This window comes from Mauremys reevesii, linkage group 10 (assembly GCF_016161935.1).
Source record: "Mauremys reevesii isolate NIE-2019 linkage group 10, ASM1616193v1, whole genome shotgun sequence".
NCBI classification, from domain to species: domain Eukaryota; kingdom Metazoa; phylum Chordata; order Testudines; family Geoemydidae; genus Mauremys; species Mauremys reevesii.
Genome location: NC_052632.1, coordinates 33,364,071 through 33,482,136, shown reverse-complemented (window position 1 = coordinate 33,482,136; position 118,066 = coordinate 33,364,071). Strand labels below are relative to the sequence as shown.

Here is a 118,066-nt window from a genome sequence, read left to right as displayed (position 1 = left end):
AGCACATAATGGTTTGGTTTTGTATTTACTAATTCAGCAAAGCACTTAAGCATGTGCTATGCTTTAAACATCTGTTTAAAATACTTTGTTGAATCAAGGCCTAGCCAGTGGCCTGCACTTTCTAGGGGTAAATTCATGCACACTCCATGCCCTCCCCCCAAAAAATAATCTTGTAATGGGTGAGATTCTTAACATGAAACTTCAAACATTCAGTGTGATGTGATTATCATTCACATGCACCTGTACGCATAATAGGTACTACCTCATTCAAAGGCATGTTTGTATTGTAGGTTGAATATGTATTTTCATGCCTGAGCATGCAAGTACTGGTACAATACGTTCAATGTTTAAGAGAGCATGAGTGTCTTCTGTCCTTGACCAACTTTCAAGGCTTTTAGCTTCCTCCCCAAATTGTGTTTTGGAGCTAATTTACAGTTACACTGATGGAAGGCTTTAAAGCTGCATAAGCATCTTAAACCAATCTACAGCCTTAAATTAGTTTTATAAACTTAAATATATAAGACCTGTAAGGAAGGTACGGAATTGGGCTTATGCCCAAAGAGCTATTTTTTTCTGTTGACCTGTCTGCAGTAAGCATAGTTAGACTCCCATCCCCCGTCTCTCTTTTCATTTTCCCTCAAGTTTAAAATGGCTCAAGCTTCCCAGAAAAATTCATCTTCAGGCAGAATCTGAGCTTGAAAACATCTACTTGAAGTTGGAACTGTTTTGCAACCAAAAGCTATAATGGATGTGATTGATCCAGGGGGGCAGAAGGGAAAGAAGAGAACTTTATTCTACAGTAATCTAATTTTCCTTGAGTAATGCAGCCAGTCTGTGTTTCTTACACTGATTGTAAGGTAAGCTGTTTTGGAACTGAAAAATTCAGTATTTAAAGTCTTGTTTTTGTGCATGATGCAATGGGGTGTGGAAAAGTTTCTATAGAAGAACAAACATGCAAATTTGGATTTGAACTTGGAAGATCCAAACTGCAAATGTTAGACCAGATTTTTCAAAGATCATAGAATATCAGGATTGGAAGGGACCTCAGGAGGTCATCTAGTCCAACCCCCTGCTTAAAGCAGGACCAATCCCCAGACAGATTTTTGCCCCAGATCTCTAAGTGGCCCCCTCAAGGATTGAACTCTCAACCCTGGGTTTAGCAGGCCAGTGCTCAAACCACTGAGCTATCCAGTGATGAGCTGCCAAAATATTAACAGGTTCCCTCCTGCTCACCCCATGAGGGGGTTGTGCCCCCCCCGGCCTCCTACCCAATCCAACCCCCCGCATTCTTTGATGCCCCCCTGGGACCTCTGCCCCGTCCACCCCCCTTCCCTGACCCCTGACTACCCCATGCTGCCCCATCCAACCTCTCCTCTCATTCCTGATTGCACCCCGAGACCCCTGCCCCATCCAACCACCCCTTCTCCCTGTCCCTGACTGCCCCCTGCCACCCCATCCAACCCCTGCTCCTTCCTGACTGCCTCCCCAGGACCCTTGCCCCCATTCAATCCCCCTGTTCCCTGCCCTCTGACCGCCCCACTCCTATCCACCCCCCCACAACCCCCCAAACTCCCCGGCCCACTTCCAACACCCCCTCCCTGCTCTCTTACAGCGCTGCCTGGAGCCGCTCCACCGGGACCAGCACCGGCGCCGTGGGGCCCAAGCCGGGCTGGAGCCGCAACCGTGGGGGCCGGAACCAGCACCGGCTCCGCGGGGGCCGGGCTGGAGCTGTGGAGCCGAAGCTGGGGGTGCTCGGCGGGGGCCGGGACTGGGCTGGGGCTGGGGGCGCTCAGCCGGGGAGTGCCAGGCTAGAGGGAGCCACGCTTCGGGACCAGGAGCTGTGCTTGAGGGAGCTGCTGAGCCAGCCGCACCTCCCCCCTGCCCCTGTGCCCCAGCTTACCTACCTGTCTGCCTGCTGCTTGTTCAGGCTTCCCGCAAACATCTGATTCGTGGGAAGTAGGGGAGGGGGAGGAGAAGGGGGGCGGAGCAGGAGAGGAGGGGGAAGTGAGCTTGGGCCCAATCTTTTGTTAAATAAAGCCCAAGCTTTTGTTAAATAAAGCAGTGGTGAGCTTGAGCCGGTTTGCAGGGGTTCCCACGAACCAGTTGTTAAATTTGGCAGCTGGAAAAACCGGTTCTAAAAGGGCTGCTAAATTTAACAACCGGTTCGTGTGAACCCCTGCGAACCGGCTCAAGCTCACCACTGCAGCTATCCCTCCCCCCGTATTTAGGTGTTTATGGGATTTTCAACACCCCTAAGCAGGTCAGGCACCTAACTACTACCATAATCTCAATGGGAGTTAAGAACCATGTAGGGGGCTTTGAAAATCCCATAGATACCTTTAGAAGCAGCGTGAATACCCACTTCTTCGGATGCAAGCAGAAGAAGTGGGTATTCAGACTAACACCCTCTGATACATAGATACCTTTGAAAATCTGACCCTAACTCTCATTGAAATGTGTGCTAGTTAGGTGCCTAATCTACTTAAGTGCTTTTGAAAATACTACTAGTTTCCTAAATAAGTTTGGAAAATCTGTCCCTAAGCCCCTTTTAAAAAAAATAATTAGTAGTCTGAGTCTCATTGACTTTTAATGAGATTTAAATTCTGAAACGCCTATGTCACTTTTGAAAATTGGACTTAGGAGCCTAAAGTCACTCGGGCAGTTTTGAAAATATTACCCTTTGCTAGTGCTGTTCCCTTCAACAGTGTTATGCAACCAGTTAGCTGTATGCCTAGCATGATCACTTTATTTCATAGTGACTTAATAGCACATATCACTGGCAGTTGATAGGACGTTAGCTTTGTCAGAGCACAGCAGGCTCTTAAGGTGTGGGATCTCATTCCACTGGGAAATCTATGCTAATCACAAAACAGGGTAAAGCAGTGGTCTCCATGCGGTGCCCGTGGGCACCATGGCACCCGCCAGGGCATTTATGTGCACCAGCCTAGTGCCCAGCAGGGGCAAGAAGCCGTGGCCCTGCGCTTGCTGTGGACAGAGAACTCCGGGGCTGCAGGCTGCGGGCACTGGTGTTCTCTGTCCCTGGCAGGCGTGGGGCTGCAGGCTGCAGGTGCCGGTGCTTTCTGACCCCGGCAGGTGCGGGGCTGCAGCTTCTCTCTGGCTTGGAGAGAAGCTGCGGTCCCACGCCTGCCAAGCACAGAGAACTCCAGGGCTGCAGGCGCCAGTGTTCTCTGTCCCTGGCAGGCGTGGGGCCGCGGCTTCTCTCTGGCTTGAAGCCGGGGCCCCGTGCCTGCCGGGCACAGAGAAATCCGGGGCTGCAGGTGCCAGTGTTCTCTGTCTCTGGCAGGCGCGGGGCCGCAGCTTCTCTCCAGCTTCTTGAAGCCAGAGAGAAGCCGCGGCCCCGCGTCTACTGGGGACAGAGAACTCCAGGGCTACAGGCTGCGGGCACCAGTGTTCTCGGTTCTCGCGGCTTCTCTCTGCACTGCCCAGAACTGCCGCCAAAAAAAAAAGAACGCTCCGCCTCTGCAGAATGGACCGAATGTTTGATATTTATTTTGTAAAAATTCCTTAATTTTTCTTACAGGTAGATAAAAAAGAGCAAATTCACATGGTAACGTGAAAGAGTAATTGCCGAATAATTTAATTAATACCTTTTACTGTAAAATTACCTTTTTTATCTTATATTGTGTAATATTAAATATGATTTTCATATTATTTAATGTACAAATACAAAATAAGCCTTGAAAAATTGTTGGCACCCGCCACACTCTTCTGAAAACATGAATGTGCTACTGGCCACAAAAAGGTTGGGGACCACTGGGGTAAAGGATAAAGAAGAGCATCTGAGACAGAACATGGCTGCAGGTGGCCTAAGGACTTTCTATCTTGTGTGCCGAAGATGTTAATCTGAAGAGATAAGGAGTAATCAGCTCTGGCATTCAGATGCATCAGTAAAGTGTACAGAGGCGATGTCCTGACTCAGGACAAACCTTTTTCTGAATTTCTGTTTGTTTGTTTAGTTAAAAAGCCATTTTTAAAAATTGAGAAAAAATGAATATTTGTATTGCAGCAGCACAGCAGCACCTACGAGCCCCTGTGTTGGGCTAGGATCGCATTGTGCTAGGCATTGTACAGATAAAATTTTGACTGGCTTTACAGCTTGGTTTAAAAGAGTTGGAAAGAAGAGGAAGTAAAACAGCCGGGAAAAACTCTCTGCCAAAAGAACTTACAAGAAGAGTGGACACAGATGAGCATTAGTGTCATGAGAGCTAATGAATGCAGCATCCAAATTCTGGGGATGTTATATTAGGAAAGTCTGGAGGATACGACGTGTGTTCTGAAAACATCCTGGGTTAGTGTGTGACCGAATTTTCATGTTGAAAAGTTGAGTCTTTTTAGATTTAATAGGCAGCCAGAGTTGTCATCATTGTTTAAGAACTGCAGTGCTTTGAGGAGCCAAGTCGGCCAGTTCAGTTAAAAAACAAAACTGCAGTTTGATGCTCATGTTTACTTATGCAAATACTTTGCCTTGAAGCTCTTATCATGAACATAGCTAATAAATGGGCAAAGCAAATATAATTTTCATTAGTATTTGAGCATATGTGACAAATAATTGTACCCTTAATAGGAATTATTTTTATATGATCTTATCCATATGCCCACTGTTGTTATGCACTTTTGTCTAAAAATTGTAGGTAACCCAGACCTCTGGAGTGGCACAAACCAGCCATAGTTAGCCTGAGATCTGCCCCAATGTCTTGGGTGAAGGAGAAGAGTCACTTTTAACTGGAGAAGAGCAGAAGACACTGTGAAGTCCACTGGGGACCTCGTTATACTAATCTCATTAACCACAATTTCATCCCTAGGGTGGGATTTTCTAATCTAAAGCATTTTGCATTGTTCTAACTCTGCTCCCACTTGACTTCAGTGCTTTAGAAAATCCCACCCCTTAAGGTTGGGTGGGCTATCAAACTAGGCTTTCAATCAAAAAATAAAAGACTAAAACAATTGTGTGATCATATTAGTTATAGTGAAGTCTCCAGTACCGGAAGTCTTTATTTCACTCAGATAGTACAAACAAAGGGCATAATGGACCTTGAATACTTTTCCCAGGGAAGCAGAAAGACTAAAGGTTAAAGAAAATCGAAAGGCAAGCTACCAAATTGGCATTTCATCATCATGGGAAGGAGCTATTCTTCTGAAAAATTATACCCATTGATAGCAGCGTGGCTGCTAGTATCTCCTGCTTTAAATGTTGCCCATTCCTATTTTAAGACACTGGTTTTAGTTGCTTATAACTTTGTCAGTCTCTAAACTGTTTGGGCTGAAATTTTCCATGCTGGGTGTCTGCCTCAGGCTGATGTGTTAATCATTTCAGCCAAAAGGGTTCAGGTTCAGCCATTTCTGAGACTAGGGGAAAATTCATTGTTTTGCCCATATTAAAAATGTCTGGTGACCTATTTTTTTTAAACTCTAGCACACCCCACCCCTGCTTTGGTGCAGCAGGGACTTGAAATTTGGCTGTGGAGAAAGAGGGCCTCTGTGTCCAAGATGTGCCTTTTGCTGTCTTAGCAAAAATCTGCCAACATTTGGCCTAGTTATAAGCCTCAATAGAGATGTGTTAGAGCTTTGCATCTTAATTCCCTAAGATTCTATCCACATAAGTATGCTCCAGACAAAGATGGGCTGAGCAGGACTTTCCCTGGAGGAACCTATGGAAGAGATAGTATGCGGTCATGTAATTAAAGGCTGTATCATCATGCATATGTACAAGGGGACTAAAATAAGATTGCACAGGCAACCTTTGTTTGGCATTTTGTAACTTTTGAATGCTTGACTTTGCAACCTTAATAATGTTTTAACACAGCTCTTGTGCGTGTGTGTAATGTGTAACATCTGCAACATAATCTTTTATAACAGCTTCAAATATGAGACAGGGAAATTACACTTGAAGCAATAAAGGTACTGTCAATATTCTGTAAGTGACACACTTTGTATAAGTACAGATGATGCTTTCTTGGTCAGTCCGTATCAAGTTTGAACTCTCCTTTAGGAATGTAGGGTATGTGCTTCCTTTTTTGTCGCTTCCTAAATGAGATGAGATAAGGGATGTGTGTGACAGAGTATGGCCAGTGAAGAGAGCAATCCTGACCTCCAAAGCTCAATGATTTATGGTGCTGCTCAGTACCAGAAAAGTGCCTCCTTTTTTGAGATCCATTCAAATTGCACAGTTCTCTTTCCTGTTTTATTGTCTTGCATGCACATGACTTCTCTCAGTCTCAGCAATTGGAACACAATCTTTGCAATTGGAGCACGATCTCTACAATTAAGTCTTTTTCACAGGATCCATAACTGCCATGAAACATTAGAGATTTGTTAGAATAATGTGTCATACAGAGGCATCTCTGGATCTTAAAGCAGTTTGCTAATATCTATCTAAGGCAGTGGTCCCCAAACTTTTTACTTCATGCCCCGTCTTACCCCTTTCTGCGTCCCCCTCCCCCAGACAGGAGTGAGACCATGGCTCTGGGAGGGGGGTGGGACGCAGACAGTAGTAGGGAGGCTGATGCTGGGGCCACAATTGGGGGTGGGAGTGGACCCTCGGCCTGCAACGGTGGCTGGGCAGCCAGGACCCTGTGTGCAGTTCCCCGGGCAGCCCAGGCATGGGGCTGGAGCCAGGAGCAGAGCTGGGCAGCAGTCCCTTCCCCTGCCCCATGTGGGGGGCTGGTCTGGGCCCCAGCTGGGCTCCCCTGAACATTACACCACGCCCCCCTGTGGGGGGTGCCCCACAGAATGAAAACTTCTGATCTAAGGGCTTTGAGAACCTCTGATGGGTTTATATAAATGATAGAAGGGCAATTTTTTCTATTGATGTAAGATCTAGATTGTTTTTTACAAACCCACTAGACCATAGGGGCTGCATACGATTCATTTCCAGCAGGCTATCAAAGATAAAGTTAATTGAGATCTAAGGCTATGGTTGCACAGTGTTCTTTTAAATTAAGATTAACACCATGGGCTTCACAGAAATGCACCTTTTGCAGTGGTCAGAATGGACTGAATTAGGAACAGAAGCTCTTACTGCAGCAGCCAGGGAAGGGGGGTGTATACAAGCCCCAGAGAGGAGGGGAGCTCCTTATTCTAACCCCTAATCTTTTATAATTATTGCTTTGGATTAAAGTGTAGATGTTAGAGGTGGAAAAGATCTGTTTAGACCCAGTCCACCCCTGCTTGCAATGTAAGCTATAGGTGCCTTGGAGTTACCCTCCTCAGTGTAATAGAGTGGGTAGGGAAAGCTCACCCAGGTTTGAAAAGCCATTGCAGTTTTAGGTGTCAGAACAAGGTATGTTATTTTGTCACCTTCCCTTCCAGACATGTCCAAACAAAGGCAAAAGTTTTCCATGAGTATCTTTATTCGTCTGGTAACTAACATGGCTTTTGTCCTAGGGGTGTTTCATGCTATCAGATGACAACCTCGGCACCGAGGTTTGAGAGAGAGCCTGTAGACTTTCCTTGTTAAAGAAATCTGGATTCCTCCAGAGGCATTTTGGAGGCTTTAGAATCCCTCCCATTTCCTCCCGCTCCATCTTTCCCCATTCCAACCTCATATGATGCAGCCACTTTCCTTTTGGATTGGGAGAACTGAGTGCAGGGCCGGCTCCAGACCCCAGCACGCCAAGCGCGCGCTTGGGGCAGCATGCCGCGGGGGGCGCTCTGCCTGTCGCCGGGAGGGCGGCAGGCGGCTCCGGTGGACCTCCCGCAGGCATGCCTGCGGATGCTCCACCGGAGCCGCGGGACCAGCGGACCCTCCGCAGGCACGTCTGCAGGAGGTCCACCGGAGCCGCGGGACCGGCGACCGCCAGAGCGCCCCCGAGGCGTGCCGCCCTGCTTGGGGCGGCGAAATTGCTAGAGCCGCCCCTGACTGGGTGGAACTCACTCAAAGGCCATGAACACCACTCCTTAATCAACTAGAAGGAGTCACAGTTGAATTCTGCTGACTTGGAGGAAGGAGAGAGGCTGGGACTAGGAATGAAGCCAAGTCTTTGGAACTGCAATGCAGAGCACTGCCTCGAGGCTGGCTCCAGTTCAATAACGTGACAGAGTGAAATGATTTTCAAATGCATTACATTTGATCCTAGAAATTCTTGAAGGGGAATAAGCCCAATGCTTGGAGAGAGAGAAGCCAGCATGCCCCATGCAAGTTTCTCTCTAAAACTGATATGTATGCAATTGGAAATGAACGAAAATTGGCATTGATGTTCAGTTCCCAGCTTGTTAATTACAAATGATGCATATGTATTATTAATGTTTTCTGGGATTGGATGTTAACCTACAATGCTTCTGGCTCTCGTGGTTGCAGAGAAAAAAGCTTGAAAACATTAACCCTAAATGCTCAAAAATCAAAAAGCAAATAAAAAGAACCTAAAATGTATTATTTTTAAAATCTTGTGATTTTTAAACCAATCATGATTTTGTGGCACTTCCTAGCTCGTGATTTTTTAACACATGGAATCAGCAATACTGGAACTGGACACTTGTAAAATAGTCACACAAAAGGACTCTTTTTAAAAAAGGTGTGTGATGTCACTATTGCAGCTTGAGATTCACAAGTGATATGGGCATATTCCTCAAGGGAGACTATATTAGCGTTCTGAGTGAGTTTATCACAAAACACTGCATTTTTAGCAAAAGTACTGTTCTGATGGGGTCAATGGTCATTTGTCTCTGTTCTTCCCTAGAAGCATGGTTCCTACACTGAGCATTCGTTCAGGTGGGTTGTTTGTTCCTAGCAAACAGAGCAAATGCTATCTGTATACCAATATATCCTGAACAAATATTTTGTAGTTCTAAAGCAACCCATATGTTTTGATGGGTGAAATGAGACATTGCAGATATGCTGAAAGGTGTTCCTGTGACAGCAGATGATAATCTGGGGCGCCTGGGCACATTTGCCTGGGTTGGTGAATTTTCACAGCAGTTCTGCTTAATGTTGTAAGTGGGCATGTGCAGAAGTTGTATTAGCCTTATTCTCATTCGGTATTTGTTGAGCACCAACAAAGTGCTCTCTGCTGCACAAGGCACAAATTGAGAGGAAATCCTTGCCTGGGAGAGTGAGCTCTGTGTGGCTCCTCCAAAGCTTGTCTCTCTCACCAACAGAAGTTGGTTCAATAAAAGATATTACCTTGTGTCTCTAATCTACAACACAGACATTCACCAATGTGGGTAGAGGGGGAATAGTTTAATTTCTGCCTCTAATCAGGAACTTACAAAATAGGTTCTTTTAACACTGATCTAGTTGTTTAAAAACCCCTTGAATGACCAGCGCTTAGTGCCACCTTTTAACGCCCCCCCCCAGCCTGGATTGACCAGTGTGCACTTGGGTCACTTGCACAGGGCCCCCAGTTCAGGTGGCCCCTGACCCTGACCACCAGAAAAAAAAACCCAAAAACCCAAGACAAAGCCCGGAGCGGAGCTGTGACCCCATCCGCCACATTCCAACACCACTGAAGCCGAGGTGGCCTGGCTGCCCCCGGCAGGATGGAGGGGTGGCCTCAGGCCTGGCTAACCTGGCACTTGGCCCCAGCACTGCTACTGCAACCAGGCACCAAAGAGAAGCCCCCAGGCCCCGGCAGAAAGGTGGGGGCCTCATTTCCATAGTGCACAGGGCCCCAAACCTCTTGGCCCTGCCCTTCCCCCAGCCGGGCTTTCTGGGGCAGCTCAGCGAGGGGCCTGAGCGCTCCCGGGAGGGGGCTGGTGGGACAAGGGCCGCTCGCCGCACCTGCAGCCCGGCAGGGGGCGCCCTCAGCTCCCCATCGCGCCGGGCTCGCCCGCAGCCTGCTCCCGCGACCTGACACTGGCCCGAGCGGCTCCTCCCCGCTGCCGCCTGCGGCAGTCCGCTGGCGCGGCGCGCGGGGAGAGCAGCCGGCAGCATCAGCGCCTGGACACTGCGGCTCCCCACGGTGAGTAGCGCCCGCCCCGGACCCCGCCGCTCCCTGCCCCGCGCCCTCCGGCCGCTGCCTGCTGGAGGCGGCTGGGAGGCGCGGCTGCCTGGCCCCCGCCGGAGCAGCGAGGGCTCATCCCCGGGTCTCCTCGGATCAGCTCCCCGGGCGGGGGCTGTCCAGCCTGCGTCCCCAGGGCGCCCTGCTCCCCGGCCTGGTTCGGCACCTGCTGCGGGGCTTTCTCGGCGGGCGGCTCCGCAGGTGCGGCAGGCTCCGCCCGGCAGTGCCCCGCCAGCTCCCTGACAGCCCGCGCCGGGCTCGCCTCCTGCCCGTCTGCCCCGGGGGAGTGGGCGCGCGGTGCCTTCCCCGGGCCTGGGGGTGAGGCTGGACCTGGGGCGGGGGTGATGGTGGTTTATCCATACGGTGCCTTCTCCTGCTTGTGGCTTTTCGAGAGGACAGGAAATAGGTGGCCGGTGGGTTGTGCAGAGATGCAAAGGGACAAGGTGCTGGCTGGGCATCTGGTGCTCCCAGGAATGGCCAGTCACTGACAAAGCCAAGAAAGGAAAAGCATGGGACGCTAACAGGCTGGATTTCATAAAGCCCTTCCTAGAAGGTGGAAGATCATCATCACACCTGTCTCCTGTCATCCGGCTAGCTTCCCAAATTACAAGGTTTCAGCTATACAGGATTGGGCTAAAGCATCCTCCTAATAATCTCTGCACAGGTGTCACACTTAGCATGCACCTATTATGCCAATGCGCTGTAACTTTAGGATATGGCAATGGGTGAAAAAATGGATCTGCAGTGTGGTAATCCAAAGGGCTACCCCCCCCCCAAGATGTTTTGCTATTCCATGCATTCTCAGGATGAGCGTTATGTATATAGGTCCTACTAAAATCCTTGTTCTGGCCTTTGCCCCACTTCACTTATGCCCCTTATAGTTTTCCTCTGTCTGTCTTCTTTAGCTTCTTCTCAAATTAGAGGTTTTTCGCTACTTAATTTTCCTTTAATCAGCCATTGTGGAAAAGCACTGCTGTACAGGTTCATGACATTCTTGCTACTAGGTCCCTTCTACACTGGACTTCAGAGTTAAGGACCCATACGTAAATGTTGTTCCAGCTAGATTTGCTTTTAGCATAGGTTGATAGGCGAGCCACTGTGGGGGGTTGAACTGTGTTTAAAAAGTCTGTTGTAGACTAGGCTGGGTTAATACACTGGCTTTGTTTCTAACCCATTGGGTGGTGGTGACCTTATGCACACATCTTTGAGACCTCTTCACAAATTCTACTTGTGTCCTCAGCCTTGTTTGTTTATGACTTGAAGGAATGTGGTGTGGATCCCTTCATTCTTTATTTCCATACAAACAGTGGCAGCAAATGTAGGATTGTTGGTATCTGGGACAGTGAGTCAGAAACAGAGTATCAGGATGCAGCACAGTGCAGGCTTGACTGAACACTCTTGGCTGTCTGGCTTTAAGGCAGGGGCGGGCAAACTTTTTGGCCTGAGGGTTGCATCGGGTTTTGAAAATTGTATGAAGGGCTGGTTAGGGAAGGGGGTTGTGGCCCAGTTCCCCCATGCACCCTCCCGGGACTCCTGCCCCATCCAACCACCTCTGTTCCCTGACGGGCCCCCCCAGAACCCCTGCCCCAGCCATGCCCCCCCGGTCCCTGTCCCCTGACTGCCCCTGGAGTCCTCGCCCCCTGACTGCCCCCTGCCGCCCCATCCAGCCCCTCCTCTCATTCCTCACTGCCCCCCCCCAGGAACCCTGCCCCATCCCACCACCCCTTCTCCCTGACCCCTGACTGCCCCCGAAACCTCTGCCCCTGCCTGCCCCCTGCTGACCCATCCAACCCCCCCCCTCATTCCTGACTGCCCCATTAAATCCCCCGGTTTGCGGCCCACTGACTGCCCCGACCCCTATCCACACCCCTGCCCCCTGACCACACCCCTGAAATCCGCTTCCCTCTATCCAACCCCCCTCTCCCTGCCCCTTTACTGCGCTGCCTGGAGCACCGGTGGCTGGCCTGTCTGGAGCCAGCCACACCGTTGCCACCGCACAGCACAGAGCACCGGGTCAGGCCGGGCTCTGCAACTGCACTGCCCCAGGAGCTCGCAGCCCGCTGTCCAGAGCATTGCACCGGCAGCGCAGTGAGCTGAGGCTGCGGGAAAAGGGGAACAGTGGGGCAGGGGCTAGCCTCCTGAGCCAGGAGCTCCAGGGCCAGGCAGGAGGGTCCCGCGGGCCGTAGTTTGCCCACCTCTGCTTTAGTGGAAGATCAAGCTCATGAACATAGATTACTCGTTAGCCATTCATTGCTGAAGTGGAAGGGTTTGGAACTGCAGTCTGTAGTCAGCCACCACAGAGCTAAATATCCCAGAGTAACTTGGGAGAATGGAAATGGGGGTCTTTTGAGAACTAGTGGCAACAACAGTGGTGATTCTAAAACAAGACTTGGTGGTTAAATTGAGTTACTGGCATGTCTGGAATGTACCATTCAGAGATGTCTGGATAATAAGTAGTAGAGGTGGCTGAAAATTTCCTGACAACATTTTTTTTTTTATAGAAGAATAGGGAGCTGTTGAAAACTAGATTATTCATGGGAAAACATCTTTGACTTGGAAAAGTTAGAAAACTGGCAGAGAGGAGAAAAACTACTTTTTCACATGGTTTACTGTTGTAATTAAATAGGTTTTCCCCATTTTCTCTCACTTTGTTACTGTCTTCCAACTTTTTCCAGTGGGAAAAAAGAGGAAAAGTAAGTGGAGGTGGGAGAAGCACGTGAACACCAAAAACTCAAATGTTACAATCCTATTTTTGGAGTTTAAAAAAAACAGAAGTATGAAATTTAAATGAAATTTTATGTTTATTTCAATATATCAGTTTGAAACAATATGTGTTCAGGCCCAAAATTTTGATGGAGATATATTTCCTGTGAAAAATTCCATGTGGGAAAAATCTAGTTCTAATTGTTGTTGTTGTTGTTTGCCATATATAATGTAAAATGAGGCCACAGAAGTAGCTTCTCTGAGTTCAGCACTAGGTTCAGAGAGAGACTTCATGTCATGTGTATTTGGGAAAGTGAAATTTGTTACCTGAGTCACTCCAGACTGGCAAATAACTGGAGAACATATCCAGGGGAAGAATCCTGCACCAGCTGGGGTCAGGCCAAATGATCTATTAGAGTTTAGACATTTTCCAGATCTAATTTCTATAATCCCACTAGGATTGAATGGGTGGCATTTATTATGGATTTATCATGTGCAGGCCAGTCATTACTTGTCACATCCCTAGAATAATTAAGTGACTACAGAAAGAAACCTTGTCTACATAAGAAAGTTTCCCCAGTTACACAGGCATAGTCCTGTGATATAACCCCCTCGTGTCATTTATTCTGGTATGAGTGCATTATTCGGTTTAGTTTAAACCCCTTTCCAAGCAACATTAGATAAACTGGAAAATGAGTCGCATACTGGAATAATAGTGTCTGCCCACCGGGATAATACTCAGATAACGATATCTGTTCAAATTCACACCTTATGTTATACAGAAAAAACTTTCCTATGTGGACAAGGCCTGATTTATGATATAATAAAACTCCTGAATGTAAAATAAAAAAGGCAGGGGATCCCTTTTAGTGGTTAGAGCAGGCAACTGGGAGTCAGGATGTCTGTGTTCAGTTCGGTCTTAGCCACTGACTTGCTGGTCATATGCCAATCACTTAAATTCTTTATCTTGGTTTTCTCATCTATAAAATGAGAATAATAACACTGTCCTGACTCACTGGGATATAGAGGCTTATTTGTTTGTAAAGTGTTTTGAATTCCTGAGCTGAAAAGTACTATAATACTCTGAATTAGTATTAAAGCTCTGTTACCAATATTTATGCTGCTGAATAGAGATTATTCTGCAGATTAAAATCTATTTTTAAAGTGTTCTTGGTATTTATTTTAGTTAACGCCTTTTACCTAAATATCAGGACATACGGTGCTACTTGTTACACAGGAAAAAAAAATCTGAAAGAGAATGCATTTATTCACGCACAGTGTCCAACCAAACCAGCGGAGAAGAAGGAAGAAAGCTACATCCTCTGCTGAGGTCACTGCTGCACATTAGATGCTGCAGAGGTATCTGGATAACCTTTTTCTCACAATAAAATCCTTTCAAACATCAGTAATTGAATCTTAGTTTAAAAGTAGCCCTGATCCAAAGCCTACTGGGAGTCAATAGACTCCCATCAACTTTTAAATGTGCTTTGGATTAGACCCAAAATGAATAAAATGATCATATGCATCGTTAATGTCTTTTGTGTAGAAGTGCCTAAGAAATATTGAAATAAAAATAGATTGGCAGAAAATACAATAGATTATTTCTGCTTTTCCAGGATACTGTGTATGCCTTGGTGTTTAAATCAACCAAATCTGAGTGCCCAACTCTGATTCAGCTGACTTGGTTTCACTAATTGACCTAAGGAAAAATTGACCACCTGATTTAAAAAATATTAAGGTTCTCACCCCTTCTTTGGATTGATTGTGCTCCAAATCTCTAAATGTATCATAACAAAAATGGCATAATCTAGTTCTCCAAGTATGGGAGAAATCTTCATAATTTTCTAGAATTACCACAGAACGTCTGGAAATAGTTCTGTTTATAAACAGTAACTACTACTCGAGAATGGAATATTTAATTCCAAAGGAATTTTAACACCATGAAGTCATTTTATGCTAGCTCACCCCGCACACCTCCATACTTGCTAATGACAGGCAATTTGGTTCCTCAAGGGTATGATTTATTTTGGGCTTTTACTACGTTTACAGCTGGGTGAGAGCCGGTGAGGCTCTCAGTAGGGGAGTGGAGGGTTTTATAGAATAGGCTGTAGTGATAGAATGGGAAATGCCAACATATCAAAGATTGTAAGGTTTGTAGGCTGGAGGTTGTACACTCTTTGGGGCAGATTATAAAATGGGGCTCCAATCCTGACTGAGACATTTGGATGCTACTATGGTATATGATGCCTGTGGGAAGGCTTACTGGTTTGACCTTCTGGAAGAAAGATGTGCTTCAAAGATCAACAGAGAAGCTGGTTTCTTAGTCACTTCAGAAATAGTTGAGCAAATTATAGAGCTATAGAAACAAGGAAGCTCTAAACAGCGAGTGTGGGTTTTCTTTTTGTATGTGGCTACCACTGTGATGTGTTCAAATTGGGCAAAACTTCCCCTTGATAACCTCAGGGGAGATGAGTAAATGGCCAGTTGAACGGGACCTGGCTGTTTCCCCAGAGGTGTCTCGGGCAGGTTCTTCATTCTTAGAGCAGTATTTTCAACTTGTCCCTCAATGTCACAGTCCAGTGTCTCTTTCAGGGCAATGGTAGTCTTTTAGGGGTATTTGCAGTTGTTTTTAGGCATACATCTTGGATTGTGATAAAGGAAGCAGTCAACCTAAGGGAATTACATTCTTTTGACAAGTCTCAGCAGAGTCTAGTACTGTAGCAGATAAGCCTCTTCCCAGAAATGCCTTGCTATTAGTTGCATACTGCTGCACACACCTAGAACTTTCTCCTGCAAAGTGATATGAACACCATATAAGGGTTGGATTTTCAAAAGTCCTCAAGTTGCCTTTACTCTGCTCCTATTCAAGTCAGGAGGGGCTGAGTTAGGTCAGCACTGAGCACTTCTGAAAATCCCACCTTAACGTCTATGAATAAAATATTTTCTCTGATTGGACATATGTACCGTTCTGCACTGCATGCCTTACCAGCGTTTTTTTAAAGATACCCAACACAAGGTAGTAAACTTGTTTCCTCAGGCCCTAAGCAGAGCTGATCTTAGAACTTTTTTGAGGAGATGAAAGAATTGCCTGAGGGATGCAGTAGTTTGGGGGAAGCTGCTAGTGAGCTGTTTATTTTCAGCTAGAGGAGAGAGGTTTTTATGCCAGTAATGGGATTAGATTTGGGGAGGAGAAAACAAAATAGTAAACAATGAACAAAATAACAGATTCAGCCAGATTACTGCACCTTTCAGAATGTTCAACATGTAGCAACAGTAATCAATTAGGGAGCTTGAGAAGATCTCTGAAGGTGAATGGCGATAGAAAGGGGAATCAGAGATAGAAGCCCTTTTTGCTCATCTAGTCCACCCTTGTCAGAAGCACAGAATTGTTCCCTGCTGTCTGTTTCTCTAGTGCTTTATCCATTGTAGTTTTAAATGTCTTCAGTGTTGAGGTTTCCATTGTTTCCCTTGGGTCACTATTTTGCAGTGTAGTAGAACCTATCATTATTTGGGAAAGGGTCGAAAGGGAACAAATGAGCTACATTCAGCATCTCAAACTTGGGAATTGCAGAAAGGCAATTCTGTAGAGCATTTACTAAATCATGAATGGATAATGGACATTTGGCATGAGCATATAACAGGGCAGATCATGCTCAGTTAGACAGCTGGAGTGCTTATCATATGTTATTGAAACAGTAAGCAAAGGAAAATGAGCGATCACAAAATTAATCTGGATCTCAAAATACTAAGAAAATGGTATTGCATAAAAGCACGCACAACAAAGATGTTAAATGTAGCATCTAGTGAGTGCTATTGGAATGTGTTAAATAGTTATGGAAAGGCTGGAATAGCAGAGGAGGGCACCAGATACTGGTTGTCTTCCTCCCTTTGCAAGGATCAACTGAGCTGGACTTTTTAAAAAGAGATTTGTAATCTTATTTACATCCCTTCATTTACTGATAAGGTTTTATGAGTGTAAGTGTTAGTCATAGTTCACTATTCAGGTTAAGGGTTGATGCCACATTACAGGAATCTTTCCTCTTGAGACTAGGGGTCACTGAGAAGTAATTGTAGGCTCAACATATAAACTTTGTTAAAAGAGGCTTTCAGAAAGCAGTACATGGCGGTGGGGGGAATGTTTCCATTATTTTCTTTCTTAGTTTAAATGGAAACACTATCCTTGAAAAGGAATCCCAATAATCTGCAGTGTTTGTTTCCTAAGTGTAAAAACCTGACAATTCCCCTCCCCCCAAAAAAGAGTGAGAATAAATTGGCTAGTCTATGCAGTGGCAAAAGCAAACTAACAGCATGAACTGTGACAAGGCAGTTAGATTTGTACAACTCTTTCCGTGCTATGATTTAAGATAGTGTTGGGAACACAGGGAAATCTTTTAAAAGAACATGAGTTTCAATTTGGCAGAGTCCCTTTCAGTAGTTTTTCAGTAGTTTAAAGCTATTATCTAAAGACATTACAAGTCTACTAATTTATCTAAATAGCCATGTCTTATTGCAGCATTTAGATGGAACATAATTTTAAAGGATCAAAATAGGTTTTGATGTGCTTTTGCTCCTAGTTCTCCAGTGTGCAAAAGTATTGTAGAGTGAAGGACATTCTTTAAAAAGCTCATCAGAGTTGTACAGAGATACAGAAACTGGGAGTTCCTAATGTATTGCTTGCAAGCATTGGGTCTAATCCACATAGGCAAATGAGAGTTGAATTCAGAGGTGTGGTGATGATAGCTGTGCCTGAAATACCTTTGTCTCAGGGGTGCACTAGAATTTCTGATAGATAAGTTTGGGGTAGTTACATTTTTACTGTAACATTATAAGTATTTGTAAGGGATGTGAAAACATACTTAAAAATAATGAACTGCATAGTGGCTATAGCATGGTCCATGACATGAGTATAACTGGGGGGTCCTGTTTACACAGGAAAGATCAAACCATATTGTAAGCTGCTCAGCATGCTCCCGTATTAAAACTTAGCAATCTGTTCTGTAGGAATGTGCACTAAGGCAGTGATTCTCAACCTTTCCAGACTACTGTACCCCTTTCAGGAGGCTGATTTGTCTCGCATACCCCCAAGTTCCACCTCACTTAAAAACTACTTGCTTCCAAAATCAGACATAAAAATACAAAAGTGTCACAGCACACTAGTATTGAAAAATTGCTTACTGTCTCGTTTTACCGTATAAATTATAAAATAAATCGCAACCCCCCAGGTTGAGAAATGCTAATATAGTATATAGCGCAGTATAAACAAGTCATTGTCTGTATGAAATTTTAGTTTGTGCTGACTTTACTAGTGCTTTTTATGTAGCCTGTTGTAAAACTAGGCAAATATCTAGATGAGTTGATGTATCCCCTGGAAGGCCTCTGCGTACCCCTGGGGTAAGTGAACTCTTGGTTGAGAATCACTGCCCTAAGGAAGAGGATCCGTGATCTTGTACTTCCACTTGGGAGGTAGCAGTCTCTGAACTAAGTGGACAGGTAAGAAAAGCAACATTGTGCATAAAAGAGATTCAGTCGAGGGGTCAGCTTTTGGGGGGATATTTAAAAAAAAATAGAATCCATAGGGCATTCTGACTAGTTTCTAACAACTCCAGTGTCACACTTTGGATTTTGGACCAGATAGCAAGTGTGAAAAATTTGAACAGGATGTGTGTGTGGTGGTGGGGGGGAGATAATAGGTACCTATATAAGACAAAGCTCCTAATATTGGGACTGTTTCTATAAAATCAGGACATCTGGTCACCCTGCTTGGGCCTAAATTTCTTCCCTAATGAGAGTCACTCATATTAGCATCATCCTTTTAATTTTATTATGAAAACTCTTTGGGATGAAACACCTGCGTACGCAGGAATTTGAATGATATGAACACTTTAAAAAATGTTTTTCAGATAGGCTTTTCACACAGCAGCTGCCTCAAAAATGTTGTAATGTAAAATGAAAACTTAGGAGCTCTGTGCTGGAGAATTCTGTTCTGTATAGGTTCTTACACTGCCCTCATTCCTGTAGATCTGATCACCTTCCAATAGTGTCTTAAATGATGTCAAGTATCAGAGCGGTAGCTGTGTTAGTCTGGATCTGTAAAAGCAGCAGAGAGTCCTGTGGCACCTTATAGACTAACAGACATATTGGAGCATGAGCTTTTGTGGGCGAATACCCACTTCATGCATACGTCCGACAAAGTCGGTATTCACCCACGAAAGCTCATGCTCCAATACGTCTGTTAGTCTATAAGATGCCACAGGACTCTTTGCTGTCTTAAATGATGTAACTAACATCTGTCACTTGTGGTTTGTTCTTTGTGTTGTCCTCCACCCAAAAGAATTGGGAGCCTAAAATGTAATTCCTATCTACCAGAGCATCCCTGGAATTTGAACCCAATACCTCTAGCACAGAAATTAAGGACTATTCCTCCTAGGCCACCCAGCCACTTACTTTTCTTGTTTACCACCCTGTCAAAGCCCTGTGATTTATTTACCATAACTTTCCTCTGGGCAAGACCAAAGCAGATTGTGAAGAACTTCAAAAAGATCTCACAAAACTAAGTGATTGGGCAACAAAATGGCAAATGAAATTTAATGTGGATAAATGTAAAGTAATGCACATTGGAAAAAATAACCCCAACTATACATACAATATTATGGGGACTAATTTAGCTACAAGTCAGGAAAAAGATCTTGGAGTCATCGAGGATAGTTCTCTGAAGATGTCCACGCAGTGTGCAGAGGCAGTCAAAAAAGCAAACAGGATGTTAGGAATCATTAAAAAGGGGATAGAGAATAAGACTGAGAATATATTATTGCCCTTATATAAATCCATGGTACGCCCACATCTCAAATACTGTGTACAGATGTGGTCTCCTCACCTCAAAAAAGATATTCTAGCACTAGAAAAGGTTCAGAAAAGGGCAATTAAAATGATTAGGGGTTTGGAGAGGAAAGATTAAAGAGGCTAGGACTCTTCAGCTTGGAAAAGAGGAGACTAAGGGGGGATATGATAGGGGTATATAAAATCATGAGTGATGTTGAGAAAGTGGATAAGGAAAAGTTATTTACCGTATTTGTCCCGTATAGCACTTTTTTTCCCCCTTTTTTAAACTATATCAGGAACTTGAAAAAAAAAAAAAAAAAAAAAAAATATCATCCAGCAAATCCCCGGCGCGCTGGGCTGCCGCGCTGAGCGCCCAGAGCCCGCCAAATCCCAGCCAGCAGCCCAGGCCGCAGCCCAGCGCGCCCCAGCGGCGGCGGGCTCTCAGCGGCTGGGCTGCCGTGGCGGGCCCAGCCGTGAGCGGAAGCCATCGCGCTGGGTGAAAAGCCTGGCCGCCCGCCAGGGCCACCGGCCTGGAAGCCCAGCGAGCCTTAAATCCCCCAGGCGCAGGAGGGAGGGGCGCGGCAGGCTCAGGAGCCAGGCCCCCGGCCCCAGCCAGAGCCCTCCTCTGCCCAGCCGCGAGCGAGAGCGCCAGCTCCTCCCCGCGCGGCGCGCCCCAAGCGCCGGGCCGCAGCCGCCCGCGGCAGCCGAAGCCCGCGCAGGCCAGCGCGCGCGGGAGCGGGAGGCGCTGCCATCATCCCAGCCCCAGAGCCGCCCAGAGTGGGCTGCCCGCCACGAAGCCATCCCCGGCCCGCCAGGCGTGCAGCGCCCAGCAAGCGCGAGCGCTCAGAGCTCCCGCCCAGGCCGGGCGCCAGCGGCAATCACGGGGCCAAGGGAGTTTCTGGGCTTGAGGGGCCAGGGAAAGAGGGAAAAAAAAAGCGAGCAGCTAGAGCAGGGAAAAAAAAAAGAAAAGCAAAAAGCAGGGGGGGGGGGGCAAAAAAAACAAACAAAAAAAAAAAACAAAGGGACAACAAAAAAAAAAAAACAAAGTGCAAAAAGCAGAAGCAGGCGGCAAAACAAAAAAAAAAGCAAAGCGGGGGGAAAAAAGAAAAAAAAAAAAAAAAAAAAAAAAAAAAAAAAAAAAAAAGCGGAAAAAAAAAAGGAAAAAAGAAAAAAAAAGCAAGGGGGCGGGAAAAAAAAAAGGGGGAAAAAAGGCAAAAAAAAAAAAAAAAAAACAAAAAAAAACAAAAGGGAAAAGGCGGCCAGACCCAGGTGCAGGGGGAGGAGGACCAGGGTAGGGGGAGGAGGGGAGGGGGCCAGGGGAGGAGGGGGAGAGGGGGAGGGGGGGGGGGGGCAGAAGGGGGCCGCGAGCCACGGCCCCAGCTCTGCCCTGTCGGGCTGCTGTGGAGGCCCGCTGCTGAGGGAGGGCTCGGGCTGGAGGCAGGCGGCTGGGCTGCCCCTGCCTGCAGCCTGCAGGTGCAGCAGGCACCCCTCAAGCAAGAAAAACAAAGCCAAAAAAAAAAATAAAAGCAAAAAAAAAAAAAAAAATTAAAAAAAAAAAAAAAAATAAAATAAAAATTTAAAAATAAAATTTATTTATAATTTATAATATTATACTCAAATGGTACTTATTCCCATAATACAAGAACTAGGGAGTCACCAAATGAAATTAATAGGCAGCAGGTTTAAAACAAATAAAAGGAAGTTCTTCTTCACGCAGCGCACAGTCAACTTGTGGAACTCCTTACCTGAGGATGTTGTGAAGGCTAGGCCTATAACAATGTTTAAAAGGGAACTGGATAAATTCATGGTGGCTAAGTCCATAAATGGCTATTAGCCAGGATGGGTAAAGAATGGTGTCCCTAGCCTTTGTTTGTCAGAAGATGGAGATGGATGGCAGGAGAGAGATCACTTGATCATTGCCTGTTAGGTTCACTCCCTCTGGGGCACCTGGCATTGGCCACTGTCGGTAGACAGATACTGGGCTAGATGGACCTTTGGTCTGACTCGGTATGGCCATTCTTATGTTCTTAAGACACCCCCTTCAAAATCCATCACTGCTCTTAAAATAGTCAGAGGCAGTCACTACAGAGCAATGTGAGGTGCTCCTGATCCTGAAACCCACCAGCGTTGAGCCCTATTTCTGCAGATCTCTCAGACACTGCTACCCAGGAAGGAAGTGGGCCTGGGAAATGAACCTGATTGTATCTCATGGCTGTGCAGAGCAATAGGTATGCAAGTTCTGAGCTGCCCCTTGCTGCTTTTTCCCCCTGTTTGAAATGACTCATGTCTGAGAGGTGCCTGGAGACCAAATCCCTCTGTTGATCTGCACAGCAGTAGTGCAAGTTTGCCCATGCTGCCCCACCAATGCGCTTCAACACTGACCATCTCAAGCAGGAAGAAGGAATTTCAGTTTCCTGGCCCACTCTATCCTCAGCCTCTCTGCTGAGACTGCCCATGTGGAGGCCAATTTTGCTGATTCTGATGGTGGTTTTTCCCGTGATATGGTCACTCAGGGCCCCTGATCTAGCAAAGCAGTTAAGCGTGTGCTTAACTTTACACATGTGACTAGTCCCATTTAAGTCAATAGGTCTTATATCCATGCTTTAAGTTAGGCATGTGCTTAAGCACTTTGTTGGGTGAGGACCCAGGAGCTTGATTCTGCATGGTGCTGTACGCTACTGGAAGCCAATAGGAGTGGAGGGTACTCAGTACTTCCCAGGATCAGGTCCTGGCAGCTGGACTCAGACCAACACATTTATTTCACACAGTCCACAGAACAGCCATCAGCTGATGGTAACTTTGAACATAATGAGCTGGAATAGATTCAAAATGAAGTGTATTTTTAATGATTCTTTGTTTACTGTGGTTGAGCTTGTGCTACTCTTAAACTGCACAATGAATTTACCATCTTTGTATTTTATATTCCAGTCACATTATCTAGGTGCATCAATGAGGAGTCCAGGGATGGCTGTGTTCAAACAACAGAAGGTGGAAGACGTTTATGAAATTGGGGAAGAGCTAGGAAGGTAAGTGCATACACATGGCACCAACACACTTCAGAGGGTGACAGATGCAGTGATATTTGCAGTATCTTGTAAGAATGAATGAATTATTTTACTGGTGTTCTGCTTGAACATAAGAATGGCCATACTGGCTCAGATCAATGGTCCATCTAGCCCAGTATCCTGTCTCTGACCAGCCTGTGCCAGATGCGTCAGAAGGAATGAACAGAACTGGACAATTTTGAGTGATCCATCCCTTGTTGTCCAGTCCCTTTCTCTGGCAGTTGGAGGTTTAGGGACACTCAGAGCATGGGGTTGCATCCCTTATCATCTTGGCTAATAGCCATTGATGGCCTTATCCTCCATGAACTTACTATTTCTTTTTTGAACCCAGTTATACTTTTGGCCTTCACAACATCCCATGGCAATGAGTTACACAGGTTGACTGTGTGTTGTGTGAAGAAGTTCTTCCTTATGTTTGTTTTAAACCTGCTGCCTATTAATTTAATCAGTCGACCCCTAGTTCTAGTGTTATGTGAAGGGATAAATAATGCTTCCTTATTCACTTTCTCCACACCAGTCAAGATTTTATAGACCTCTATCATATCTTCCTGAGTGGTCTTTTTCCAAACTGAAAGTTGCCAGGTTTTTTAATCTCTCTTCATATGGAAGCTGTTCCATATCCCTAATAATTTTTGTTGCCCTTCTCTGCATCTTTTCCAATTCTAATAAATTGTGGAAGAAAACAAAGTCCTTACTCTTAGTTTAAAGCAACAAGCCAGAGGTAATGACTGGAGCTTAAATCTTTTTTGAGATGGGGTGACCAGAACTGCATGCAGTATTCCAGGTGTGTGCATACCATGGATTTATATAGTGGCATTATGATATTTTCTGTTTTATTATCTATCCTTTTCCTAATGGTTCCTAACATAGTTAGCTGTACATTGAGTGGATGTTTTCAGAGAACTAACCACAGTGACTCTAAAATCTCTTTCTTGAGTGATTACAGCTAATTTAGACCTCATCATATTGTATGTATAGTTGGGATTATTTTTTACAATTTGTGGTACTTTTCACTTATCAACATTGAATTTCTTCTGCCATTTCCTTGCCCAGTCACCCAATTTAGTAAGATTCCTTTGTAACTCTTTGCATTCAACTTGGGCCTTAACTGTCTTGAGTAATTTTGTATTGTCTGCAAATGTTGCCACCCTCTTTGTTCACCCACTTTTCTGGATCATTTATGAATAAGTTGAACCAGGGTGGATTTGGTTTAAATCAAATTGATTTAAATCATGATTTAAATCACTAGTCAGGAAGACTTGGCTTAATCATGGATTTCTACATTAAAGTGCATTCTTGTTGGTTGTTATAACCTTAATACATATTCTTCACAACTCAGAGATAGATGTAGGTTTCATTTTCAGAAGGTACACACTGTACATTTTAAAAATGATTTATTTTAAAAACTTTTCAGATTAGTTTTACAGCTATATCCGAAAATGAATGATTGTTTGGTTATTTCATTTACCAAAGGTAATTGAAGCAGATATTTATGGAATCATTGGGAGGTGAACTATCTCCAATTCAACAGGTTAATCATTAGTATTTGGAGGATTTTCTTGCCATTCTGTATTAGGAGGAGAACATCACCAGACAGACATTTAAATGTTTTATTTAACTAAAACAATAACATTATTTTATTCTGGATTTTTTCTTCAACAGCAAACATATAATATTTTAACAAAACAAGCATATGATTTTTGAATTTAGTTGAACATTCAAGTTTTTAAAAATCAGGTTTGTTTTTGTTAAAATTGTTTTTAACTAAAATAGTTAAATGAAATATTAAAAAAACAAAAACAAAAATTAAATCGACTATGTCAGCCAGGTCAACATGAGAAACTTAAAATATTGGCTTCTGCAGCTCATTTAGTTGTCTTCACCTTCATTTTCCTGTTTATTCATAATCTGGAAAAGAAAAACAAGTTTTCCTGCATTTTTAGTTCCCAAACAATTTCTCAATTTGGAATGAATTAATCTAAAGGAAGAAAATATTCTTTCTACACCGGCAGAAGAAGCTACTGCTGTTAAAAGTGAGATTATCACTTCAACAGTCTCTAAATCCAAGTGCTTAAGTGACTTCCACCAGTTCAGTGGCGTGACTTTCTTTAAAACATCATCAGCAAACATATATTTGTTGAATGGCTCTTATTCCCAAACTGGGTCTCTCTTACAGCCTGCTGCCATTATAGGTTTTCCCTTCTAGTGAGAGAATCGTATGGTAGATCTCAAATCAATGAAGGCTATGCTCAGAAAGACCTCAAGACTTCTGGAATATGCTGCTCAAACAGTTTCACTTTTGTTTCTACAGCCTGTTCCTCCCTTCTCGCATTTATCTCCAGACTTCTTCTCCTTGTCCAGATCTATTCCACCCCCAACAATCTTCTAGTCATTGAACTTTTTGAAACTTTGCACTTTTAGAGAGAGGTAAGGGATTGACTCTTTATATACAAATTTGCAGAGGGACAATAGGGTTGAGGTCTGTTATTTCTCACCTCTATATATTATTTATTTAATTATTTATTTTAAAACATTTTTGCTGTTAACAAGCATGTTATCTCTGGAGACACAAATCCACAGTTTGAGAACTGTAAAACTAAGCATCTCTGATGGTATCTTCTAGACTGAGCACTGAGTCCCATTAGGTAGATAAAAAGATTAAGCTAAATAATCTATACAGAAGCCCCTGGAGCCCCATAAAATTGGGTCCCTAATCCATGAACTATTAGAACTCATTTACAAAACTTTTCTTAAACATTACATGAATATATTGTCTCATACTATAGAATTAGAATTTATAATCCCTATTCCATAATGAGCTATCTTTGAGCTATAATGTATCTTAATTAAAACTATCTTTAGATAGGCTTTTTCCTCAAAAAGCATTTTATTAAAAAAATGCAATTTAAATTAAAAAAATCAATTTTTTTTTAAATACCATTGATTTTTATCCACTCTGAGTTGAACAGCACAGGTCCCAGATAACTGGTGTTATTCCCAATATATTACATCAGAAATATATTCTTTAGCATAAAATTTATTTTCAGTCTTTAGAAAGTTTCTCTGTTCCAATCCCCCTATTTGCTTTCTAACATTTAACACAATATAGTGTTGCAAAAATCAAATTTTAAGCGATAGTAGTTAGCACCGCCATATCACTTGCAGTCTTCAAAGGGTTTTATTGGTATTAACTACCACTGAAGTATTACTATAATTGAAATCAATGGGACTACTTCAATGCTGATAGTTAAGCATACGCTTAAGTGCTCTGCTGGATTTAGGGGCCTGAATGAGGTAAGTCTCTTCCACTAAATTTGCACTTTACAATGCACTGAATGCAGAAAGCCCATACCCATAAAAAGATCACACATGCAGCTAAGTTATCGCACAGCCTGAATTCCTGCTGGACATCAGGCAGTTGTCTCTGATAAATGGCTGTGCATGTGCATACTGTGTTCTTCAGAGGCCCATAAGTTAGTCACATTAAAACTCCTCACTAAGGGCTGTTTCCCTGCTGTCACAGATCCACAGGATCAGTGCTATGGCCCCTGGTTTGGAATGGTCTCTAGGAGGAAGCCCTTCAGTGTGCCACGGAACTCACTCTTCCTCCAGGGTAGTCCACACAGCTTCACCGCCTCCTTAGACTGGACCTCTGGACCTGAAGCACTTCTGCTTCACATTGTGAACTCCAGTCAGTGAGTCCAACTGAGACAGACCTCTGATGGAGACTTGTAGAGTTTTTAGGGATCAGTGCACCCTCCAAGCATGTGCAGTGACATTCACACAGCATTATCAAAAGAGTAGGGTTTATTAGTCATCTGGAACACAGCACAGGAAGTCCTTAGGCTAGCATAGAAAAATGAAGGTTAAAGCATAGTCCTTTCTGGTTAACGCAGAGCCAAGCCGAGCTGAAGTGAACCCCGTTGTTCAAGATCCATCTCTCTCTGTCCATCTGAGTTCCTTTGTCAGATGCCCAGGTATGCCCGACTGCTTCCCACAGCCCACATTAAACCCCCACCTAACATCTCTCCAGTCCTTTGTTCTCCAGGTGGGGAAATGCTGCTCAGTCTCCATGCTGAGAGGCAGGGAAGTCCATATCCCTTTGGGTCATTGCTTGCTAAGTGTCCGGGCAGTTGGATCTGCCATTGTATTCTCAAGAGGTCCACTAATATGGGGATTAAGGTCCAAACAGCTAGGCAACATCCACACCTCCATCTCCTAGCTTGTCCCGAGAGCAAACATTCCTTTTCTCCCCACAGGGTAACAATGCAGCATACAGAAGAAACTGAGACACACATAGGGTTCATAAAAATATTTTAAAAAATTCTCACTTAGTCACACCTTCCAAATCTTTATTTTCACCCCCAGCTATTCCAGTGCTCCCATTCTCCTCTCTCTCAGAAATGCTCAAACATTCTGTAACACATTAACTTTGGGCAGAGACTGGATCTGGGATATTTCAGCTTGGAAGGTGAAAATTTGTGACTGAAATTACATTTGTGTGAGTGTGTTTATAATGAAAATGCATAGGTAACCTGAACGATAGCCATTAGTATCATCCTTGTTTTAATATTGTTTAGTTCTCTACTCAGTACAGAATTTTTTACTGTATCTTTTATATAGTGTCACTTTATATCCTAGTATTATGTACTGTAATTGTCACAACGTTGTGGGTAAAAATCGGCATCCCTTTTTGGTGTGTAGCAATCTCTTGACCTTTCATATAGTGGCACCATGATTAACTGACAACACTATGCAGTACTTAGACTTTGTATCCAAAACCATGGCCTTTTCCTAGTGACCTACAGGAACTGCTCCATTAGATCAGCCAGAAGAAGGAACTCCTGTATGTGAGCAAGTACTCTCAGCATATCGTAAGGAGATTTCATCCTCTGGAGCCAGGAAACGCACACTGCAAAACTATTCTAGCTAACATTTTAGTACATTTTTTACATCTGACTTCCAAGTGTTCTGAATTCTCATGATTAGTTACCGGGGAGGAAATCTTCTCTCTGTACAGATGAGAAATTTGGGTCTGCTTAGCTAGAATTGCAACAGGGAAAACTTACTCAGTGAAAGACTTTAAGGGATAAGCCTAGACTCTGAGTCCTTGCTTTTCTGTTACCAATTCAGACTTTGTAAGTAAACAATTTTAACCTGTAAACAGTCATAGCAGGGGAGCTCCACATTGGAGTTGCTTTTTTATTCTTAACAATTTCAGGATGTATCCTTGGAATTATAATGCATATAATGTCACACTGACTTCCTATGCTAGGTTTATTTTCACTCTTTCGGATCTTGTGAGGGCTTCACAGACTTCTTGTTCCAGCTGTGCATTGAATCTGTAGTTTGAGCTGGTTATCATGCCTCTATCTCTGAGCAGTAATTACAGGGTCTGTGACAAGTGATTACTTGCTTTATTGTAAGTAAAGTAACATTCTAGACATGTTCCAGCAACTTTAAGAGAAGATTTTCTTCCAGTGCTGGCTGACGGAGCTGTTTGCCAGTAGCTGCTTTTAATTATTTTGTATTTGCAGCAGCTTTCAATGCTGGCAGATACAGGAGGATAAAAAGATTCATTTACGGGGTAGTGACAAGGTAAGTCATTGGCAAGACAAAGAGGTTTGTATGAAATGTAATCTCCATGCTTTGGCAGTTGTTAAACTTCTAACTATCTCCTTGACTCTATTATTTATTACTTCAGAACAAAAATCTTCATTAACCTGGGGTTAAGATTGTTCCAGTTCAAATTCAACCAGCACATTCAATAAAAATCGAGGATGTTGCCAGTAAAGCAAACACACATTTATTTATTTATATACACATCCATTTTAAAAAGGGAGCACTTGTCCTTTGCTCTAGGCGCTTCTCTACAAGCCTTAAATATGCACCAGTGATATGGACCCCTCCCCACAGTCATCAATCAGTGCATGCACAGCAACTGGCCATAACCCCGCAGCTGAGGACGTTCACAGCCACAGCAACCTCACCTAGCATAACTTTCTGCCTGAATACGCTCGCTAATTCCACAGCAAAATCCCTTTCAGCTCTAATGTGGAACCACAATGTACAAATCACAACAGCCTGCCTCATTTACTGGAGCAGCAGATACAGTAATATCAGTGGAGCCCTTCATGTGCTGGTGCTTCATGTGCTGGTGCTGGTGCTGTAGCAGTAAAGGCTCTGAGCTTCCCGCACTCCCAGTTCCATAGCATGTCCCAGTCTCCCCAGCTCCTGTGCACAGAACCTCTCCTTCCCTTTTCCTTGGCCTCTTGCGCATCCCTGTGAAAGCTGCCACACCCGCTTCACCCGTGCTGCCCAACTTGTCCTCCTAGGGCAACGTGCAGAATACAGCTGATCCATCAGGCAACCCGGGAAAAATGAGGGAGCAGATGGTACTTGATAGTTCCATCAGCTACACCTGGTGAAGCTAGAACAGATTATGCCAAATAAGAGGAATAATTAATTTTGATAAATTTACTTTCAAAGAGGCTGCCTTCAATATGGATGAAGTTTAACAAAGACAAATGCAAAGTGCTCCACTTAGGATGGAAAAATCAGTTTCACACATACAAAATGGGAAGAGACTGTCTAGGAAGGAGTATGGCAGAAAGGGATCTAGGGGATATAGTGGACCACAAGCTAAATATGAGTCAACAGTGTGATGCTGTTGCAAAAAAAGCAAATGTGATTCTGGGATGCATTAACAGGTGTGTTGTGAGCAAGACATGAGAAGTCATTCTTCTGCTCTACTCTGTGCTGGTTAGGCCTCAACTGGAGTATTGCGTCCAGTTCTGGGCACTGCATTTCAAGAAGGATGTGGAGAAATTGGAGAGGGTCCGGAGAAGAGCAACAAGAATGATTAGAGGTCTAGAGAACATGACCTGTGAAGGAAGGCTGAAAGAATTGGGTTTGTTTAGTTTGGAAAAGAGAAGACTGAGAGGGCACATGATAGCAGTTTTCAGGTATCTAAAAGGGTGTCATCAGGAGGAGGGAGAAAACTTGTTCACCTTAGCCTCTAAGGACAGAACAAGAAGCAATGAGCTTAAACTGCAGCAAGGGAGGTTTAGGTTGGACATTAGGAAAAAGTTCCAAACTGTCAGGGTGGTTAAACACTGGAATAAATTGCCTAGGGAGGTTGTGGAATCTCTATCTCTGGAGATATTTAAGAGTAGGTTAGATAAATGTCTATCAGGGATGGTCTAGACCAGGGGTGGGCAAACTTTTTGGCCCAAGGGCCACATTGGGGTTGCAAAACAGTATGGAGGGCCAGGTAGGGAAGACTGTGCCCCCTCCCAAACAGCCTGCCCCCCACCCCTTATCCACCCCCTCCCACTTCCTGCCCCCTGACTGCACCCCTAAGAACCTCCAAACCCATCCAACCCCTCTGCTCCAACCGACCCCCCTCCATCCACCCCCCCACCCCCTGACCACCCCCTTCCAGGACCCCCTGCCCCTGACCGCCCCCTTCCAGGACCCTACCCCTTATCCATCTTCCCCCCTCCCCCAGCCCCGTTCGGAATGTGGCCCCGCAAACATGGGAGGACTCAACAGGAGCAGGGGCAGCCGCACAGCCAGAGAGAAGCGGCGGTTTCCCCTTCAAAGGGCCGCTTCTCTCTGGCCGGCTGCGTGGCCTCCCAGTGCTCCCCCTGAGTCCTCCGCCTGCGTTCCCTGCGCTCCCGCCATCTGCACCGCCCGCCTGCATATGATTTCAGTGCAGCCAGTGTTGAGTTGCCCGAGTGCCCGGCCCTGGGTCCCCCTGTTGTTGGGGGGCCTTTGCCAGGGCACCCTGTGTTCACTTGTAAATCTACCCCTGCACCGCGCCGCCCAGCCCCGGAGCCAGCCAGGATGCTGCGCTGCCAGCACAGCAAGCTGAGGCTGTGGGGGAGGAAGGACAGCCGGGGAGGGGCCGGGGCCAGCTGGGAGCTCAGGGGCTGGGCAGGATGGCCCCGCAGGCCAGATGTGGCTCGCGGTCCGTAATTTGCCCACCTCTGCCCTATCCACACCCCCGCCCTCTGACCACCACCCCGAACTCCTCTGCCCTCTATCCAACCCCCCCTGTCCCCTGCCCCCTTACCACACTGCCTGGAGCACCGCTGGCTGGCGGTGCTACAGCCACGCAGCCGCCGCCACCCTGCAGCACAGAGACTGGGTCAGGCCGGGCTCCGCAGCTCGCTGCCCCAGGAGCTCGCAGCCCCGCCGCCCAGAGCATTGCGCCAGCGGCGGAGCGAGCGAGCTGAGGCTGCGGGGGATGGGGGATAGCAAGGGAGGGGCCAAGGGTGAGCCTCCTGGGTCAGGAGCTCGGGGGCCGGGCAGGACAGTCCCGCGGGCCGGATGTGGCCCGCGGGCCGTAGTTTGCCCACCCCTGGTCTAGACAGTATTTGGTCCTGTCATGAGGGCAGGGGACTGGACTTGATGACCTCTTGAGGTCCCTTCCAGTCCTAGAATCTATGAATCTATGAATATGTTATCAGAGTGTGCGTGTGGAGATTGGAGTTTGTGGTGATTGTAGCTAAAAGGGACCTTAGAAAACAGAGTCTCAGGACCAAATTTTAGGAAGGGCTGGTCTTTAAATGTTTCCTCTTTCAAAATGAATATATGGGGTTTTGTCAGGGGCAGAGAGGAAGAATGTGTAGAAAATTCAGTTGTTCTAGGAAGAGTTAGCGTGTATAAAATTGAAACTAAATTGAGTCATGCTCTTAGCATAAATCTTAATACTTCTTCAGCTCTAGGGTCACGATCACTACCAATGCCTCTGTAACTTGGAAAAAGCAAATTGATAGGTGCTGCTTAATGAGGATGCATTGCACTTTAATTCTAGAACTCTGGATCAAGTGAGATGTTTTGGGACTTCAGCTCTAAGCTTTGAAGCTTTCAGTATATTATTATCTGAACTTGTCTGTTTGCCAGCAAAAGCAACTGTTGAGGAAAAGTCTGCAAAGTCATATTTTTAAATATATATATATATATAAATTTCTATGTGTATCTCTATATACAGACACACACAGATTTAGCCTTGTGCCACCCACAAGGTATAAATGTAGTACATTTGCTTATGCTAGAGATTAGAGAATGTGACTTTTAGTGCTTAATCAGATATCTATTTTACCCGTGCAGAACATACTGCAGAGTTGACAGTCAGCATTTTGAGTCCTCAGTTCCAAGATTCAGTTGGTTATTGCAGTCAGATGCAAAGCAAAGCCTGCATTTCTATTTTGAGCTCTGAAGATGAAGCTAGAAATAGCAGTTAATTGAGATGCTCTGTGTCCTTTCAATCCTGGAGGAGGGATCCCTTCCTCAGCACCCAGGAATCAGAGTTTCATCACCGGGATTCATTTCAGGGGTATCTAAAAGGTTCTTTGACTTCTTAATGTCACTGTTATTCAGCTAATGGCAAATTGTGTAGCCCTTTTGGTTGTTCAGTTTGTTACAGTCCACTACAGGCTGTTTGTGAGCATTTCCTGTCCATTTCTTTGTTTCCTACTATAAGTGTTGAACAGATGTGCTTGCAGTGCAATGGCAGATCATTCTAACCACACAGAGCTCACATAAATGAGACAGGGCTTGACAGATTCTTCTGTCTGAAGCAGTGTGGGCTCAGTTGTCCTTTTTAAATTATATTGTTAATGCTGTGCAGTATCAAAGGTGCACAAAGACTAGTATTAATAGCATCGACAGTGCAGCCTTCTAGAGTGGTTTTCAGTATTTATTCATTGATTTTAAGGTCAGAAGGGACCAGTAAGATCACCTAGTCTGATCTCCTGCATAGCACAGGCCAGAGAATTTCATCCAGTAGTCCCTGCATTAAGCTCATATCTTGTGGTTGAGCTAGAGCATATTTTTAAAGAAGAAGAGGTCCCATTTTGATTTAAAGGCTTCTAGTGATGGAGAATCCACCACATCTCTTGGTAAAATCATTCCAGCAATTACCCTAGAGTCAATACACACACACACACATATATATCTAGATAGACAGATACACACAGACATACACGTGTATTGTTTTATATTCAGGTAATCCACAAATCTTAATAATAATTCATTGCTAGTAACTTAACAACAGTCTGTATTACATACATAGTTAACTTATAGACAGAGCATCTTAACTCAGTCAATCTATCAGACTAAACTAAAACCAACAGCCTCTTCCTATGGCCGGCTCCCACGCTCTAAAGAGTCTATTCACCCCCCTAAAGCCACAGTAACACCTCAACACATGCGTTCTCTCTCTTTCTCATGCACCCCCACACACCTTAGTAATAGACATGAAACACTGCGGTATTAAATGCTCCAGGCCTGCAATCTCGTTATCTCCAAAGCAAAAACAGCTGAAAGAAATTTGTGTGCAGGCAGAAGGAGTAACTATGTTAAGTGTTTTGTATTTTAATTTTAAAGACCACTGCTCCTCTGATTAATGGTTTTATGGTGACAAAGGCTTTCCAGTACGTGTGGCTTTTTACTGTTTAAATAACAACAACAAAATCAATGGAAGGGTGCATCTTACAGTCATTAGACTGTCACCTAAATAGGTCATAGTCTCATCCACAGGCTGATGTTGTTATTTGTGCCCTCCTGACGGTATTGTTCCACCTTGTATATGGAGCTGTCTGTGTTGCAGAGGGTAGGAAGTGTGACGGGGCTCATGGGGAAGCTTTGTGTGAAGTCTTTCCCCTAAGAAAGCATGTCAAACACAGAGCACTGCAGGAACGGCAAAGCAGGGCCACCCAGAGGATTCAGGGGGCCTGGGGCAAAGCAATTTTGGGGGCCCCTTCCATAAAAAGAAAGTTGCAATACTATAGAATACTATATTCTCGTGGGGGCCCCTGCGGGGTCTGGGGCAAATTGCCCCACTTGCCCCCCCGGGCAGCCCTGAGGCAAAGGTAGGAACTTCAGGTGTTGTTCTGTGGTGCCTGGCATGAGTCAGGTCTCTGGGACAGTTTCCATGCAGAGGCCCAGGATATCCTTACCATGGGAGGCAATTCTGGGAGAAGAAATCTCTGCAGATCCCGTCTCATTTTTCCACCTCCTTGTCCGGTCATGGTGGTGGGGCAACAACTTCCTCCTCCAAATCTAATAGCTCTCTGAAAGACCCTGTGCTTCCAGCGGCCTGTCATTCTTGGCTTGGACCCTCCCAGTTCCCTGGCAATTTAAAGGGCCCGGAGCTCCCTGCCGCCGCCAGTACCCCAGGGCTCTGGCAGTGGGGCTTTGGCAGCAATTTAAAGGGCCAGGGGCCCTTTTAAATTGCTGGCCTGGGGAAGCTGCCCCCTGCCGGTACACTGTACTGGACCGTACCGGCTTGCTTTCACCTCTGGGAGGGTCCCCTCTTTGCACAGATCTAGGGGGCAGGAGCTAAGCTGGTGTCAGAAGGGGACCAAAACCAGAAGTTGCTCAGTATGTGTGAGAAGCAAGGAATGCTTCTGCCAACTTAGGGCTAGTAAAGACTTGGTCGTGTCTGAAATCCTCTTGGCCATAGGAATGAGCAGGAAACCGCTGGCTGTTTAATGTGGCTGCTGATACTGCATCCTGGCCTATAAAGGGGCAGACAGATGTGCTTTCATGGTACAGGTTACCTTTTTCTGACTGGAGAAGCACATAAAGCCTGCTGAAGGTATGCAAATCGGAGTGGTGATACAGCCATCTTGTTCCTCAGTACCACATGCTGCCCAGAGAGGCCAAGAATGGGTTAGTCAGAGCAATACTCCCTTGACACAAAAAGCTGTGCTGAATTCAGTTGGGTCTTTCCTGCATTATCACCAGTCAGTGATGTGCTTAGACTGCAGACCTTAAAGGGATCACGTTTGGCTGCACATGCATCCATTTCTCTGCATTTCTTGGAGGGTTTCAAACTGGGTTGGAGAAGAGAGACATTGACTGAGATCTTCACTTCCTGCATATTTGCTAGGATCCTCTTTTTATTCATTTTTCTTGTGTTTTAATTTTTGGAGCTAAGTTATTTCAAATGTCACTAACTGCATGTTGCATCTGGTTCATTTCTTACTCAATCATCTATCTGTCCTGGTATTTCTGTTCAGAGCTTGGGGAATGGACCATTATGTATCTTCAAGACCAATTATTTTCAGTGGGGCTCTGTTTAGGGGTGTAGTGGAAGAGGCAGTGTGTGCTACCTTGTCCTTTACAGATTAAAGTGTATGCCCACTTCTGGGCAGTCCTGAATGAGGGGGGGAAATGAGACAAAAGATAGATTGCAACATCAGTTCTCCAAATGTCTGAACAACAAAGGAGTTTAATACAATACAGGGCAACAAAACATCAGTCATGATTTGCTAACGAGTTGGGCTTTTCACTCCCCATAATAAAGCTCCCAATATACTGTACTCAGTGTACAGTATCTCTGCTTTAAAAATTACAACCACTGTATGTTGCCTTATTATCTTGCATTTTATTCTCTGCAGATTTAAGGCAGGATTGCTTAGCATCTCAGTTCCCCATCTGTAAAATGAAGATACCAATACTTCCTCTCCCCACCCTTTGCATGTCTTTGTCTATTGAGATTATAAGCTCTTCAAGGCCAGGACTGTCTCTTACTCTGCTGATATACACACCTAGCTCCATGGGACCCTCATCCTTGGGCACTATCATAATAAAATGATTAATAATAAGGAAAAGAATAAGACTCAGGTGAATGTCCATATCTTTAGTGCTGTGGAAATCTGCTTTCCTGTCAGTAGGAAGAAAAAGGAAACCCTCTATCAGCCTCCTGCTACTCTGATGAGCTAAGTAAAAGGTCATTCAGGGTGAACTAACAGTGGCTATTTCTCCTGCTTCACAAGAGAAACATGCTTGGCTTTATTTGAAAAGCCCTGAGACTTGATCTTGTTCGTGGTTTATGCAGTCGCTTCTTGTTAGATATCCTGAAAAACTGACTACGTCACCATGCTCAGTAGCTGACTTTACAAGGTCCAATCAGTGCATGAGCTAGATTTTGTTCTTGTGGTGTCCAGCTGGGAACTGTCCTTTCATTACTGTATCAGCAACCTTCTTTCAGGCTGCTTCTGAATCTCTCTGTCTTCTTTTTTTTTTACTTGTCTCTGAACGGTGAGGTTTTTGATGGGAGATTAAATGTTCTTGTGGTTTTTAAATGTGTGAGAACTAGATGACTCTCTCCACATGTCTCAGGTGGTAATGGAATTATTGCATTTCATTGTACTTAATTTCTACACACTGTCACAGTTTCTGTGGAGAACAGGCAAGTTTCTCTGCTGTTGAGCAAAGCAGTAGTGTACATACCTGATCTTCCACGGAAGAATAAAACAGGAAATTTGCTCTGAAAATATACCCATAATTACTATAGGTATTTATTTTGGCCAGCATTGTTTCCTTCCATACTCTAGGCCAGGGGTCGGCAACCTTTCAGAAGTGGTGTGCCGAGTCTTCATGTATACACTCTAATTTAAGGCTTCGCGTGCCGGTAATACATTTTAACGTTTTTTAGAAGGTCTCTCTATAAGTCTATAATATATAACCAAACTACTGTTATATGTAAAGTAAACAAGGTTTTCAAAATGTTTCAGAAGCTTTATTTAAAATTAAATTAAAATGCAGATCTTATCAGTTTAGTGTGATCCTTGCCCTGGCTTTTCCTTGCTAAGTTTTCCAATGTCTGGTGGCACGTATTTGGATACTTTAAGCTGCACACAGGCTTCTGAGTGATCAGTTGTTAACAGGGGCGGCTCTAGCCATTTCGCCGCCCCAAGCACGGCGTCATGCCGCAGGGGGCGCTCTGCCGGTCGCCAGTCCCGCGGCTCCGGTGGACCTCCCGCAGCCGTGCCTGCGGAGGGTCTGCTGGTCCCGCGGCTTCGGTGGAGCCGTGGGACCAGCGGACCCTCTGCAGGCACGCCTGTGGGAGGTCCACCGGAGCCGCCTGCCGCCCTCCCAGTGACCGGCAGAGCGCCCCCCGCGGCTTGCTGCCACAAGCACGCGCTTGGCGTGCTGGGGCCTGGAGCCGCCCCTGGTTGTTAAACATCTGGAACCCCAGATAGGCAGCTGAGGTGAGTGGAGCTGGCAGCTGGTAGGGCTGAGCAGGGCCGGAGGCCTGAACCCTGTCTGGCAGGGGGCCTGCGCTGAAGCAAGGTGAGTGGGGCTGCAGCGGGGACCCCAGCTGGCAAGGGGCCAGCCCATCGCCGCTCTGGGGTTTCAGCTGTTAGCTCCTGTCAGCTGGGGTCTCAGCCCACTGCCAGCCTGGGGGAAAGAACCCCAGGCCAGCCTGAGGTGCTGAGTGGGACTGGTGGCAGGACCCCAGCTGGCAAGGGGCCAGCAGCGGGAACCCCAGAGTGGCGGCAGGCTGAGCAGCTCACTGCTCCTGCCAGCCGGGGTCTCAGCCCGCTGCCAGCCTGGGGTTCTTTCCCCCATGCCAGCAGCGGGTGCTGAGTGGGACCGGCGGCGGGACCCCAGCTGGCAAGGGGCCAGCAGTGGGAACCCCAGAGCGGCGGTGGTCTGAGTAACTTAGCCCGCCCCGCGTGCCATCAAAAATCGGCTCGCGTGCCACCTTTGGCACGCGTGCAGTAGGTTGCCGACCCCTGACCTAGGTGACTAGGGTAGGATCAACAGGATTGACTTGTATGATGACAACTGAAATGTTAATTGCTCTGAAAGGCCCAATCCCTCAGGCTGCTGAGTGCCTCCTGCAAAGTGCTAATCACCCTCAATTCCCATTGACTTCAATGGGCTTTATTTTTCAACTCCCTCTGACTTAGAGCCCTTTCCAGAGGAATTCACTACTCATTGGGACATCAAACTCAGTGTTTTACTACCAGCAATAAGACCTTGAAGCCTGGCATATAATCAGTGTTTTAGTAACATGGCTAGCAAATATTTACTTACAGTAATGAAACCGAAAAGCAGAGATAACTGGTGCATTCTACACATGGGAGGAGCCTGCCAACCCATGATAAGAAAAGGTGTCATAGTTTAAACATGTGTTATGCACAGATACTCCCCAGCGAACAGAGGGATGTGATTACTACTGGGAGAAATTTCCAGTAATGTACATTCTGGTCATAGCTTCAGGTCAGGGCTTTGATTTTTTTCTAGCTGTGAAAATCGTTCAAAGCAATGTTTAATTCTTTGAACATTGGTCTTTTCTGGACGGCCAGCCAAATGAATACTAGGAAAGTGTGTGTGTGTGTGTGTGTGTGTGTGCGCGTGTATACACATACATATATGTATGAAAAATATATCTTGTGTGTGTTTGTGTATTAGGGAGTGGCTAAGATTGCACCCAGCTTCCATTGTAACATCTTATTTTAGCCCACCTATAACTTTGGCCTGGAAAATTGGTTTAGCCTGAAAATAGTCAGATTTATCCTGAAGGCAAAGGAGAATGTTTCTGCAAAGTCTGAAGAGTATTCAGCAAGCTGGTTTTGAGTTACAGGTCAATAATATTTTTAGGGCTGTCAAACAATTTAAAAAAATAATTGCAATTAATTGATTTCCTTTACAACACAGAATACAAAGCGTACAGTGCTCACTTTATATTATTATTTTATTAGAAATATTTGCACTGCAAAAAGATAAAAGCAATAGTATTTTTAAATTCATCTCATACAAATACTGTAGTGCAATCTCTTAATCATGAAAGTGCATTTTACAAAGGTAGAATTATTTTTTTAACATAACTGCACTAAAAACCAAAACAATATAAAACTTTAGAGCCTATTCATCCACACAGTCCTATCTCCTGTTCAGCCAATCGCTAAGACAAATAAGTTTGTTTACATCTATGGGAGATAATGCTGCCCACTTCTTATTTACGATGTCACCTGAAAGTGAGAACAGGTGTTTGCATGGCACTGTTATAGCCAGCGTTGCAAGGTATTTACGTGCCAGATATGCTAAACATTTCTATGCCCCTTCAGTGTAAATGTTACTTACAATTCCTTGAAATCTCATGCAGTGGTAATATCTGAAGAAAAGTAAGTGTGTGTGTGTGTGTGTGTGTGTATACACAGCCTTGGTCCCAATTGAACTCCCATTGATATCAATGGATTATGTTTTTTTCATTACTAATGGCTTTATGGGGAACAAGGTAGGGTGCTATGTATGAAAGAGTATGTTTCTCTCCATTGGTGGGTTGCAGTGCTGTAGTTGAGAGGAAACTGAAATGTTCCTTTAACTCACATGGTAGAGGCCAGTGTGTTTGGAGCAGTAGGACCAGATTCTAGTTCAACTCTGTAGGTGTATGTGTTTTAATATGGGAAAAGTAATAGCCTACCTGTGGTTAATGTTAAAACCAGTGTCCCATTATAAGACTGATCTGATCAGGGGTCAAATGGGTGTGCCTGCCCTGTAGCTCCCCCTGATGATCAAGCATGGCTCTGCTGAAGTCTTTCTCAGTTTCCCCTGCACTCAGGTCCCTTTAATGTCAACACAGTTTAGACATTCAAAACATTTCCCCTTTGGGGTCCAATTTATTAAGTCCTGCACAAAGTTTTTCAAAATAGAACACAGGCCTACAAAGTCTTCATCCCAGGTTTAGCTGGGCCCAGCTTAAGCCCCCCCCCTTCCCCCTGGTGTCTATCGTCCCTTTAAGTTAATTTTCCCCACCCCAGTTCCAAGCTGGGCACAACCCCACCACTCTGACGTTCTGTCTTTGCTTCTCTCCCAACATCTCTTGCCTGGAGTTTGGCCTTCTCCACTGGCCTTCCCAGCTGTTAAGAACATAAGAACATAAGAACGGCCGTACCGGGTCAGACCAAAGGTCCATCTAGCCCAGTATCTGTTTACCGACAGTTGCCAATGCCAGGTGCCCCAGAGGGAGTGATCTCTCCTGCCATCCATCTCCATCCTCTGACAAACAGAGGCTAGGGACACCATTCCTTACCCATCCTAGCTAATAGCCATTTATGGACTTAACCACCATGAATTTATCCAGTTCTCTTTTAAACGCTGTTATAGTCCTAGCCTTCACAACCTCCTCAGGTAAGGAGTTCCACAAGTTGAATGTGCACTGTGTGAAGAAGAACTTCCTTTTATTTGTTTTAAACCTGCTGCCTATTAATTTCATTTGGTGACCCCTAGTTCTTATATTATGGGAATAAATAAATAACTTTTCCTTATCCACTTTCTTAACATCACTCATGATTTTATATACCTCTATCATATTCCCCCTTAGTCTCCTCTTTTCCAAGCTGAAGTGTCCTAGCCTCTTTAATCTTTCCTCATATGGGACCCTCTCCAAACCCCTAATCATTTTAGTTGCCCTTTTCTGAACCTTTTCTAGTGCTAGAATATCTTTTTTGAGGTGAGGGTGTACACAGTATTCGAGATGTGGGCGTACCATGGATTTATATAAGGGCAATAATATATTCTCAGGCCTTGTCTACACTACAGGACTATTTCGAATCTACTTAAGTCGAATTTGTGTATCCATACTAAATACACAAATTCGAACTTCTGAGTCCACATTCACGGGGCCAGCGTCGACTTTGGAAGCGGTGCACTGTGGGAAGCTATCCCACAGTTCCCGCACTCCCCGCTGCCCATTGGAATTCTGGGATTTCCCCCCAATGCATGCTGGGGGGAAAAATGTGTCGAGGGTGGTTTTGGGTTAGTGTCGTCATTGAACCGTCAATCACGCCCTCCCTCTCTTCCTTGAAACCGCCGGCGGGAAATCTGTTCGCGCCCTTGTCTGGTCGGTTACAGCGCGGACGCCACAGCACTGCAAGCATGGAGCCCGCTGCGATCATCGCTGCATTTATGGCCGTTGTCAACTCCTCGCACCTTATCGTCCACCTCTTCCACAGTCAGCTGCTGAGAAACCGGGCGAGGAGGCTCCGGCAATTAGAACATTTTCTTAAAATTTTGATTAAATTAAGTTCTTTTTGAGATTAAAAGACTTTAAAATGGCTCCTTTTCAGCATTTTGTTAGGGGTCTTGTTTTGTTATGCCAGAAAATTTGTGATATAGACAGATTTTGACACTTGTTCATGAAAGAGGCAGGAATGGTAATTTTTTAAAGGAAAAAATATGGTTCAGAAGAATATTTTTATCTCTCTGAGGATTTTTTCTAGAATATGTCCTTTTTATTTTAAAAGATAACTGCACACTAGACGTATTTTTGTATCAGATACAAAGTAAGTGGAAAATGAGATATCTGCTGATCTTTAGTATACTATAGAACTGAAAAAAGAGTGCTAATTATTTTGGTTTAATTTCTTCTAAATTAAGCTATGGTGAGAAATGTTAAGAGTGAACTCTTGACAATTTTAAAAAAATCATGTTTTTAAAAAGTCCAATACAATAAGTACTGCTTAAAGTTGTACCACCCGCAGAAGAAAATTTATTCAGCAAAGACCTTAATGCTTCTATAGTTTTTTTTTCTAGGAATATTTTAGGATGGTGTTATGAGAGTACATTTTGTGAACTTAAGGGTAAAAAGCATTTTCAGGATGTTGCAATTATCCCAAAACCAAGCAATACAAACCCAGGAAGTTTAGAGTTGAGGTTACACTTAAAAGAAATTCAGACATATTAAGGTCAGAAATTCACAATTAAGGCACCCAAACACCTTTAACTCTGCCCTTAAATCCATTCAGTATTCAGAGTCAGTGCTTAAATTTGGGGAGGTTATGCTCTATTTTTCATGCAAAGTACAGAGGTTGACTCCCTGCTTTAAATGCATAATGGAACTCTACCTTAACTATTGAGTTGCAGTGTTGGTGGCCTGTGATATACAGAAGGTCAGACTATATGGTGGTCTCTTCTGGCCTTAAACTCTATAGCAGTAGTCCCCAACGTTTTTGTCTGGCGGGCGCCAGACGAAGGACCGGGGCGGCGGTGGAGCATCTGCCGAAATGCCACCGAATTTCTGCGGCATTTCGTCGGTGACGCCTCTCGATGATGTCACTTGTCAGCGGCAAGCGGCGTCATCGAGAGGCGTCGCCACCGAAATGCCGCAGAAATTCGGGGGTGACGCCTCTCGATGACGCCGCTTGTCAGCGGCAAGCAGCGTCATCAAGAGGCATCGCCGCCGAAATGCCGCAGAAATTCGGCAGCATTTCGGCAGATGCTCCACTGCCGGCCAGGACGCATGCGCATTTAGATGCCATGGCGCCCGCGGGCACTGCGTTGAGGACCCCTGCTCTATAGGTATATCTACATTTCACACTAAACCTGGGTCTGTGGGACTGAGGCCTTGTAGACTCAGTGTTTCCAAGACTGTGATTGAGTGTCCACACTGTGTTGTAAACCTGAGTTTACAATTGCTGGACCTGGGTCTCACAGCTGTGTTGCATCCATATGGCACTATGCCGACCTTCTGACTTGGGTCTGCAGCTTCACCTGTGTCTACACAGCAGAATGACAGGGCTTGGAGTCAGTCACAGTGGGACTCTGATTCTGACCCACCCCGCTTGCAGGGTCCTATGACCTGGGAGCTAAGTGCTTGCTGACCTGAGTCTGATTTGAGCATAGACAGAAATGGGGCTTGGGCTCAAAGCTGAGTCAGATCCTGGGCTTAATGTGCAGTGTTGACATACTCTAGTTGTTACCAGCACCTCTCTAATATTTTGCTACTAAATCCAGAAGAAATTACGTGTTTGTGAAGGGAACAATGCAGGTGTGGCTTGAATTTAGTGCTGGAGCATTTCTAACACTTGGATCTTTCACCACCATATGTGTGGTTGTGATCAGGAGTCTACATCATTCGTTCATTCTGGATTTCCTTCATTCATTCTTGTTTATAACATACTTAAGTGTGGCCTGTGGGCTTTTAAAGCATTTTGACAGATTTTCCCAGCTAGTTTTTAGTGTCTCGTTTCAATACCTTACAAAATCTGATTTGCTGCGACAAGGAAATAACAGAGAAAATTGCGGGAAGAATTGGCTCTTGTTTAGGGCTTAATAACAAGGTCATGCATTGATGCTAAACATACCAGCTCTGTCCATGTTGGGTCATTGAATACAAAAGTATGATCATAGCCTAGAGACCATTGTTGAGTCAGTAATCAACAGTAAAGCCCAAATTCCAATGTACTTGTGAAACATTCATGTTACCACTGAAAATTAAACAGGCCTAATTCTAACCTCTTTTCTCTCTCTCCCTGCAAAGTTATTCACTTCAGTTCACAACTGTTGGGAACAGAAACCATTGGGGAAATATATAGTATAGCATGTTCCTTCCAGGCTGTTTGAAATAATGAAATACTAGTAATGGGGCAAGTGTTAGAAGCACTGGAGAAATTATTAGTGTGTCTGTAGATACTCATCTGTGATATTCGGGGATTGATCTACTTTGGGAAACAACTACTAATCATTGGCACTATCCCATACCAATACATTTGAGCCAAGGCAAGAGCTTGATATGACAGCCAAGCCCTACAGCCAATGATGACTCAGGGAACACTTTAGAGGGGAGAGAAGTTTAAAATAATTCAAATAGCTAAACTAGCCCTGCTGCTTGAAGGTGTTGCTTGGAGTAACTGGTCCATGTTTAGGGAGAGATCAGTAGGCTGTGTTCCTGATGCAACTAAACGCCATCCCCTCCTCTTTCAGATGTATGGGGAGCAAGCTATCACGCTACCCATGGACTTTGCAGGAGGTGTTTTTTGGAATAACTGTTTGCCATATTCTTGCATGAAGGAATCCCCAGGCATAGGATTTCCTACACTGGAAGATACACAGTGTATGTTCCTTTTTAAAGGGGTCCTCATCAGTTCATTAACTAAAGGATCCGTTATGGAGCTCTCCACTCTGTTTGTTCAGGGCTACCTTTCTCTCTCCACAGTTGTTTCTATGCCTGTCAATACTCTGCCACTGGATGACAGGCAGCCTTCAATGAGGGTTCAGTGTTGCTCTGTAATTGGATGCTAAGGAGTTTGTCAGTTCTTTCCCACCACAGAACCTGCCATTTTCCCAGGAATCTAACTCAATATTGGTCTGAATATCCCATCCTATGTTCTCAGAACAGTGGTAATGAGAGATTTATTCCCCCGCTGCCACCTTAAGTTTCCTCCCTTCTGCACTGGAGCTGCAGAGGGAATAAACAGCATAGGCATTGTGCTGTCCTGCTACCTAGGGTGGATTCTCATCAGCTACTTGTAACAGAGAGATTTTAAATGAGACTAGAAAGTTACACTGAAGAATAGAAAAATCCCTGAGAAACAAAGAAATTGGCTGCTTAAAGAAACATGCTTACTCTAGGTCTTGTGGATATTTCTAAAGACTTGAATTGTTTGCTAGCTTTTTAAAAAAAATTCTCCTCTTCTTTCACTTCTGCCTGAGCCAGCTCTGGCCCATGTGAACCAAGGGGTTGTTGATAGTTGAATGTCTCTTCATAGCACAGCATTGGTTCTATCTTTTCTGCTCTCAGGTGCATTAGATAAGTGATGCAGCCTGTACATGTTAAACAGTTTTTGACCTTTAAACTGAAGGTACAGAAAGATTATACTAAACCATTACACAAATATTATCTATACACTAGCATGCCCAGCCTAGCAACAGAGAGAGATTACCCCTATCAATCCATCCATTACTTCTAAAAGTGTCAGCTCTGACCTTCCAAAGTTCTCTGGACTCTATTAGTTGTCATTCCAGTTGCTGACATTCTTCCTCATCACTTACTGTGATTAGGGAAAAATATTGTAGTATGCATGTTTTATTTTTGTGCTTGAGACTATATAAAATACTTGTCAGATTATCAGGAAATGGACAGAATTGCTGGACTAGCGCATTACTGCAGCCTGTGATCTACTCCTGCAAGTTCAGAAGTTGAGAAGGGCCAAATCTGCTTGGTCATTACCTGGTTGGGAGACTGCCAAGAAATACCTGGCTACTAAAGAAAATGCTGCTGGTGATTCAGTAGGTGGCACTGTTCCTTCCAAGTCACGATTCAGGCAGTGTCCCACTGTGGTGTTGGGTGTTGTGGAGCTGAGTGCTATAAAGCCAATATCCTGATCACTTAATCCGTGGCACTGAATAACCCACAGCGTTGCTCAAAAGAGTTGGTGGTATTCGCCCCAGTGTCCTGATTCAAATTACAAATGGGTAAGGCTACGATTTTGGCATGGAAATTTTTAGTACGTTTCACAGCACAGGTATGGAAAAAAGTGATAAGTCACAGAAAGTTAACCAAAGGATGTAATTTTTGCTGCATCAACATACACAACATCAGCATTCTTAAAAACACAAGTGATACGCACAACTGAACCACACTCCCACCTCAATGGTAGCATGACTTCTCTCCATTGGGGTGGGGCCCAGCTTCCCTCCTGCTCCCCTTGGGTGTGTGACCTGGCACAGGGGCACAGCCCCATTCAGTTTTGTGTCAGCAGCTTCCCATCAAGGGACCACTGGGTCAAATCTGAGTGGTACTGCAACCTCATGTGCCAGGTTGCCATGCCACTCGGTTTGGGGACCTTCTCTTTCCTAGCTGGCCCTACCTCCCAGTTGGTGCCCCTGCCAGTGGTACACACCATTCATAATATGTACATGGCTGCTGTCACTACTGTGTGTGTACACAGCTAAACAATTATCTGTACAGATTTGTATTGACTTCAGCGCATGACATGAACTGCATTTTGGAAGGGCAATGAAGGGAGCACCTAATCAAATGGGTTTTACAGCCATTTCCAAGATTGTGTGGCCTGTATTCACATTCACGATTTCCATGGCCTCCATGACAAAATCGTATCCCTATAAATGGGTAATTTCTATTCTGCCTATTCAGCTTACTTCAGTGCTTGTCTTTTAAAGGCTCTGTATGCCACAGCAGTAGCTACATTTTGGTGATGGGCAGAGTGATCCCTTTTTTTTATACAGATTGTGATAGTTTTGCCTAGATTGCAAAGGTCTTTGGAAGATAGATGTTATAGAATTGGCAGTCAGTATCATCAGACACCAAGTTTATCGGATGACACCAGGAATTTCCAGTCATTTATATTAAATCTTAATCTAAAACAAGAAGACTTGAAATAGCATCATAAAATGAATTAATAAAAGTAAAAAAATGGCTTGTCAGTGAAAATGCCATGCCGTACTTGGAACTGACTGGCAACTGACATTTCTGATCTTTTTCAACAAAATAATGTGTCTTTAACAGAATAAAAAGCCAGTCCATTTTTAGAAGCGTAATAGGGCAATCCAGGGTGCAGTGACACAGCCTAATGTCACCTGACCTTGTTTGGCTGGAAGTATTCTGACTGCCTCATGCCTATAGGACCCTCTCAAGTGAAAACAGATTAGTCATTTACTGCCTCCATACGTGTTTTCTCCTTCCCTATCTCAAAGGTCTGTTGCGAGGGTTAGTTCACTGTCTGTTAAATACTGTGATATGCTTAGATGGAAGGTTCAATAGAAGTTCAAAGCTTTATTAGTATTTTGTGAGTTTTATTACTCTCTCTCTCTCTCTCTCTCACACACACACACACACACACACACACACACACACACACACACACACACACACACACACACACACACACACACTTCTCTCTCTGTTTAGTAGTCAAACAAAATTCCTAATAAAGCCATGATATTTCAAAGGTGTTCTATCTGTATATAACACTGTCTGTCATGGCATGCTATCGCTTTCTGGTTGTTACTTTCAATTCTGTAGCTGATAGATGATATTTAGCCTGCGTTCTTCATTTGCATGACTCCATTCACATTTCTTCCAGAAAAACTAATTTCTTCATAGTTCACAGAAATTATCAGGAAATGTGTAACATTTCATTTTTTAAAGCTGCTTATGCATTCATTTGTAGTGTTATCAGCAGGTTTGATAGATCCAGTTTTACTATTTACTATAAGGTCTTTGTTCCATAAAATTGCATTGGAGTAAAGTGACACTTTCTTCAATGACTCTTCCAGTACTTAGATTTATTTTCCATTGTCTGAAATACCATGATATATATTGTTACTATGTATTGTGGTCAGATTAAACTCTCATTGATGCAATTATTATGATTATTATTTATTAATTTTATTTGTAATGCCGTAGTTCCTAGGAGCCCTAGTTGTGGACCAGAACCCCATTGTGCTAGGTGTTATGCAAAAAGACTGTCTCTGCCCCAAATAGCTTGCCATCTAAGTAGCTTAGCCTGAAATGGATTGCTGGACCTCACTATATAGTTTGCTGAGGTGCTTTCCGTCTGTGATCACTAAAAGTGAAATGTGTTAAAAATTCTGTGGCATTCTGTTTTCAGAAAGTCATAAGTGTGACCACAGAGATCTTCCAGGAAATTCCTTTTACATATGTAGCTTGTGAACCATACATGATTTATGGCTGAGCCATGTGTTTTAGGAAAATAAAAACTGAAGGAACAGCTAGTGGGGAATTATCAAAATGTGTGGCTGCCTCTCTGCTGGGACAAACGTGCCACTTAAAATTACCAGCAGAATTGGCTAGGCAGCTTTCAGGGAATACAGAGAAAGAGAGGAGAATTTCTGACCAGCAGTAGCATAATAATACAAATTCCATTAAGAGCACCAGAAAGGTTACTTAACTGTGAGAAGACAGCAGTGTTAGAGTTCCTGTGGTTTAAAAAAAAAAGGAGGGCTTTGAACAAAGGTTCTTAAGGGTTTAACTTTGAAAGCCAGGCAACTATAGTAATTACTGAGGTATAAAACTATGTAAACCTTCCCACCTCCTAAAAAAGCAAAGGAGAAACAAAGAGATGGAGCCTGATACACTGAGGAAATGGTAATAGGATATAGAAATTTCTCAACTCCAAGTCACCCGTTCAAATGGAGCCTGAGTCAGTAGTAACAAAAAGGCCATATCTGAAATCTGTAGCATCAAAACTACCACCATAATTGATATTAATTGCCCCTTATTTGAATTTGGCACGGAGTGAATGGGCCATAAAGATTGAGCTACCCTCTCCCCTCTAGTGGTGGTCTTTTCAAGTTACATAGATGAGTCCTACTTCTCGGTTATTCTGGCACCATTCACTAGCATTACATTTACTTAAATTATCTGTTTCTTTTAAAATGCACAGGAAAATGTTAAATATGCATAGGGAACCATTTTATATTTACTAGAATGGATTCCATGCTATCAATAGATCTCCAGATTATTCTAACACACAAAATATAACTAGAAGGTACTGTGCAATGGGACCCTTCAATGCTGCATAGCCATCATGGGATTCTTCTCAACATTACGTGATCCTAGATACCATTAGGTACTAGTTACCTGATTGCCACTGACTTTGAAAATAATGTACAGTATAAAATGAACTAATTGGTTGCTCTCAGTAAACAAGCATAGATGGATATGCTTATCTTCAGATTAAAAATAGTATCTCCTAACTCAGAGGATATATAGCATGGGATGGGATTTTTAAAAAAAATTTCTATAGATCAGGGTTGTCAAGAGACCAAACATTATTTTTATTCCATTAAATAGTAAGAGAGCCAACAACTGGCAAATCCTGAAAAGTCTGGCAACCCTAAAATTAGCCCTGTCACAGGCATTGGTTAAAGCATGAGTGTGAATTGCATCAATGGCCTCTTCTGCCTGACACAACCTTGGGAATATGCACAGTAGTGAAATATCAGAGCATCCTGCTTTCCAGGGCCACATGGATGCCCTGCCAACAATCAAGATGATTCTTGGAAATAATCTAACATGTATATTGATCTTATGATACTGTTATCTAACTGACAGCTGGAAGTCCATACATACTTTCCATTCTTCAGTGCTTCTAGTGGTTGTCTTTTAAAAATGTATACAATATTCTAATAGAATTTTTTTTAAAAGTTCCCCTAAAGGGACAAATATGTAAAACAGTGGCCTAATAGAGAGTTTCTGAAGTTTCTTTGTCCTAGAGGTTAAGTTATTAAAGTAAAAAGTCGTAAGTATTTTCTCTCTAAAAGATTAAATATCTTATTAAAATTTATATAATGCCTCTCCATCCACATAGATCCCAAATTACATTTTAAAAACTGTATATACTATATCACTGTGTAATTCCTTTGCCCACTGCAGATGTGCAGCCACTGCTGGGGTGAAATGTAGCAAGTGTTTAACAGCACAGTATAGCCTATGTAAAAATAACTATTCTGGCACAGGTGATTTGGTTTTAATGGATTTGTCCTTGCATTTTCAAAGAGATCCATAATATGGAGTAGAGACATTTAACTGGTTACAGATGATCTTTGGTCAAGTGTTCCCATTCAATGTTATTGATTTGGCGGCTTTATCTTTTGGGGATATTCTCTTGGAGAATAAATGTGTAAAGAAGTTGCAAAGTAAAAAGACATATATATTTGTGGTATCCCCTCCCAAGCTTTCTGTTACATTTAAATCTTCAGTTTAACTTTTTTATTCTTCTGACATTCGAAGTTCACTTGAAGTCCCTTGGCCCAGAATGTGACTGAACTGTGTCAAAGCCAGCTGGCTGGCATACCAAGCATAATTGCTTTAACTCAGCTTCTATCTTTAGTGAAGTGCACATCTGAGCAGGAACTGGACCACAGTAGGAAGTTAAGTTTAACCTTGCTAAACATAATAAATAAAACACACACAAAAAAGGAAGTGGGGGAAGGTCATCTTTGCTTCCCTAAAAAGGCACGTTTTTCTGTCTCCTCCACAGTTTATTGAACTTTACCATGTATAATATCACTGCATCAGGCTGAGATAAAACACCAAAATTACTTACAGCTGCACACTACTGCTGATCATTTCTCTGTCCCTTAGTCTGACGCACTCTGTTTGTCTCAAGTGGAAAGGAAAGAACAGCCTGTTCAGGCGTGTCAAGGGAAACTGGGACATTCAACTTTCTGCACCTGTTGTCACTAGAAGGCCCAGTAGGTTTACTCTGTGGTGCCATTCAGATGCAGGAAGGGTCAGAAAAATGACTGGAAAATTGTGCTTTGCTCAACATATTTTGTGTGCTCTCTACGTACGTCCTGAGCCATATCTGCTGGCTTTACAGACCCTCTGCTGACCTAAATTACTATTAGCATTTCTTTACGGACCCTCTGCTGAGCTAACTTACTGTTAACATTTCTGAATAAAAAAACGAGCTGAGTTCTGGTCTGCCTCATGCAACAACAGAATTGTCAGCCATGTTCTGATTCCAGAAGTGGAAGCAGAAGGAAGCCCAGCTCAATGCTTGTGTCCCAGATTGAGTGTGCTGGGCTGAGGATACGAGAACTCAGCTTTGTGACTTTTAAGCTAGGCTGGGCATATGTGAATAGAAAGGTATTGAGAGAAAATAAAAATGAGAATGATTACAGTTATTATTGGTATGACAGTAGTGCCTCGGGGCCCAAACTGAAATCCAGGCCCCTTTGTTATAATCCATGATAATTACACCTCTACCCCGTTATAACACGGATTTGAATATAATGCGGCAAAGCAGTGCTCTGGAGGGGCGGGGCTGTGCACTCTGGCAGATCAAAGCAAGTTTGATATAACGCGGTTTCACCTATAACGCGGTAAGATTTTTTGGCTCCCAAGGACAGCGTTCTATCGGGGTAGAGGTGTATAAGAACATAAGAAAGGCCATACCAGGTCAGACCAAAGGTCCATCTAGCCCAGTATCTGTCTACCGACAGTGGCCAATGCCAGGTGCCCCTGAGGGAGTGAACCTAAGAGGCAATGATCAAGTAATCTCTCTCCTGCCATCCATCTCCATCCTCTGACAAATGGAGGCTAGGGACACCATTCTTACCCATCCTGGCTAATAGCCATTTATGGACTTAGCCACCATGAATTTATCCAGTCCCCTTTTAAACATTGTTATAGTCCTAGCCTTCACAACCTCCTCAGGTAAGGAGTTCCACAAGTTGACTGTGCGCTGCATGAAGAAGAACTTCCGTTTATTTGTTTTAAACCTGCTGCCTAGTAATTTCATTTGGTGACCCCTAGTTCTTGTATTATGGGAATAAGTAAATAACTTTTCCTTATCCACTTTCTCAACATCACTCATGATTTTCTATACCTCTATCATGTCCCCCCTTAGTCTTCTCTTTTCCAAACTGAAGAGTCCTAGCCTCTTTAATCTTTCCTCATATGGGACCCTCTCTAAACCCCTAATCATTTTAGTTGCTCTTTTCTGAACCTTTTCTAGTGCTAGAATATCTTTTTTGAGGTGAGGAGACCACATCTGTACACAGTATTCGAGATGTGGGCGTACCATGGATTTATATAAGGGCAATAATATATTCTCAGTCTTATTCTCTATCCCCTTTTTAATGATTCCTAACATCCTGTTTGCTTTTTTGACCGCCTCTGTACACTGCGTGGACATCTTCAGAGAACTATCCACGATAACTCCAAGATCTTTTTCCTGACTCGTTGTAGCTAAATTAGCCCCCATCATGTTGTATGTATAGTTGGGGTTATTTTTTCCAATGTGCATTACTTTACATTTATCCACATTAAATTTCATTTGCCATTTTGTTGCCCAATGACTTAGTTTTGTGAGATCTTTTTGAAGTTCTTCGCAATCTGCTTTGGTCTCAACTATCTTGAGTAGTTTAGTATCATCTGCAAACTTTGCCACCTCACTGTTTACCCCTTTCTCCAGATCATTTATGAATAAATTGAATAGGATTGGTCCTAGGACTGTTATCATTTAGTTCGAATTTAGTAGCAGTTCCATTTTACAGATGGGAAGCTGACACACAGACACTGTGACTTGCCCAAGGTCACACAAGAAGTTTGTGGGGGAGCAGAGGCTTGAACCCATGTCTCTGTCTAGCACCCTAACCACTGGACTATCCTCCTTCTCCTGAGTCCCAGCCCATTGCCTTAACCGCACAATCCGTCATTTTCTGACTACAGTCAAACTGTACTATATGATATACATGATATAGGTGTTTTCTTTTGGCTTCATATCACATCTTTCACGGGTATACCAATGTCTAGAAGCCCCTGTAAGTTGATTCCCGACTATCTTATAGATATTCCAAATTGAAGCATTTTTTAAAAAACAGAGTATAAAAACTGTAACTTAATCACTTCCAAATGTATGTTTGTGATATTTGAACTAAAAAAGTTATCTGCTCTTCTCAAATCACAAGATGAGTCAGCTGCCTGACAGCCCCGTCCCACAACCAGGGAAAGAGGTGTCTTTTTAACAGTGTCTTTTCAATATTATTCATGCATTTGCAACATATCAGGATGGCCACACTAGGATGCAATATTCCTGGAATAGAAGGAGGGGGATGCCATCACATATGTATATTTACATCTTATTAGAAAGGCTGTTTTTATTCTAATGTTTCATGGTGATGTTACTGTTGTTAGCATTGCTGTCTGCCTTCTTGGGATGCCACAGAGCATTTCGTTCACTCCACTCAGTTTAAGATTGCCCCTCCGAGACCAGAATTAAAAATAACCATTAAAAAAGAGCAAACCAAACTGGTGGTGTCAATCATTCTGGTCTTTTTGTTGCCCATAAACTATGGGATGATAAAATAAACTGCGTTTTGTACTCATCTAAATTTTGCTTCTAAAATGAAATCTAAATACATTAAGCACTGTCAATGTTCCCTCTAATTTTTTACATCCGTGTGCGGAATGAATTTTGTTATGTGCATCCATATGGAGGTGATGTGTGGCGGGGGTGGGGCTGAGGGGTTCGGAGAGTGAGTGGGAGGGAGGGAGGGCTCTGGCTGGGAGTAAGGGCTCTTTGGTGGGGTCAGGAATGAGGGGGTTTGGGTGCGGGCTGCCCAGGGGCTGTGGTGGGGAGAGAGGACTGTAGTACTGCTGTCCAAATATTTGAGGAATTCAACAAATTTCACTAGTTTAAAAAAACAGGAGCAAGGGTCTGTCTCTGGGATTATGTTGTGTGTGTGCTGTTCATATCGCTATGTAGGACTTCAGTCATCCTTATTTCACTGATGCACTAGGAAGTGTGGGCTTGTGTTAGAGCTCTTGGCTAGAATTTGAGAGATCTGGATTCATTTCTCAGAGTTACTAAAGATTCTGTGTTAATTTAAGTAAATGGCTTAATCTCTCTGTGCTTCAATTCCACATATGTAAGTCATATTTCCTTTCTCCTATACCTTGTCTTGTCTAGATTGCAAGCTCTTTGGGGCAGGCACTGTTTCTTATATGGTGCAGGGGAGATGGGGCTGTTATTTTGGTCAGGGTCACAAGGAAATACTGTAATACAGATTTTTTTTTCTGGCTATATGCTGTCATTTTTTATGATAATTAACAAGGAAGCTAGAGCACATTCCTGGCAGTGAATGTCAACTGCTATATGGTGAGAGGAAATCCCTTTGATGTCATAAAAGATAATTTTTATGAGGTTTTGCAAGAAATATGAACTTTAGGTAACTGAGACACAGGTTCTGTCAGTGTGTAAGGAGAGCAACAGGTTGGCTTTTATAACCATTGACTGAGATTTTTAGTTTCTCGTCTTTCCCCATCCCTCCCTCCAACTCTTAGCTTTTGCCTTAATATAATGAAGAATATCCCTCCCTTATAAAATAATGAACTGGTGGTGCAGAAAACCATTAAACACTAGCTGCTGTTTTGTGCCATTAGTCGTCAAGAACGGTCCAAAAATGCTTTGATTGTCCCGTGATACTGTAATGAAGACACATGGGATCTTGGCAACAAGTATATATAAGGTGAATATATTTGCATCATATAGCAAGAAGCAGGGAGTGGGAAAGGTGTTAATGTGAGAAAAAACCTGAAAACGTTTCCAAAGTCAGTGTATGTATATGAGCTATTCATAACGTCAGTGCTATTCCATCAACTTTTTCTGAACATCTCTGGCTAACCAATGGTGTACTTGGCTCCTTTATGCCCCCTTTTCATTATTTTCATCCTCTTTTCAACTGTCTCAAGCCCTTGGACTGTCCCTATATTCAATAAAGTCCATGTCTCAGGAAGCCATCATTTTAATTTTTTTGTAATAGTCAGCACCCCCCTGGATTATAAATACCTATTGGAAAACAATTTTTGTGCTATGTAACTGAAAACTTGAAAGATTTAAAAAAAGAACAAAAAAACCCAAGCTACCCAACACTATTTAGGATAAATACAAGAGTGTGTGGTGTGTACACATCTGAATCAATGGTTACATAGTGATTTCTCTTCCCAGAACTGTACTAATAAAATTGATGACGCAGCCATGAAGACAAGGAAGTAAACAAAGCCAGGGCTAGTTCCAAGTTCCTTTAGAAACACGTGATCAAAAAATCCTGCCTGGAAAAGAATACTCTGGTAGTTGAGTCCTAGAAGATTTAATAGGAATTAAAACAATCAGGTTATATCAAATCTTGTAATAGAATTTTTAAAGTAACCTATGGTATTCTGAAGCAGGAATCTCATTCTCTATTAAGTTCTGTTGTGGGGATTTTGCATAATGGTAAATTAAAGAAGGGAGAACTTTATTAACACTAGTAGTCTGTTGTCAAAATTCTTTAAGCAGGTAGTTGTAGATTAGTCTAATCATACATCAGGTCTAATGCACTAAAAGTCTTCTAAATAAATAAATCTTCTAGCCCACACCAGAAATGTTTGGAATGGCTCTAAGGTTCATAAACACATCAATATGTTTTTATAAGAATCTGAAATTAGTGAGTGAGATTTTGCCCCATAGTTCCTAGGCCTTCGAGGGCAAGCTAGGGTCAAGGGAAAGTTTTAACTCTTGGTTTCCTTGCCTTCTGTAGATTTAAGACTGACTCCAAACAGCTGTTTCTGTGTTAATTATATAAGGTACTTAGAGTGTTTCATTGTAAAGTACTGAATGTAATTGCAGTATGTGCTGCATAATTTATATTCCCAACTGCACTTGCATACAAGCCAGCGAAGGATATAATAATGTTGAATATCATTGCAGCTCATAGCTTCTCCGATGTAAGTGAAAGCCTGTAATCTTAGGTGTTTGCATTTAATGAGTATGTTTGTGATTGTTATAAAGAGATCCTTGCATAGAGCGTAGTCCATAAGCTCATAATAGAAACTATGGAACTACCTGCAAGCTTGGGGTATAGTACCCTGAACAAGGATATACCTGATATTGAACAAATACACTTGGGCTAGGATCCTACCAATTCATGCTCAGTGGGGTGCTCAAAATTATAGTGTGCCAGCACAAGGGGGAGTGGATGCTGCTCATGGGTATAAGTGAAGTGAAGTGCTAGGCATTGTCTTTTATTCTATGCAGTATGAAATCTTGCATCCCTGCTCTTGCAAGTAAACTGTATGAAAAGGGGCCAGGGCACGAGCAGAGAGTGGGAGTTTCTGAAGAGATTACAGGTTTAAGCTTGATTCTCCTCTTATTAATGAGACCACAGCTTTGAACTCCTCTGTAGGCCTCACTCCTGCTATTAAGCATGAGTAATTTTTGTCTTCACAGAAGTGCTCTCATTAATGCAGGATCAGATTCCCCCTGCACACTCTATTAGAGCTGACTGGACCGGAGGACGACAATTCTGTTTCGCAGCAACTTTCAAGTTTTGTACCACTTTGGAACAAAACCTTTCGAATGTTTCTGCAAAAGAGGAATCATGTTGAAATGTCCATTTGCAGATTGAAACTTGAGCTTTTGGAAATGTGTGTCTGAGTTTTCCTGTCTCTTGGCATTTAGGGCACTGTCTGGGATGTGTGAGACCCACCCTGCCTGATTCAGAGCAGAGTTTTTAATCCCAGATGAATCTGAATCAGGCAGAGCAGTGACTTGAATCCAGGTCTCACACATCCCAGGCTAGTTCTCTAACCAGAAGGCTATAGAATGTTAAAGTGTCTCTCCTATGTTCCCCCACCTCCCCAGAAAAACCCACCCACCATTCCCATTGAAAACTTTGTTTAAACCAATACATCTCCGCAAAATGTTTTGGCTTTCATGATACAGCATATTTTGGCAAAACTTAGTTTTACCAAAAATGTTCAAACCCACTCTGCATTCTATATGTCACCATTTTTGTATACCTCTTGTGCTTGGATGGAACACCAAGCCTTTGATGTTAACTACAGATCCAAGCCTCAGATTGCTTAATATTTTGTATCCCTATAATGGGGTTCATTTGTCACTATCCCAGCACATATACAACAGCACGTTTTCTAAACATTCATCCTATTTTTCCCCCAGCCATAAATCAGTATCAATATTTTGTGAATTCCAGTGGGGATGCAATTATGTAACAAAAAGTAGCTGCTAATATTGGGAAGTGAATTTCGTCCTGTACTTTCCACATGATAGCATTGTCTCACCAGGTCTCCACGTAACAGCAATGTGTTGCTGATAATGGAAAGATAAATCAATATTCCTGAAAGCACAATCACCTTGGAGAAGCCCCTGAGACGGCCTATTTTATAGTTTAAAAAACAACTTTGTTTAGGTGGGTGTTGCCCATTTGTATAAAAGTTCAGCATTTTCACCAGTAAACTTAACTCTGCTGAACTGAGTGATACCAGTAAACAAATTAAACCCACTATGAGTGGAGTAGACTGACCACTTCCTCTTTCTAATTGTGTCTGAATTCCCTGCAGCCTAATATGGAGGTATATCTGAATCTGGTGAAATGATACCTATTCAGCACTGTAATTTAAACAGAAGTGGCGCTGGTACTAGCTAGAAGAGCTGTGTGAATCCTGGTCCTTTTGATTTGGCAAAGGTTTATGCCAGCATTTTATCTGGCTTTATCCTGCTTTTTCTCCCCCTCCTCATGCCCCAAGTTCAGCTTTGAGTTTTGGTTTCAAAAAATCTGAGTGAAACAACTTGAAATGTGAGAGATTTGTATCCAAACTGAACAATTTTGCACAAATTCTGTGTGGAGCCTTAAATCTGGCCAGGCTTGGGAAATTCAGGGACCCTTTTGATTGAAGTCTGAATTTGAAGTTTGTAATGAAACCTAAAGTTGGGCAAGGTTCACTTGGTTTCAGATTTTGTTGTTAATATTTTTCATGGATCTACCTACCAACCAGCATTTTGTGCACAAGGTTAATATATGCTCATACACGTGTGCTTGCTGCTTTCTCTGCTTAATATGAACAGTGAAAATTTCCATCAAGCCAAATAATAAGTAATAAGTGTTTCCATTTAAATCCATTAAATTATCCTTGATTAAAAGCAACATACTTTTGTCACAGCACATTTTTTAGTCTGCTTTTCAGATCCAGTTGAAGTGACAGTCTACTACATCATATACAAGCAGTGTTAGTAATTAAAGGAAGCTGATTTTAAGAGGAATCTTGCTAGCTTGCCAAACGCCATTTATTATTGTTGCTAGGTGAAAGCCCATGGTGTTGTATGGTTGTAATTTGTAAAGTGTTAAAAAAAAAAGCCTAAAACGGCAGAGAAATTAAAAATTGGAAAGTAACAGTCTGAGAGTCCCAATGACAATTGACCATGGTGATATTCTAAACAGAAAGCTCTCAGCCATGCTTGTAGCTGTTTCCATTGCTTCACACTGATTCAACAGACATTCTAGGCTTTAGAGTGATATTCCTGGAAACTTACATAGATTATGAATAATAATTATATTTTGGTAGCACCCAAATGAAATCAAACACCCCTTTGTGTTAAGCAGTGTAAAAACACATATTGAGAGAGTTCCTGCACTAAATGCATAACATCTAAATAGAGAAGACAAGTAGGAGAAAATAAGTGTAATTCCCATTTTATTGATGGGAATACTGAGGCATAGAAAGATTTAGTGATTTGATCAGGGTTATACAGGAAGTCTGTGGTACAGCCAAGAATTGGACTTGGATCTTCTGAGTCCCTCCATTGGCTGAACCGCAAGACCATCCTCCTTCCATGTTTCTCTATTAAAAAAATTTGAGTAAACATGAGTGGTTCATGTACATTCCTATCCTGCTTTGTAAACCTATTATGTTTTTTGCATGGCTAGGCATATATATATATACACACACACACATACTCACACACCACTGATTTCTTTGTTCAGAATAAGTTATTAGAACCAAAAAGAGCTGGTTAGAGAGTCACATGAATAACCCCTCCATCTTGTGCAATATTCCTGCCTCAGACATGGTCTTTCACTTTGTCCAGTTATGAGAACCTCTCATAAAGAGAAACGAAATGGAACTGCTATCAGCTGTGTACCCGAAGTGACAGCTCTGTGGTCTAACAATGCATCTTGGGGGAGCTAACTGAGGAATGGAGTCAGTGATAATGACCTCATGCAGGTTAAAACGAGAAATTCCCCTGCACTTTCCTGTTAAAGGAAATGTCTCATTTCACAAGGCTCCCATCACGTAAATGAGACTGAAACATGTAGGACATTATACTCTGTATTAGTGATCTGATCTCCAAGTGTTTCCTTTTTTACGGCATGGGAGAAAATATTAAAATTGGGACTGGAATGATGACCTCTACATCTAGGAGCTGCTGTCAGGAAAAGTCTGCTTGCAACTGCAAACAATTGCCTGCCGTTTAAAAGTTTGATGCAGTGAATTAGACCATTGTCCTGCTAAGTATCAGGGAAACTTTCTCCTTTGTTTAAACTGACATTAAGAAACTGGCATAGTTTCAAGTAACACTGAGAGTCAGATTTTCAAGCCGAGTGCGATAATGTGCATGGACCAGCATCTTACACACACAAACCTGCACTTGTAAGTGCAAACTGGGCACTTGTGTCTAACTCTCCAGTTACAAAGGCTGGTGTACTCTTTGAGCCTTCTGAAAATTATACCCTCCAGGTGTGACTCAAATGTGTGCACTAGATATTACCAGAGCATCAGACGGCATTCTATATTTTGTGTACTTCCTGAACTTCACTTAGCAAATGAAGGGCAGTTTGGACTCACTTTAAATTTTCTTGTTTTTGATGACATGAGCTCTTAGACCTTGATGATTTAAAAAAATTCTTTGAGGCTTGTATCTAGGATCCTCCCTTCCATTCAGACAGGTTACTTTGTTTTGCATGGGCTAAAGCACTGCATTAAAGTATGGTGAGTGCACAGCATGCAATTTATTAACCCAATCCTGAAAATTGTTAATAAAGCAGTAAGAATAAGGGTTATTCACCAAAGGATTTACCGGTTTAGACCCTGTCTATGCAAGCTAATTCTGGGAGCTTCATGGTATTGCCCATGGGATTTGTAAAAGCTTTAATTGTAATTGCTGTTATAACTTTGTCCTTACAGTGGCCAGTTTGCGATAGTGAAGAAATGCCAAGAGAGAAGCACTGGAGTGGAATACGCTGCTAAATTCATTAAGAAGCGTCAGAGCCGGGCCAGCCGCCGGGGGGTGAGACGTGAGGAAATCGAGCGGGAGGTGAACATTCTGCAGCAGATCCTGCATGCCAACATCATCAAGCTGCACGACGTCTACGAGAACAGGACAGATGTGGTCCTTATCCTCGAGCTGTGAGTAGAGGGATTTCCTATTCTCCACTATAGGATGAGGCAAATGGGAACAGGAAAGGGCTGTGGAGGCCTCCTGAGCACAGGCGTGTTCTTAAAATGGAACTGTTGGGCCATCGGGCTAGAGAAACCATCAGCAGACCTAGACAGGAAAATAGAATGAGGTCACCAGTAAACAGCCTCCCCTTAATAAATCAGCACACGCTCTAGAGACAAATGTGCCTGATAGTCATCTGAGGTCATTGCTGCCGAACCAGCGAGTCCTGTTGGTTTGTGAACACAGAGATTATCTAATGTTTGCTCACTGCTGGCCTAACATGTACATTTAGAGGAAGTGCGAGTATCTCTAATAGGGTCCAGTTTCTTCAGTTCCTCTCCTGCTCTGCCCACCCCAAGAAACATCCAGTGCTCATCCACCCCTCAAACGCTCTGCATCCTCTTGAGGTTCCTGCCTCTTTCACCAACCCCATATTTTTCTTACTTTACAAAAGAAAACTTTAGTTTACAGCTGGTGCCCCGAGGCCTAGAGCTCTGACGGCTCTGGAGCACTACGCATCGCCCAGCACCGTTCTCGCCTCCCTAGCACCAGCTCTGCCTTTGCTCTTTTCACTCATGCAGTTGAAAATGGGTGAGCAGGTGATGGGAATCTGATTATAGACAAATGTGTCTGTGTCTCCCTTGGTTGGAGACAGGGGCGGCTCTAGCTTTTTGGCCGCCCCAAGCAGTCATGCGCGGGAGGCGCCCCGGAGCCGCGGGAGCAGCGGACCTCCCGCGGGCATGACTGCAGAGGGACCGCTGGTCCCGCGTGGCTCGGCTGGACCTCGGTCCGGCGGCTCCGCTTGAGCTGCCGCAGTCATGCCTGCGGGAGGTCCAGCCGAGCCGCAGGACGAGCGCCCCCTCCGCAGTCATGCCTGCGGCAGGTCCAGTCGTCTCCGGTGGACCTCCCGCAGGCATGACTGCGGCAGGACCGCTGGCCCAGCCCGCTGCCCCCCGCGGCCGCAGGGGACGCCCCCTAGATGTTGCCGCCCTAGGCACCAGCTTGTTTTGCTGGTGCCTAGAGCCGCCCCTGGTTGGAGAGTTGGGGGCGGGGAAGGAGGGAGGAAGTTATTTGTGGGTATGGTCGGAGTTGAAGCATGGAGGAAGGCTCATGTTCCAAACCTGTCAGAACTGTTAGGGAGACAGGCAGAAGTTTGGACCAGTTTGTAATGTTCTCCAAACCTGTTAGCCCATCCCTTATTGAGGAGTTACACAGTAGTAATAGAATCCCTGCCTGGTCAGCAGTGCACACTTGCTACTGTGTTTGTTTTTAGCCCATTGCTGACTGGTTTGATTAGGTTGAGCCTGTTGTAGTGCCCCAGGTAGCACTGTACACTGTCTCACTTGCCTTATCTGGCTTTTTTGAATTAGATGACTCCTTCAAAGGCTTCTTAAAGCACAATTGTCTAATAAACAAATAATCTCAAAGGTTATAAGGAACCCAATGGATCGGGGTAAAGCAAGGATCTGTTGTATTAATTTAGATGGAATAAAGGGGCCCAAATAGTCAAAAATGTTAACATGATCCTGGTATTGTCTGACATTAAACAGTTTTAAATAAGATTCAGGGTTTCGTACACAGAGACCTCACCCTGATTAGTACCGTGGCAAAAACATTATTACAAATTATTTTTAACCTTTTATTAAAGATACAGAAAAAAAAAAGCATTTGAAATGTAAAGCATTAAAGCAGTGATTCTTAACCTGGGGTGCACACACCCCGTGGGGGTGTGAGATGCGCTTTCTGTGGGTGCGAGACATGCCAGTTTTTTTAGAAGGTAAATCATTGAAAACACAAATTAAGCACAGGCACGTAAGTACAACTACTTTGTTTCATCAAACCTATGTATTTATTAACATTATACATTTCTTAACGATTACTGTAATATACAAACAAAAAATATATCTAGGTTTAAAGAACTGGCCTACTTCAACAATTTTTAATAAGGGGTGTGAGAACATATTTTGATTTTTGATAAGGGGTGCGAGAATGCATTTTGATAACCCAAGGGGTGCAGGCTGCAGAAAAGGTTAAGAACCACTGTGTTAAAGAATGATTTCATTTAACACTACCCCATGGTCCTTTTTCCGTTAGCTGTAGAGAATCTTTAGAGGGGAAAAACCCTTGTCTGACAGTGGTGTTTAAGATGGTGGTAACTGTCCTTTTGTGAGGGAAAAAAGAAGGTAATTGAGATGGGCTGGAGCTGTTGTTGCTGCTGTTAAAGTCCAGTCCAGTTTCCTAGAAGGCAAAATAAGACAAACACACACAAAAGGGGGGAAAAAAGAACAACAAAGACAGAAAATGCAGCTTCTGTGTCTGATGTTAACTCTCACTTGCAAGCTTGCTGCTGGAGAAACACAGACACAGCACCTGGTCTTATTGTGCACTTCAAGACCTGGCAAACTTGTACGGTATTGGACTGTGTAGGGCATTAGTTCTAGCTACCTTTTTGGTCACGGGCTTGCAGTAATGTTGCAAAATGTGCAGTCTTGGCCAGCTAAGCTAGATTTGAAAAAGGAAGACAGAGAAGGATAGGAAAGAGAAGAAATAAATTGAGGAAGGAAAAGAACCCATTGGAGGGGAGAGCCAGGGATGGGGAACTAAAGGGTATTGCAAAAATAGCCCATTGGCTACTGCCTGTAGCAAAAATCCCCCACGGCCTGAGACAGGACACAAGATGGGATGGGCTTTGAGATACTACAGAGAATTATTTCCCAGGTCTCTGGCTGGTGGGTCCTGCCCACATACTCAAGGTCTAACTGACCGCCATATTTGGGATCAGTAAGGAATTTTGCCCTGGGCCTGGTTTGGCAGAGACCCTGGTGGGGGAAGGGTTCACCATCCTCTGCACTTGCAGGTTTAAACTAGCGTAAAAGGTGGATCATGATTTGAGGCTGTCAGTAACTCAGCCAGAGGTTAGGGGTCTATTGCAGGAGTGGGCAGGTGAGGTTCTGTGGCCTGCAGTATGCAGGAGGTCAGACTAGATGACCACGATGCTCCTTTCTGACCTTTAAAGTCTATGACTTCATAGCAGTGAGTTTCAAAGCCCAGGTCAACTGACGCAGGCTCTCAGGGTTTGTACTACAAGGCTAAAAAAGCAGTGTAGCAGTTCTGGAGCCTGGGCTTTGAAACCAGTGAGGGGGTGGATCTCCAAGCCTGGGCTGTAGCCCAAGCCCAAACATCCACACTAATAATTTTAGCTCTGTAGCATGACCCCCTCAAGCCCAAGTCATTTAACCTGGTTTCTGAGACTTGCTGCAGTGGTTCTTTTATTTTGCTTTGTTGTCATACAGTCAGTCCCAGGCGGTATTCAGGAATTAGCTGGAGCAGTGGTCATTTGGCTCCCTCTCTCTGGCCTGGAGTGGTCAGAACATCTCTCAGGATTAGAACAAAGATTCAGGGTCCCAGGAAATGTTGCGGGGGTGTAGCGGGGTGGTCACCCGCTCCGGCCCTGAAAGGGTTACAGCCAGCCCTTGGAGAGGGCTGGGGCTGAGAGGAAAAAACCTAGGCTGATTGGGGAAAGGGTTACCATCTAGCCCCCACTTTTATAGACTAAGTAAGTTTTTGACTCCTTTTTGTACTTTTCCCCATCAAAATGTATTGTTATAAGTCATTGTGACATTTACTAAATGTTCACTCACTTCTTACAGCAGAACTCACAATTAGGGCAAATGAGTAGGCCCAGTCATTACAACAGATCCTGCTTGCATGCATCCCTTAAATGAACTGATCAGATGATATGCACTCCAGAGCCGACAGTATGCAGATAGCATATAGCTCCTTATCTTTCACCATGTATGACCACACCAGTACCACCAAGATAGCCCTGTGCTTTGGATGAGATCAGCTCATTGATGAAGAACCTCTGGTTGAAGCTGAGCCACAACAAGACAGAGGTGGGCATATGAAAGCATTTTGAAGAGTTTGCAGCTACAATGCAGTCAACTTTGGCTGAAGGTTCACACCCACAATTGGTCAATTCAGTTCATAGTTTGAGTGTGCCTGGATTCCTTGCTGAAGCTAAACTCTTTCATAGCAGCATCTGAGAGTAACACTTAATACCATCTCTAGTTGGCTAAGAGCCTCTGTCCCATCCTGGAGAATGACAACCTAGCCTCAGTTATTCATGCCTTCGTCACTTCTTGGCTGGATTACAGCAATGCGATATATCTGGGCATGAAGCCATCAGCGATTAGGAAACTCCAACAAGTACAGAACGCTGCAGCATGTCTCCTCAGCAACTCAGACAATCACAAGAACCTCAAAATTGTCCTCTGTTCTATATTGACACTTCTCAAAGAATATTGAGTCAAGTTCAAGATGTCTGTCCTTATCTTCAAGGAGAAAATTAGATGCCTTAACTATTTTAGGATCCAATTCTGCATCGCCTCCAGTAGGTTACATGCATGTTGGCTTTGGAGTCAAACCCTTGGGTGAACTGCTGCAATGTATCTGAAGTTTAACCTGATGAAGAATCAAGGACAATAGAATTGCTGTGAAATCCTATTAATAAGTAAAGCTGGTTTCCCATGATGCACTGTGATGATTCAATTAGAGGAGAGACTACAGTGCCTCTTAGGAACTGTAGTCCCATCAGAGAGCCTGGCCAATAGAGGAGAATGTAGGGCATAACGTGCCTGCACTAAAGCGCCCATGATTCATTGCAACACTCCAGCAAACACCAATTTGATGTCGAACTGACCCAAAACAAAATATTTTGTTTAGATTTTTCCATGAAAAAATTTGATTTTGCAGAAATTGCATTTTCAATGGAAAACTGCCAATGAGCTCTATTTAATTAGCCTTTTGTGGTGCTCTGCCCCACCATGTGGTAGACCTGAGTGTGACATGTACTTTCTCTCGAGTCAGCAGGAGCTGGAAGTGCTGCAGAGAGAGTGTCTCTGGCCAATGAATGGGAGGGAAACTCCTGTGTCTGATTAGGGGTACAGGTGAGGATGAAGGTAATGGGCAAAAGAGGTAGTGGTTGTTTCTGTCCTTATCCAGAAGGATAATATCCAGAATAGCTGAGGGGAAATGTGGATCCTTGGGGTTCTGCAGCTTCCTCACACAAAAAACCCTCCTCCCCCAAGAGCCAATTGCACAGATTGTGTAAAACGTGCTCTTCATCTAGTGTGTGACCTGAAAGGAAAGAATGGTTTGCAAAACAAGGCTAAGCATCATCTGGCTTCAGATTTTGCTTTTTAATGCAAACCAATTTGTGCTGTTTAAAAGGACTGAAAACAATTTGACTTCTTCACCTGCTTCTTGGCTTGGATAACCACAGACTTTTACTTGTGTGTTTGTATGCTTTACCAATGTATAGCAGCGGCAAGCTGGTGGTGCGCTTGGGAATCCTGTTAGCAAAGCCTTGAGTAGGAAGCCTTCATGTGGCATGATTTGGAACTGTGAGTTTGCATTCAGGGAGTTGCCTTTATGTGTAAGGTTAATCATCATGTCATCAGCAATCCCTCGATGTAAGGTTAATACTGCTGACAATAAAGGAGTGCAAAAATCCCTCTCATGGGAGTTTATTCATTGCCAGGACAGTATCAAAATTCCTAGTTCCAACAGTAACCAATAAATTAGCTGTACATCTTCTGATTCAGTGGCACTTAGGACCTTCCCAATATTAGGGGATTTATCTTATATATGCAACTGTGCCACCACCACCACCAAAAAAAAGTGTCCCAATTTTTTCACACTTGCAATCTGGTCCTCCTAGTGGTGCTTTACCCATTGATCTAGAAATACTTTTCCCAAGGCAACATCTCTGGATGCAAAATGACAGAGGGGTCCAGCCAGCTATTTCTAACACTGCATTGCCCTTCCTACACCAATGGAAAATGAGCCCAAATAGTTGATATAGCCCCCTTTTGTAGGTAGATTGGGTGGTACTGCATGCCGTTCTATAACACACATTCTTCTGCTCACATTAATTTCTGCTTCCCAGTGCCATTGTCACTGTATATGTGACAATTTGAAACGGAAATGCTTCGGCTTCCTGGCCTTAGATTGTAAACTCTGCAGGGTTAGGAACTTGTCTTACGCTGTGTGTGTGTGAGGTGCCAGGTAATTTTACAGTGCTCCAGGAATGATTAAGTTGTTTGGATTATATACTTGGGCTGGGTAGGTGGGTGGTTTGGTTTGTGAAGCTGGTAGTAATCTCAAAATGAGCACCACAGACATGCAAATAAATATCAACATCAGGGATTTCCTTCCCTTTGTATAGCACAAAGCAGGGTAGGGAGAGAGGTGAGGAAGACCATGTAGAGGAGAAATGTCCTTCCACAGCCACACCACGGGAGCTCAGTTTTTGTAGCAATGGGGAGGACTTGGGCATTCACTACTCAGCACAGCATGTCTGCCTCCCCCGCCCCATCCCAGTCTGGGCAATGTAACACATAATGCAAAATGACCTAAGCAGCAGTAACTCTCTCTCCCTGTGTCACTGCAGCTTGCTGTGGAGGTGGGCATAGGCTGAGGTTTGGTAGGAGGCCTGCCAATGACATCCCAGCAGAGCACAGCACTGTTCTTACAGTTCTATTGAGGAAGCATAGACAGACACACAACACAGCTATGTCCATACAGGAGCGACAGTGTTGTCCAGGATGGTCCCATTGCACAAAGCAGCGGGGAGGATATTAGAATAAGTAGCTGATCAAGCAATTTGACTGACCAAATGTATGGAAGTGTTGGGTACTATTGAAAATCATCCCCTAAATGTGTCACTGCGACCTTTTTCAGATACATCCTGTAGCTGTGCAAACAGCTCACCGCATAATGGTGTGAAATTCTCCACAGGCTGAAGCTGGCAACTAGCAGCATTAAGTGGTCACATGCTGCTGATTTTAGTGGCTTCCAAGAGTGTCTGTTCCATCTCAGTACTGTTTGTCAGCCACTCTGATGTGCTGTAACTGGTATGACATTGACTCAGAACAAGCCAATCATCACAACTTAAAGATCCATAGAAAAGTCCATGCTGTGCTGCCTTTGTTGGAGTTGAGTACAGAACAGCATGTCTGTTTCTCCCCACATTTAAGAGATTTGCCATCAATTTGCTTGTTGCAGTGTCATTTTCAAGAAAATTTTGCAACTGTTTATTGTCTATTACTGAGCCAAAAGAAATCCCCCACTCCCAAAATAATTGTTTTTTTTACAACAGGGTGGGAGATGCTCAAAGCATCTGGGCTTGTCTACACACATACTAGCTCCATAATAACTAAATCAGTTTGAGTTCAGACCTTTAGTTATTTGGGTGCAAGTCTATGAGTAGCCCCTCTTATTTCAGCGTAACTCAAGTTGGTAAAACAGATGTAGTTATTTCAGAGCGGGGGTGTGTGTGTAGACAAGCCCTCAGAATCATGAGAGTTCAATAGAGCAACAAGGGAGTATGTCAAATGCCAGCCCCTTAAATCTATTCTAAAAGGTGCCACTTTGAGGAAGCAGAGTCCTTATCCCACAGGGAAATGGGGAACTGTAATGAGTGTCTGGCCACGCTCCTGATCTAGGGAAATTGATAAATGATAAGCAGGGGAAAGCAGAGCGTGGAAGAATTGCATGTGCATGCACGTCAGACCCATAAGGATGATATGAGTGGAAGTAGCTCTTGTAACAGGTAGAGGCTGCTGGGTGAAATTCACCACGTGCAGAGGGCTAGCACAAAGAACACTACTTAAGGCTCATTGCATAGGCCTTGTGATGGCCCTTTGCCCTGGAGTGAATTTCACCTGCTGTGCAAGGTCCTGGATTGAAGTCATGGAGGGAGAGAAAGGCTTCCTGTGTCTCGGATCCATGGCAGTAGAGAGCAGCTGTGCACAAGGGGACAAGTTAGTATCATTCCCATCTCTGAGCTGTGTGATTGACTGCAACAAAAATTAAAAAGGAATGAAGTTGGCCATTCCCCCACCTACCCATCAGCCTCTGAAATAACACATTGTTGGGGGCACTGTAAGACTGTAGGTGCCAGGCTAGGGGCTCATCAAACACCTTTTCCCCTTTAAGAGTAATTATTGAGTATTTGGAAAATAGTGTAATCTGTCTAATTTATTTTCAGCTTTATTTTCACTGAGACACAATGACCCAAATTTACCTAAATTATAAGCTTGTCAGGGCAGGGACTGTGGGTCTTTAGCTTCAAAGGCTGAAGGCTGACTCAATATCCTTGATTGTGGCAGGGGGGACAAAAGTTGGGGGAGGGGGCTAGCTCCTCCCCTCTCCTATGAAAATGTTGGGGGGGGTCTGATGTATGTTTCTGCCCCCACAATATTTTCCATCCACACAATATCTCATGGAGGGAAGACCTGGCTATGTTTCCGCCCCGCGTGCGTGCACTGGGGCTGGAGGGGAGAGCGGGACGCAGAGGAGGGGCTAGAGAGGCCATTGGGATGGGGTGAGGAACAGTGCACTAGCACATGGGCAGGGGGCTTCAGTGCACAGGGCAGTAGGGAGGGGAACACAAGGTACCAGCTGCTGAGGAACTGCTATAGGAATGTCAGTATGAACTTCCTGGATGCCCATTCCCAGCCTGTAGCCAGCTGTCCCCACCCAGTCTCAGTAGCTCCCCTTGTTCCACCTCGGACCTCACCCAATTCCACCACACCCCAGCCCCCTACTTGATTTATTCATAGGGTATTTACAGGAGGATTTCCAGTACCCTGGGGAGAGAGGTGAACCTATCCCCAACAAAAACTTGCTCTGCCGTTCCTCCTCTGCAGACTAGGTTCCATCAATGACAAGGGGACAGGAAGAACTCTGCTAAGTCGGCAGCTGATACTTTCTACGTGCAGCTCAGCAGTTCCACAACTTGCCCTTGCACCTGGGGGTCACCCTAGGGCTGCAGCTCTTTGTTCTGTTTCCTCCATTCTTGGCCTCTTGGGTCCTGCCAGCTCTCAGCCCTGAAGCAACAATCTGTGTTTGTGGTGGGTGTTGAAGTCTGTGTACATACAACAAAGTGATCAGCTGTTTCCAAGGGATAAGAGGATAGCATCACTCCCTTCTTACTAGCTTTTGCTGGAATAGCCTCATACTTCACAACCAGGATAAGGTGCCAGCTGCCAAATGTGGGAGTGGAGGGAAAGACTGGAGATGTTCTTCTTGGCTAGGGTTCTTAGGGCAGCCCGGAAACCCACAGTCTGTTGTGTGTGCCACCAGTTCAAAAAATACAATCATACAGATATCCAGATGTTGTAATGTATATCTAGGTGTTGTGGTACAAAAGAGTAAGAGTGTTGAGAGCATTTTGCTGTGGGTTCACCTGTGGCTGTCTAAAGGCACTGTTTTCAGAAATGTTTGGGAAATCAGGTGCAGCTGAGGAGGAGTAGGTTCTTCTGCCATTTTGTCTCTTTGAGCTACAAGTTAGGTGATATATCTCTTACTGAACTAACAAAGGTATTTTCCCCCTTGTGGCAATATTTGGGTTCAAGTTACAGTTCTTTCCTTAGAGAAACATGGACCAAATGGTTAAAACACAGGTCTTTTAGTCTGAGGACTTGGATTCTAGTGACACCTGTGCAACTGACTTACCAAGTCACCTTGGACAAGTTACTTAAACTCTCTGTAATGTGGGAACAGTTCTTTCCTACCCTACCAGGGTGTTGGAGATTAAATCATTACTGTTTATAATGATTCTTTGCTTCTTAGAGGATGCTATATTTCTGTGGTGTTTTTTTATGTTGAACTAGCTCTGTGAGGGGTTTTAGTTTCACTACCTCACAAATCTTCCATTTACATGTTTGTTTTGCCTTTGTATGCTCTATCTCAGAAATTTTCTCTCCACAGTCTATAGGGGTCCTGCCAGCCTGAACCAAGGTCAGTGTGAATTATAATGAAAAGGGGGCACTCACAAGAGGTGAGGGCACCCTGTTACAAAGCAGCTGCACCAAAGGTGGACTGATGCCCACGCTCACTTTTCCAGGCCAAGTCGTCCTTGGTGAGTGGGCTGGCGGGTTTCATGGAAGAAAAGCCCATAGGAAGAATGTGTGTTCAAACTGTAAAATTCCAGAAGAGTTCATGACAAAGGCCCAAAATCGCTGCTTCCTGGTGACAGAGCAGCGGTGCCTGCAAAACGGCATTGCCTGTGCGCGGTTTGTCTCTGTTCAAGGAAATGGGACTTGTGGACACTTGGTAAACAGACAAATTGCTCCAAGAAAATATCTGACATTGCTTTCTCCTCCCACCATCTACGCACATTCCAAGCACCTCTGAACTGATCTATGAGGCCCTAAAATCTGCTACCACTTGCCAACATTCCCTTGCTCCTTAAATGTTCAATGTAGAAGGAAAACTGTCTGTTATAGAACCTACCTGGCATGGTGTCAGTGCTTAGGATGTCTTTGTTAAACGTCGCCTAAAATGAAGACGGAAGATCAAATGAGAAAAGACTGTATGGTGAGGAGATTGAAACTAGTAGGAAGGAGGCGCAAATGCAGCTCTTGAAACAATAGTTGTATCAGACTCCTGGGTCATGTGAAGTTAAGTTTTGTTTGCCAGCCATTTAGTCATAAAAGCAAAAGTATTGAGCGACTCCTTCCCAAATCAATATGTGCCATGTCCTTCCTCCTACTGCCTATAATTCTGACTATGAGGAAGCTCTGAAATACAACTGATAATCATCCTTGCTCAGCGTCAGTTAACACTTGTAAGTCATTGGCAGGGCCATCCCTAGGAGGGTGCAGGGCCTGGGACATTAGAAACTCAGCGCCTATCTGCAGGGTGGTGCTCCCCACCCCAGCTCTGCCCAGCCCACACCCCCACTCCACACCCCAAGGTCCCATCCCGGCCCTGCCTTTTCACGTCCTGCCCCCGCCCCGCCTCTTCCTGCCCAGCTCCGCCCCTTCCCCCGAGCATGCTGCGCCCTTGCTTCTCACCCCGAGCGCCTCCTGATGCCGCGAAACATCTGATCCGCAGCAGGTGGTAAGTGCTGGGAGGGAAGGGGAGGTGCTGATTGGTGGGGCCTGCTGGCGGGCAGGAGGCACTGGGGGGAGGAGGAGGTCCTGGTAGAGGAGGCTCCTCCTCGCCCTCCCTGCCTGCTGCCACTCACCTCCTCGCTCACCTTCTCACCCCACTGCCCTGCCTGCCTCACCTCCCCATCCACAGGGCTCCCCAAAGCACAGGGCCCAGGGTGGTCGCCCTGATTCGCTGTACCCAAGGGATGGCTCTGGTCATTGGCTGTGGAAGAGCTGAGTACACTTCATTGCCCACAGCAACCGCACAGGCTAAGAAATGAGCTCACGCCCAGTTCTCTGTTGTGTATTTTAACAGTGCTTCCATAGAGTTCTTGTTTGCATTTGACTTTCTGGGGCAGCTTTTGTAGCTGTGCCCAGAAGTTCATTCACTCATTTGGAAGAGGGCAGAATGGGAGTCATAGTCACCTCACAAAAACTACTGCCCAGGAACCTGAACTCAGACAAGTGATTGCATGTGACCCTGCTGCTAAACAAATCAGCAATAGGCATGAACAGCTATAAAAATCATATTGCAATCAAGCTACTTCTGTGCTGCTGCTCCAGGACTATTTAGCTTCAAGCATCTGAAGCCTCCAGCCCTTAGTTCTTTTAGTGATATGTTGTCTGATCAGTGATGCCAGTGGCTTATTTTCCATAGTAACTGCTGGATCCTGAAATCTTTGCTCGGTGCTGAGTCCTCAGTAGGAATCCTTGAGTGAGTAACGACAGGATCAGGCGGGCCCAAAGGCACTCGGTATTTGTACTACAAATGATAAGCTGAAAGAGGAAGATAGTAGCATAAATATCAGCCCTGTAAAATAATAGCACTAGAGATGTTGGCTAAGTCATTATCTTGATCTTCTGCCATGTTGCAATATAGAAAACAGTCCCGAGGCTTATAATATAAGAAAAACAAAAATGGCCGCAGAATTCTTGTCTGGGATAAGTATTTTTTTACTATTGGTCTGAAAGGTCATAACTAGATTATTATTTTCACATTTCCTTGTTTAGGGGAAACGGCTTAAGGTACCTTCCAGGCTTAGTTAATTTGCTTATTTAAAATCTGGCACAAAATAAAAGTTTCTCTGTCAGTTACATATCAGACAAGCATTCTCATAAGAGCACTAATAGGTCCTTTATCCATGTCCTGGGAAAGGAAGCAGATTCAGTTGGCAGATCTCATTGCGTCATACCACTGATGGTGAAAGATAAGGAAAACATTTTTCATCAGGACAACAATATTACAGTTTGTTCTATTTCCTCCATCCCTATTAAAGTGGACAGTAAAAAAGTAACTTGTTAACAGGGCTGTAGTGTATATATGTACATATATGTGTTTATATATTAATAATGCTGTGCATTTTATAGGACTCTTTAAGTGAGACTCAAAGTGCTTTACAAATGTTAATGAATTAAGCCTCTCAACACCTAGTTTACAGTAGGGGAAGCTGGAGCATAAAGAAGTTGTGATGTGTTCAGTATCCCAGAGGAAGTCCTGTAGCAGAACTGGGACTAGAACCCAGATCTCCTGACTCACACTTCAGAGTAGGTTTGGTCTGAAGGGGTGACATTTTGTTTGTTTGCCATTTTAACTACACGTATATTGATGTGTGTGTGCCTTACCCTGCTGTAGCTAACCCAAGGCTTCCCTGTATGTCTTGCAGAGTGTCTGGAGGAGAACTTTTTGACTTCCTGGCACAGAAAGAGTCTCTGAGTGAGGAGGAAGCAACCAGATTCATTAAGGAGATTTTAGATGGTGTTAACTACCTCCATGCCAAGAAAATTGCTCATTTTGATTTAAAGGTAAAAAACGTTGATCTAGTTAAAAGAAATAATTATAGCATATATTCTATAATGCAGCATATGTGATACATTTAAATGCGATGGTATATAAAATATGTTTTGATAATAGAGAAGGTGGAAGAGTAGAATGCTTAGCTTTTTGGACTGAGGCCAGCTGTGCTGGATGGACATGACAGCACTCAGTGGTAAGCAGAAATGGTATTTCGCAAGATTTTAGAATCATACAATCCTAGGACTGCAAGGGACCTTAAGAGGTCATGTAGTCCAGTCCCCTGCACTCATGGCAGGACTAAGAATTATCTAGATGATCCCTGACAGGTGTTTGTCTAACCTGCTCTTAAAAGTCTCCAATGATGGAGATTCTACAACCTCCCTGGGGAATTTATTCCAGTGCTTAACTACCCTAACTGTTAGGAAGTTTTTCCTAATGTCCAGCCTTGTATTTCTTTTAATGATGAGAATGAGAAATCAATGAAACCTTCATCTTGTGCAGGTCAGATATTTTAATTAACGCTACTATTATTTACTGTTTCTATAATAGCACCCACTATGTGGTGGATGCTTTTACAAACATATAGGAAGATGTACAGTACCTGCCCCGGAGAGCTCACAAACTAGTCACCATCATGAGTCCTTTTCTAAGTAATTTTCCTTTGAAATCGCTAACTCCATCAGAGCAAATTAGTCTAAGTGTACTTTTAAACATTAATAACAGTCAGTATAGCCTTTGCCTTGTAAATATTAGACTCTAATTCATATTCCCACTTCTGGCAAGAATTTTCTATGTAGAGACCCACTCAATCTGGGTTGAAGTTATAGTATGTGTGTTGTGAGTGCTACATGCTGCTTCCAGTCCTGTCCAGTTCATTTCTTTACCAAACATAGCACAGACTAAAACAGTGATTGTGTTTAGAATTCTATGAGGAACGTTATTCTGAAACTACAGAGTTCAAACAGCTTCAGCAATGTATGTTTGACCAGGAAACAAGAGGTAGATTAGTTCAGTGGCTCTCAGCCTTTCCAGACTACTGTACCCCTTTCAGGAGTCTGATTTGTCTTGCATACCCCCAAGCTTCACCTCACTTAAAAACTACTTGCTTACAAAATGAGACATAAAAATACAGAAGTGTCACCGCACACTAGTACTGAAAAATTGTTTACTTACTGATTTTTATCATATAACTATAAAATAAACCAGTTGGAATATAAATATTGTACTTACATTTCAGCACAAAGTATATAGATCAGTATAAACAAGTCATTGTCTGTATGAAATTTTAGTTTGTACTGACTTCGCTAGTGCTTTTTATATAGCTTGTTGTAAAACTAGGCAAATACCTAGAAGAGTTGATGTACCCCCTGGAAGACCTCCGGTTGAGAATCACTGGTATCAGTTGGTTCAGAATATGGCTGCTGACCTGCTTAGTCATCCAGGTCACTGAGAGCACATCACCCCAATGTTCCCCATGTACTATCAGGTGAATTTAAAGTTTCAGTCCTTATCTTCAAAGCCTTTCATGGAACTGACCCAAACTTCCTGAGAAACTCTGTCTCTGTCCATGACTGTGATCTGCCTAGACAATGATGTGCCTCTTGAACTAGGATTCTGTCACCCACAAGGATGAAACTCAAGGCTGGGAGACCGAGCATTCTCAGCAGCAGGCCTGCAGCTATGGAACTCGCTTCACAAACGTTGCCATTTTCAGGATTATGTACAAAACATGGCTCCGTCCCTCCTCAGAGCAAGGTGGAAGGTAGAGGAAAGACAGAGTTTGAGGAGATATGAGGAACTTTAAAAGGGGGGGGGGCGCCTAGAGTAGATCACATGTTGTTTGTCATTATTTTGAATCTAGAATTGTGTGATGCCTAGTTACTGCAGTGATGAGTATTACATGGACAGATATATGCCCAAGTTCTTTTCTTAAATATATATTCTTCTTGTTGCAATTGCATATATCCCAACAATTCAATACACTTCATCAAACTTCTGTCCATATGTTTGTTTGTTAATGGGTGTGAGTGTGTTGAGGTTACCCTGAAGCCATATAGCCCATGAACAAAGGTTTACATTTGAAAAATATGCTAACATTCAGTGATGGAATATAATTATGTGAACATGAATTAAACTTTTCCCAGGGTGAGTTCTGGCTACTGAAATCCACATGTCCCATGTCAATAAAGTTCAGTGGTCAATAATGTTGGAAAAAGAGCAAAAAAGAAAAGTGCATGTGGGGCTGAACAGACACCATTTCATAAATACAAAAAATAAATCACCGACAAGCCATTTAAAGCAAGATTCAAGATATCACTCATCTGGCTTTTATAGGACTATTTTTAGAGCTTCTGCAGCGTTTAGCCAGGCATATATTTTTAAGCAATAATCCAACTAGGGAAATGGAGATCCATAATTATCTTGTCACTCTTATCAATCTTGCCATTTAAAAAAAAAGGTGGCTGGGGAACATATAATGGGAACTAATTTGGAAAGGTGTTTTTTGTTTGGTGGTGGTGGTGGTTGTTGTTGTTGTTTTGGGGGCGGGGGTTGTTTAGTTGCTTTGCCAAGATTTGACTGTGGAAGTGTCTGCAAAAACAAAGGCTGCTGAAGCCAAACAAACAAACAAAACTCAGAACACAATGTCATTGAACAGCTGGAGATGGACAATACACCAAAGGAGGGAGGGGGATATAAAAGAGGGAAATCACATTTAAAATATTTTATAGCCATTATAACAACTGAAAATTCCTTTCTCCCAAGTGGCCCATAAACCCTAGGACTCCCCACAGAGATTCTGGGGGGAAAGGAAGCTTAACTATATAACCATTTCTTGCTAATTCCTTACAAGCACTGATGATATGCTTGGCACTGTACAAAGACCCACAATAAAACTAGACCCTGCTGGGTGCAATATCAATAATAATCGCACTGTCATGCCTCTGCTAATGTTCTGCTGAAATCAGTGGAGTAGCAGGACATACTGGGGGATGTTTTGCAGCAGTAAAGAGGATGAGATGGTGGGTGGGGAATGTGACATAATGAAAACGTTAATTATACTGTGAACAAGGCAGACGTACATGTATCCAGTATGTGACTAGAGCGAAGTGTTTTATTCCTATGATATTAGCCAGGCAACCACTTTTCCTATTGCTCCCCCTTTCCTGCTGGTCTGTTCTCATGACCTACTTCCAGCTGGTATAGTCCGCACCTTGTCACTTGCTGAAATCCAGATGCAGGCCTGAGAACACCAGGGATCAGCTCTCTCTGGTGTAAATTGGCACAGTGCCATTAATTGCAGCAGAACTGTACCTGTTTACATCAGGTGAGAATCTGCACCAAGATGCAGAGACGATGAATAGAGATGACTGTTGAATAACTTCTTGTTTCATACTGTGCTACCTCTAGCACAAGTCTGTTCTAAATGGGCCTGCATCACATGTCAGCAGCATACACTGCTGGCAGCTGTATGCACTGAATCTTCAGAAGAAAACCAGCATAGTTAGCCTGGAGCTAAAATCATCTTAGTCCAATGGCTGTGAAAATAAATTATTCATGTAGCCTGTCTGCAAGTGTAATGCAGAATGAAAGTGTGTGTTAGCAGTAGCTCCTTGCACACGAGAATTAGTTCTGAAATGGTCAGGCAGCTGCCAGCAGGGAATCAAACTCTCTGACTGTTGCTTCCAGGCTATAATTAAAAAATGAAAATTTAATAGCATTGGAGCTTTTCATCAGAGCTGAATTGTGCTAGCCATGCTGCTCTAAAAACTACAAAATATAGGGGGAATGACAGGGGCTAAGAAAGTTAGTGGGAGCAAATAATGAATAGATATTGCACAGAGTAGGGAGTCGAACCTGCTGCTTAGGGACTGCTAATGGTTCTCTTTTCACAATTCTATTGGGTTTGGCCTGGTGCTTTTGGTTGCATAACAGTCAGAAATTCTCCATGTGTTCTTAGAATAGCTTGTCACTAGATGTGGGCCAGAATCTCCATTCCCAGGCCCTTCCAATTTCAGGGCCATTCAGATCCTCATCCCAGGATCTGAACCTACCCCACTTGTGGAAGGGACCAAGCAATGGTAAGCTCACCCTCTGTGTTGTACCACCATGTTCAGCATGTCAGTCTCATAACATATCTCGTAACGCATCTAGTTGAGCCATGCAATTATTTACAGTTATGTGAATAACTCTGGTGTCTCATCATTTCCCTGGAAACCAGGTATATTTTATCTTCATCCTGCCATAACAGCTATAATTAACAAAATAAACACAGGCAGGCAGAGAGAGAAAGCAACTGGTGAAGAGAACAAGGAAGGTTCTGACTTATTAGGAACCAGGACACGCTGCAGCTTTTGTGAGAGAAAAGAATAAAGGCAATAAGTGAAGTGAATTATTGCTTTTGAGCAGGAGGCTTCAGACACTGAGGAGTGTTAATTTTGCTGCTGTCAAGTTCTGATTTGACAATGTCACATTACATAAATATGTTCAATTTATCAAAACAATGAAGTCTGCATCGCCAGAAGTAGGTTTGTGGTTTTAACCTGTTCTGCAGTATTGCAAACATGTACAAGTATGAAAAGGTGACTCGAGGGATACTGCTTGGGCTGATCTGTTAGCTTCCTAACAAATACTATAACTAATCTCTGTTTCATTATTTTTAGCCTGAAAACATTATGCTTCTAGACAAGAATATTCCCATTCCACACATAAAACTCATTGACTTTGGCCTCGCTCATAAAATAGAAGATGGAGTTGAATTTAAGAATATTTTTGGGACACCAGAGTTTGTAGGTGAGTGTTCAAGCAGGTCCTTTGTGTTACAGCTTTTCACTGGAGAAGCCAGCAACACCTTCGTGAATTCAGGGAGAAGCCAGTAACACTTCCGCCTTTTCAGTCCCCTAAAATTGCCACCCCATTTGGGTGCACGGCATCTAGAGGGCTTGCTTGAATCTTCTTGGAGGAGCAGCCGAGTCGTGCCTTCTGTAAACTGTAGCTGTTGAGCTGAAGAGATCCGGGTGCAGTCAAATTCGTGAGCTAGAGAAATAAATTCAGGGTTGAAATTTAGGAACCCCCTAGTACTAATCCCAGGTCTGCTACTCTCCCTGTGGCAAGTCAGAGCCACTCTGCATCTGTAAAATGGAGTAATATAGGTCTCTGTTGATGTTACTGCTTTCTAAGTATAACTCCCTCCTACTGAACCTATTTTGGATTATAGCTCCTTTCCTTTCATTACTTCAGGCCGACTGTCATGTTGTGACTTCCTGATCACGTTTCTAACCTTGAGGTTTGCTTGTATTATCTCTTGGTCCTTACTGGTTTTTACACCTGCCAATCAGAGATCTATTCAGTTTAATTTACTTCCTCTTCCGGATAATAAATGAAGCTGTTAAATAAACACTGATCCCGGCTGCCCTGTTAGAGACACCTCTTCACTCCTCGATACTTTGCCATTTATCGCTTCCTTTGTTCAGTCCTCCACATGGATATTTTTCATCCAGAAGGTGTTTCTTCTACAGAAGCTACAGTAACAGCTGACAACAATAGTACTGAATGGTGTGTTGGCTGGAAAGAAACCTTGGGCAAGTTGCACTAGAGCAGTCCCTGACTGGCCAATTACTAAGACTGGGCATGAATGGGATCCGTTCATTGCCATTCTGAAATCATTTGGGAGAAAATGCTCAGATCCATCCGCTTAGGGATGCTGTTACATGAAATAATTTGTTGTTGGAGGTATAATTAGTACTGTAGGTGGATTGTAATATCTTTCTGTCCTTTATTCTTTGATCCCTTTTCATTCTCCATTGACTCTAAATTAGCTCTCCGTTTGGGAGCTTAAATTCCTACCGTCACTCGCACACACCGTTGTAGAACTTCAAACAGAAATTACCTCATATAACTACTGGGCTGCTTTTTACCAAGGACTAATGTAATTCTTGACCTATGCATACAATTCATGCTGCTAAAATTAATTACTCAATCTGTTGCTGATGTTTGAATAAATGCTTCTTACAGCTCCAGAAATAGTGAACTACGAACCACTTGGGCTAGCTGCAGATATGTGGTAAGTTCTCAGCATTAACTTTTCTTCCAAGGGGCTGTACTGCTAGTTTCTTAAGGGTGCTCTGTGTAAAATCCATTCTCTACATATCAGACAATGCTGACATACAGTAAAGAGCTGTTCTTTCACTCCTTCAATTTTTACCTGCTGTTTATAGTAAACTTCTACTCATAATAATAAAAAAAATTAATTATATAAAGCAGGAGTTAACAATTTGCCACTAGCTGCCACCGTTTGGAGAGAGCCTCTTGAAAGGCACCATTGTCCCTGCAATGCCTTGGGATAGCTTTGTTTATAAAAGTGCTGTGAATAGAGCACGCTTTGATACCAAGCTGTCCTGTCCAAAATGGTCATAGTGGCTAAAACGTCCTTGCAGATATTCCTCCATGCTTCTGACATGTACCATAGCTAATTAGCCACTGTGAACCCATCATGACTTAAGACACCCATATAAAGAAACCCTAGATATCATGTCATTTGAGTCTGTATCCAAAATTCATATTCCTTTTTATGAAGCACTGACTTTTACTTAGGTTTTGTCTGACTGCTAATATCATGGTTCATCTGCCAATCTAGCAGCTATAATTGGCTGATGTCACACACATGTATTAAACCTACAATTAGTTGCTCTTTTTGTTTTCTAGGAGCATAGGAGTCATCACCTACATACTGTAAGTACAGAATTCGATCCACTTGTATGGAACAGTTGTAAAAGTTGTAGCAAGCTAGTGAAAAGTAGCTCTTCTCATCAGACCCTTAGGGAAGGAGCTGCACAGCAGGAATGGGGCAAGGAATTGATGGACAAGTGATATCCAGAGGCCTTTTAAATAGAGAAAGCAAAGAAAATTAAGTAAAACTAAAAGAGAGGCGATAGGACCAATGACCAGCAAATACCTCAACGAAGCTCCTGTGCCTCTTATGTTTTTGGGGGTGGGATTTTCAAACGTGGTTCCCAAGTGTTGGCTGAACTCTGCTGCCATTGATGTCAAACACCCACCAGCTTCAGTGGGAACAGAGTTAGGTCAACACTGAGCACTTTTGAAAATCCCACTTAAATCTCAGCCTCTCTAGCCCTGGGGTTCTCCTGGGTGGGCTCAATGGGCTACGTGCTGCAGACGTTACCCAGAGCTCCCATTGGCCTCGTTGGGAATTTTGCTTTAGCAAGCTTTGCAGCATCGGGCCCAACAAAGCTAGAGAGGCTTAAAAGAGGAATCTCTTTCTGGTGGGCAAAGCAAGTGGAGCAGAATTAAACACACCCACAGGCCATGCTGAAAGCTTTTAGATTGTTCCCTGAGCTTAGACCCCGCCCACTATAAAAGGGCTGTAAGCTGACACCATAGTCGGGATGCTATGAAGTCCTTTATGCCCTGGGGTACATGGATACACTCCGAGACACATTAGGTAGCCCACCAGCATCTAAAGAGCAATTCTAAAATTGTCCAGATCCTTGATCTTCATTTGCACTCTTCATGTCATCAGCGAATACATCTGAACCTGATAGGACATCAAAGTCTTCATAAATTGCTATTTACATCTGTTCATAGATGGATGGGAAGGGAGACTGGATGTTGAGAAGAACCAAACTAGAATGCTTACCCTGTGATTACAGTAATGCACAGATAGCCAGGTGTTCTGAGAGACCTTCACCTTCCTCTGAAGTGTTGCATACACAGGCCTTTGCTGGAGGCAGGATAATACAGGGAATGGAGCAGTGCTCTGTTCCAATAGGGCAGTTCTTTTCTATTTATATACCTTGCTCTGTAAAGAGACAGAAGCATTGATTTTGCTTTTGCATTGCTCCAGCTGGTTGAAATGACCTAGAAACCTTCTGCACAACTTTGTATTTAGAGGTGGGCTTGCCCCATGAATTCCAGGTCCAAATTTCCCCAAAGTTGGAGGTTGTTCAAAACAGGAGTTTTGTCTGACCCACCTCTACTTATACCTAAAATCTCCATTGGGGAAAAAAAAAGAGAGAGAAATGCAAACAATGTGTCCCTGTAGATTTCCACTAATCCTGGCTCTGTTGTATCACAATGTATTTGTGGTGTGTCACGGATCCACTAGATTAGTGCTATGCCCCCAGCTTTGGAACAATCTCTAGTACAGTGGTTCTCACCCTATTTACCATTGTGGGCCACATCCAATACTGGCTGTGGTCCTGAGGATGTCACATGGCCGCCCCTGTTTGCTGATTGGGCCACAAGTTGAGAATCACTGCTCTAGGAGGAACCCCTTCACTGTGCCAGACCTGCTAGGGGTCTCACTCTTCCTCCAGAGTAAGTCAGCTGGCTTCTCCACCTCCTTAGACTGCACTTCAGGGCCTGCAGCACTCCTGCTTCATACTGTGAGCTCTGTTCGGTGAGTCCAACCGAGATGGATTCCTGGTAGAGACTTGTACGTTCTCCAGGGGTCGATACACGTCTGCTAGCCTCTTCAGTGACATTCAAACAGTGTTGTCAAAACAGTAGGGTTTATTAGTCAACTGGAACATTGCATAGGAAGTCCTTAGGTTAACATAGAGAACGGAAGGTTAAAGCAAAACCATTCTGGTCAGCCCAGAGCCCCCAGCCAAGCTCTAGTGAACTCCATTTTTCAAGCTGTGTGTGTGTCTCAGTCCGACTTCTTTGGTCAGTTACCAGGTGAGAACCCTGACTCCTTCCAGCAGCCAACTCTTACCCCCCACCTCATACCTCCCCAGTTAAGTTCCTTTTAAGCTGCACAGCCATGGAGCTGCCTATTAAGTCCAGTTAGGCAAAAGATCCTTGGTCACTGTGACAGTGTTGGACGATAAAGGCCTATTGTGAGCAGAATCACTTAAACAAGCAATTTCACTCCTCTTAGATTTGAAGGGTTTGATGCAGTTCTGTTTTGAGCCCACTGCATCCTGAACTTCCACTACCAAATTCCAAACAGGGAAGGCAAGAATAGTAGTAGTTATTTTAATGGGATCAGTTTCCTTAGTATGAAGAACACTTAGATTTCCAGCAAGAGTTATTTATACTAACTCTCTTGACTCAGCATTCATGGTATTTAAAAAAAGGAACTCTAATAGAAGTGCTTTAACCCCAGGTTTTTGTGGGACTGAGGTAAATATGAGTCTAAGATGAAAGATGTCAATTGCATTTGAGAGAGATGCCAGGCAGGATCACAGCCCTTTCCTTCTAAAAGATTGCTGAATGGTGTTTTATGAGGATGGTGACTGCGTTGTATCCTTGCACTTTTAAGCATGGAGCTGAGCTCTGACAGAATTAGCTCTTTATGTTCAATTTTATTGCACTGTAAGTCCCCTGGCTTGTCCTGGGGACTAGTTTTAATCAATGCCATGTCCCCTTCCTACCCTGCAGAAATCAGAGCAAGGCCACAAAAATCTGAGCAATTAATTTTCTCTATTTATGTGGACCTCTTGGGCCCAACTCTAGGTGCATAGATTCTTGCCAGTGAACTGCAGGCAGAAAAACAGCACGGGGCAGGAGTTTTTCCCAAAAGCCTACAGAGAGGCCACTGAACAGGGCTTCTTTGATGGGAACTATGGGGGGACATGTGGATATTTGTGCATGTACCCCCTGATACATTCATAGCAACTGGACCTCTCCTCCAGTGCGGATTATTCTTACCCTGGGCAGCAATAACCTGAATGTGTCTCAGGGATGGGGGTGTCCATGAATAGGGTCTTTGCTGTCACACATGGAAACACATTAATGCTGCTTTTGTGAGTCTGTTTTGTAGCCATATATATGGTGACCAAGATTTGGGCCTTTTATTTCCAAATCTTCTTGGCTGCCCTGAAAGAGAGACCCATATTCCAATATTGTCATTTCACAATCTTGGAATCACGTCAAAGTAACTTTATTTTTCCCCAATCAAAACATGATCCTCCTGTCTGGCCTATTCAGGCTCAGCGGCGCATCCCCTTTCCTTGGAGAAACAAAGCAGGAAACTCTCGCCAACATCACAGCGGTGAATTACGAATTTGATGAGGAATTCTTCAGTCACACCAGTGATCTGGCAAAAGACTTTATCCAGAAACTCCTGGTGAAAGACACGCGGTAAGTGAATGTACAGAAATGGCTGGCTGCCTTTCATGCCACCCAGGCAAAAATGAGCACGCTGAGCAGTTCAGAGTTTTCATTGCAGAGTAGGTCGCTGTCCCAGAGTGAGTCATTAAGTACAGGTGTATTGCTGTGTCCCTTGTAAATGTCTGTATACAGAGGCCCTAAAAATATGCCCTGTGCCAAAATTCACCAAATGTGGCAGAAGTTGGCATGCATTTTCTTTCACCAGTAGGGTTGGATTGGTTTGGTTTTTTTGTGAAGTGCAAATTACTGGAGTTTATTGGGTTTTAGAAGCTGTTCTTGTGTCTGGTAATTCATAAATATTTGTTATTGCCTCTAATGACATCTCACAAGCCATGTGCCCTTGGTGGGTGAGTATGTCTGTGTGTGAGAGAGTTGATTTTTATATTCAGTGTTTCAAAAACAGCTGCTTTGCATGGACAAATTCAGACTGGAATTTTTTAACAATGAGTAATTAACCATTGGAACAATAAAAGGGGCCTGGTGGATTCTCCATCACTGACAATTTTTAAATCAAGGGTGAATGTTTTTCTAAGAGATCTGCTCTAGGAATTATTTTGGGGAAGTTCTATCGGCCCGTGCTACACAGGAGGTCAGACTAGATGATCACAATGGTTCCGTCTGGCCAGGGAATCTATTAATCACGTGCTAAAGCCTGCAGATTGGCTTGCAGAGATTGTCAGGAAACCAGCTCCTATGTGTTCACTTGGAGGCTTGTGTTCATCGGTCTCAAACCTCCAGAGGGACACCCTATCTGTTCACACCTATAAGCCACCATTTTCCCTTCGCTGTCTTCATGGAGTCCATCGTTTGAGGCAGGATGGCTCTTATCCCAGGTCTGTAGTGGATGTTGGTAATTGCTCCCACACCCCAAGCCATAAGGAACCTTCTAGGAAGTGAGATGCACTTAGCCCTTACCCGTTATTGCTGCAAACTCCTTGCTCTTCAGTTGTCTTAGTGTCAAATTTGCTCCATTAACCCTTGTGCATCAGCTAGGTGCACCTGGCACTTCTCTAGCAGCTATATGGGGCTTTTCCCCTACCTCATGGTGATTAGGGAACAACAGAGATTCTTTAGCTACTGCAATAGGGATTATAGGAGAGGGATCTCTGCTCCTGAAGTTTTTAATGAGCTGGATGCAGCAGGACTAGCTTGCCACACTTCCTGCACTATGTTGGGGTGGGCGGAGAGAGTAAAGGGCATCCTTGTGGGTTATGTGCTGCTGAGCCCTCTGAAGAGTCTATTTGTACTAGTGGGAGTGGTCATCGGATGTCCCCTGAAAACAAAGTGGGGGGCCACTTGCAGAAAGGTGTGGGAAGGCAGGTCCCTAGGGTGCCCTCTAAAGACATCTGGGGGAGAAGGTAGATAGTGGGGGTTGTTGGGAGAAGGCTGCCAGCTAGAGTATCTGTCCAAACACATCAGTAAACATTTCTACGGACCTCAGACCCCAGGATATGTTGGAGTCTGATGTGAATGTTTTGCACAGGTTTAGCAAGTGCCTTTCAAGCCGGGCATATCAGGCATGTTGAAATCTGTGCTGTAACCAGCTACAAAGACAATACCATGTTTATGCCCATCCTGCCTGAAGGTGATAGTGTACTGTTCACAGTGCTGCTAGAGTGTAGGAGAAAGTTAGATTTTCTGATTAGTATTGAAGCATCCCGCCCAGGAATACTGCTGTCAGGAAGCAAGAGCTCCAGGGGTGACTTGATAGCTCGTGCATTAAAGATGTTTTTGATTACATTAATCTTATATCAATTGATATAGAGAAAAAGTCAGACCAAGTGTGTGCAGGAAGAATTCGCTCATTAGGCATGTTAGACTAGTAAGACAGAACGTATCATGAAACATTAGCAGCGTTTCACCTCTTGTTAACAGAACAATGAGAGAGGGAGAGATTTTCATTGAGTGTAAATGAAAATTAAGTAGAGCTCTGCTGGGGGTAGCACTGTTTTAACACTGAAGACAGAAACCTAACTGTTATGAACCCTGCTGCCCTACAGAGTAAAGTAGCCATGAAAGTTGTACCTCACTGTAAGTAATCCTGGCACTACTGGTGACAGTGTTATAGGTACAAGGTACCATATTAAAATGTTGGTTCATAAACACCCTGAGAGAAGTGTATGGTAAGCAGCTTGGCTCTCATTTAAGTGTGTGTTTCATTGCAGGAAACGGCTCACAATTCAAGAAGCTCTCACTCATCCTTGGATAACGGTAAGGCCAAAGATAGTGACGGAATACGGGTAGTGCTTTTATAACAGGTGGACATTTGCTTTGGGATAAACTAGTACAGAATTTGTATGGGAATTTATATTTCCACGCTAAAGCTATGTGCCTAAATGGCAAGAGAATTCATCATGGTTATGGCTTTCAGAAATCAGTTTGAACCAGACAGTGAATCTTAACCTCTCCATGTCTCACTTTCACCCATGAGCAAAGCAGGGAGAATACTCCCCTTCTTCACAGGTAAGTTATGAGAAATAACTCTACTAAACACTCTGAGATCCTTGGATTCACGACAAACTGAGGTAAAAACCTGTTCAATTCCTTCCAAAATCTTGGATTTCTGCAAGCCTTAGTCATGACTTCTGTTATTACAATAAAGCCAAAGTAGGGGTGACTGGAATATAAATAAATGGGCATACAGTATTCTGTATTAGAACACCATTTGTGTTGTTTTCATCTCTAATCACTGTTTGCATGGACACAAACCATACGTCTGGTGTAGTGCTTTCGGGTGTTGAGAGCTGACCATACCAAATGTGAAAACAAATCAGCTCCTTCAAAATGTCATTGGTGTAGTGAGCTAGTAGCTGTCTGGATTTGCTTGGTGTTTGGATTTGTGTGTGTGTGTGTTGTTTTGTTCTAAGCAAAGCTTGCCTCCGTAGATAAATCTCTTAGTGAAAATACATTTAGCAATCTCAGCATGGCAAATACAGATCTTTAAACACTGGATTGTTCTAATTTTGTTACGTATTGTACAAAACATTGAGTGGAGTGTTTTCAGGATTATTTTTTCCCCACAAATGTTGATGGTTTTGAGAATTTAACTGCACAAACTGTAGCATGCAAATAGTTCACAACCCTTTCATTTATTTACATTTGTCCCATGGGAATGAATGCTCAGTGCTTGTCACATCACCCCTTTTATTTTAATCAAATGCATGAAGGAGAATGACTGGAAACAACGCTTCTCCCCAGCATTGTGGAAATGCAGTTTGCATCCCTTGTCTGCTGTGTAGAGTTAAATTTGTGCAATATCTTGCAATCTTGATAATCAATCTATAATACTGGTTCTTCTGTCTGAAGACTCACCAGTTGATAGAAGAAACAAAAGTCCAAGAAAACAAGAAGGCTGAGAACAGTCAGCTGAAGACAAAACGTCTGAAAGAGTACACCATCAAGTGCCATTCAAGTATGCCACCAAATAACACCTACGTCAACTTTGAGCGCTTTGCCCGGGTGGTAGAAGACATTTCTCTGATGGAACGTGGTTTCAGCACTCTGACTGTGTCCCACGACTCCCTGCAGGAGGACATCGATGCTCTGGTTTCCATATATAATGAAAAAGAAGCTTGGTACAAAGAAGAAAATGAAAATGTGAGACACAAGCTTTCACAGCTGAAGTATGAGCACCGTAAAATTGAATCCCTGAAGAAACATCTGCAGGATGATATCAAGACTGTAGGTTCTAGTCTTGCAAGTGTCACTGGGAAATACATTGATCTAAAGTCTCAGTATGAATCTCTGAGTCAGGAACTTTCTGAGGAACTCAGGTGGATCCAGGATTTAATGAGTAGTTTTCAGCTGGATAATGGAAATGATGCATGTGTGAATGGAAACTTTGGCTCTGTTTTCAACAAAGATACTAATGAATCACTAATGGAGCTGTTAAATAGATCTTGCTGTGAAGAATTCCTTGCAGGCTTGAATCTTGATGTTGCAGAATCAAGTCAGTAATGGTTAATAGGCAACAATCTGCATTAGAACCCCTATCTTGCTGTCTGTCTGTCTCAATGTGCAACAGTAAGAAATCATCTCAGTTTGTAACTTCAGAACAAAACCATCACCTATGCATTAAAATAGAAATATGGAAATGTTGCACAAACTATTGACCAAAAGCCTACACTCTGCAGTGGTTTTTGTGCTGATGTGACCAGCGCAGTTCCTGAACCCTTAGAATTAGAAATCACTTTGTTTTAGGGCATGTGTAACCGTGCAGTTATTCTGCGCTAACATTATAATAATATGTAAACATACAGGTCCTGAAAATTATTAGGTAATTCACTTGAAATGAAATAGTATTTCACTCCTTATTTACCAGATTACATATTCTTTGAAGTCTATAAAATCGCCTGGTAGCATTCTTGTTTGGATGAGGGAAATAGTCTTGCAGACTTGCTGGGGATAATTCTGCACAGCAGATAATTAAAAACACTTATGAAGGTTATTGCAGCCCTTTAAAATGGAGCAAACGATGCAGTGATTTATCATTTCACACCATGAAAATAACAGCTAATGAAGGAAAGTTAAGGTTATTTGATAGGCTAATTATTCAGGCTACAGTCTCTCTTTCACTGTTATCAAATGTTAGAACAGGGGTCCTCAAACTGTGGGGCACACACCCCCAAGTGGGTGCAGAGGAATGTCTGGAGGGGGCACAGCTGGGGGGCAGGGAAGGCTCCGTCACCACCCCCAGTTGTGGGCCCCAGCCTTGGCCCCCTTAACCCTGTCGGTGTGCCCTCCCGCCCTTCCCAGCCGGAGCCCTGCTCCCAGACCCAGCTGGGGGAGGCGGGGGGCACAGACAGGGATGGGAGGAGGCACGAAGTAAAAAGTTTGGGGACCAGTGTTAGATACTTTTTAGTCCTTTAATGTGAAGTTCTTGCAATAAAAACAGCCATGTTTTGTTTCATGTACCAGAAATATTTTATTTGAAAGACAGAATGATAAATCTGCAATGGAATGACTGGAGAACTGTGTATGTATATTTTGTTGTGCAAATATTATATTATATTATGGATGATGATCCATCAGGCAGTGTCAATAGACCTTTGACTTTTATTCCATAATAAGAAAGGTCTGTCAAAGGAAACAATTCATTGACTCAGTGTGGTGGAACTTGAGACTGGTGTTTTTGTTCCAAAGGTCATTTTAGAAACTTATGAAAAAGGAAAAAAAGTCAGTGTTTAAACTGAATAATGCACCGTTTTCCTGTGTTTCAAAAGAAAGGTTATTTGCTTAGGCTGTATTTATGTGCACAAATGTAACCATTTCACGTTTTGGACACAATAAATAGTCTCTTATTCACAATGCTGTAGTCTCTGATGGGGAAGTCTGTGACTGAAATGGGGTATTTAAACATCTACTTAATGAAGTAATTATAGGGCCAGATTCTCTAGCTGGTTTATGGCTCCTTTGTGAGGCTGAGATACTGCAAAGGGGCTGTAAATCCAGTGGCAAATGCCCTGCAGAGAAAATGAATTCCCTGCTGGGGCATCTGTACCACAGGTCTCTCTCTACCACACACACTCACTCACTCACTCCTCTTTTCTCTCCCTCTGTTACCCGCCCCCTTGGCATGAGGAGTGTGTCGTGGGCCACGAGGGAGTGTGGTGGATCTGTGTTTCACATGGCAGTCCTTGACTGGCATAGTGTCCTTCACAGGAGCCGTTACCAGTGGTGCAACCTGGAGCTGCCTGGAAGCAGCTCTAACTTGCTTCGGAGCCAGGGTTGGCCCAGAGACTCAAAGAGTGGGAACTTGATTGTGCCATAGCAGGGCTCCAATGCAGGAATCAAACCTGTTTTTAATGACCTGACATAAAGACTGCAGATTGTCAGAGAATATCTGCATGGCCAGTTCTGTGATGCATCTAGTGGAAGTCTCTGGGGGCCGGGCCCTTAGATTTGTACAGGGCCGGCTATTGCAATGGGACTGATGTTGATTGGGCGTTTGTGCACTACCACAGTACAAACAACATGCTCAAGCAAGGAATCCCTCCTCCCTGGGCTCTCAAGCTCTGGCACGGCCATACCATGTCTCTCAGTGTTGCTTCTAGCAGCCCTTTGGAAATGGATGCAGTTGCTTTCCCTAAAAGGGTAAAAGTGAGAGTCACTCTGTACAGCTTCAGGCAAACTCTCCATCCCTAGTGGCCAAAATCCCCCTTTTCAGATAATTATGCTCTGAACAAAGAGGAGGACAAAGGGAGAGATGATATGTTAGACTTTTCTCTTTGTCCGCCCCGCCCTCCCCCAGAAAGCCCACTCCTCTGTTCTGGAAAAGCTAATGATTTAAATGCAATGGGCTGCTGTTCATAAGATTATAGGAATAATCCTGTTTATTTTATCTACAAAGCAGCAATGTATTCTCATTCAGTTCACAGAGCATGATGAATCAGAAAGTGCCATGTTCTCATAGTGACTTTGGGAGACTAGTGAATAACCATGCTTATGTATATATTTATGTTTTACACCTGTCTGTAGCACTATAGCTGTGTCTGGTGTTGGGCAGAGAATAGACATGCATCCTATCCTGAGACACTTACATTCTACATTAGACAGGATGGAAGTAGAATTTTCAGAGGTTTCTAAGTGACTTAGGGGCATAAGTGACTGCTAAGTACCAAAGGCCCAGATCCTCAAAGATATTTAGGTGCCTAACTCCCACTGAACTCAATGAGAGTAAGGTGCCTAAATACCTTTGAAAAAGAGACTCAGGCTCAGAAGTTACTTAGGTGATTAAATGAAAATTTTACCAAGGACCTAATAAATCTTATATCTCACTTGTAATTTTCAAGAGAACCTGAGGGAGGGAGGTGCTCAACTGTCATTGAGTGCCAGGCTCCTTTGAGAGTCCCAGCCTAGAGCTCTGCCCAGTGCTGCCTGGTATGTTGAAGAGGCAGGGCCGGCTCCAGGGTTTTTGCCTCCCCAAGCGGGAAAAAAAAAAAAGTCGTGATCGGTGGCTGCTCCGCCACGCCACTTTCTTCTTCAGCGGCAATTCGGCGGCAGGTCCTTCCCTCCGAGAGGGACCAAGGGTCCCGCCGCTGAATTGCCGCTGAAGAGCCCAACATGCCGCCCCTTCCCCTTGGCCGCCCCAAGCACCTGCTTGCTGAGTTGGTGCCTGGAGCCAGCCCTGTGAAGAGGACACTGTCCAGAGGGACTAGACAACGTTTTCAGAATTGAGGTTCTCTTCCCCTCATTTTGAAAAATAAGAAAATAGAGTAAGATTCGAAATCTGGAGAAAAGACCCTCAATGTACAGAATTTGTCTGCCCTATCCTTGGCCCCATATTTCTGTCCATTTGGATTATCTCTGCGTATGGATATACTGGTGCAGAGCAGAAGGGACGTTAGAGCAGGTGCTCTGATCTTTAGCATGTCTGGCTGGGGCTAGTATCATTATGACCCACTTCTCAAGGCCTGTGCTTTTTTCATGAGTTGAAGGAGGTCCCTGCTGTACCTGAGAAAGGATCATGTCCAGCTGAGAATGACAAGATCACGACTATGCAAGGTACTTAGCAATATGGGGCAACTGTTTATTAACAGTCTGGAGTATCATAAAACTAATTATTTGAGTGGAGCTTCAGGGGCTCTGCCATTGAACGAGCATTTAAATGTTTTTTGACGATTGTACAACTGACATTTAACAGTGACATTTTGTAGGTCTAACCTGATTTCTCACCAGTCTTTTTGACTTAGCGCATTTGTGGGATGCTGCCTAGCCCCTTATAGTGTGGGGAACTGACATCTCATGCTTCAATATCCAGGGTCAATTGTGCACAGATGTTGTCTATCTTTAACGGAGATGGAGGGAAGGCTAATAATTTCAGCTCCTTTCTCTCAGAGGTATTGACATACTTTGCCACTGGAGGTGAAATCTCAGCCTCTGTATTCATTTATACAGGTTTCAAAGCTGAGGACAGCTTCGGAGAATGATGGGAAACAGAAGCAGTGCAAATGGTTCAGGTGTTTGCCATTAGGCTTTAAACATTTCTCTGTGCAACAGTGAAAACTGTCCTGGATTTCCCACAAAAAGTGTTCTTAGAATTGACATTTTCACATCCTGCTCTATAGAAAAAGTACGCATTTAACTTGTGGTCCTATTTATATCACCTCCCTGCCCTCTGCTGGCCCAGAAGGGCTAGGATCAGGTATTGGCCAAGACTGAAGGACGGGTTGGGTCATGATCTGCTATACTATGGTAAATCCTTTGGTGTTTTTACATTGATGACCTGATTTTTCAGAAGTGCTGAGCGCTAAAAGGTTCCATGTAAAAGGGATTTGTGAAACCTCAACCTCTCTGATGATCAAGCCATGACTATCTAACAGCATATCTCCAAGGTGTTACATACTTTTTGTCTGTTGCATAAAAATGTTTGTTAAAAATCTTAGCGCCAAAGCTGAACAACTTGCGCTTAGATGCTGCTGACTCTGAAGTTGCCCTTGGGCTGACAAGTATCTCAGAATACATGTGCATAAAGCTTTAAAACACTGAATCCCTCATTGACGCTGTTGTCCTAGGGCACCTCCTAGCTCTCTCCCTTTCTTACCAAGATTCTGTAAAATACATCAGCAGACGGGCTACAGCCAAATTGCAGAACTACTGACAAGAAAAGATGATGTGGTGTACCCTGTTATAGGTGTATTGTTTAGAACAGTGTTGTCTGTTTAACAGCATAATAGCTTGTGTGAAAGCAAATGTGTCTGCTCAACAATATTACCAGTTTCCTGACCAGATGTTTAAATCTTTGAGGGTGCACTTTCCATCCTGCTCTGGTGCTTCTGTTTCCTTGCTTGTTTAATTCTAGTCCAATTAAATCTAAGCATTTCTGGATCTCCCACCACCATAACAGCTACTTACAACATAAGTTCCCTGAGCCCCATTTACTGATGTAGTATGTGTACCGTAACTGGTACTGAATGTCAGCTAACGTTCTCTCATTTTATTATCAGGAGTTTGGGAAAAGTTCCCATTCGATACTTCATGACAGGCCCCATACAAATGAAACCTATGGATTCGGTTACTTTTCCTGTTCAGTTCTGAATCGAACCTGTTGGTCTCACTACCTAAATGAGCACCTCCTGCAATCCATCTCACTGTAACTGTCCAGCTCTTGTAATGTAAATCACTTCCAGTTGACAGCTATCTTTGTTGTAACTTTGTTCTTGTGTCCTGTTTCATTGCTCTGCAAACCCCTCATAGTTGTCGTCTATTCAGGTCTTTGCCGTTGCTTCAGTACTCTGCTGACCTACTTCCTGGGTCAGCGGAGAAGCAGCACTGTTGGTGCATTACCATCTGATGTCTGAGTAGCAGAGGACATGTAGATCTCTGAAGTTTCTCTGTATTTCTTGTTCATATATTATACATTCTCCAGTTTCAAAACTGGATTTGTAAGGCCCTCAAAAAGTTACTGTGTTGATTGGTAGCACAAACCAGCACTGTCAAGGTGGGGTTATCAAATCCTTCTGGTAAATAGTAAACTCAGTAAACTTACACACAAAAAGACATGCTAGGGGTGGGGAAAGAGATCTAAAATTAGGGAAAGGTCCACTCTGAACTTTGAACTTTCTAAAGGGCCCAACATGGAAACCCTAAATATTAACACATCCAAAGCTGGAGATCTAGGATCTAGATCTGAACTTTGTCACTACGGGATTATTCCGATTTTACAGAAACCGTTTTTTTAAAACAGATTGTATAAAGTCGAGTGCACGCGGCCTCACTAAGCACATTAATTCGGCGGTGTGCGTCCATGTATCGAGGCTAGTGTCAATTTCCGGAGCATTGCACTGTGGGTAGTTATCCTGTAGCTATCCCATAGTTCCCGCAGTCTCCCCTGCCCATTGGAATTCTGGGTTGAGATCCCAGGGCATGATTGTGCAAAAACAGTGTAGCGGGTGATTCTGGGTAAATGTCATCACTCAATCCTTCCTCCGTGAAAGCAATGGCAGACAATCATTTTGCGCCCTTTTTCCCCTGGATTGCCCTGGCAGACGCCATAGCATGGCAACCATGGAGCCTGTTTTGCCTTTTGTCACTGTCACCGTATGTGTACTGGATGCTGCTGACAGAGGCAGTACTGCAGTGCTACACAGCAGCATTCATTTGACTTTGCAAGGTAGCAGAGACAGTTACCATCCCTATTGCACCGTCTGCCATTGTAAATTGGCGATGAGATGATGGTTATCAGTCATTTTGCACTGTTTGCATTTGGAAATTGGCGCTGACGGTTATCAATCCTTTTGTACCGTCTGCTGCTGTCATGGGTGCTCCCGGCTGGCCTCGCTGAGGTCGGCCGGGGGCACATGGACAAAAATGGGAATGACTCCCCGGGTCATTCCCTTCTTTATGTTTTGTCTAAAAATAGTCCTGCCTAGAATATGGGGCAAGTGTACTAGAGAACCATAGAGCACAGCCGCTCCGTGTCAGAGCCCCAGAGATCCTGCAGAAATGATGAGCTGCATGCCATTCTAGGGGGTGCCCCTGCAACAACCCCACCCGTTGCTTCCCTCCTCCCCCAACCCTCCTGGGCTACTGTGGCAGTGTCCCCCAATTTGTGTGATGAAGTAATAAAGAATGCAGGAATAAGAAACACTGACTTGTTAGCGAGATAAAATGAGGGAGGGGCAGCCTCCAGCTGCTATGATAGTCCAGGCAGGACATTAAAGGGTGGGGGGGAGAGGAGCGCAGCCTCCCGCTGCTGTGATAGTCCAGGCAGTACAGAATCTTTTCTTTAGACATGAAAGTGGGGGGGCTGATGAAGCTCAGCCTCCAGATGCTATGATGAGGACGGTTACCAAGCCTTTTGTACCATCTGCCGGGAATGACCGGGAGTCCTTACCAAGGCCAGCCAGGAGCACTCACGGGATGATGAGGACGGTTTTCCACCATTTTGTACCGTCTGCCATCAGGAAAGGAAGGGGAGGGGATGCTGCTGTTCAGCACCACAGCACTGCGTCTACCAGCAGCATGCAGTAGACATACAGTGACATTGAAAAAAGGCAGGAAACGATTTTTTTCCCTTTTCTTTCACGGGGGGAGGGGGGGTAAATTGACGAGATATACCCTGAACCACCCCGGACAATGTTTTTGACCCTTCAGGCATTGGGAGCTCCGCCAAGAATTCAAATGCTTTTCGGAGACTGCGGGGACTGTGGGATAGCTGGAGTCCTCAGTACCCCCTCCCTCCCTCCATGAGCGTCCATTTGATTCTTTGGCTTTCCATTACGCTTGTCACGCAGCAGTGTGATGAGTCCCTGCTGTGGCCTCTGTCTATCATAGCCTGGAGATTTTTTCAAATGCTTTGTCATTTCGTCTTCCATAACGGAGCTCTGATAGAACAGATTTGTCTATCCATACAGTGATCAGATCCAGTATCTCCCATACGGTCCATGCTGGAGCTCATTTTGGATTTGGGACTGCATCGCCACCCGTGCTGATCAGAGCTGCACGCTGGGCAAACAGGAAATGAAATTCAAAAGTTCGCAGGGCTTTTCCTGTCAACCTGGCCAGTGCATCTGAGTTCAGATTGCTTTCCAGAGTGGTCACAATGGTGCACTGTGGGATACCGCCCGGAGCCAATACCGTCGAATTGTGGCCACACTAACCCTAATCCGACATGGCAATAGTGATTTCAGCACTACTCCCCTCAGGGAGGAGTACAGAAATTGGTTTAAAGAGCCCTTTATATCGATATAAAGGGCTTCGTTGTGTGGACGGGTGCAGGGTTAATTCGGTTTAACGCTGCTAAATTCGGTTTAAATGCGTAGTGTAGACCAGGCCTAAGGCTCATCTCTAGAAAAAGCTGTGCACTTTAGAACAGAGAATCCGGTTTAATGATCACATCTTAAAATGTTTGTAACATTTTATGTTCCCCTTAAGCAGAGATTCTCTCTCCTTTCACCTCTTTCATCACATAAGCCCATGTGCAACTCCTTGCATCTGATTCCTCTTTAATGCACCCAGAATCCACTTGCTTTTGCACCACTAGGATCAGTACAATGTGAAGCATCTTTATGGGGGACCTCACTGCAAGTAATTGTACAAACTAGTTTCAGCAGAACACCAGAGAGAGGGAATGGGAGCAGATAAGAGTTGGTTGGACTCCTTTGGGGTCATGGCCCATGGGTTAAGACCCTCTGAAATAGTGTAATGAAAAAGTTTCGTGGTAGTTTAAAAACAAATGATTTGGCTTTCTGGGGACTTACTCAGCTTCTCTGTTGTTAGTATTTCATTGGTACACTGTGACTGATATGGTTCCCTGATTTCTAAAGTACTAGTAATGATATCAAGTATCAGAGGGGTAGCCGTGTTAGTCTGGTTCTGTCGAAGCAGCAAAGAATCCTGTGGCACCTTATAGACTAACAGACGTTTTGCAGCATGAGCTTTCATGGGTGAATACCCACTTCTTCGGATGCAAGCAGTAATGATATCAGCAGCTTTTCCCACCCTTCTGACATTGTACATAGGGAAGGATCTGACATGGCTGATTAGCAGCTGGGATATTGACGGGCCCTATGGAACCTCTGAAAGGTGTATTATTTTTTAAAGGGAACACTATCAGGTTTTTAATTTATATATTTCTTTTTTTAAAAAGCAGCTTTTCTTAGTAATGTCTCCATTAAACATTTCATATCATTGATCATCAATCTAATTTGCCCTTCACCATCTGTGCTGTTTACTTTTAGCATCCCACGCAGCTTGGACAATGAAAAAAGTACATTCGTCTGTTTTCCCTTTACTCTGGAGGAGCTAATAGTGACTCTAGCATTAAGGCTGAGCTGAGATTTTGCCTTTGCCTCTGAGGAGTTGAAACAGCGGCTTGACTTTAAAAAGCTAAACTGATACAGAATGCGCACTGGAGTAGATGGACCACAGGTCTGAGCTGGTATGACAATTCCTAGCTTCCTATGACAGATGTTCAAGTTAATACTACTTGGTCTGTCAGCACCATGGATTGTGAGGGTTCCTTATGCGTTTAACTATGGCAGCTGAATGGAATTAATTTTAAATGCTCATTCCTTCCAAAAGGGTCAGAGGTAGAGCCGAGCTTCCTCTTTCCCTCCCTAAAGGGCCTTGACTAAGGAACTTCACAGGGTTCTGTTCTGTCATCATTCCTAAGCCACACTTGTCAGATCCCTGCGGAAGGCTGTGGAGCTACAGGCTAAAATGTCATCAGTATGCTGACAACAGCTCTCCATCTCCTTCTCAACTGCCCCGATGGAGCCCTTTCCATGCTCTCCCAGTGCCTTTCAGAGAAAGGGACTTGGATGAAAGCTAGCAGGCTCAGGCTCAGTCCAGATAAGACAGGAGTGCTACAGGTCAGCAGAGGGAAGTACTCTGAAGAATTAGCACAGTCAAGAACTTCTCCCTCAGCTGAGCATCTCTCTCTGGTATTTAACTCAGTTCAGTGTGTAACTGACACAAGCAGAGACATGTTTACTTTCTGTCCCTAGGAAAAGCTAAGCAATAAACTTGTCATCTCTTGTCTTCCAGCCAATGGACAAGCGGCAGGCCCTGGTGAGACGAGAATCTGTCATTAACTTGGAAAACTTCAAAAGGCAATATGCCAGGAGGCGATGGAAGGTACGGCACTGGGACATTAATACTGATGTGATAATACTTACTTATCCTGAGGGGCTTCGAGGGCAAGCTAACATTTGCATAGTGCTTTGAAGATGTAAAGCACTAGAGCTGTATTAAGTATGTTAGGGATTTCTACATTGCAAGTGTCACTTAATTCTCATCTCTCCCCATCCCCCAGCTCTCTTACAGTATTGTCTCACTGTGCAACCACTTATCTCGCTCACAGATGAGAAAGGTCCCACTGATGCAGGATGAAAGTTTGGTAGGTACATTGAAAAAACAAGGGGAAGAGAGAAGGGAAAAGCAACCATTTTACTGCGACGTGAATCTTGCTCCCCTAGCATGGGCACCCAAGGTCCAAAAAGTATCAGAACCGCCATGGTTCTGGGTAGTCAACCCATGGAGAAGCCAGACCATGAGATGCTGTGTACCTTTTGTGTACCCTGGGCCATTGCTCCAACAGTGCTATCTGTGGCATAAATGGGGAGCAAGGAGTGGCCAATGGCTCTGCAAACTGTATTCAAAAGTATGATATGGGGGAGTATTATGAAAGTTGCACTAGGTACATGGCTACCGTAGTGATGAGCTTGGTATCAAACCCCTAACTGAGAGAGGTGAGGGGTGCAGTTGCTCTATGCTGCGTGGGGAAGAGGGGATTTCAGCCCAAAACCTACTATGTATTGTAGTTCACCCATGCAAAGCCAAAGTAAATGGGCTTTGGATAGGGAATGGGAATTTGATGCTAAGGGCCAATCTTGCACTACTGATGCCAGTGGGATTTTGCGATAGACTTCAGTAGAAGCTCCCTATGTGAGCAAACATGGACTAAGGAAGCACTTGAATATAAAAAGTCTTATCTAAAATGGGAAAACCCTTGTGTTCAATGGCTTCTCATGAGAGCACATTGCTGGATGGTTTGTATTGCTTAAACTTAGGTTTGCAGAAACGTGACTCGAAAAATTCATTAGGTTGGAAGTATAACAAGCTTACGTACTCCTGATGCATTTTTGTCTAAGTATTCTATATAGGTTCTTACACCATCTACAGTTTTTTGGTGGGCCTTATTTTAGTTATTATTTATTTATTTATTTAGCTTTATTGTTTACATGCATTTGCCCAGTCTCCATTTAGCTAAAGATAAAGTGGGGGTTTCTGTCAGGCTGTTTTGACAGTGAGCTTTAGTCAATATAGAAAAACAGGAACAAGGATGTCCTGCTTTAGGATCAGATCAACAACCTCACTACAGGCCATCTGCTGTACTTTGGCTGGGAGGTCACTTATTTTAGTTTTGGCCCAACAATCTCATCTGGGAACAGCCACCCCAAAGTGGACAAACGCGTCTAGACTCCTGTGTCTTGCTGTGGCCTCCAGTTGATGGGGGAAATATCCACAATGCAGCTTACACCTCTAGAGAACCTCAGTGATGTTTCTCTTAGCTCTCCTGCTTATCCCCCCATAGATGACTGATTAAGTATGTGTTTGCTAATCTGTGTAGGAGCTCTGTATCTCATTCAACAGACTGAAACATGACAGTCTCTTTATTTCAGAGCAATTGTGAAAGTGACCAGGAAGAAGATCTTTCCCAAAGAAATGGCACTCATCTGAGAAAAAGCAGCATATTTTAGTGTATCTAGTATTCCACACTAGAGAGACACGTGAGGAAAACCTCATCCTGGCTAAAAATGCAGCCCTAACAGCAAATCTGGTTTATGGTCAGATTCAGTGATGATGTGCTGCTCACTTTTCAAATTACACAGAGCACCTGCATAATATTATTCAAGATCCGCTGAAAACTTACAAAACTGGGGAGTCCGGATTCCCTGAGAAGTGCGGCAGCAACGACACTGTCGGAATAATTTTACTTGTAGAGCTTTTCATTCTTCTGTGAATTCATCTGTGAACTGTGATATCACCTGTATCCAGAACATTGTTTTTACTGACATTCTCTTAAGTGTAGTGCAATTCACATTCTGAGCCATATATAAGAATGTGTGAATTAATACCACTGGATCAGCTTTTATGGCAGTGAAGCTGTTATTGCTTCTTAAGCAAACTTTTACAAATAATTTTTATTGTTTTGTTATTAGTAACACAGATACACGTGTCTGAGAGGTGTCTGCAATAATACCACTATCCTTGTCGTGATGAAAAGTCATCCTGTTTTTCCATTTTATCATCGAAGGCGCTAGCCTGCTAGCATGGAAATGGTGTAAGGAGTGGACCTGAGTGGATTTTTTTGCAGCAAACAGTATGCATTTTTCAACGAACTGAAACTGTTCACCGAATCAACACAAAGGACTGAACAGTTTCAGCAAAAAAAATTTTTTTCCAAAGACTGAGATCCTATTGGCAAAAGACAGGGAGAAGTCGTGGTGCCACCACTTCCTTGTAAGCTTTAGCCTGGTGGTTAGGGCACTCATGCCAAACCCGGATTCAGTTCCCCCTTCTACCTGAGATGGAGAAAGGATTTGAACTTGGGGCTCCCTCAATGCAAAAAAGTGCCCTAGCCACTGGGCTATGGAATATTCTGATGTGGCACTCGCTCAGTCTCTCCTGTTGAAGCAGTTTTACAATGTATAAATAATTAAATAGTCATTGGAGCAGGGATTTGATCTGGTGTCTTCCACCTCCCATGTGAGTGCCTCAGCCACCGGCTATAGAGTCTGTCCCACACTCTGCCTGGACCAATGACTATTTGTGCTTTATTCTACGGACCACTCCATAAATCTGTGAAAATAAGCTCTATACTGGTATAACTGCATCCACACTAGGGGTTGCACTACTTTAACTATATTGGTCTCTAAGCCAATATAGTTAAATTGGTACCAAAAGTATGTGGAGACCAACCCTTTATTTTGGATTGGATGTAGCTAAAACCACAAAGCAAACTGTTTGGTCTACAAAATTTCACCTGATTTGAATGGTTTTGTATCCCAAGCTTGAGATTTTAACAGATTAGAGTTGCAAGTTTGTGTTGAAACGTAACACCAGGTGAATTTTGCCAGGCTTCAGGTTTCACTGTGAACATTTTGCAAAGCATTAAAAATCAAGTTTGAGTCATAGCTTTATATCCTCTTTTAAGTGGGGATAAAAACATGCATAGTACATGTGTCAGAACCAGCATCCAAGAAGGAAGAGGTAGCATAAGTGGAAGCAGAAAGGAAAGTGTGAGGTAAGAGACACAATGGTAAGCAGGTGGAAAGTAATCAGTGAGGAGGAATGACTGAAAGGGACAGCTAGGAAGGGGGTGGATAGATAAAGAACTGGGGGGGTTAGAAAAGACCAGAGGAGAGAAGGGAAAATAGGGTTAGGAGGATTATGAAGGAAAGGGACGGAAAGAGGAGTGTTTCCACCAAATGTCAGACCACAGTCTGAAGCAGCTGATGTAAAAAAATAGGCTACCTCATGGTCAACAGTGTTCTAGACCATGGCTAAGTCTATGGTGATCCTCAGCCTGTAAAGCCTTGTTTTCACTAGGATAAAAAGCAGCAAAGAATCCTGTGGCACCTTATAGACTAACAGACGTTTTGCAGCATGAGCTTTTTTGTGTGTGAATACCACTTTCTCTTCTTGCATCCGAAAAGAAGTGGGTCACCAAAAAAAATGCTATTCTAATATCTAATATATCTATCTTTGTTGCTACAGAAGAACAACAACTAAACTAGACTACCCCTCTGATACTAGGATAAAAAGGTGTGTTCCGAATTTGAGTTAGCAAACACAAGGTAAAACCCTAGTGAAGACAAGGCAGTTTGTTGTTTGCACACGTTGGCTGGTTGAGGTTAAGACTACAGGGGTGGTTAGGGTTTATCTTGATCTGCTAACTCGTGATAAAACTACAAGTGCCTTGTCTTTACTAGCATTTTGCCTTGTGATAGTTAATTCAAGTTAAGAACATACCTTTTTTCCTATTGAAGGCAATGCCTAACTGACCAATTACGGGGAATCAGAATTATGCAGCAATCTTTTTCTCTCCTCTAGATTTCTACAATACATTCTTAGCTGCTCTTGACTTCCCTTCCATTGTTATACTTGTTCAGAAGTCTGATTCTAAACTCTTTGAGATGGAGCCTCAGATGGCATAACTTGTCCTACCTCCATGGAAGTTAATGAGCTATGGCAATTTAAGACCAGCTGAGGCTCTGCCTCAGTGTTTCTACTGTTTCCTTGCTCTCTCAATAGCCTCAGTGACTGGCATTGTCTTGGTACCTCCTTTTTCTCTTTCCCCACAGAGAAATAAGTTCTACATCTTTGTTTGTTACAAGTTGCTTCCAAAAATTCACTTTTCACAGCAGTAGTGGCTGCTTCCCAACAGTGATGATAGTGAAGTAAAAGTTAGATTACTGAGAGCTAGACAGACATTGTGCATGACAAATCTGAACCAGCACTTAGATACTGTGCTGATAAGCCACTGTAGAAAAGTCTAGGGTAGGTGATTGGAAATATGGACTTGAGCCTTGTTCGGAATATTTATTGTAAAATCTGTGGTTGCTTGCCTACTTTTTTTAAAAAATTAACTTAATTCTGCTTTGATCAACTGTTCCGTGAGTACTAAGCCTTATTTTTAATTGAGAACAACTGCCTTCTGTAGCTAGACCAGGTACTGCAGCAGCATCTGAACACCAGAATGGCATTGTGAGGAATGCTGGGTTTGGCTTACTTGTCAGCATCACTTTGCAGAACAAACACTTCTCTTTGCACTTTTTATATTGAAGAATCAGCCAGGTACCCAATAGAGCAATGTTTCTACCCATTTTCTTCTTTGCTTACTCTCTACAGTTCTCTCTGTGTATAATATTTAATATCTCCTAAATTAAGGTAAGTTTTCTAATTATTACAGTTTAAGCCACTAAGAATTCATGTTTATTTCAGTGTACAGACTTTCAGGAGAGGGATGTTTCATGAATCCGAGCCACTTGGTCATATGTACGTCCTTAAAACCTTCCTTAACTAGTTTACACTGTTTGTACAGCAGTATGTATTATATCTGATTCTTCATCTCTCCCATCTTCTAAAGTCCTGAACCGTTATCACTTTTCTAATAAGATATCCAGACAGTAAGTAATTGCTGAACGCTGGCTACAATGCACCTATATCACATGGACCAAGCAAAATATCAATTCTGTTTTCATGCAGTATTCTAGATAGCCCAATTGACTATTAAGGATGAAAGGGGATTATAATATTACTTTAACATAAATGGTACAAATTCAATATTAAAACCCAGGTTTTGATAAATTATATTGTATAGTCATACTGAGGACTTCCAACGCTGTCCGTAGTGTGTTCTATATGTTGTAATATACCACACTCAAATAAATATAGATAGCTTTATTAGCTGTTGTGCTGATATTTTAATGTACCATTGCCTTAATATCATTGTTATTTTCCTGGTTCCACATCTTAAATTATACTTGCTCTTCTACTCACTCACCCAATATCTCTGTGTTTACAAGCTAACGGAGACCAAGTCTTCAGTGTATTGTTCAGTTACCTATTTTTATATTTAAAAAAAAAAAAAGAATGTAGACTTAAACATTGGACTAAAAGTGAATTTGCACTGTAGTAATGGATACATAAACAGAGAATAGTGCATAGAAAAACTGTTTTCTTTTCATTCTATAGAGGAATATTTTCATTCTATAGTGTTCTATATAAGGAGAACACTAAAAATATATATTTGAAAAATCAATGGCTCCTCCACTTGTCTCCCAGTTTCTAAGTTCAGGATTGTCTTTGTCCTGTCCCACGTGATGGTGCTCAGATTAGCCTGAGTTTATCAGATGGCTGAGTTTATCAGAGAGAATTTGAAGACCTGCTGAGCACCCAAACCTCTAATTTGAAGTCTGCATGAAAATCAGGCCTGAGCCCTGGTTACAGTAACATCCTGGATTAAAACATTTGGGCCCAGTCCTGTGAGGAGTTGAATGCCCTCACCTCCCACTGAAGTCAATATGAATTAGCATTTTTCAGGATTATGGCCTTTAGTTTTGGCTGTACCCTGTGTAACTAAGGACATGAGTATGCAGTAATAACCATAACTGTACTGTCACTCACAGATAAAACAGCCTTGCCCTCCTTTCCTTACTATGTTCTGTGAGCCTGTAGCTTCACATGACTTGTATGGGATGTGGCATTCAGTGCAAGGGAACCACCAGGGGGTGTTATAGGCAACACTCATATTTGAGCAAAACTATTTCCTGATCTTTTTTTCAAATACTAATTCAACGCCTGTGTATATTTTGGAGGTTTCAGTGCAAACTCCAGTCACTGATTTACTAGTACATTTCTTTCCATATGTATTTGTAACTTTGAAGTCTATACCTATTCCTATATGTTCTGTTGGGGTGAAATTCACTCCTGTGCAGAAGGGCCAGTACAAGGCATAAGCAACTCTTAGTTAAGCTCTAACTAGAAGACTTACGTGGTGCATAGTCCTCGTCCTGGCTCCTGCATAGGAGTGAATTTCACTCTTAATGATTTGGAATCTTAAATACAATTGTCCTAGTACAACAGCCTTGAGTTTACCCTTGATACTGAAAGTAGAATGTAAGAATGTACTTCATTATAATGGTTGCACATGTTACAGGACTTGCCTCTTTGGGAGAAGATCTATATCTTTAATGCATGCCTGGCCCCTTGGGAATCTGAAGAAGAGGGATGCAATAGTCTGACTAAAGAATAAATATTTTATTATAAATCAATTGACATAATATGGATATTTTATTATTGCTGCACCCGTGCTGTTTTTAACCTCTGAAGCTATGTTTTTATTAGGAGAAATACTCAGATTTTTATTGAGAACCTGGCAAGAATACAAACTATCAGAATGCATGAAATATATTTGTCATTCTGATTGGCGAATAAAATTTTGCAAAATATTAATGTGTGTAATCTCATTTCCCTGTGCGTTTGTATGGATAGAGAGGGAAGGATGGTCCAGTGGTTAACTGGGATGCTGGAGATTCAGTTTTTAGCTCTGCCACGGGCTTTCTGTGAAGCCTTCAGCAAGTCACTTATCCTCACTGTGCCACAGTTCCACATCTGTAGATAATAACACTTCTGTACGTCACAGCAGTGCTGCAAGGCTAAATAAATTAAAGATTGTGAGGCATTCAGATATTACAGTAATGAGGGCCATATAAATACCTCAGAGAGAATTTAAGAAATTTTCTATTGTGCTGCTGCCATATTAGAAATGCTATCACATGTTCTTCCTCTGCGCTCGGTCAGATTTGTACCTGAGGGTAGATGCTGAAGAGAGCCGTGTACAGCTGCTGGAGTTTCTGTCCATTTTGCAAACCTGGGGGCAGGATGTTTATGCAGCAGAGAAATGAAGCTGATTCTAAGGGTCTCAGAAGCAAGTGTTACACATGTCCTGATGTCAAACATAGCAGTGTGCCAGCAGGAAGGTGACAAAGAAATAGCAACAGCGCAGAAGGAGGCTGACCCACTAAGCCTGCCAGGCTCAAGACGTGGCATGGAATGCGAGAGCACTTAGGCTGCTGGCAGCCTCGGTGGAGTTGATTTAGGGTGCCAGTCAGGTTGAAGCTGTAAGTGGCAGAAGAGTTGCAGCACTGCTGGCTGGTGCATTCTGTCTGCTGCAGAATGCAGCCATTTGGAGAGGGGTAGGGCTCAGAGGATATGAACTTCCAACCCCCAAGCAACAGAGAGTCCTATGGCACCTTATAGACTAACAGACGTATTGGACCCTGAGCTTTCCAGTTTGTCAGACGTCTGATGAAGTGGGTATTCACCCACGAAAGCTCATGCTCCAATACATCTGTCAGTCTATAAGGTGCCACAGGACTCTTTGTCGCTTTTTACAGATCCAGACTAACACGGCTACCCCTCTGATACTTAACCCCCAAGTGCCAGTGCCTAGAGGAGTTGCCTCAACATTTGCCTGGAACAAATTTCATCTCTTTTCTATGTGAGCTGCTGACTTGTCAAAGTTGCACCCCAGAGCGGGTGCCTGGCACCAATGCAGTCCAGCAGCTGGCTGGCTGGGGGTGTTGTGGGGACCGAGGGCACTGGAGACGGCAGGCTGGAGTGGAAGTGTGTTGGAGACAGCACAGCAGTGCTGCAGGAGTCCGAAAAACAAGCAAACAAAAAAGGTACGGTCACTCCCCCCTCCCCCCCCCCGTTTAGCATGTGCAGGGGGATAACAAGAGATACCTACACTGGAGAGCAGGATCGTGACATGATGCAAGGCATGCCTCGTCCTCCTAGGCACCGCACATGTTCCCTCCGGCATGCACCTAGCTCCTGCCAACCCAAGGAGCAAGAGAGTGGGACTGGAATGTGACCACTAAGCGGTGGGGCATCAGGCAAACCCTTCACATCCTCAGTTACATTTTTCAGTCTGCATCCTTTAAGTAACTGAAAGCTCTGTTATGACAAGCTCTGAACCCTGCATGAACACATTGATCGTATCTTGGTGTAAGTGACTTTTCAAAAGTTAATACTGTTTACATTTGGATGTGGACCAGGAAAGCTACTTAATTTTGTCTATGGTTTCAGAGTGGTAGCCATGTGAGTCTGTATCAGCAAAAACAACAAGGAGTCCTTGTGGCACCTTAGAGACTAACAAATTTATTTGGGCATAAGCTTTCGTGGGCTAGAACCCACTTCATCAGATGCATGGAGTGAAAAATACAGGAGCAGGTATAAATACATGAAAGCGTGAGGTCAGTCTAACGAGATAAATCAATTAACAGCAGGATACCAAGGGAGGAAAAATAACTATTGAAGTGGTAAGAGAGTGGCCCATTACAGACAGTTGACAAGAAGGTGTGAGTAACAGTAGGGAGAAATTAGTATTGGGGAAATTAGGTTTAGGGTTTGTAATGACCCAACCATTCCCAGTCTTTATTCAGACCTAATCTGATGGTATCCAGTTTGCAAATTAATTCCAGTTCTGCAGCTTCACATTGGAGTCTGTTTTTGAAGTTTTTATGTTGAAGAATTGCCACTTTTAGGTCTGTTATTGAGTTACCAGAGAGATTGAAGTGTTCTTCTACTGGTTTTTGAATGTTATGATTCCTGATGTCAGATTTGTGCCCATTTATTCTTTTGTGCAGAGACTGTCTGGTTTGGCCAATGTACATGGCAGAGGGGCATTGCTGGCACATGATGGCATATATCCCATTGGTAGATGTGCAGGTGATCGAGCCCCAGATGGTGTGGCTAATGTGGTTAGGTCCTATGATGGTGTCCCTTGAATAGATATGTGGACAGAGTTGGCACCAGGGTTTGTAGCAGGGTTTGGTTCCTGGGTTGGTGTTTTGTTGTGTGGTGTGTAGTTGCTGGTGAGTATTTGCTTCAGATTGGGGGGCTGTCTGTAAGCAAGGACTGGCATGTCTCCCAAGGTCTGTGAGAGCAAGGGATCGTCCTTCAGATGAGGTTGTCGATCCTTGATGATGCGCTGGAGATGTTTTAGTTGGGGGCTGTAGGTGATGGCTAGTGGCGTTCTGTTACTTTCTTTGTTGGGCCTGTCTTGTAGTAGGTGACTTCTGGGTACCCTTCTGGCTCTGTCAATCTGTTTCTTCACTTCACCGGGTGGGTATTGTAGTTTTAAGAATGCTTGATAGAGATCTTGCAAGTGTTTGTCTCTGTCTGAGGGATCACAGCAAATGCGGTTGTGTCTTAGAGCTTGGCTGTAGACAATGGATCGTGTGATGTGATCTGAATGAAAGCTGGAGGCATGTAGGTAAGTATAGCGATGTCACAGAGTGTGGGGGAGTCAGGGCCCTGCACCCCCCACTTTCTGCGATTTACCGTGACTTTCAGCCAGCCAGTAAAACAGAAGGTTTATTAGATGACAGGAACATGGTCCCAAGCAGGGCTTGTAGGTACAGCCAGGACCCCTCAGCCAGGTCCCTCTGGGGGGGAGGGCAAGCATCTTAGACCCCAGACTTGGGGTTCCCTGCCTCTTCCCAGCCCGCCCAAAACTGAAACCAAAACCCCTCCAGCAGGCTTTCTCCCCCTCCTTTCCTTCTCCTCTCCCTTTGTCCAGTTTTTCGGGCAAAGGTGTTGACTTGCCCCACCCCCTTTCCTGGCTCAGGTTACAGGCTCAGGTACCGTCCATCACCTAAAGTCATCCCCTGCTCTCCCATCCCCCATGGAGACAGTTCCAGTAAAACTAGACGACATTCCCAGGTCAATCCACCCCGCTCCCTACTGCATCACAAGCGGTCAGTAGGTTTCCAGTATAGGGTGATGTTTATGTGACCATTGCTTATTAGCACTGTAATGTCTAGGAAGTGGACCTCTTGTGTGGATTGGTCCAGGCTGAGGTTGATGGTGGGGTGGAAATTGTTTAAATCTTGGTGGAATTCCTCAAGGGTCTCCTTCCCCTGAGTCCTGATGATGATGATGATGTCATCAATGGAGCGCAAGTAGAGTAGGGGTGTAAAAGGACGAGAGCTGAGGAAGTGTTGTAAAGTCAGCCATAAAAATGTTGGCATACTGAGGGGCCATGCGGGTACCCATAGCAGTCCTGCTGACTTGAAGGTATAAGTTGTCCCCAAATCTGAAATAGTTGTGGGTGAGGACAAAGTTCAGCCACCATGTTTCCTGTGACGGTATCGGGGATGCTATTCCTGATGGCTTGCAGTCCATCTTTGTGTGGAATGTTCGTGTAGAGAGCTTCTGCATCCATAGTGGGTGGCTAGGATGGTGTTTTCTGGAAGATCACCAAAGGATTGTAGTTTCCTCAGGAAGTCAGTGGCATCTCGAAGATAGCTGGGAGTGCTGGTAGCGTAGGCCCTGAGGATACAGACTACACAGCCAGATAATCCTGCTGTCAGGGTGCCAATGCCTGAGATGATGTGGCATCCAGGATTCCCAGGTTTATGGATTTTGGGTAGCAGGTAGAATACCCCTGGTCGGGGCTTTAGGGGTGTGTCAGTGTAGATTTGTTCCTGTGCTTCTTTAGGGAGTTGCTTGAGCAGATGGTGTAGCTTCTTTTGGTAATCCTCAGTGGGGTCAGAGGGTAATGGCCTGTAGAATGTGGTGTCAGAGAGTTGTCTAGCAGCCTCTTGTTCATATTCCGACCTATTCATGATGACTACAGCACCTGTCTGTGAGAGAAGAGGTAATGCATGTTTTAATTACATATTTAAATATTTACTTTGTCCACTTTTTCACAAACCATTTCAATTTCTGTGACTGCGTCCTATGAAATATGCTGTTCCCTGTTGGTCCATCAGCATCGTAGTAGTGGGTCAGTGGCAGGTATTGGATAGATTAGGTATGTGGTGAAGCCACCTCTTGTTCCCTTTCCTAGTTCTTTCAAAATGGCGTGGGGGAGGGGAGTTGTCAGAACTGGTTCAGAGGCCCTTCTAAGAGTCTGCATCACTGACCTAGTTGATTTAACATGCATGGCATCAGGAGAGATGAATTATACAGTAGATCATTCAGCCTTCTGCAGCTACTCAAGCAAAATCAGTGTAATCTGCATTGCAAATGGAGTTATCTGCCAGAAGTGATAGGAAATGTTTGAACAGGTTCCAGGGTGAGCTGTACAAACTGATTTAGATCTCTCATTCTGGTCCTGTTACGACCTTTAAGGAAGCCCAGTGGTTTTGCTTATTCCAAGTACTGCCTGCAGTTAATGTTCTTTTAGTTAAATTACTTCATTGTAGGTAATTGCATCACCTTGCTACAGCTGTTTATCTAGTTTGGCATTTTAATATGAATGGTTTTTGATTCTGTGGGGAATGTGAAGGGTGGTTATACATGCTGAGCCATAAGTAACTGGGCACTCAGTCCTGTTTATAAATATATCCACTTTCAAACCACATGCCGAGGAAGCTTTAGGAGAATTGGCTGATAGTGATTTGAAGGACATGGCAGTGGTTTGTGCATGTGTGTCAGTGATACTGAGGGTATGTCTACACTGCAACTAGACACCCGCAGCTGGCCTGTGCCAGCCAACTTGGGCTCTGGGGCTGTTTCACTGCTGTGCAGACTTCTGGGCTTGCGCTGGATTCTGGGCTCTAGGACCCTGCAGGGTGGGAGGTCCCAGAGCTCAGGTTCCATCCCCAGACCAGAAATCTACACAGCAATGAAACAGCTCTGCAGCCTGAGCCCCATGACCCCGAGTGGCTGGCACAGGCCAACTGCCACTTTCTCTTTGCTATGTAAATGTACCCTGAGTGTGGAGGAATTCAGGCAGTGGATTACCATGCCCCTTTCCCCCCTCTCCCCCAAGTAATTCTCCCATGCAATAAATAGATAGCCCCTTCTCTTTCCATCAGGCTGCCTTCCCCAGCACGGGTCAGCCAGGCACACACATAGTGTACATGGCTGGCTGGCTCTTAATGCTCAATATCCACAGAAGGAGATCAACTCTCTTCTGTTAAAAATTGAGGCCATATAGTCTGCCTTGGAATAAGGGTTCATTGGGTGATAGCCAGGTCCTCCTCTTTGGCTGGGATGTGTAAGCTGGTCGCTTTTTTCTCTTAATGGACTTTTAAGCAAAAAAGTCATTTGGGATTTAGCAAGTGAACCCTTATCCCACTTCATAGTGTATTCTGGGGTAAGTCCCTGTCATCAGTGCTGTGTCTGAGCACTCAGCAATGGATTGAAAGCCAGCAGCTGGCACTAGGGACTTGAAGAGTCTGCATTATCCTAGCTAGAGTTCACACATCCCTCTGCAAAGGCAGCTGAGGCTCATTACCAATTCAGCCAGGATGGCAAGGAGTCAAAGGTTGTTCTAGTCAATTTCATCTCATTAGAGAGTGGGCTAAAGGGTACAGTAGCTGATTAGTAAATGAAGTTTTGGAGGGGTGTGGCTGAGCCTGTCTGCATCTCAATTAAGCTCAGTCAGTTGAAATATGATATTGCTGGCACTTGCTGACTGTGCTAATTTGAGTGTCTTCAAAACACTGCAAATGAATTCCAAATGAGTTTCCCCAAGGATTAAAACAGGCTAAGCCTCAGATACGGCCTTTGAGGTGAACAAGGCTGGCTGCTGCTGACCTGTGACAAGAGGTAACGTGCAGAAGGAGAAGAGGTTGTGGGAGGGAAAACTAGATAGAGGTTCTGGAGGGGAAAGAGGCAAGAAGAGAAAATAAAAAGGGAGAGAGAAAGCAAAGCATGTTGGAGGAGTCTAAAGAAAGCTCTGTGGAGATAAAATGACTAGAAATGGGCATGACAGCAGAGAAAGAAATCAGGAATGGACTAAAACATGCAAGGAAAATCCTAATGTAAGGGGGAGAATGGTCCCGCTATTGTGGGGAACTTTCCTGGCTTCTGCACTACCCTGGTGAAGTGGGCTAGCGAAAGGATCTGAGTCCTCGCTCCCACTTCCTTTACCCAGAGGCCTCTCTGCTCTTGAGGACTCCCCTTCCACTCTCCTGTCTGGCAGAGTCCTCGTAACCCCAAAAAGGCTGGGCCCAGGATTCCTGGGGGGCTCGACCCCCAACCTTGCTGTGGTCACTCAGGACAGGGGCTAGGGTGCCCCCACTCTGGGGTACTCTCTCTGCACTGGGCACCTTCCTGGCCCACTGATCATTTCATACAATTTAAAGCAAATACAAGTTGTTTAACAATTAATTTTGAAAAGGAATAAGGAAAAATGGGCCTCTTAGCTGAGGCATCTCCCTGTGCTGGGCCCACTGCCCAGGGTCCCCCTCACTCTCCCCAGCTGCTCACCGCACCTGGCTCCTGACTGCTCCAGCCCCAGCCCAGCTCCACTCTGCCTCAGCACAGCTGCTGCTGCTCTGCCTTCAGCTCCCTGGGCTGCTTCTCTGGCCTCCCTGGCTCTGGTTGCTACAGGTCTGCTCTGCGGGCTGCTTCTGTGACTCTGCTCCCAGCTCTGACCTGCTTCCTGGGCTGCTCGTCTGGCCCCTCTGACTCTGGTTACTGCAGCTCTGCTTCCAGCAGCTTAGCTTGGGCCCCTGCTCTCTCCTTAGCTCGGCCCCACTATGTCTGAGGCTGGCATCCACAGTTCACCACTCTGTTGACGCTCTGGACAGCATTCCGAGCTTGGATTCTCGGCCAGCCACACGATGACGAAGTTCTCTAAAGCCATGAAAGACAAAGGATACAGCCGGGATGCGGCCAGTGCCGGCGTGAAAGTGAAGGACCTAAGACAAGGGTATCAAAAAAAGTCGCGCGGCGGGCGGGACGCTCCAGCAGACATGACTCGGAATCAGGAAGGGATCAGGCGGTAGTGCTACAAACAACAGGGATTTTTTTTTTTTTAGGGATTTATATATAAATAAAAAAAAATAATATATAAATTTTTTTTTAATGAAACTAAACAAACAGCAGGTCTTACACAAACACAGCAATGGCAAAATAGTCCTCTGGGGATTTCAAAAAGCTTCAGAGAGCAGCAGGAAAAGCAGAAGCAAAGAGCAGAGGTGCAGGGTGATGTCGTTGTGGAAGTGCTGCATCTAATTTAGTGAATTAGTGTGTTGTTACTGTATATTGCATGGTTTTGCTTTGCAATGAAACAGCCACGTGTTGCAGGCCTCAGAGGAAAAAGCATACAGGGTCTTCGCGTCACTGGCGGGGAGATGCCGATAACGCCATCTTTTCTGCTTTGCTGCCTCCAGCAGGAGAGGCACAGCTAAGCACTATCTGATAAGCAGTGTGCTGTGTGTAACTACTTACCTTTGCAGCAGAGGATGAGTGACAAGAAGGAGGGGCGGGGGGGGCCGAGAACTGTGCTGCACCACCAGCAGAGAGCGCTACTACAAGACACCTCGCGCTCTGTAAATTGTAGAAAGTTCTTCCCTTACAGGATCCAGTCCCAAAAAAAAAGTTTCAACCCCCCTGTACATTCTTTGTGGGGATTTTTAATTACAGTGCAGCCACATTACACCAGGGGTAGACTTGTCTGCACTTGCTCAGCCGTAGTTGAAGAGTTCCTTTCAGTGTCCAAGGCGCCTGTGTATAGCTTCATGAGCCAGGGCATTACCACACCATGAACTTGACCCATTGCCACCATGATCTCCCACTGGCGTCCATAAGTGCAGCGATGATCGCAGCGGCTCCATGCTCGCCAGTGGTAGATTCGAAATAGTCCTGTAGTGTAGACAAGCCCTGACTCAGGCTATTCCAGCTCACATGGAGGATGGGACCCCCGGGCCTCCTGATTAGCCGGCCCACCCTGTCAATCAGGCTGATCTGGAGCATTGGCCTCTCCCCATTGTTCCTGGGGACTGTCAGTCTCAGGCTCCTGATTTCCCATTGACCCCTCCCTTTTTAGTGCTGGGAGCTAGCCAACCAAAACACCCCCACATGTTAGTAAGGGGGCAACAGTCCCCTTACACTGAGTTTGAGGTTAGTAAAAATTACTTTAACTTCCTTGGCTGTAAAGGGGAAGCAGAAGAGAAGGTTGTTTTTCTATTGGTGAAAGTTGATCTCTCTCCTGTGAGAGCCAGGGCTAGGCACACCTGCTTCCCAGTCCAGAGAACCCTCCACCACAACTGCACAGCATCCTGCGCAGCAATGTAGGGTTGCCAACTCCCTCCAGGAATTAAAGATTAATATTCAATTAAATATTATGTCATGTGATGAAACCTCTAGAAATGCATCCAACCAGAATTAGGCAACCCTAATACCCCCACCCAGTGCCACCTGCACAGCCCTGTTGCCGGCCCAGAGGGCCCGAGGACAGCAACAGTGGGGTTCGTTGCGCAGTGTGCGTCGCACTAATTAACACACCAGGGTGGAGAAGCAAACCAAGTTTACTTGAGCTCAAAAAAAGGTGCCAGGGAGAAAAAAGCATTCTCAAATCCTGCACACCCGCATGCAGGCAGGGTCCCAGCATTTATACCTTAAGCTGTTTGTGTAAGCCTTTTGTTTTGTTTTCCCCCTCACCCCTCCCTTCCCAAAAGCAGTTACTTTAAACATTACATTTTAGCGTGTTAGAAAAGTTCCCATTCGCATGCTTATCTCTGGCCTTGTTGGCCCAGGCGCATGTAGACTTTTCTCCCCCTTCTTCCCCCCCCCCCCCCCGTCTTACTGCCGCTTTTGCTAGTTTGAGTGAAGCTACAGCTGTTAGCTGTTTGCTAGAAAAGCTGATGGTTACACATTTTACTTGCTGTTTGTTAGCATCTTAGGCTGGATAAAGTTTACAGCATGGAAGAACTTTGGTTCACTCAGGCCTACAGTCACAACTTTGGTTTACTTAGGCCTAGTGACACCAACAGCCCCATCACCCCAACTGTCCAGTGCCTCACACGGCCCCTCTACTGCCCAGCACCTCAACACACAGATTTCCCCCAGTGCCCCCCCCCAAAGCCCTCAGCCACACTCACCGGCCCCACTGGGAGGTGACTGTCTGCCGGGCTGAACTGGTAGCACATCTGGGGCCAGTCGTGGACTGCTCTGGCCCGTTGGGCGTGGTATGATCAGCCAGGCTGGAGCAGAAGAGGTCCTGCCCACGCTGGGTTCTCTCAGGACCCACTTTCCTGACCCCCAGTGTTGGACTGTTGAGCTCTTCTCCTGCCACAGGAGTAGGGTTGCCAAGTGTCTGGGTTTTGACTGGAACACTGTGTCAAAAAAGGACCTTGATGGCACCAGTCAGCACGGGTTGGCAGTACAGTAGGGCTGGCAGGCTTCCTACCCAGATCTGCTCAGCTCCCAGGAAGCAGCTGGCATATCCCTCTGACTCCTAGGTGTAGGGGAAGCCACGGGGGCTCTAGGTGCTGCCTCTCCCAGTGCTGGCTCTACAGCTCCCATTGGCCAGGAACTGTGGCCAATGGCAGCTGTGGGGGTGGCAATTGCAGATGGGGCAGTGCACAGAATCCCCTGGCCACCTTTCCGTCCAGAAGCCGGACATGACAGCCACTTCTGGGAGCTGCCTGAGGTAAATGCCCTGAACCCCATCTTGTACCCTACCCCTCTGCCCCAGCTCTGAGCCACCCCGCACTCAAACCCCCTCCCACACTCCTACCCCAGCCCAGAGTCCCCTCCCACATGCTGAACCCCTCATTTCTGGCCCCACCTTGAAGCCAGCACCCCCAGTCCAAAGCCCATATCGCCTCCCACACCCCAAACTCCTGCCTCAGCCCAGAGCCCCCTCCCACACTCTGAACCCTGATGGGACCCGCATGCAGCAAACTTTGAATTTGTAGGTGCTCCTAGAACACCAGTGCGCCAGACACGTGCCTTCAGTGCCTAATTGGAAATTAGCCCTGGTGACAGCCTGTATTTGGGTCAGTCCCCAGTAAATCCCCGCCCCGCAACCTTTCCTATGTAAAATGTTGGTGCTCCAGAGTGTGGCCTTCCTATAATCACAGCTGGCTTTATTTTGGGATTAGGTGCCATTAAACCTGAGCGATTTAATCCAATGGTTGCTCTAGGTGTCAGAGGAGACAAACCAAAGTAAATCTTCTCTTTAATTCTTGTTATGAAATCTGCCAAAACCTGAAACTGAAATTCAAGTGCTATGTTTTCTGGGTCAAACTCACCCCTCACCCAGGGCCCACCCAAGGGCTTTAAGTGGCACACTTTAGCCAATGAGAGGAAAACTGTGGAAAAAGTTCACAGGCACCAACTATACTTCATATATGGTAGTTCTTAATGTATCCCTGTTCAAATGATCTTTGGAACTTATATGGTCGCTATTACTAGTGTAGAATATGATCACTTTGGCAGCTTTTAGTGCATTTATCCTCTCAATGCCCCGGTAAGGTAGTAATGTGCTATTACCCTTGCTTTACAGATGGGGAAACTGAGGCACGGAAAGAGTAAGTGATTTGCCCATGGTCATGCAGGAAGTCTGGCAAAGCAGGGAATTGAACGCTGGTCTCCCAGTTGCTAAGTCCTGGACTATGAATTGGACCTGATCCTCCATTCTGTGGGTGGCATGTGTGGTTGGGTTGTTTTTTTAAATTACTGAACTTTTTTCACATTAGACTTTCCTCACTGTTCAGCTAGGAGGTAGTGATAAGAGGCAGCTGGGGTTCTCTTGACTTCCTGCAGGTTGACCCTTGATAATATAAACTATTAGTGTAAATGTGGTCTGTGACCCTCACTTGAAAACTTCCTGCGCTGTGGTTTCTTTGACTTTTTAGGAAAGTGGTATCAGCCAGGGCTTCTCCTTTGAACACAGCTTACTCTTCCTGGGGTAATAACTGTAGCCTTATTCAGAAACAAGAGATGGGGTCTTTTTAAGTGTGGAGGGAAACTCTCTTTTCTGAGACTAATCACTGAGCCATCAAGTACTACAGAAAACATAATTTAAAAAGGAAAACACTGAATGTCCCTTTTAAATATCTCAAAGCAAATCTGTTAATTACTCTTTCAACTATTTTTTATTTTAATCTGAAGTATAATAGGCCACTGCACACTAGATTGAACTATATTATTATTATTATACATATATTAAGCTTGAACAGCTTTTAAAACACAAGCTGCAAGGCACACTTATAATTTCCTATAATCATCTCTCTCTCTTTTTCCTTGCTATATTTAACATACTTAAAGAGGCAGGGCAGTTTTTTTTCAATATGCTAATGAAATAATTACAAAAGCACAGCAAGGGCCTAGAATCTCAACACCCCTCAAAACCAGCTTCTCTTTGTTCCTACAAAGAAGATTTTATATTCTTTCCAATGTAGGTAGTATGTTCACCTAACAATATAGACTACATACAGTAGCATGGGGCCCACAGGAGATATGTTTGAGTTCTTCAAGCAAAAGTAACACCTGAGATTTTCATAAAATGGGGGGAGGCACTCATACAATTTCATGAAAAATAAAACAGTTTGTAAAAATGACTCAGTAGAAGGAGATGGAATTTATCTCTTTACCATCAGCTTTCCACTTCCTGTGCCTTTTTTTGTGGTCAGCACTGATCCACTGTAGGAAGAGTGGAAAGAGAGGTTTCTGAGTGAATCTTCAGGAAGCAGAGTGAGGTTAAAGAGTTAAGCTGTGGGCATTCCTTAAATTTATACTTTTTCTCTTAAAGTTCAGCCTAAAGGGATTTCTCAAGGCCAGATAGCTCCAAATTTGATCTACCTCTGATTTTCTTGCATCTGTTTTTAAAGTCCTGTGTAACTGTATTTTTTCTTTTAAAAAAAAAAACAACTCAAAAAACAAAAGCCAACATTTCAGTGACCTTTGTTCCTTTAAAAACAAAATCTGTCAACAGCAACACATAGCTGCAGCTAGCTGCTCATTGTCCAACAAATCACTGAACCCTTTGTTATGGAAGTAGAATTGAGTTTCAAGCTTCTGAAGGATTCTTATAAATACAAATGAGAGTAACTTTTCTTCATGATGAAGAAAATATTGCTTGTCCTCAGTGCTCTCTACAGGGGAGGGTAATGCTGATAAACCATTCAAATACACTTTTCAGAAGTACAGAGAAAACCTAAAGGTGACATAGACCAAGGAAAAACCTGAAATAATTCTGTCTGTTCTGCTGCTGGATCCTAGAATGGCTTGTGACTGAGTCCATGGAAGTTAAATGTACTAATAATTAACAGCTGATATTAACATGAGAGCAAACTACTGCATGATGGCCCAACAAATAAAACTCACTGCTGCAACAACCTTCTCCTATATTTAAAAAAAAGAGAGAGAGAGAGAAAACTAACAGGGTCTTTTAGTATTTTCTGACACTTTTGCATTGAAAAAAAAGAAACTGAACGTGCTAGAAATTGCAAAGCTATAACACCCCCTCCCATGCACTACATGGTATGGAATGTAATCTGTTAATTTAAAGTGCAGTGGAGCATGGAGCTATTAAAAGGGCCAGCTTGCTGTGGAAGCCTCTCATGCTTCGGTTTGTTAATCAGTTACAGCCCTCTTTGTAATTAAAGATGAATTAAAAGGCTTTTTAAGCAGCCATGATCTGAGGTTTCTGGTGGATTTTTTTTTGTTCTTTTCCCCCGGGGTCGGCTATTGTCACTGCTCACATCTAGAGCAATCCAGTCCACCATAACTTCCACTGCTGTGTATCCTGCAGAAACTCCATGAGGCTCCAGGATTCAGCAGCCTGGGTTCTTTCCACATGCCCATGGCTGCGTAATTCAGTTCTGACCTTACCTGCTCTCTTGCAGAGGTTGAACTGACTCTCTCTGCCTCCCAACTGAATATCCTCAATGTAGTCCCCTGGGTAATGGGAGGGAGGGGTTCTTTGGTGCCTGGCTGACAGCAAGGAACTATTAGGCTTAAAGCTCTCTCTGGCTGTTAGCTCTGAGGTTGAGCTGAGATGGAGGGGCATCCACAGAGCCACATGGAAAGGAGGAAGGGCTCTCCAACCTGTATTTCTTCAATGGAGACCTCTGACCGTAGTGGCCCACCTGCAGGGCCGGCTTTAGGCCGATTCACCCGATTCCCCTGAATCGGGCCCCGCACCCAAGCCCCACTGCTGGAGCCCTGGGGTAGGGCTACGGGGCTCTGGGGGCTATTTAAAAGATCCCGGGCTCCCATTGCTTCTACCGCCCCGGCTCTTTAAATAGCTGTGGGAGCCCCGCCGCTTCCCCAGGACTCCCTCGGCTATTTAAAGGGCCAGGGCGGTAGAAGCAGGGGAGCCCTGGGCCCTTTAAATAGCCCCCGAGCCCTGGGCTGCTGCTGCTACCCCAGTGTGGGAGGGAGGAGGAGGAGGGGGCACTTACTGTACAGGGTGGGCTGTACCCCCTGTACCTGCACCCCCTGCCCTTAGCCAGCTCCTGCTGCACCCCCTGCCTGCACCAGCCCCGCACCCCCTGCCCTGCCCATAGCCTGCCCCTGTCTCCAGCCAGCCCTGCACCCCCCTTTTTTTTACATATGGTTGGTTTTTTAGTCATTCCTGCCAGGGCCCTGCCAAAAATGTTCCAATTGGGCCCCACATTTCCTAAAGACGGCCCTGCCCACCTGGCATTGGCTACTGTCAGAAGACAGGATATTGGGCTACATGGACCATTGGTTACCAGAGGAGTAAGATCACCATTACCAGGAATTGAGAGTAGGACCTTCCTCCCACTTCGATTCAATAGTCAGGTGATAGGAGAGGCACCTTCTCCAGTTTTCAGAAACATCAGCCCTGGAACTGTTGTCCTCCCATCTGCTGGAGCCATTAGAAGGGTTGTAATAATGGCTGTAATGATCTCTGACCCTGAGTGGTCTCAGTGGTGGGAAATACACATTCAACTCGTCACCATGGTAATCTGTCTACACACTTAGATTAGACAGATCAGCGATAAGCAGGCAGATGCTTGCCAGCATTCAGAACTCATAGATGAGAATTTCAGCATTTCTTAAAGAGAGAGAGCAGCTGGCATTTGCTTTTTCTTTTCAAAACCCCAAAGTTTGGCTTTGTCCATGAGGTTGCATTCTAAGGGCAGCTGGCTGCTGTGATAACATATATATGTGGCTTTTGCTTGTGATTCACATATCAATGAAGTATTGTGTGCCCTTGGCTTGAGTGTTGCTGTTTTAGTGGTGCATCTTTGACTAGTGGCTTTATTTGTTACTCTTGCTTGAGGGAGAGTCAAGTTTGAGAAAGGACTTCCAGATTGAGGGGGCCAACATCCCATAATAGATTTAACAATAAATGCTGTCAGCATTCGCCTCCCCGTAATATAGAGTAAAACAACTTCACTTCAAAGCTAGAGACAGGCAAAAACGAGATGTATTCTCACTGGCCATTAAAAAATGCTAGCGCACAAGTGGCTGACGAATCCTATACTGAGATTGTGACAGAGATTCTGGATTCCTTCTCTTCCCCCCCCCCCCACCCCCTATAGCATCTGCAAATTCTGTCCAGTATATTGTACTAGATGAGTAAAAATTCTAATCAACCCAGGTTGTCTCCAGGGGGGGCTCCAGCCCTCCCCCGTCCCCCACCAAGTTTTGTATAGGAGCTCTGCTCCCAGTGGATGTCCTACCCCCAGGCAGAGCTCTTAACTGCCCTGTGGCCTGATGCCCCATCTAAACTGGCAAGTTTCTGCGCAGTAAGGCAGTTTCTAAGCTGTAACTCCCAAGGTGTACACACTGCCAAGCCACTTAGCGCGCAGAAACCGTGCAGTTTCAGTGCTTTAAAAAAAACACCCCAATGAGAGGCATACAGCTTTCTGCGCTGGGGCTACAGAGCTGCGGTGTGGACAGGTGGGACAGCGAGAAGAAGGAGCAGAAGGAGAACGTGGCACACCAGAATGAAGCTATGGAGCAGCTCTTAAAGGTTATGGAGCACCAAGCAGACACACTCCTGGTGATACTAGCGCTTCAAACTGAGCAGCTCCCCGCCTGCCCCTGCAGTCACTGTCACAAAACTCTTTCCTGTGTGCCCCACACACACCACCAACACACTCTTATCAACCTCCTGGCTCCAGTCTATACCTGCGGCATTCCACTCTTCCCTCATCACAGTCCAGCACTGCAGACTCCCACTGCACTCAACACCTATCCCTCTGCAATTTGGCTCTGCACAAGTACAGTACCCGCTGCATTGTACTCCAGAGGAGAAGGTTGGATATGATCCCTGGACATACACAAATCTTTAGCTGTCCTGGGACCCCTTCTCCTCCTGGGAACTTCCCTTCCCCCGTACCCCTCATTGCTGATGGGGGTTTTTGTGTTCAACTCTCTACTCCGGTTGTTGTCTTTTAATAAAAGAATTGTGATGGCTTGAAAACAATTTTTATTCTATTAATTGAAAGCAAAAAGAGAACTGCAAAGCAACATGTGCACCTGTCACCTCCTAGCATTACAAGCACTGCACTCCTGAGCATAGCACCAAATATTAGTGGCTTTCAGCTTCAAATTGCTGCCTCGAGGCATCCCTGATCCTTATGGTCCCCGTGCTATTTCCCTCTAA

At 44.1% G+C, this 118,066-nt stretch overlaps 1 protein-coding gene across 2 annotated transcripts; it reads left to right on the top strand.

The window, feature by feature from the left end:
- Window positions 1–9,798: 9,798 nt before the first annotated feature.
- On the top strand, window positions 9,799–98,357 carry DAPK2 (death associated protein kinase 2). 2 transcript variants are annotated; one of them, XM_039492551.1, is made up of 12 exons: window positions 9,799–9,917; window positions 22,407–22,504; window positions 58,590–58,811; window positions 71,453–71,591; window positions 76,245–76,374; window positions 77,596–77,644; window positions 78,286–78,312; window positions 81,535–81,687; window positions 83,883–83,928; window positions 95,206–95,295; window positions 95,474–95,557; window positions 96,843–98,357. In XM_039492551.1, exons 2-12 carry the CDS (start codon window positions 22,428–22,430, stop codon window positions 96,918–96,920), a joined length of 1,095 nt encoding a protein of 364 aa, XP_039348485.1. In that variant the 5' UTR covers window positions 9,799–9,917; window positions 22,407–22,427; the 3' UTR covers window positions 96,921–98,357. The 2 variants fall into 2 exon arrangements, with proteins under 2 accessions (XP_039348485.1, XP_039348484.1); XM_039492550.1 differs by lacking the exons at window positions 95,206–95,295; window positions 95,474–95,557; window positions 96,843–98,357 and adding an exon at window positions 85,024–86,952.
- The last annotated feature ends 19,709 nt before the right edge of the window (window positions 98,358–118,066 follow it).

Excerpts from the sequence above, each read along its gene's own strand:
- DAPK2 (XM_039492550.1), top strand. The coding sequence starts at position 22,428 with ATGAGGAGTCCAGGGATGGCTGTGTTCAAACAACAGAAGGTGGAAGAC. Across the intron at positions 76,375-77,595 it reads TGGGACACCAGAGTTTGTAG|CTCCAGAAATAGTGAACTAC; the intron begins GTGAGTGTTCAA and ends TGCTTCTTACAG. Across the intron at positions 83,929-85,023 it reads TCACTCATCCTTGGATAACG|ACTCACCAGTTGATAGAAGA; the intron begins GTAAGGCCAAAG and ends TTCTGTCTGAAG.